The 144,179-nt window shown below is 45.1% G+C and overlaps 1 protein-coding gene and 1 long non-coding RNA gene across 2 annotated transcripts; both read right to left on the bottom strand.

The window, feature by feature from the left end:
* Nucleotides 1-37,017: 37,017 nt before the first annotated feature.
* On the bottom strand, nt 37,018-68,860 carry LOC143961117 (uncharacterized). The gene is made up of 5 exons (XR_013270414.1): nt 68,740-68,860; nt 65,944-66,066; nt 63,857-63,979; nt 48,009-48,131; nt 37,018-37,316 (listed from the first exon to the last, which is right to left on the bottom strand). It is a non-coding gene; the product is annotated as an uncharacterized LOC143961117 (long non-coding RNA).
* A 59-nt stretch (nt 68,861-68,919) lies between these two features.
* LOC143962277 (uncharacterized) lies at nt 68,920-141,039 on the bottom strand. Its single transcript, XM_077471586.1, has 9 exons — nt 140,921-141,039; nt 116,321-116,443; nt 112,666-112,788; nt 110,160-110,282; nt 104,585-104,707; nt 91,948-92,070; nt 82,142-82,264; nt 75,018-75,137; nt 68,920-69,092 (listed from the first exon to the last, which is right to left on the bottom strand). The coding sequence occupies exons 1-9, from the start codon at nt 140,985-140,987 to the stop codon at nt 68,920-68,922; spliced, it is 1,098 nt and encodes a 365-aa protein (XP_077327712.1). The 5' UTR covers nt 140,988-141,039.
* Nucleotides 141,040-144,179: the final 3,140 nt, after the last annotated feature.

Genomic DNA, 144,179 nt, shown 5'->3' with positions numbered 1-144,179 from the left:
GGCTCGGATCGGCTGGGTACAGTGTCTCTGTGCACTAGGTAAATAAAGGGCCGCCGATTCGCTGTTGATAGACGTACATTGGTACATAAGTGGTTAAAGGATTACTAAACCCAGGAACAGAAATATAATATGTGGCAGACTACTGTCTTAAGATGAGGTGGCTGCATTCGTTTTCTTTTTTTTTGCGTTAAGAACATTTTAAGAAAATACCTGTTGATTTTGCCAGAAATCCAGCATCATTGTGACTTTTGTGAGCTGAGCTGAAAAACTCTTGGGAGATGGGGAGACATGGACATGCTTGTAGTCCATCTAAGGAGAGCAGCCTGGGGTGACAACCATGGTTCCCTCTATAGATACTGTGGAGGAGTGACGTAGCCACCCAGGGACAGGAAGTGTGTTATTTCCAGTATTACCAGATGAAAATAAGGGAAAATAAACATGGAAAAAAAGAAAATAAATGTCCCACTTCTTAATATACCCACAACTCCACAACGCATACCACTCTTAATTCGGGGCTTCTCAATTGGATCTTACCCACTCTGAGTTGGAATCCCTACTGAGAGATGATTCCATGATTAAACCCCTATCCCAAATCTTATGGTGGGTAGATGTGCCAGATATGGATGTGGAAGCCTGAGAACACGTATGGGAGTAACCCTTCCTTCAACTGGTAGCCATCAGAGACTGATTGATCCCATTTAAATTCTTGAGCCTACTTGACGCCACAGAGACTAAGTAAAATCTCCCACTGACACCAACAATGGGGCACCATTCTTGTCACTGGTAACAATGATGGAGCACCATTCCTCTCACTGACACCAATGATGGGCCACCATTCCTCCCACTGACACCAATGATGAGGCACCATTCCTCCCACTGACATCAATGATGGGGCACTATTACTCCCACTGATACCAATGATTGGGTACTATTCCTCGCACTGACACCAATAATGGGGCATTTTTCCTTCCTGAGCGTACATTTTTTGGCATGTTTTTCTCTCAACTCTTATAGCACAGACCATTGATTTCTATGGTCTACCCTACACGTTCAGTGGTGTCAGTGGAAGGAATAGTACCCCATCATTGGTGTCAGTGGGAGGAATAGTGCCCCATCATTGGTTTCAGTGGGAGGAATAATGCCCCATTGTTGGTGTCAGTGGAAGGAATAGTACCCCAACAATGGGGCACTATTCTTTCCATTGACACCAATGATGGTGCACTATTCCTTCCACTAACACCATTGAAGGGGCACTATTTCTCCCACTGACACCAATGATGGATCATATTCCTTCCACTAACACCACTGATGGGGCACTATCTTTCCCACTAGTACCAATGATGGGGCACTGTTCCTCTCAATGACACCAATGATGGGGTACTACTACTTCCGCTTACACCAACAATGGGGCACTATTCAGCACACAGACACCAATGATAGGGCACTATTCCTCCCATGGACACCAATGATGGGGCACTATAACTCCCACTGATACCAACAATGGGGCACTATTCCACCCACGGATACCAACAACAGGCCACTATTCCTCCCACTGACACTAATGATGGGGCACTATTCCACTATTCCTTCCACTAACACCAATGATGGGGCATTTTTCCTCCACATTTTTTGGCATGTTTTTCTCTCAACTCTCATAGCATAGATCATTGATTTCAATGGTCCGCCCTACACGTGGCAAAGTAGCTCATGGAACTGTGTGTTGTGGTTTTCATATTTGTTACTGTGCATTTTGCTGTGTTTGTCGCTTGTTTCTTTACGCAGCAAAATGTGTGTTTGCTCTTGCGTTTAGGGTGCTGTTAACAATTATTGGTACTGAAAGCGCAACTAGTTCATTTTAGGTAATAAAGGTGGCCATACGCTATACAATCTGATTGTACAATCTCTATCTCCTTTCATCACAAGTAAATTAAGTAAATGTAGATTCAAGTATATACATTATATATACTGTATATCAGGTTCATGCAAAAAAAATAAAAAATAGATCACATGTTTGACATTAGAATAGGAATAGTGTGAAAAACTCGAAACACGGGTTTCAACCAGACCAGTAAAGCCTGTATGATGAACTGTAAGTGACACGTTGTGGCTGCCATTCATTTTCAGTTTTTTTAGGGCACAACATGGTGTGTTAAGAAATATCATAGAAAAGGAGTAGAGGAGTAAAGAAATACATAGACAAAGAGAGAGAAGGAAAAGGAAGGTAGGGTAGAAATGGGTTCAAACATAAAACTATAGCAGAATGGGTAGGGAGGGAAATGCCAGGATAAGGAAGGGGAGTAGGTTAGATATTATGGGATGCCAGGGAGGCTAAAGTGCAGTTAAAGGCTTGAGTATGTGTGTTATAAGTAGATTTGGTCATGTGTAAGTGGTAGGAAATTTGAATAATAACCATGTGGTCCAAGTATGACTCTAGTGTTCAAGGGTATTTTTTGCAGTATTTATTATTCCTACCATGCCATTCAGTAATAGTAGGCGGTGTCATGCCCTTTCAATGTCTGGGGAAGAGAGTTTTAGCTGCATTAAGTAGGTGGATCGTTAGAGACCTTTGTATAGGCCTACTGGGGGTCAGATTATCAATATTATTATGGATTTTCATCCAATAGGAAGTGATAAAGGGGCATTCCCACCAAATGCGGAGGAAGGAACCCAAGGCACCACATCTTCTCCAACATACGGAGGTTCCTCTGGACATTTTTTGTAGATTTTCTGGGGTTCTACCTGTAGGCTGAGGGGTTGGAGAGAACCCAGGTGGTAGGCACCAAAAGGAAAGAATCTGCACACAAAGTGCTTGAGAATGTGCAATATATTGTTATCAATTCCAGTTACAATAATTTAGTCTATTCAACAGTGATAACTGAGCAGCAACACTTACACGGGAGATGGAACTCCAGCAGGAGAACAGAAGACCTAGGCCAGCGGCACCTGGCACAGAGGTGAAAGGCAGGTAGATGCAGTATGCTCAATAGCAGAGAAGTCTCCAAAGTAGTCTGCATCAATCCCTGTACTGTCCCTCCTCCTCCGGAACCTGTCACTGCACTAGGTTCACTCTCCTTGACCAGAAGGTACCTGTCCCTAACATCACCATGCAGAATGTTCACCAACTGCAGTGAACCAAGGCTTTTTGTAATCTGCCCTCATCAAAGATGGGCGCAGGAGTCACCCAGGTGTCAGCGTCCATTTGGACAGCAGCCCACTCTTTGACACGTATGAAGGCCTAAGAGGAATAGGTCTGCGAGGTGGATGCAACAGCACCAACAGCACAAGGGAGGTCAGCCTGCACTTGCTTACATACCTGTGACAGACATTTGTCAAAAGTGCTGACTATGCCTGCCTTTTCTGCCCAATTGTCCCACTCCCCCTCTCATACAAGCCATACTATTGGTTCCCACAATGGAAAGCATTCTATGAATGGAGAAGTGCTTTTCATTGTGGGATCTGAAAGTACAGCTTGTGGGTGGGCATAGTTGGCATTTTTGAAAAGTGCCTGTGACAGGTGAAACTGCTCATATTAACAGTAAGATCATAGCAGGAGTATTCGGGGGGGGGGGGGGGGGGGGGGGCAGAGGATGGAAAATTTCAAAGAACAAGGTAGCTATCAGCATACAGGATACTCTCCATTCATGAAAGTACAATCCCTTTTAATTTTTTCACTATAAACAAAAAAAGGAGCGACAATTTTGAAAAAAACATAATATTTTTTACTTTTTGCTATAATAAATATCCCCTAAAAATATATTTAAAAAAATGTTTTCCTCAGTTTAGGCCAATATTTATTCTTCTACATATTTTTATATTTTTGGTAAAAAAAAATCAAAATACACGTAAATTGATTGGTTTGCGCAAAAGTTATAGCGTCTAAAAAATAGGGGATAGTTTTATGGCATTTTTATTATTCATTTTTTTTATTAGTAATTAATGGTGGTGATCTGTGACATTATGGCGGACACGTCGGACACTTTTGACACTACTTTGGGACCATTGTAATTTATACAGTGATCAGAGAAGGGGTTAACCACTAGTGGGCGATGAAGCAGTTAAATGTGTCCTAGGGAGTGATTCTAACTGTGGGCGGGATGGGCTACCACTGACATGACAGCGATCACTGCTCCCGATGACAGGGAGCAGTGATCTCTGTCATGACACAAGGCAGAAGTGGAAAATGCCTTGCCTTACATACGCATTTCCCCATTCTGTGGCTCCGTGACACGATTGCCAGGAGACCGGCGGACATCGAGTCCGCCGGTCCCGCGGGCACGGTCACGCTGTACCCTGCTAGCCCCGGCTCTTAAAGGGGACATACAGGTACGCCCATTTGCCCACCGCTTCCATTGTCCCGACGTATATCAGCATGCAGCGGTCGGCAAGTGGTTAACAAAGCGTGCCCAAAGCCATGTCTTGAAGCAAGTGTAAACTAACCCTAAAGATGATTTTTTTTCCCCCAAAGGGTTAGCTATTCAGAAAATAGGAAAAGGTGAACTAACCCCCCGCTGCACTTTCCTTTGTAATTGATGAAGTTTCACCATCCATGCAACCTGGTCTTATGCCGCGTACACACGATCAGAATTTTGGTCGGAAAAAGCTCTGATGGTTTTTCCGACGGGATTTCGCTCAAGCTGTCTTTCATACACACGGTAACACCAAATCCCGGCCGTCAAGAACGTGGTGACCTATGACGGGACTAGAAAAAGGAAGTTCAATACCCAGTAGCCAATAGCTTCCATCTTGTAGTTGAATCTGAGCATGTGTGAGTTTTTGCATGTCGGAATTGCATACACACGATCAGAATTTCCGATAGAAAGTTTTTCCATCGGGAAAATTGAGAACATGCTATCAAATTTTTGCTGGCGGGAATTCGGCCAGTTAATAATAATAATATCCGATAAAAAGCTCTCATCGGTCTTTTGCTGGCCGAAATTCCGATCGTGTGTACGCGGCATCAGGGTTTGCACACTGTTCTTCCTCTTCTTTCCCTAGAGATGGCAGGACAGATCACAGTGGTTTTGATTGGTCAGACTGGCTCCGATCCATCCCAGCATCCATAGGAAAAGAAGAGAAGGAACAGTTGTTTTTCAAACCCCAGGACTGTTGCACAGGGCTACGTGGACGGGGAAACTCTGCGCCCTTGTACACACGGTCGGACATTCCTACAGAAAATGTCCGATCGGACCGCGTTGTCGGATAATCCGACCGTGTGTGGGCTACATCGGACCAATGGTTTGTAGAGAATTCCGATCGGACAAAGTGCCACGCATGCTCAGATCAAATTCCTAGACCAAAGCTATTGACTGCTAGTCTGAACGTAGTCCCGTCGTAACGAAATAACGTCATCACGTTACGAACGATTGGATTTTCCAACAACTTTGTCCGGCCGTGTGTATGCAACACCAGTTTCGGACAAAATTTTGTTGTCGGAATGTCCGACCGTGTGTACAAGGGCTATCACCCACAGAGCTAAGGTCAGCAGGGACTGAGGGGTAGGAAGGGTGTAGGGTGCTAGTTTCCCTTTCATTTTTTTCTGAAGAGGTGAACTGACCCTTTATGCGGCGTACACACGATCGGAATTTCAGCCAGCAAAAGACCGATGAGAGCTTTTCATCAGAAAATTTGACCATGTGTACGCTCCATCGGAATTTAGCTGGCTGAATTCCTGGCAGCAAAAATTTGATTGCATGTTCTCAATTTTCCCGATGGAAAAACTTTCTATTGGAAATTCCGATCGTGTGTATGCAATTCCAACGTGCAAAAACTCACGCATGCTCAGATTCAACTACAAGATGGAAGCTATTGGCTACTAAGTATTGAACTTCCTTTTTCTAGTCCCGTTGTACGTGTTGTACGTCACCGCATTCTTGGCGGTCGGAATTTGGTGTGACCGTGTATAGGCAAGACAGTTTGAACCAAATCCTGTCGGAATTCCAACGGGAAAACCATCAGAGCTATTTGCGACGAGAATTCCGATCGTGTGTATGCGGCATTACGGTAACCAAACACACCAAGATGGCATCAACTTTTGTATTTTTTTTCTGCGCAATAATAATAATGATGTCAGTATCGCAGGTCACATAACAGATGCTATGCGATTTATTTCTGGGTTTACAAACATGGTTTCCTTAGCATCCGTAATTGACTTTTGTTTTCCGAAGATTGTGTACTGGCTGTTGCCTCTGTAGTCAAACAGACCCAAGTGAGGGTGGTTGCCAGGACGTGAGGGAAGCACGTCTGTGTCAGAATCACACCACTTTGTAGCTCAGCCCCTTTCCTGTACAAGGAAGAGATAGGAAGGAAATATGTATAGTATGACAAGAATCTGTAAACTCTCAGTATTTCCTACACCTTCCTTCAACAATGCAGACAAGAGCTGCTGACCCACCCGGGCTGTAAAAGTTACGACAGCGGCTTTGTACCGAAGAGCAGCAAGGAGTCACCTGTCCCCTGACCGATAGGTCACACCATATTCTATACAGATTTCAGGTGAAAGACATACTGATAGCTTATTAGAACATGAAGGCAACCAATCGCTCCCTGATTAAACTTGGACTCCAGATCACAATAAAAATCAGCTTCTTCCCTGAGTATGGCTTTTTGTTTTTTTCCAGAAGTTTTCAGCAATAAATCATTCTAAAAAAACTTTAACCACTTGCTTACTGGGCACTTAAACCTCCTTCCTGCCCAGACTAATTTTCAGCTTTTAGCGCTCTCATACTTTGAATGACAATTGCGCTGTCATACAACACTGTACCCAAATGAAAATGTTATCATGTTCTTCACACAAATAGAGCTTTCTTTTGGTGATGTTTAATCACTGTTGGGTTTTTTATTTTTTGCTAAAAAAAAACACAGAAAATTTTGAAAAATACAAAAACAAAACAGTTTCATAATTTGTTATAAAATGTTGAAAACAGGTATCACTCCACCTATGACAGGATACGCTGGTATACAGGAAGCATTGGCTTATGCAGCTCTGCTCCACAGCTGCTTGCTTCCTCTACCGCTGGCTTCATTCACAACACTGATACTCTGGCATGGCGGGTAGACAACCTGCAATCTGGGCTTGCCAACCCACCATCCCAAAGCAGGAGGTCGCGGACCACATCAGAGGGCTCCACGGGCCATATGTGGCCCCCAGGCTACTGGTTGGGCACCCCTGCCCTACAGCCTCTAAGTATCTAACTATCCCCCCTCCATATTGTAGACTCTATAAATTAAACATGATCTATGAATGAAGGACATGTTTGCCTTTTCCATTTCTTGATCAAATAGTGGCTAAACAGTGGCTCAGCCTCCTATTTTTACTGTGAAAGAGCCCTAATGCTTCTGGATTTTCTTCACCAGTGTTATCTAAATAAAGACTCACGCCGCGTACACACGACCGGCCTAGGTCCGACGGACTTTCAACGGAGTTCTGACAGAGTTCTGACGGACTTTCCGAATGAACAGACTTGGCCACACACAATCACACCAAAGTCCGACGGATTCGAACGTGATGACGTACGACCGGACTAGAATAAGGAAGTTCATAGCCAGTAGCCAATAGCTGCCCTTGCGTTGGTTTTTGTCCGTCGGAAAAGCATACACAGGAGCGGATTTCTCAGTAGGAACTGGGTCCGGCGGAGTTCCGGTGGAAAAATTTAAAACATGTTCTATTTCTAAAGTCCGCCAGATTTTTGGCAAGCAAAGGTCCGATGGAGCCCACACAAGATCGAATTGTCCGACGTTCCGTCGGACCTTTGCTGTCAAAAAGTCCGGTCGTGTGTACGTGGCAAAAGCCACTTTTTTCAAGTACCATAGAGAAACAGATTTTCCAACAATTCATACTGTAAAGCGCTACATAAACTGTTGGCTCTGTATAAATCCTGTCTAATAATAATTCATGCCATAATCACATATTAGTACAGGAAGAGGGCTTCCTCTAGATGCTCATTCAGTCCCAGCGTCACACATGAATGACCTAATCTACCCGTAAGTCTCATGTCTGTAGCAGGAATGCAATGCAAACCTAACAAGCGGTAGATTGTGTTCCGTCATTTCTTGATTTCTTAACAGAGAACTGTGCAGGACGGTATGGAGAAATATACAGTGTGCCAACCACGAGCCTCTTGAGAAACAAGACACATCATTGTCACAGCCTAAGTTTTTTTTTTATTCCCTTTAATCAGAATGAAAATGTAACACATTTCCTGTGAAGTTTTGGTTTTACTGTTGAAATAATTAGAAAAGCTAGCTAGGATCCATCCCATCACAAGGGCATTTACAGTGAAGGAAAAAAATATTTGATCCCCTGCTGATTTTGTACGTTTGCCCACTGACAAAGAAATGATCAGTCTACATTATTTTTGGATATGTTTGAAAAGGAACATGATGAATGGCATAACAATGCACCGCTCATAGAGCGCATATTGTTGCCACAGTGCACAAGTGTGAATGGGTCCCTAAAATAAACCTGTGCTTTTGCCATTTCATTTTGTTGCACCCCCTTAGAAGCATATACCCATTTTTCTTTGCCCTGCTGCTCCATTCTATTGCTGTGAGTAAGTAAAAGAAATCCTGTGTAGTCTTAAAAGTCACTCTAATGGAAGTTTACACACAGCTCCTCCTTCAGGCTCTACAAAAGTAAGGTGCGCGTTACATGCTTCTCCATATCTGGAAGTATGAAAGTAATTTATTCAATCAGTTCAACTGAATGAATCGGGAGACAAGTAGGTTCTGCTAGGAGGGAGGCTTTCAAAACAAACCTGTTTTTGGACAAAGCACAGATTTGAATTAAAGTATAAATAAATGCCCCCAGTAAGGAGATTGGCTGCGCTGATGGGCCCTGGTGAGGCTGAGCTGATGGGCACTGAACAGGCTGAGCTGGAGGGCACTGAACAGACTGCGTTTATGGGCACTGGTGAGGCTGCAGTGATGGGCAGTGATTAGGCTGTATTGATGGACACTGGTGAGGCTGAGCTGATGGGCAATGAGCAGGCTGCATTTATGGGTACTGGTGAGGCTGCACTGATGGACACTGGTGAGGCTGCATTGATGGGCACTGATTAGGCTGCACTGATGGACACAGGTGAGGCTGAGTTGATGGGCACTGGTGAGGCTGAACTGATGCCCCTGGTGAGGCTGCATTGAGGGGCACTGAACAGGCTGAGCTGATGGGCACTGAATGGGCTGCATTTATGGGCACTGAACAGGCTGTATGTATGGGCACTAAACAGGCTGCATTGATGGACCCTGGTGATGCCAAGCCGATGGGCACTGGTGAGGCTGAACTGGTGGGTACTGATAAGGCTGCATTGATGGGCACTGGTGAGGCTGCACTGACGGGCACTGGTGAAGCTACACTTATGAGCACTGGTGAGGCTACACTAATGGGCACTGGTGAGGCTGCACTGATGGGCACTGATGAGGCTGCATTGATCATGCTGCACTGATGGGCACTGGTGAGGCTGAGCTGATAGGCACTGGTGAGGCTGCATTGATTGGCACTGATGAGGCTACGTTGATGGACACTGATGAGGCTGCGCTGATGGGCACTGGTGAGGCTGCATTGATTGGCACTGATGAGGCTGTGCTGATGGGTACTTATGAGCACTGGTGAGTATAATACACTCTCCAAATGTGCTTTAAAATGCATGGTTTTCCCCTTTTATGAACAAGAAAATAATGATGTTATGGGGTTGGGTTGGTATAATAATGCTGTGGGGCTGGTATGAAATGATTTCTAGAAATAACATATATATCATACAATCATTCCATAAACATATAACACATACATATCTTTTGAGGAAAATAAGCTTAGAAAATAGTTTACTATTGGCCAATAAAAAAAAAATTTATTTTAAAAATCTGGTCACCTTACTCTATAGCAGCAGGGGTCAAGTCCTGGGGAAAAAAGTGTGGGAACTCCCACCCAAAAAAAAAAAAAAAAAAAAAAGATACGCTCATATGCACGAACGCTTCAAAAGTGGTATTTTTCATCCAATTTTCGTATTGTGTGTATGAAGCTTAACTGTTATTACATAGAAAAACAAAACAATCCCCAATAAACATAAATACGGTAATTCTCTGAATAATCAGCATTCATTCAATTGTGCTTCCCTGCAAATGTGAACATCATGTTCTGATCTTTATTGGGGAATTTTATTTTGTATATAGAGTGTTTATGTGGTGAGTTTACACTTTTCATTGAACAGAGTTTGGATAACACAGGGTTAAACGGAAAGGGCATAAATTAATTGCACATTATCTGGACAGAATGCTTGGGGAGATAGTGATGTGTTCCTGCTTAGGAGATGTATGTTAGCTTGGAGGGCTGCAAACTCTGCAGGGCTCCAACACACACTCGCTGCTATTCTAACCCTTCACATATTTCCACATAAACTTCCCTCCTGGAAGTAAACTTTGCGAGGTATTGTGCTCAGCTTACCACCCTGTAAGGATTAAGGGGTGTCTAAACAAAATGGTTGACCTTATGTCTTACTAAATACATGTATTTTTCTATCCTTCTCTGTAAAATAAGGATTCGTCATCTATTGTCACGTACTCATCAAGAAGAGGCCGCATCAGCCCTAAAAAGCAGTCTACGCCCAGAAGATTGTCTTATCAGCTGATAACACCCGGAGAATTGTCTTTCCTTTGCAAAAATGTTGTTTTTTTTTTACATTTGCTGATGTTTGCCCTTTTCTGTCTATAAAAGATGTAATAAAGAAGCCTCAGAGCCAGACAGTCAGTCAGAGACAGTCAGAGTTAACGACGGACTTCTGAGCAGAAATACTGAATAATACTTCTGTGTCTCTTTGCTTGGATAAGAACTCTAACTAACAATTGGGAAACGGTAACATAACCTGACAAATAGGTGACTTGTTGAGGTCACACCTAACATTTCTGGCGCCGCGAATAGGGACTCGCTGAAGAAACTACAAGAGGCGAACGAACATAAGGACGGAACGAAATGGCTGGGCACATCAAAGAACCACAGACAAATCCTGCGCAGGTAAGAAAAGCTTTATTTTCTTATAAACTCTGTGCTTCTTAGATTTGTGCCCACCTGATCTGTCTGAATTGTTCTTCAGGTAAACACCAACCTCTGTAGTAAGTGGGTCTTGAACTTAATATTTTGGCTTATGTTACCGTTGTTTCTTGTCTGTCTACTTGTCATCTGTCTGTTGTGAATGAGATAAGCCCTGTTTGTATGGTGTGAATTGAAACATATATCATCCCAATGGGTAACGGAATGCGCCCTTAACTCGTAAGAGTACTTTGGGGGTCCGACACTTAAGTTTGATATACGCTTTTTGATTCATGAGCCTAAAAACGGGTTGAAAGTATAAGTCCTGACTGCCTCGATAAAGCAGGAATAAGAAACGAATGCTGAGAGATTCCATGGTAATGGGAAGGGAAATAAGGTCTCCACAAAGTCCCGGAGACCTAGTCATATGTGTTTGGCCACCAAAAGGGAATGCTTGTATATGTTGTAGCCGTCAGTCTGGTCATAATATTTGTCAGTTGGCTAGCATATAAGGTAATTCGATTTCAGAAATCTCATCTAGGAGAGGTTTTTAGTATTTTGGCACCCTAGGAGGAGAAGGCAACGAGACACTTAGTAAGTGATCCAAACGCCACCTAGGCAGGACTGTCAAAATGGGCCAGACACATGGTAAACCCCAGGAGGAATCTCAGAAATGTTATGCTGTTAAAGACATAATTACAATGTTGTATGGGAAGGATAAGGCACAGGGCACGAATAGGATTCTCAAGAAATTGGGGATGGATGGAGAAAATGGATTAAGTGTAGAAGGTTGGGAAGAAATAAAGAAAGACAGACAGGGAGAGATATTGCAGAACAGATGGGTATCACAAATACAATGTTTAATTAAGGTTTCCAACAGGGCTGAAGAGGAGGGATGGGAGTATTGTCAGGAAAAGGGTGGATGGGATATGAAGGTCCGACACAAAAGTCTTCCTTCTGCTCCCGGCGATAGGGTAAATACGGAAGGTACTCCACCTCCTTATAACACTACCACACCAGGTAATGAAAGACCAAAACTTTATCCTTCCTTAAGAGGAAGAGGATGGGTATGCCGAGTATGCGGTACCCAGAATACAGACTGGGCACAGGAATGTGTACATTGCGGCGCTCAAAGACCAGAGCCCGTAGCTCCAGTCCATAGTCGGACTAGGGTAATACAAGTAAATAATCCAAATGCGGGTCAAGCAGGACAGCCACCTACAGTGACCCGACAAGTCGTTCTGAGGACATGGACACCTTGGTCGGCTGACACTCTTATGGCATTAATACAGAATGCTCCTGATCCCGTAGCAAAACCTGCCGCATTCTGTAGATTCGTGACACAATTACTAGACACACATGAAGCAACTTGGCAAGATGGGGAAGATTTGTGTAGACATAAAATGACACTAACGATGTTTAATCAATTTATGAATGAAATTGCTCCACATAGACCACAAGGGGATCCAGCGGCAGATCCACCAGGAATACACCCTCGTCATATAGACTCTAGACCCCTGTTTATTGCTCAGTTACGAGAATTTTGCCAAGGGAAACAGCAGGAAAGGGGTTCGACAGCGCCCATAAAACAGGCCCCAGGTCAGACTGTTACAGAATTTTACCTCAACATGGAAAGCATGATGGCTGACGAAGGTCTAGATTTAGCCTTACCCGTCACCATTAGGGCTTTCAATCGACAGTTTATGGAAGGACTAGTACCCCAAATAGGTGACAAACTGAAGGCATGTACTCCCGAATGGAGAGCCATACGGGACAGAGGAACATTGTTGCAGAAAGCACAAGGCATAGAGGCTGATTTAGCAGAAACTAAACCCAGAAGGACACCGGGAGTTAACACTGTTGCCCGGGTCAATGAAGGAGGGAATTCCTCCCGTAAACCTCTTACCTGTTATTACTGCAACAAGGTGGGACATATAAAAAGAGACTGTAGGAAAAGGATAAAAGACGAACAGGAAGGAAACACGGACAGAGACACGAGGGACTACAGACAGAGGCGTACCAATGATAGGGACGATCCGACCGCATGACTTGCCCCAGTCCTAGCTGAATCAGAGAACAAAATGCTCCACATGTTGATGAAGGTGGAAGGTAAACATATTCCTTGTTTGGTTGACACAGGAGCGTCACGCAGTCTGTTGTCTGATTCAGTAGTCCCTCCACACATGACGTCCCGTGACACCATACCCATAAGTGGTTATGACGGTCTTTTGTCCGATGCCCCACTGACTAAACCTTAAAAAGTAAAAATAGGGGGAATGGCAACCGCCTGACACTTGTGTATTGTTGCAATATGTAGATGACCTATTGTTATGTTGTCCGGATAACGATACTTGTTTAAAAGCCACTCTATCATTGTTACAATTCCTGGCTGAAAAAGGGTGCAAGGTGAATAGAACTAAGTTACAGGTATGTCAGAAAAAGGTTGTCTTTTTGGGCCACTGTATATCCCAGGGTACTCGACATCTCACTGAAGACCGAGTCCAGGCCATAAGACAAATGAATATCCCACGCAACTTTAAGCAACTTCGTATGTTTCTGGGAATGGTATCATATTGTAGACAATGGATACCACATGCCAGTTCTCTGATGCAGCCATTATATGATTGCTTGAAAATAGTACCCTATGTACTCACAGAAGCAGGTCATGAATCTTTTAGCACCTTAAAAAGGTTACTAATTTCGGCACCTGCGATCGGGATCCCTGATTATACCAAAACATTTCATTTGTACATTGCTGAAATCACGGGACACGCAACAGGGGTGTTGACACAACAACACATCAAACAAAGGCCGGTAGCATACTTCTCGGCGGCTCTCGATCCTGTCTCTAGAGGATCACCGTCCTGTGTACGAGCAGTTGCAGCAGTGTCAATTATCATTGACAAATCCTCAGAAATTGTCTTAGACAATCCTGTAGTGGTACATACCACACATGACATACACGCCATCTTATCACAGGTCCAACCAAAACACATATCAATGGCAAGGCAGCTGCGTCTACAATGCACTTTGCTCCTACCCCCCAATGTTACCTTTCAGCGATGCACTTCTTTTAACTTAGCACAGCTTTTACCATTACAGACAGATTTGACAGGGGGGAGTAATGATGATAATGGTGTAGACACAGCACAAGATACTCAGGATTCTGACACACTTTCATTTCATGACATAACATCTGATGAACATGATTGTTTCCAACTTATGGAACAAGAAACCACGGGGTTCCCACATGTCACAGACATACCCATTACAAATGCAGAACACACACTGTACATAGATGGTAGTAGATTTGCCGATGACAAAGGTAAATATCACACAGGTTATGCTGTGGTAACGGACACACAGGTAATTGAGGCAAAGTCACTACCAGCACACATGTCTGCACAAGAAGCGGAACTAACCGCTCTAGAGAAAGCCCTAGAACACTTGGAGGGACAAGAAGGGAACATTTACACTGATTCCGCATACGCCTACGGTGTTGCACATGATTATGGCCACATATGGAAAGCTAGAGGTTACCTTACAGCAGCAGGCACACCTGTTAAACATGGTGAAGGAATCAAAAGAGTCCTGAACAATCTTCAAAAGGTTATAAGAGTAGCCATCATGAAGATAGCGGCACACACGAGCGCAAAAACAACTGAGGCAAAAGGAAACGCATTTGCAGATTTAACTGCAAAGAAGGCAGCTCTAGGGGAAGTAAGCCCTGAGACCTTAGCCACGGTACAGGTGAGTATGCCCGAAACCACATGGCAGCAGCTAATGGAACTACAGGAACAAGCAGGGGCTATTGAGAAGGACCGTTGGGTTAAGGAGGGAGCTGCACCAGGCCTTGACAATGTATGGAGAGAAGGAGACAAAATATGTCTACCCGCTTCTCTATACCCCGCAATGGCAGCGGCTGTTCACTTACCCACTCATGTCAGCTCCAATTCTATGTATAGGATTGTAAGCCAAGGATGGCTAGCCCCTGGATTCAGTAGTACTGCAAGGAACTACTGTGCTGCATGCCAAATCTGTCTGATTAATAACCCAGGACAGAGAGTGAAAACCCCACGTAAACATCAGGTCCGGGCCCAATATCCCTTTCAGAGACTGCAGATTGACTACATACAAATGCCTAAGAGCGGCCCCTTTGAATTTGTTCTCGTGTGCATCTGCCTATTTTCAGGCTGGTCCGAAAGTTATCCTGTGAAATCAGCTACGGCAAAAGCCACCGCCAAGAAACTGATTACTGAACTGATACCTAGGTTTGGTCTCCCAGAAACAATAGAATCAGATAGGGGGACACATTTCACGGGAGAAATAATGCAAAATGTGATGGCAATGTTAGGGGTTCAACAAAGTTTTCATACTCCTTACCATCCACAGAGTTCAGGATCAGTAGAAAGAGTAAATGGTACAATCAAGCTAAAAATACAAAAAGCTATGCAGGAGTTGAACAAACCATGGCCTGAGTGCCTAGCTTTAGCTTTGTTCTCTATTAGGTACACCCCAACAGGAAAAACAGGGTTATCCCCATATGAAATACTGTTTGGAAGTGCACCTAGATTAGGTTTATATTTTCCTCAAAGTATGCAATTACAATGTGATAGTTTAACTACGTATGTAATACAGTTGCAACAACGTCTGACTAAAATCCACAAGAGTGTGTATTCTTCTCTTCCAGACCCTAATTCTGTCACAGGTACACACGATCTACAACCAGGAGACTATGTGTATGTAAAGAAACATACCAGAAAGACACTGGAACCAAGGTTTGAAGGTCCTTTCCAGGTGCTATTGATTACAGCAACCTCAGTGAAATTGGAAGGGAAACCTACCTGGATCCACGCTTCTCATTGTAAAAAGGAGCCAGTTGGCAAATGACAACATGTATCTTTTTATTGTTTCAGTAATTCTGGCTAATAGTTTGGTTACCTCACAGAATAAAATACACAAGGATGAAGGATTTTCTAAAAAAATGTTATTACTGAAGTTTAAATATGCTTATGCCCAGAAGTCAGGATATGAGAAATGTTGGATTTGTAGCAAATTACACCCCAGCACAGCAAGTATACCACTGATGGCAGTTCCTATAAACTATACTGATCTTGCTAACAGTAGCATTAACATAATTAAAACAAATACCAGTGAGACAGTAATGTTTAAGTCAAATGGTCTCGCCTTTTTCCCTGATTGGTGTTTCAACCTAGGGAACACAACGGGAGGAAATGGAGAATGCCAAGACAGCAAGTTTAATTTGTCCATTGTCGTATTAAATGGAAGCTTCTATCCCAGTAATTCCAGCACACACCAGACATTATCTGACTTCCTCACTAACATTGTGGATAATAATGTTAGGTGGTTAGTATCCAACTTATCCCTCTATGGATACACCTCTCGTTATAGAAATGATATCAGTTCAAGATCAGTAGCACTGTGAAATAATATATATATCTGTTGTGAGGATAAATGTTATACTTGGATACCTAGAAGAGCTCAGGGATGGTGCTACCTCGCAAGTTTAGTACCAGTAATGGGAGTAGTAGGTGATGAACGAGGTGATCACCTATTAGAAGCTAGTATGCATCCTAGATATCCCCTCAGGTATCGTAGTAAAAGAGAAATATTCCTGAAGAAGGACATGGCATGGGCTTGGTTCCCGTCCTGGACAGGATGGGGTATAGACTTAATGAAACGACTAAATAACTATACAGGAATTATTAATGATGTTTTGGAAAAAAACTCTGATGACATTACTAAGTTAAATCTGGAGACCAGAGCCATCAGACAACAATTAGAATTACATGAATTAGCAATTGAAAGTATGAGTGCAGCACTGACAGGACTCTGTGAAACTACTGAGGACTATGAGTGCTGTACTTGGATACATAACACCAGTATTGAGGTACCTGATTATTATGACATCATTGCACAACACCGTACGGAAGTAAAGAATTTACAAGAGAAGGCCCGAAATATTGGTCGCGACTGGGATCCGTTTGGTGGAACTTTTAGTTTCTCAGGGTTATTCTCTTGGGTTAAGAAGGCAGCAATGACGATTATAGTGGTGCTCTTATTCGTATTTTTCTTTTATGCATGCTTTAAGTTGTTTATGTGCTTTTGCAAGAAAGCCAAGGTAAATGATGTGGAAAAGATGGAACTTTTGTGAAGATAGGTAGATTTAGATTCTTGACATCACCCATCTGTCAGAAAAGCCACTCTTCCTGAATTTTAGATGTTGGTACTGTCCAGGGGGATGGGTGTATACCCCTCTGACAACTCGCGGTCAGGGAGAGTACTCTGGATATAGGCCGACTAGAACTTGTTCAGGTGGACCCAGGGCAAGAGGGAGGGGTGATGTCAAAGGGGGAAATGTAAGGATTAAGGGGTGTCTAAACAAAATGGTTGACCTTATGTCTTACTAAATACATGTATTTTTCTATCCTTCTCTGTAAAATAAGGATTCGTCATCTATTGTCACGTACTCATCAAGAAGAGGCCGCATCAGCCCTAAAAAGCAGTCTACGCCCAGAAGATTGTCTTATCAGCTGATAACACCCGGAGAATTGTCTTTCCTTTGCAAAAATGTTGTTTTTTTTTACATTTGCTGATGTTTGCCCTTTTCTGTCTATAAAAGATGTAATAAAGAAGCCTCAGAGCCAGACAGTCAGTCAGAGACAGTCAGAGTTAACGACGGACTTCTGAGCAGAAATACTGAATAATACTTCTGTGTCTCTTTGCTTGGATAAGAACTCTAACTAACAATTGGGAAACGGTAACATAACCTGACAAATAGGTGACTTGTTGAGGTCACACCTAACAACCCCAAACTGATGTTCCTCCCTCAGCTCACCTCTCTCCCTGCATGTCCTGTGAGCAGAATAGCTGTGCTTCTCCTCCGGGTTCTCTCATCATATGGCACTGAAGATAGAGGAGCGGGGGATTCAGCGGTACACACAGAGCAAGTATCAGGCCCGGACTGGGAAAAAAAATAGGCCCGGGCATTTTAGACTGGGCAGCCAACTTTTCCAGGAACCGGAGGGGGGAGAATTTGGTAGACATTCACGGGGGTGGCTGGTGTCGGTCCTCCACACTGTAATGTGCAGGGACACGGTGATATAAAGGGAACTGCACTGTAAAGGGGTACTGCAATGATTACAGTGCCCCTTTACAGTGCAGTCCCCTTTATATTACAGTGTCCCAGTCCTATTGTGGCCATACAACGCTAGTACTGTCTGTCTCCTATTGTGCCCACACTGCCCAGTGACACTGACCTGCTCTCTTTTTGGTGGTGCGGTGCAGCATGGTTCTCTCTCTGGTGGTGCAGGAACAGCATGGCTCTCTCTCTCTCTGGTGGTGTGGTACAGTGTGGCTCTCTCTGGTGGTGAGGTGCAGGGTGGCGCTCCCTCTCTGGTGGTGCAGTGCAGCATGGCTCTCTCTCTCTGGTGGTGCGGCGTGGCTCTCTCTCTGGTGGTGCGGTGTGGTGCTCTCTCTGGTGGTGCGGCGTGGCGCTCTCTCTCTGGTGGTGCGGTGCAGCGTGACTCTCTCTCTGGTGGTGCGGTGCAGCGTGACTCTCTCTCTGGTGGTGCGGTGCAGCGTGGCGCTCTCTCTCTGGTGGTGCGGTGCAGCGTGGCGCTCTCTCTCTGGTGGTGCGGTGCAGCGTGGCGCTCTCTCTCTGGTGGTGCGGTGCAGCGTGGTGCTCTCTCTGGTGGTGCGGTGCAGCGTGGCGCTCTCTCTGGTGGTGCGGTGCAGCGTGACTCTCTCTCCGGTGGTGTGGTGCAGCATGGCTCTCTCTGGTGGTGCGGTGCAGCATGGCTCTCTCTGGTGGTGCGGTGCAGCATGGCTCTCTCTGGTGGTGCTGGGGCTATTAGTTCCCCAGCACAGTCCTCTCTTTCGTTTTTTATGTCTCCTGTAGTAGCTGCTACAGGCACTTCTGTTTGTTTCCAGGTTTTTCTCTCCCCCCCCCCCCCCCCCCCCCCGGCAGTGTGCATGCTGGGGAGTGTAGTCAGCTCCCTGCTGAAAACAATTGGGCTACCTTTCTCTGGGACTACATTTCCCATGATGCCCCTCTAGGTCTCTGATTGGCCCTCTGTTGTGGCCAATGGTGAGGGAAGCTTTCTCCTCACATGTGCTGCCGACAAAAGAAGGGGTGGGCAAGAGTGGGGGAAACGTCTTAACAGCAGCTCCGCCCCTTGCCTCAACATGCGGAAACCTTGGCTGGAGGAGAAGGAGCAGCCCCTGGGATCAGAGAGCGGAACTGTCAGCGTGGCGCTGAGGCTGAGCTGTGTGTGAGAGAGACACACAGCTCAGCCCATGCAGCCGCCAGTTCCGCCGGAGGAGACACAGAACGGCTGCATAGCGGTAGCGGCGAGCGGCGGCCATGGCCTGTGTTAACCATGTTCAGGCTGCGGTTGCCGCTTACCTCCCGCTGTGCGGCCTAACAGCAACATTCTTTGGAGCGGGCGGCCCCGGCCCACCGGGCAAATGCCCGGTCTGCCCTATGGCCAGTCCGGGCCTGGCAAGTATGCAGGAGACTGGGGGGGGGGGGGGGATGAGAAGACAGAAAATCAGGAGGGACCGGCGGGGAGGAGCGCATCACGAGAGGTCTGACTAAATACAATCTCTTAGCAGCAGGGACCTGATCTACCCGTCAGCTAGCTGTGATTGACAGGTAGATCGAAGAGGAAGCTGTCATGGGGCCCCCTACAGGCAATGCCTGAATGGTCAATCCACCCCTGGTGTGGGGCACTTACTATTGCGAGCTGTGTCAGCGGCTGCTGGTGTAGCACCTGCCACACAGCTCACATACTTCAAAGTCTTGCAGGACGTGGCTGCTAACGGGAATGGAGTTCCTGTTGTGAAAAAAGTACAGGAACTCCGTTCCCATGAGTTCCCGCAGGACTTGAGCCCTGTATAGCAGCCAATCTTCTTTTTACTGGAATCCTCTTAAAAAAGGAAGAATTCTGATTGGTAGATATGGGTGGCTCATTCTTCGCCATGCTGAGTAGCAGTTTGATGCAAGCTGCCATTTCAGATTGGTTTCTGTTTATATAAGAGAAGTGTCCCTCCCACTTATCTCTAGTAATCTGACAATTGCCAGAGGCTGACATGAAATCTATCTCTACATTATATAAACTGTGCGAGGAAAGAGGCTTCCCAGCTGTTCCCCATCCCCCCCTTACGCCCAGCCTGGTTTCCTACAATTATGAACACTCTTTTATAGAGGAATTCCATCTGTACAACAGGATTCCGGAGAATCAAAACTAAGCCCGGAGCAAAAATACGATCAGCTCTCACAATCATGTGTGTAAAAGGATCTCCATTCTGCAGATGAACAGATTTGACAATTATTTAAGTAATTGGTGCTGTCATAACATGCTGTAATTCCTTTATAGTTCTGCATGTTGTACGCTCCTGACATGTCCAAATATACAGCAACTGTAGAATTTTTCAAAACAGCTCTACTTTTACCCTTCATCTCCATTCAGTGACTTTGCCTAGGCTGGGGTGATGTCATCAGTCTGCTGCAGGTAGGAGGACACATATCCCCAGTCTCCTCTTCTCCAGTGATGAGGCCACAAGATTGTAGTTTTATAGCAAATCACAAGGTGAGAAGATGCAGCAGGGGGCTTATATGTGTAATGCTCCGTACACACGAGTGGAGTTTCCATTGGAAAAATTTTGACGGAATTCCACTCAAGCTTGGCTTGCATACAAACAGTCACACAAAAGTTCTCTGAACTTTCGACCTTTAAGAACGTGGTGATGTACAACACTGCAGCCTGGAAAATGAAGTTCAATGTTTCCGAGCATGCGTAGGAATTTTGTGTGTCGAAATTGCTACAGACGATCGGAATTTCCGATCGGAACTTTATCTGACCGAAAATAGAGAACCTGCTCTCAATCTTTTGCTGGTGAGAATTCCTCCAGCAAAAGTCCGATGGAGCATACACATGGTCACATTTTCCAACCAAAAGCTCTCATCAGAGTTTTGCCGGCGGAATTTCCGATCATGTGTACACGGCATTAGACATTTGTGAATACAGCCAAGAATGCTTCTTACATTGGAGGTCAGTGGAAAGTTGGAGCCAAAGGCGATTTTGATTCAGACTCTGATAAAAATCAATAAGACAATCCTGGTACGTAACGAATCCATACCAGAGGCTGATTTGATAGTATGGCTACGCCGATATGGTGCGGAAGGTCCTGGATGGACATGGGATATGGTCAGGGGCCTGGACAGTGTCAATAAAATTGGGGGTGCTGGGCAATGTAGTTCAACACCTTCCCTGTTCAGCTCAGGGGCGGATCCAGAGTCTAATCTCGGGAGGGGCACTGCTATAAAATATGTTTTTTGGGGGGCAATTTATATGGGAAATGGCTGGTATTGGCGCTTCAATCATTACGGCACCATGGTTGTTATGGTGTCAGGATGATTGAAGCGTATTATTTCTATTAATACATTGTAATATAAAATTAAATGGTTCAACTCACCATAATGCAGAATCAGTGGGAGCCCTGAGGATGTCACTTGCCATGTCGCCTGCCACCAAATGTGGATTGTCACTTGTCACCAAATGCGGATTGTTACTTGCCACGTCACCTGCCACACATTGCGGATTGTCACTTGCCACGTAGCCTGCCACACATTGCGGATTGCCACTTGCCACGTCACCTGCCACACATTGGGGATTGTCACTTGCCACGTCACCTGCCACACATTGCGGATTGTCACTTGCCACGTCGCCTGCCACACATTGCGGATTGCCACTTGCCACGTCACCTGCCACACATTGCGGATTGTCACTTGCCACGTTGCCTGCCACACATTGCGGATTGCCACTTGCCACGTCACCTGCCACACATTGCGGATTGTCACTTGCCACGTTGCCTGCAACATATTGCGGATTGCCACGTAGCCTGCCACACATTGCGGATTGTCACTTGCCACGTCAACTGCCACACATTACGGATTGTCACTTGCCACGTCACCTGCCACACATTGCGGATTGCCACTTGCCACGTAGCCTGCCACACATTGCGGATTGTCACTTGCCACGTCAACTGCCACACATCACGGATTGTCACTTGCCACGTCACCTGCCACACATTGCGGATTGCCACTTGCCACGTAGTCTGCCACACATTGCGGATTGCCACTTGCCACGTAGCCTGCCACACATTGCGGATTGTCACCTACTGGTGGTCTTTTGTTGGGTCCCAGAGTGAACATAGGCAGCAGAGAGATGATGCAATCTCTCTGCTGCACACAGCTTCCTACACAGTGAGGGCGGAACTGGAGGGACGCAGGGCAGTGAGAGATGATGTCATCTCCCTGCTCCCCTGCCTGCTGGCTTCCTGATTGGCCAGCAGCCCTCCTAAGCCGCCCAGCTGCCCCCCCCCCTCACCCGTCCACTCAGCGCGGGTACCCGCGGAACCGGCCGCGATTGGACCCGCGGAACCGGCCGCGATTGGACCCGCGGAACCGGCCGCGGGTACCCGCGGAACCGGCCGCGATTGGACCCGCGGAACCGGCCTGCGGGTACCCGCGGAACCGGCCGCGATTGGACCCGCGGAACCGGCCGTTCTGTCATCAGCTGGCGGTATTCTCGGAGGGGGCAATTGACCCGTTGCCCCCCCCCTGGATCCGCCCCTGGTTCAGCTTTTCTGGGGAGGGATAGGCTGACCATTTTTTTTACCAGGGTCAGCCTAAAGTTTGTAATAAATGTGGTAACAAAGGCCATTTTGCACCCACCATTACTCGTAAGAAATTCTCACTATGCCAGGATCTGGACCATTTGGCTAAGGATTGTACCGAAATTCGGTGCAATTTGTGCCAAAAGCTCGGTCATCCTTATAGTCAGTTCCCGGAGGCATTACATAACTTGCCAGGATTTGAGTTGCAGAGGCTTGATAAGGAGGATGGGGCTGCTAAAACTGTTGTTGCCCCTCCTGTGTCTGTTACATCTGTTGTTTCAGATTCTGTTTCCGCTAGTGATGCGGTCCCTGAATCTGTCCCTACTGTGGTAGTCCCTAATCCTTCTGTAAGTATATCCTCCAGACTAGCAGAAGCTGCAGGGAGGGGGGCAGGTTTAGCGGATCTTCCCACTCAGCCCCCAGTCCCTGTCCCTTAGCAGCGCAAACGTGGTCAGGGGAATGTGGGGGTGATGGATGGGGGTGGGGCTGATGGAAGGGTGTTCATATGCCATGTCTCACCCTCTGTTGAGGGGGATTCGGATGAGGGGTGGGAGAAGTTTAGGAGGAAGAAAAAGAAGAAGAGGAATACAAGTGAATTAGTAATTTCTTCCTCAGATTTAGACCCAGGAGGGGTTCCTCTTCGCAAAACTTTTTCAGTTTTGTCAGGTAATGATATGTCTGATATATCGTTCTGTTTATCATCCATGGATAAGGGGAATACACTTTTTCTAGTTAGTATAGTTGTCCGTTACTTCACATGGAATGCACAGTGCCAGATTACCCTGCGGAAGAAAGTCCTCTCTGTTGAGGTGGTGGTGCATGATATTCTGGGTAAGGTTGGGAGAATTCAGGGTCTGGAGAAGGGCAGGGAGCCTTGGATGGTCTGGAAAAGGGTGTGGAGGAATATCAGACCTGCCTTTGGTGAACTGCCCATCTCTGGGTGAGGAACTCTTTTCTTTTTCTTTCACTCCAGTAGCTTTTGTTGGTTAGTATCTTCTTTTGGAAGAAGGGCTGCATGCATAATGGGTGCAGGTTTGTTTCTTGACCTCGCAGGTTTGTCTGGTGTAGTGGTGTGAGATGTAGTAAGATTTATCTTCCCCAGTAATGACATGATTTTTGCCTTTACTGTAAAGTTTCATGTTTGAGCAGATTTGCTAAATTTATTTTTTATGTAAATATGTATATACTTATGTATATTATATGTATATATTGTTTTTATGCTTATTGATTGCAAGACTTTTAATAAAGAAAAATTGGGAAGAATACTTCCTACATTGGTGGTCAGAGGGAAGAATACTTCTTACATTGGTGATCATAGAGAACAATACTTATATTGGTGATCAGTGGGAAGAATGCTCCTTACATTGGTGATCAGTGGGAAGGAGGAGGGAGACACACCCAAAGAGCTCTCTGTGAGAACCACCCATTTTTCAAGCCTGGGCCTTGCCTGTTAGCTCAGCCCAGGAATAATGCCTGACCCTGGGGGAGGCCCTGAGAGGGATCCCCCTGATGACACAGGGCCCAGTGAGGAGGAGGTGGAGGATCTGACTATGGGTCCGGGCCCTGGTGTAGTAAATGCAAAATGAAAAAAGATTATAAAGAAACATACAGGTGGCCTGTATGCTTCTTTATAATCATGTTTCTTTATAATCTTTTTTCATTTTGCATAGGAAGGGTGGACTAAAAGGGAAGTAGTCATGGCCAAATACCAGTCTGGGACAAAGGCACACAAACCAATGACAGGCATTTGTATGGAATGGTCCCAATACATCTATCTTTAATATCTCAGGTGGGTTATCTCTTGATTATACTTTATATCCCTTTTTTTTTTTCCAATAACTTGCCAGGATTGGAGGCTGAGCTGCAGAGGCTAGATAAGGAGGATGAGGCCGCTGAAACTGTTGTTGTCCCTCCTGTGTCTGTTATATCTGTTGTTTCGGATTCTGTTTCCCCTGGTAATGTGGTCCCTGAGTCTGTCCCTCCTGTGTCTGTTCCATCTGTCATTTCGGATTCTGTTTCCTCTAGTGATGTGGTCCCTGTGTCTGTCCCCCATGTGGTGGTCCCTGGTCCTGCTGTACGTAGATCCTCCAGACTAGCGGAAGCTGCTGGGGGGGCAGGTTTAGCGGATCTTCCCACTCAGCCTCCAGTCCCTGTCCCTCAGCAGCGCAAACATGGTCAGGGGAATGTGAGGGTGCTGGACGGGGATAATGGGGCTGATGGAAGGGTGTCCATATCCCATGTCTCACCCTCTGTTGAGGGGGATTAGGATGATGAGGGGTGGGAGAAGTTTAGGAGGAAGAAAAAGAAGAAGAGGAAGACAAATGAAGTGGTTCTTTTTTCCTCAGAGTCGGACCCAGGAGGGGTTCCTCTTGGTAATACTTTTTCAGTTTTGTCAGGTGATGGGATGTCTGATATATCCTTCTCTTTATCATCCAAAACCTATAAGGGACGAGAATACTTTAACACCAATAGAAAAGCTTTGTAACTCCAAGGTAAAAGTAAAGCACTGTATGTCAAGAGTATACGAAATCCTTTCAGAAATGAAGGTACGAGAAGGAATACCAGCTATAGCAAAATGGGAACAGGATATGGGCATAAAAGTAGACGAAATGCAGATGGTGGAGGCAGTGCATAGCCATGTATCAGATACAATGTCTATGGATGTTAACTATAAGTGTATGATGAGATGGCATATGACACCGGATAGAATAGAGCCCTCTAGACCCACACAGTGCTGGAGGGAATGTAAACTACCCGGAACAACACTCCACATATGGTGGGAATGTCCAGAGATAAAGCAATATTGGTATAAAATATTAGACTATATAGAAATAATAACAGGGGAAAAAATACCATGTTGTCCCTGGGAATGTCTGTTTTATTCGGTAGAGGAAAAAAGTGGTAACCAACATAAAAAAAACAGACCAAAAATAAAAAAATTAAAAAAAACGTTGCTACCCTTTTTGCTCAATGCGGCAAAAGCTCTGATACCTAAAAACTAAAAACTGATTACAAGTTAAAAAACCCCCAATTAGAGAATGGATACAGAGAATTGAATATATTAACAATATGGAATACCTAATCAAAATGGAAAATAATCAAATGAATTCAAAAAGACTGAAAACTACATCCAGGCATTAGCGGAATAATTAGAGGATGGCGGGCCAACAGAATGCGGGGTGGACGGGAGGGGGGATAGGGGACATAAGGGACAGAGGATGGGAGATAAGATAAATGTTGAATGTAATTAAGCTGAACATATACGTATTGTATAAGATCGTTTTTTCTTTGTTTTTATTTCATTCTTCCTTTATCTGTTTTAAAAATTAAAATCAATAAAATTTAAATTATAAAAAAAAATTAATGAGGGGGAGTCACATAGTTTGAAGAGAGCTGTTTCTGGTGATGAAAGTGTGGTAAAGGTTAAGAAACGACTACACCAATCAGCCTGATGGCAGTTCCCACTTCGATAAAGGTGACGACCATTAATTTCACCAGCATTAAATCTGCAAGAGCTTGTGATATTGCCCTATTTTTGCTCAGCAAGTTTGATGCAAAGATTTTATTTTTGCAAGAGACCTGTCTCAATACTTTGGCCGGTGTCCATCTAGCAAAAAGGGAGTGGAGATGCGGTCCCTCCTTTTGGTCTCTTGCGGCTGAGCCCTGCAGCGGAGTTGCGGTCCTTTTTAAAACCAATATGATAACGTGCCGGCGGGTAATTGAGGTAGGGATTGGGAGAGGCACGGTCTTGGACGTCTCTGTTAGGGGGCAGGACCTGCGTCTGATCAATATCTATGGGCCGCAGTCAAAATGGGGCAGGAAACGCCTCCTCACAGAGATCCCCCCTTCCTTTTTACGTCCCAGCAGGTTGTCTTTGGAGGTGATTTTAACACCATAATTAGGCCTGAAGACAGGAGAGGCTCCATAGACAGGCTGGGTTACAATAGCGTTTTTCTTAGAGATATGGTAAGACAAGCAGGCCTGGTAGATGTGCATATTAAGCACTGCCCTGGCAGCACGGGATTCACATTTCAGAGAGGGAATAGTCAGAGTAGGATAGATAGGTTTTTTAAAGGAGAACTCTGCTTTCTCGGCTCCTGAGTTGAAGGCGGTGGAGTTCTCTGACCACTTTATGCTGTCTGTGACTCTGAATGCCTCGGACACTCCACCCAGGGGAGGGGGTACCTGGAAAACTGAATTTGGGTCTCCTGGAAGGTGTAGAGGTAAGACAATCCTTTGATGATTTTTTTCAGGCACAGGTTTCTATTCTGGATTTTTGCAGCAGTAAGTCAGAGTGGTGGAAACTTGTGAAACAAAGGGCAATTGGACTTTTCAAGGCCATAAGTAAGAAGAAGCAGCTTGATATGTACATTGCCGACCAGCATTTGCGGAGGAAGCTTGATCGTCTTGTCTCGTATAGAGGAGATCCAGGGGAGATCTCTGAGGTGAAGTTTCTTCTTAGAAAGTGTCAATACGACCGGAATGCCTCCTTGGTTCTGGAGAGGGATTATGGAAAATATCACTCACCTGATCCTTACCAGAACTGTAAGCAAGGCATAGCAGTTAAGACGGTCATAGGCCTGAGGGATAGTACGGGTTCCCTGGTGAAGTCCAGTTCAGGGATCCTGGAGATCTTCAGATCATATTACGCAGACCTTCTGGGAAGAAAGGACCTTTGTCGGGACAAGATGGAAACCTTTCTGGATTCTACTCCAGGTTTGGGAAATGGTACGTTGCCTTTGATTGGATTTGACAGAACCAATTTCAGTGGATGAGGTAGTTCCTGCTATAGAGAAGCTGGCTACCAAAAAGTCGCCTGGGACAGATGGGTTGACAGCTGAATTTTACAAGTGTTTTAAGTCCATTCTGGCTCCCTTTTTAGCAGAGGTTTATAACAGCTGTCTAGAAGAGGGTTCGCTCCCTCCCTCCATGAGGGCTGCTGTGATTCTCCTGTCAAAAGGTAAAGACCCTTCAATGATTGAGAACTGGCGCCTCAATGTTGATAGAAAGACCTTGGCGGAGATTCTTTTTTGGCGCTTGCCGTTAGTGGCAGGCGATTTGTTGTCCAGTCATCAGCACTGCTCGGTCCAAGATAGAAGTACCTTTTCAGCGGTTTTAGCTGTCCGGGAGGCTTTGGAACAATGCAGGGCTGCTGGATGGAGAAAGTACTTACTGGCATTAGATCAGGCGAAGGCTTTCGATAGAGTCAATCACGAATACCTGTATTTGCTACTTGGTAGATACGGCCTGCAGGGGAGGTTTATAGATAGGCTGAAGACATTATATAGAGGGGCTGAGAGCTTCCCACTGGTTAATGGTTGTGTTGGACGGCCTTTTGAGGTTGGCTCTGGTGTGAGTCAGGGATGTCCTCTGAGCCACCTGTTATATGTATTCGCAATCGACCTCTTCATAAGAAGGCTAGAGAGTGGATATTTTTGAGGGGTGCCTTTGGGCATTGCTGGTGTGCGGCCTTTGAAGGTCCTGGCCTATGCTGATGATGTGTCTGTTATTGTCTCTGGAACGGAGGAGGCGGTCTCTATGATAGAGCAGTACACGGAGGCTTCTGGTTCTAAAGTCAACCATGAAAAGAGTGACGTTTTCTGGATGGGCGAGGAGGGTGAAAGCTTTGAACTTCCGGATGCCTTCCCAGAGCCCCAGCAGGAAATTAAAGTGTTGGGCATCAAATTTGGTCCTGGTGACTATGATCATCGAAATTGGGAAAGCAGGTTTTTTGTGTGCCAATGCCAAAGTAGCAAGCTGGAAGAAATGGAAGCTTTCCTTGAGGGAGAGGGTTGACTTGATCAAAACGTACCTGGTCCCAATTTTTTTATATGTCAGTTTTGTCTGTATCGTGCCAGTATCTCTCCATACAAGGGTGTACAGCTGTTTTTTCCAACTGTTATGGGGAAGTAGGCTGAACCTGATCAAACGCAATGTAACTTACCTGTCTAGGCGGGAGGGTGGTCTAGGAATGGTCAACCCAATAGTTTTCTTTTCTCTGCTCTTTTTAAAGTACAATCTTGGTGACATGCTAGCAGAGAACCCGCCGGGATGGGTGGGTATTTTTCAATCTTGGTTTAGGCCTTTTCTGTGATGCTGGGAAGATGGCGGGCCAGTGAAAAGTCTGAGAGTCCGACACGGCAAACTCCCGGCTTATGTTGCCCCGTGTCTGAAAATACTTTTGCAGTGGCAGGTGACAGTGGAGGATATCAAGTCCCTTCCCAGGAAACTTCTGGGGAAAAGGATTTTGAGCTCTGCTTTCAGTGTGTCACTGGCCTTAAGGGATTGCCCAGGCTCTGTAATGAGGGAGGGGATGCGTTTAATCAATTTAGAAAGAATCCCCTTGAAGTTTAGGGTTGCTTTCCATGGAAGGCTCTATGTGAGAGGGAACTTGAAGCATCGCTTTGTGGATGATCGGGATTGTCCTAGAGCTGAGTGTGTTGGTAAAGTGCAGTCTATAGACCACTTTTTGCTGCAGTGTCCCTTTAACATAGAGGTGTATAAAAGGGTGGGGAGGACTCTAGGCATCCCCTTTTTCTATTGCATGAGTTATGCGGAGTGGGTGTACAGGGCATTCCCAACTCGCTGGGATTTTGATTTCGATACACTGTTTTTAGTTATTAGTTTAGTTTTTAGTTATTTTGTTTTTATTGTATAGTTGTCCATTACTTCACATGGAATGCACAGTGCCAGATTACCCTGCGGAAGAACATCCTCTCTGTTGAGGTGGTGGTGCACGATATTCTGAGTTGGGAAAAATGTGGGGTCTTGAGAGGGGCAGGGAGCCTCGGGTAGTCTGGATAAGGGTGTGGAGGAATATCAGACCTGCCTTTGGTGATCTGCCCATCTCTGGGTGAGGAGCTTTTTTCTTTTTATGTTTTCTTTCTCGTTCAAAAGTTTTTATTTTATGTTAAAATAAATTACATGTACAGAATATAAGAAAAATTATTTGATACCAGAAATAAAAAGTAGACATATTGAAGTACGGATGATACAAAGCAAAGAAGAATTTCAAGATATTCTCGTGGGAATGACAATAAATGGCCTTATATATTTTAGAATTTGAAAACATTCTTATAGCTGAGTTTTAAACATTTTAATCCCAAGAAAATATTTGTTTTCTTTCACTCCCTTAGCTTTTGTTGGTTAGTATCTTCTTTTTGAAGAAGGGCTGCATGCATAATGGGTGTGGGTTTGTTTCTTGACCTCACAAGTTTGATGTCTGATGTAGTGGTGTGAGTCGTAGTAAGATTATCCCCTATAATGACGTGTTCAAGATGATTTATGTTTTTGCTGTAAAGTATTTTTTTTTTGAGAGCAGATTTGCTATATTTATTTTTCATATATATATATATATATATATATATATATATATATATATATGTATATTAATTTTATGCTTATTGATTGCAAGACTTTTAATAAAGAAAAATTGGGAAGAATGCTTATTACATTGGTGGTCAGTAGGAAAAATACTTTCTACATTGATGGCCAGTGGGAAGAATGCTCCTTACATTGGTGGCCAGTGGGAAAATGCTCTTTACGTTGGTGGTCAGCAGGAAGACTGCTTTCTAGATTGATGGTCAGAGGGAAGAATACTTCTCACATTGGTGATCATAGAGAAGAATACTTACATTGGTGATCAGCGGGAAGAATGCCCCTCCAACAGATAGTTAAAAAGATCATTGGTGTCGGTGGTTACTTTTTGGAGAGGCAGAATTAGCTTGTTGCTTAAGGAACCTCTAGCAACCTCTGAAGGAACCCTGGGGTTCCAGAGGCCTGGTTCAGAAAGGCTGCATATAGAGGCTACAGTGACACTTGCCATGGTGATTCAAGGAGAAAAGTACAGCTTTTTGTTCTCACAATATCCAAGTTTGGAGATAGGCTAGCAGAGCTCCTAGGACCTGAGACAAACTATAAGCAAACAAAGTGGCTGGATCAGGCCTCAGTAGTAGGATTTTTCTAGTCCACTGTCACATTTTAAGTGCCAGGAAAATTGTCCTCAAAGCAGTGTGGTTGTGCTGCCACCTGCAGGCTGTCAGCAGTCAATGGAAGCACTAAGTAATAATATACGTATACAATACACAGCGACATTGGAATTTTATTATAGTCTATGCAGTAAGCAAAAGAACTACAAATTTTAAGTGATTCTGTGAAGTTTGATAAATCCACTACTTAATGGCCTGTAATCTATTCTTCGTGAATTTGTTTCTTACTGTGTTTTTCTGCCTCCCTGTAACATCCTCCTTACATACAGTGGGAGTCTGAAGAACAAACGTAGCCACCCTCTAACAGATCACAGCAGCACAATAAAAGGAATTTGGAGTTGACTGAGAGCAATGGAAGGTACTTAAAAAAAAAAAAAAGAAGACATACTTGAATCTATTTTTTAAGCCAGAATATTCAAAAATATAAAAAAAATAACAAAAAAAAGAAAAAAACAGCAAAATTATTCTTATGATTACAAGTACTTTTTCAATTATCATTTGTCTTGATGCAGAAATTACAAACTACAAATTTAAGACTCAAAGCAGGATTAAACCAAAAAAGCAAAAATGTATTATATTGTAGTTTACCATTTTTATTTTTTAATTTTGATACAATCTTATATACAAAAATAAATTTTAAAAATCTTAGATGTGATTAGACATGTGCACTGCCTTTTTTTTCTTTTTTTCGTTTATCGGATCATTCGTTATGATCGGCATTTGTTATTTCGATAATTCGTAAGTGTTCGGATGCCATGACTTTGTTACGTTCCATTCGTTTAGATTCAGTATTCGGTATTTCGATATTTCATAACTTCAGATGTATTCGTATTTGTTATGTTCCAGTCGTTTAGATGCGGCATTCATTATTTCCGATAATTCGGTAAATTCATATTTGTTACATTCAATAACAGCCAAATTTGAAAGGAAATTCCAATACCTATAGTTTAATTAGTTTATAACTATTATTATATTTTTATTATTATTTATCATTAATTATTATTATTAATAATAATAATAATAATAATAATAATAATAATAATAATAATAATAATAATAATAATAATAATAAAAACTATAACAATGGTTAATAATTTAATTATAATAGAAAATACAAAAAACTAGATTATCTGAATGTTTTTTATTCTTTCGGACTTTCGAATTTTCGTTCTATTTTCAGATTTTTTAATTTTCCAATTTTCGTGGTTTCCTATTTTCCGATTTTCGTTCTTTCAGATTTTAGAATTTTCGGATTTTCATTTTTTCGAATTTTCGTTCTTTTAGAAAAATTGTTTTAGAAAAAAAATTGTCAAATAGTCTCGTTCAATTTGGGTGCTTCTGAATGAATGAATCTGTTGAAATTTTGACGAAAAATGCATTCAGAACGAAACAAATTGCACATGTCTATATGTGATTGTGGCTGCATTCATTTTTCCTTTTTAGGCTTTCTTGCTTCCATTGTCACCTGGTGATCCGACCAGTAAGTCTGTTGTTTTTCAAAAGAACAAGCTCTCCAGCAGATGCAACAATTAACAAAGATGAGATAAACCATTTACAACTGACAGGGGCACTTACAATGATCAGCTTTTAGTTATTCATGTAAAACTTTTATCCTAAAAGGAAAAAAAAATAGTTTGCTGTAACTGATTTTAAAGTGTTAGCTGAAGTTTGGCTTCAATTTGTTAGAGTATATAAATCTGCTAATACATCTAACACTTCCCTCTCTTCTGAGACTGACATTGCTGCTTTCCAAAGGTGCCTCCTGTTCTCTTTCATCCAGAGTGGGTGCATTCTAATACAGAAGGTGTGTTACCTCCGGTGAAAACAGAGGAAAAAAAGCCCAAAAAAAAGAAAACGAATACAGTCACCACATCTAACGACTGGTAAGCTGCATTATTTTACATCTTCATTTTGGGTTTTACCGCTTTTAGCCACTTAAGGACCAGCCGCCATCATTATACTGCGGCAGGTTGGCTCTCCTGGGCGAATTGCCGTAAGGTGTACATCGGGCACTTTAAGAGTGATAGGGGGCACGACACCGGAGCCGATGCGTGTGGCCAGCGGGCACGATGTCTGCTGTCCACCCGTAAACGTGGGAAAGAGAGCCAGAACAGGGATCTGTCAATGTAAACAAACAGATCCCCATTCTGATAGGGGAGGAGCAGGCATGTACTGGCCATTGGGACTACCGGGAGTTTCCCGGTGGGCCGATGGCTCAGTGGGCCACTCTGATGTAAGGGGGTGCTGATGGGACACTCTGTTGTAAGGGGGCTGGTGATGGGACACTTTGATGTAAGGGGATGCTGATGTGACACCCAAAATGTATGTGGGCCGGTCTGGATGAAGTCCAAGGCCAAATTTCTGTCCCAGTCCAGCCCTGGGGAGGAGAGACAGATCTGCTGTTCTTAGTGATCAGAAACAGTGATCTGTCTGTACTCCCTGTCAGTCCCCTCTCTCCACAGTTAGAAACACATACCTAGGGAACACATTTACCCCCTGTCCTGCCAGTGACATTTACACAGTAATCAGTACATTTTTATAGCACTGATTGCTGTATAAATGTCAGTGGTCCCAAAAATGTGTCAAAAGTGTCCGATCTGTCCACTGCAATGTCACAGTCCTGCTAAAAAACGCAGATCGCCGCCATTACTAGTAAAAAAAAAAATGCCATAAATCTATCCCCTATTTTATAGACGATAGAACTTTTGCACAAACCAATCAATATACGCTTATTGCGTTTTTTTTGTTTTTTTTTTACCAAAAATATATGGAAGAATACATATTGGCCTAAACCGATGAAGACTTTTTATTTATTTTTTTTCAAAATTTTTGGGGATATTTATTATAGCAAAAAGTAAAAAATATATATTTTTTTCAAAATTGACGCTCTTTTTTTGTTTATAACGCAAAAAAATTAAAAATGCAAAGGTGATCAAATACCACCAAAAGAAAGCTCTATTTGTGGGGGAAAAAAGGACATAAATTTTGTTTGGGTACAACGTCGCACGACCATGCAATTTTCATTATGGGGGCAAATCCTTTCTGGTCCTTAAGTGGTTAAAACCCCACTAAAATTGTGAATATAATTATGGCAGGTTAGCAGAGAAATTTAGTTAGCAAAAAAAAAAGTTTGCTAAAAACCCTTGCAACTTATATAGTTAATTTTAACCACTTCCAGACCAACGCACGCTGATATACGTCCTAACTTTGAAGAGGGATATCTTTGTTATGGCAGCAGCTAGCTACCATAACCCTGGTATCTTCTTCTTCGATGGGCAGTACGCTTTCCGATAATAGTAGTCTCTGCGGCGGATTCGCTTTTATTGGCAGCAGGAGATAAAAAATAAAATAAATATGCAGCCACCACATCTAAGAACTTGTAGGCTGCAATATATTACATTTTTGTTCTTGGATTTAGATCTATGTAAAGCCACCCGTATCTTATTAGTGTCCATTCATGTTGAGGAAAATTTGCAGCTCACAAGACTGTCAGGGAGTCATTACAACAAAGACAGCAGTGTCTGAATCCCTATGTTATGTGATAGAGGAAGCAGCTGACCTTCATAGAAATAGATTTGTAACAGTCACCTTCAGCAAACGAGGACTTGTATGGAGGGGTCTATGGGAGAACTATAGAATGAACACAGGGCCGATCCTAGGATCACAGGTGACGGGGTGCAGAACATGGGCTTGGTCATCTTACTAACTCCTCCCCCTTACTAATGTTTTTATGGCAACAACTCCACCTCTCCACCTGTAAGCCCCACCACTTTGATTATGGCACAGTGGCTGCGTTTGATGGGCACAGTGGCTGCGTTTGATGGGCACAGTGGCTGCGTTTGATGGGCACAATGGCAGCGTTTAATGGGCACAGTGGCTGCATTTTATGTGTACAGTGGCTACATTTGATGGGCATAGAAGCTGCTTTTAATGGGCACAGTGGCTGCATTTGGTGGGCACAGTGGCTGCGTTTGGTGGGCACAGTGGCTGCATTTGATTGGCACAGTGGCTGCGTTTGATGGGCACAGTGGCTGCGTTTGATGGGCACAGTGAAAGCGGCTGATGGGCACAGTGGCTGCTTTAATGGGCACAACAACTTACTTCCAAATCCCTTGACCATGCACCTGCCCAGGATCGGCCCTGAATGAACCCCCATTTTAGTCCGGCCTTCTCCAACCTTTTTAGCCCAGAAGAAACCTAGAAATAACATGTTTTAAAGTGGTTGCAAACCCATTAAAAAAAAAAAAAACCTGCAAGACAAAGGCATAATGAGCTAGTATGCACAACATACTAACTCATTATGAAATACTTACCTGCAATGGAAGCTGTTGCAGCGGTCCCCACACACCGCTTTCACTGGCAACATGTCTCCCGGAGTTATTTCCGGGTTTGCAGGCTCTGGCGCTGTGATTGGCCAGAGCCATGATGATTTCACTTCAGCGCTTGTGTGCGAGAGCCGCCAGTCACAGCACAGGCCCTTTAGAGATGACACTATCTAGCCATTTCTTCAGTGCGCATGCCGCAAGCGTATATGTTAAATATCTTCTCAACCTGCGGACGATACTAAGCTAAGCAGGGCAATAACTTCTCCGCAGGATGTGGAAACCTTACAAAAAGATCTAAACAAATGAATGTGGTGGGCAACTGCATGGCAAATGAGGTTTAATGTGTAAAAAAGTAAAATAATGCATTTGGGTGGCAAAAATATTAATGCAATATATACTGTTGGGGGAGAACCAGTGGTGGAATCTAGGATGGAAAAGGAGCTGGGGATTCTATTAGATGATCGGCTCAGCAACGGCATGCAATGCCAAGCTGCTGCTAACAAAGCAAACAGAATATTGGCATGCATTAAAAAGGAGATTAATTCCAGAAATAAAACGATAATTCTCCCACTCTACAAGACTCTGGTCCAGCTGCACCTGGAGTATGCTGTCCAGTTCTGGGCACCAGTCCTCAGAAAGGATGTACTGGAAATGGAGCGAGTATAAAGAAGGGCAACAAAGCTAATAAAGGGTCTGGAGGATATTAATTATGAGGAAAGATTGCGAGCACTGAACTTGTTCTCTCTGGAGAAGAGACGCTTGAGAGGGGATATGATTTCAATTTATAAATACCGTGACACCACAATAGGGATAAAACTTTTTTGCGGAAGGGAGACAAGACTTGTGGCCACTCATTAAAATTAGAAGAAAAGAGGTTTAACCTTAAACTACATAGAGGGTTCTTTACTGTAAGAGCGGTAAGGATGTGGAATTCCCTTTCACAGGTTTCGGCAGGGGGCATCAATAGTTTCAAGAAACTATTAGATAAGCACCTGAATGGCATACAGGGATATACAATGTAATACTAACATATAATCACACACATAAGTTGGACTTGTGCCTTTTTTCAACCTCACCTACTATGTAATGATACTATGTAACTGTGCAGGTTTAGGAGATATTTACAGTACCTACAGATAAGCCTTATTATAGGCTTTACCTGTAGGTACAAGTCGTGTAACAGGGTTTACAATTACTTTAAAGTATAACTAAAGGCAAACTTTTTTTTTTGTTTTGTTCTTGGATGGAGTGGAGAGGGAGTAGAACACCTGTCAGGTTTTATTGCTGTCTGCGTCCCCATTAAGGGAATTCACCTTCTCTACTTGTCCTGTTTACCACGATCATTGAAAATGAAAGAAAATTAAAAATTTTGGTTGTCCCCAGAAAAGTAATAGAGGGGAAATCTTTCAATGGGGATGCTAGTTCTGGTCACCAGGGGGTCCCCAAGGAATTCCCTTCATTTTCAGGGATTTTATTTCACTTCCTGTTTGGCTATGGGGCAGGAAGTGAATGAAAATCTCCCCAATGGCACACAGATGGCAAAATAAACTGATGGGGTAATAACCCTCCTTTACTCTATCCAAAATTAAAAAAATTTAAAAAGTTTTGCCTTCACGTCTACTATAACATTAGTATAGCCCATGCTTTATTACGTACTTTACTATAGTTCTGGGGGCCATAATAAGCAAATTTGTTTTAGAAAGAATCTTCCAAAGGAATGAATGTTGTGCAATGTGATTGGTATGATAGACAAACATGGCAGGGTTCCACCTAAATAAGTGATAATCTCCCGTAATTCTAGACTTCTGATCGATCCGTTGGGTAAAGGGGCAATTATTGAGCAATAACAAGTGATAATCTCCCGTAATTCTAGACTTCTAATCGATCCGTTGGGTAAAGGGGCAATTATCGAGCAATAACAAGTGATAACTTACAAACACAATCATTTTTATAACAAAATTGATTGAAACTCGTACTCCACGTGTGTGATACATAAAAATATGCTTTAATGACTGTGCGACAAGCAAGAGTGTAACAGATGTACAAATTTCAGCACACTCATTTTATTCAAATTAAACTGTTTCATTACATAAGCTTTTCTACACACAGCTATGGGCTAGCAGAGATTATCCACACCTCTTCATCACAAGAGCTACAAACCGCAATCCTTCTCGTCTGAGCCGTCCTCACAGTCTGGATCATCATCGCATTTCCATGACAAGGGTAAACATAGATTCTTGCTCCCACCACACCTGAACTGGCCAGTGCTGCAACCTACCAATCCTGAGAAGAGACCCATATAGTATATAAGAAGGTGACTAACGATTATTCTGAATTAACTGCTAGGCCCCTGTCACACAGACATTCTGATCGGGTCCACCTGTCAGCTTTTCAGGTGCTCCCAATCGGAACCTCCATTCTTCTCTATGGAGCGGCTGGTGTAAAAACAGACATGTGTCCATCTACACCCACCTACATCCAATCCGATCCGCCAAAAAGAGTCTAGCGGATCGGATCGCAGCCGGGTGTAAACGGATAGGCGATCCGTTTAGATCCGGTTGCCCATGGAGGAGAGCGGTCTGTGTCTCTGTCCGCTCTGCATGAATGGAGTGGACACGGACCTGTCATCTGTCTGCTCAGCGGGGATCAGTGGAGAGATCTCCCGCGCTGAGCAAGCAGGTCACAGCCGCAGATCACAGCTGCATACTAGCTCAGTATGCCTTTGCCTTATGCCCCATACGCACAGTCAGACATTCCAACCACAAAATCGTCAGATTTTTTTCCCACGGATTTTGGCCGAAACTTGTGTTGCATGCATACAGTTGGACAAAGTTGTCAGAAAATCCGATCGTTCGGAACGAGGTGACGTAAACGTCGTACAACGTGATTACGTAGAGGCCAGTAGCCAATAGCTTTCGTCTACAATTTTTTTCTGAGCATGCATGGTACTTTGTGCGTCGGAATTCTCTACACACGATCGGAAAAAGTCAGATCGGATTTTGTTGTCTGAAAATTTTAGATCCCGCTCTCAAACTTTTTCCATGGAAATTCCGACAGAAAAAAATCCAATAGAGCCCACACACAATCAGATTTGCCGATAACATAATCCGATCTGACTTTTTCCGTCGGAAATTCCAACCGTGTGTATGGGGCATTACAGGTTTTTTTTTTTTTTCTGTGCGGGTATACAACCGCTTTAACTGCAGCGCAGGTGTATTGAGCTCAGAAGCTGCAAGACTCCTGTTTGCATGGAGTTTGTATTTTCACAACAAAGACAGCAGTGTCTGAATCCCTATGTTATGTCATAGAGGAAGCAGCTGACCTTCATAGAAATAGATTTGTAACAGTCACATTTTCAGAAAACGTGGACTCGTATGGAGGGGTCTATGGGAGAACTATAAAATGAACCCCCATTTAGTCCGGCCTTTTCCAACCTTTTAAAGCTAGAAAAAAACCTAGAAATAACAGCTCTTAAAGTGGTTGTAAACCCATATAAAAAAAAAAAAAAACCTGCACGACAAAAGGCATAATAAGCTAGTATGCACAACATACCAACTCATTATGAGATACTTACCTTAAATCAAAGCTGTTGTAGCAGTCCCCGCACACCACTTTGACTGGCAACATGTCTCCCGGAGTTACTTCCGGGTTTGCGGGCTCCAGTGCTGTGATTGGCCAGACCCGCGATGACGTCACTCCCGCACTTGCATTCGGGAGCCGCCGGTCGCAGCACAGGCACTTTAGAAATGGCACAATTCAAGCCGTTTCTTCAGTGTGCATGCTGCAAGCATATATGTTAAATATCTTCTCAACCTGCAGACGATACTAAGCTAAGCAGGGCAATAACTTCTCCGCAGGATGTGAAAACCTTGCAAAAAGATCTGAACAAATTAATGGGGTGGGCAACTATATGGCAAATGAGGTTCAATGTAGAAAAATAAAATAATGCATTTGGGTGTCAAAAATATGAATGCAATCTATACACTGGGGGGATAAACTCTGGGGGAATCTAGGATGGAAAAGGACCTGGGGGCCCTAGAAGATATTAGGCTCAGCAATGGCATGCAATGCCAAGCTTCTGATAACAAAGCAAACAAAATATTGGCATGCATTAAAAAGGGGATTAGATCCAGAGATAAAAAAATAATTCTCCCACTCTACAAGACTCTGGTCCGGCCTCACCTGGAGTATGCTGTCCAGTTCTGGGCACCAGTCCTCAGGAAGGATGTACTGGAAATGGAGCGACTACAAAGAAGGGCAACAAAGCTAATCAAGGGTCTGGAGGATATTAGTTATGAGGAAAGATTACAAGCACTGACCTTATTCTCTCTGGAGAAGAGATGCTTGAGAGGGGATATGATTTCAATTTATAAATGCCATACTGGTGACCCCACAATAGGGATAAAACTTTTTTTTTTTTTTGCGGAAGGGAGTTTAACAAGACTCGTGGCCAATCATTAAATTAGAAGAAGATGGCGCATGCGCGGCCGCTCGCTGGATGGCTGCCTAGTCTGCGAGCTCCGCACCGTCCCGGCCTAACATCTCCCACGGCGCCGCTCTAAGCTCCGAGCCCCGACCGCGAACGGCACGAGCGGACGGAGGATACACCCGGGCATCCCGGGATGGCAGGAGGGACAGCAAGGAGAGACCTATCCCGTGCTTTGAACACGGGACCGAAACCCGCGGCCTACACCAAAATGGCGCCAGACGCCGCCGCACGAGGAGACATCCTGGAGGAGGAGGACTCCATAGCCGACCCACCGCTGCGCTCGACAGGGCCCCCGGGCCCCGACGTGAGTACAATCTCCACAGCCTGCTTATCCCCCTCCTCCACAGAATCCCTTATAAGCAGGGTCCTGGATGAAATGCCGCTCTCTCCCATGGAGGACATTGCAGCCAGCCCAGGAGGCACTTTGGCCTATATGCCAGGCTCTCATCCCTCTCCTCAGGACTTTTCGTCCATGGTCACACTATTTGGCACCATGCTAGCCAGGGGTCTCTCACAAAACGCTACACAAATCACCTCAGCCATTCAAGCTGAACTACAGCACTTAGGTAACAGAATAGAAACGATTGAACAAAAAGCAGACCAAACAATCTCCAGAGTAAATCAAAACACTGCGCAAGTACAGGACTTGCAGGACCAACTTGAAACAGCGTTCTCCAAAATTGACGACCTCGAGAACCGCTCGAGGAGGTATAATTTCCGCATCAGAGGAGTTCCCGAATCATTCCAGGACTCGGCCCTAGTCGTCCAAACATTCATTAAGGAACTTATCCCGGACATCCCTGACCATCGCCTTGAAATGGATCGAGCTCACAGGGCTTTACAAGCCCCGCGCCAAGATGGACTCCCAAGAGACATCATTGTTAAACCTCACTTTTACAAAGTTAAGGAGGAGGTTATGCAACGGTCAAGGGGTGGGGGTCCCCTTATGTTCCAGGGGCACCCCATACAAATCTTTGCAGATCTATCGCCCTTCACAATCCAAAAGAGGAGATCACTGAAACCGCTCCTTCTAGCACTTTCCCAAAAATCGATCGCTTACAGGTGGTCCTTCCCATTTCGTCTCTCATTCTCCTACAATTCTAAATCCTACGGCTTCTCCTCGTTTCAAGAGGGTGAAAAACTTTTACTCCAACTTGGTCTAGTCTCTAGGGACCCCGACCCATCTCCGACAAGCACAACCCCAGTGGCTTCCTCCAAAAGACCACCACCATCAAGTCCTATCGCACCTGCATGGCAGAAGCGCTTGTCCAAGAAGTCTAAGGATTCCAAGCCACCGTCATGACTCCCTCTAACCTGGGGTCGATCCGGGCCCGCAGCACTTCTTTTGATCCGGTCGGATCCTCTGATGAACATTGGGTCTTTCTGACTCATTTGATTTTTTCCTCATTTTATTGACACGCAGAACTTACAACAACTGCCAATTGTCTCTGACTCTTTTTTTCTTTTTTTTTTTTTTTTTTTTTTTTTTTTTCTTTTTTTTGTTTTTAGTGTCCTGTTATCCACTAAGCTATACTGGTTATTGATGTCAAATTTTTTTTTTTTTTTTTTTTTTTTTTCTCTTAAGGTTACCCTAACCCCGCTTGTATTGTATTGAAGTTTCTTAATTACAGCTGGGTAGAGCCACCCCCAGGTTCTATGCGGGCGGATGGCGGTAATATTTTTCTTCATACTGGTTTTTTTTTTTTTTTTTTTTTTTGGGGTTTGCTGCAAGCTCTATCGCTAGAGGTATTCCCCCGATCCCCCGGATTCCTAAACCCTCCTGACCCTATCTAGGGGCGGGGGGATGGGGGGTGGGGGAGCACATATTCTCTGTTCTTTGAAAAATCTAGTTGGGGGCTACACCCCTTAGCAACTGTTTTAGGCCGTGGGAGTAGGCCGGGACGGCTGTCCTGCCCCTCCACACCTTCCAGCCCGAGGGGGGAATCTTTGTGGTTCCTCCTACGGTGGGGAGGCCTTGTGCCCCTTCCTTTTTTTTTTTGGAAGGAGCACTCATTCGTGTTTGATTGGGTATGGGTGGGATGAGGTGTGGGAATGGGTTCTCACACCTCTTCTTGGGATTTTTGCATATCTGTATAATGTTACTGTTAACGGATATTTCTTTTCCTTTTCTATTTCTCCTAGCAGGTCCATCTTTCTTCTTCTTCACCGCTGACCCTCCCTTCCTATCTCCCATCCGAAGGTCATCTTATCATACATTCCTTCAAGATTTGGCGGCTTCAGTCCTTATAATATCAGGTAGGTCCCACTCTCTCCCAGTAGATACCTCCCATCTGATCCATGCCAGTGCATAACATCATACCTTCGCCCCTTTCCATAGTGTCTCATAATGTCCAGGGTTTTAACTCCCCTGTTAAAAGAAGGAAACTTTTCAAACTGTACCACTCACAAAACTTTTCAGTCCTCTTGCTTCAGGAGACCCACTTCCCCAAATCCTTTCAGCCTTCATTCCTACACCAACAATTTCCCCAGTTTTACCTCTCTAATGCCGAAAACAAGACAAAGGGGGTTGCTATCTGCTTCTCTAAAAACCTAAATTTTTCTATGTCCCAAATTCTCACTGACCCCTTAGGTAGATTTCTCCTTGTAAAAGGCACCATAGATGGGTCACTTTACACTTTTGTCTCGTACTACGCGCCCAATAAAGGCCAAGACAAATTTTTCATTTCTCTCTTGACTACAATCTCCCCACATCTGGAGGGGGTTGTCGTCCTGGGTGGGGATTCCAACATTACCTTTGACGTTTCCCTAAATAAATCTGGTTCTGGTCCCTCGAGACCAAAGCAACCGTCCAAACAGAGTACTAGAATAGCTAAGCTCCTCTTTGACTCAGGTCTTGTGGATATTTGGAGAGAACTCAACCCCCGGACCAAGGACCACACCCACTACTCGGCCCCACAAAAATCCTACGCCAGGATAGATCATATTTTTCTTCGCAGTACTAATGTGTCGTTAGCTACAAAGTCCAAAATCAGAGATTCCCCTATTTCAGACCATTCCATGGTTACACTTTATCTCCGCAATTCTTCTACAGCAAACAAGGAATTTAAGTGGCGTCTCAATGAGTCTCTGCTTAGTCACCCGGCACACTGCTCCATGCTTGAAAGGGAATTGAATGAATACTTTATAGCTAACGATACTGCAGAAATTTCCCCTGCAACGTTGTGGGCTGCCCATAAGGCGGTAATGAGGGGCAAAATTATGCAATTTTCATCCCAATTGAAGAAGGCACATAGAGCTGAAATAACCAAACTCTCCAATGACTTTCAAGCGGCCTGTAAACGTAACAAGCGAGAACGTACACAATCTTCCCGGGAAGACTTGGAATCTTCCAGGATCAGGCTCAACTTGGCCCTCACCACCGAAGCTGAAAAACATCTTCGCTGGTCTGGAGCCAGGTTTTATATGCATAAGGATAAAATAGGCTCCAAATTAGCCACCAAATTGTCTCCCAAATCACGACTTATGGCCTTCCCCAAAATAAAGCTACCAACCGGCACCCTGACACAAAATCCACAGAGCATTCTAGAATGCTTCCAAGATTTCTACGCCTCTCTATATAAAGATGACAAACCCAGATCTCCCCCAAATATTGAGGAGTTCCTAAATTCCATTCCCCTGCCTAAACTCTCCGGAGCTCATGCGGAGCTACTAGATTTACCTATTACGGAGTCGGAGGTCCTGGAGACTATACGCAAGCTCAAATTAGGTTCTGCCCCTGGCCCTGATGGCTTCTCAGCTGGCTACTACAAAAAATTTTCCAATATCTTAGCGCCTTACTTAGCTAGATTTTTCAATTCTCTTAGTCATGGTACTCCCCTGGATAAAGCCTCCAACCTGGCATACATTTCGGTCATTCCGAAACCCGGAAAGGACCCGTCTTTAGTAAGCAATTATCGCCCGATCTCTTTGATCAATAATGATCTCAAGCTTTTAACAAAAATAATGGCTAACCGTTTATCATCTTTTATTGCTCAGTATGTTCACAGGGACCAGGCAGGCTTTATCCCGGGGAGACAAGGCCCGGACCAAATCAGACGAGCTATTGATATAGTGTCTCTCCTTAACTCTCAATGGGATGGAGGACCCAAGCAAGAGGGGTTCCTCCTTTCCGTTGACTTACAAAAAGCATTTGACACGGTCACCTGGCCCTATATCTTTGCGGTCCTTGGGAGGTGGGGCATGGGTCCCAATTTTATAGGCACTATGAAGTCACTCTACTCTACTCCCAATGCCCAAGTACGTCTGCAGGGCAGGTACTCGGACACGTTCACTATTGAGAAAGGCACTAGACAGGGGTGTCCGTTATCCCCCCTGATTTTTGCTATAGCCATTGAGTCCCTAGCCATAGCCATACGCACAAACCCAGACATAAGAGGAGTTTCCTGTGGTGCTCAGGAACATAAATGTGCCCTCTTTGCTGACGACCTTCTCCTCTTCATCACATCACCCCTTATCTCTACTCCCAACATCCTTAAACTCTTGGAGCAATTTAGTAGAGCCTCTGGTCTTAAAGTCAACGTAGCTAAATCTGCAGCTCTAAACATATCTGTTTCTCCAAACCTTCTCATAAACCTCCAAAATCACTTCCCGTTCACCTGGAACTCATCAGCTATTCCCTACCTAGGAATAAACCTGACTTCTAGTTATGATAAACTATTTTCCAGTAACTTCCCCCCCATGTTCAAAAAACTAGAAGCCGACATGGCGACATGGTCAAAATATGATCTATCCTGGATGGGCCGTGTAAATTCTATTAAAATGACTCTATTGCCCCGCTTACTTTATCTTTTCCGCTCTCTGCCAATTCCTATCAGGAAAGCCCAAATCATGCGCTTCCAATCCTCCATCCTGAAATTTATTTGGGGTTCCAAGGGTAGGAGATGTTCCAAAGACATTCTCTATAGACTCAAGTCCCAAGGAGGCCTAGCTTTGCCCAATATCTGGTGGTACTACCAAGCTGCGCAGATAGCCCAAATATCAACAGTACACTCTCAAAACCCCAAACCAGATTGGCTTCTCTTGGAAAGGATGGCGACACCCAACCACACAATTGACTACCTACTATGGTCTGAACCGCGTTTGCGGCCAGCGATATTGGCCCCCACCCTCTCTCACTCTATGTCATTGTGGGATAGGCTCCGAATGCACTCAGCCCTAGTCTCCCCCATGCGGCCACTTGCCCATATCTTTAATAACCCAGAATTTCCGCCCGGACAAAATATTACAGCATTCAGGTGGTGGGTAGACAAAGGCTTGTATAGGATCGGACATTTCCTGCATACTACAGGACCTCTCACACTGGCGTACTGTGTGAGCAAATTAGAAATGCCCCCCACTGAGCGTTATAGACTGTTACAAATTTCTCACTTCCTTCGATCCAAATGGCCTCTAAACTCTACACCCCCTCTACCGACCCCTTATGAAATATGGTGTGGCAACATGCTGGATCAGAGGGGGGGTATCTCCATCATTTACAACTCACTTGCCAAGAATACCACCAAGCCATTATATGCCCGACTTTGGGAACAAGATCTGGCAGTAGAGTGGGACCTACCCAAATGGTATTCTCAATTTCACAGATCATTCAAAAATATTATGAATATTTCTCTAATGGAAGCTAGTATTAAACTCATGGTACGCTGGTATCTCGTACCGACCACACTGGCTAAGATTTTCCCGGACGCTTCCCCTTTATGTTTTAGGGGTTGCGGGCTTACTGGCTCCCTATTTCATATATGGTGGACCTGCCCCAGGATACGGAAATTCTGGAACAATTTTTTCCATCTGTTGAGGAAAATTACGGGTACACCTATTCCACAGCTACCTGAGATAGCACTTCTTAATGCCAGTGTGGTCGGTACTCCCAAACACACCCAAGCCTTAATTTTCTATATGCTATTAGGTGCTAGAATTACTATAGCTAAACACTGGAAAAGACCCACGGTACCCATGCACGACATGAAAAGGAAAATTTCTTGGATCATGGCCCAGGAAAAAATTGTTGCTACACTACTGGATACAACTCACAAATTCCAATTGATATGGGAACCATGGGCGAATTAGGTCGGAATCTCCATAATTCCTGGGACATAGATTTCTTAAGCCGCAACTATCTGATTGGATGACCTTCTATCCTTATCCTTCCCTCTTCTCCTACTTCTTTTGGACCTGCTATCCCTCTCTTACTTCCCTACCTCCTCTCTCTTTCTGATCCTGTTCCTTTTCCCTCTCTCTCTGGTTCCGATGGTTTGTTCCAGTGTTTTGAATTTTTGTATCCAGATGCGACAGCAGGCAGAAGCCCCCTGGCACGGCCAGGTTTCCGCGCGCTCGCACCAAGTTCGCCTAGGACTTTCAGTTCAGCGTTCCTGCTACAGGTGTAGGTTCCTCTCTGTCTCTTACACACAGCGATTAATTAGTCGACTGTCCTTGGGTTCAATTACATGCTTGATTTAAGAGATAGACAGCCCAGTGAGGCACTGGCTCTTGCGAGCCATTCGGGGATGGGGTTGGAGAGTGAGGCCGTCCCCACAGTGTGCTCCCCTTGGGGTGGGGTACGGCCTCCCCCCAACAAGCCATCTTCCGGTCAGAAACAGGTTTACCCTGAGTTTTCTTTAATGCATATTCCTCATAGATGCCTTTCTGGATTGTCACTACCATTACAATGTTAATGTAATTGTGATTGTTCTCTATTCTATGTAACGCCTGTTAAACACTGGTATGTTAATATGCACTCCCTGATTTTTTAAAAGGGGGGGTGATATCTATAGCTTGTTTTGTATTCTTCTTTTGAAAACCTTAATAAAAATTATTGAAAGTAAAATTAGAAGAAAAGAGGTTTAACCTTAAACTACGTAGAGGGTTCTTTACTGTAATAGCAACAAGGATGTGGAATTCCCTTCCACAGGTGGTGGTCTCAGCGGGGGGGCATCGATAGTTTCAAGAAACTATTAGATAAGCTTCTGAATGACATACAGGGATATAAAATGTAATACTGACATATAATCACACACATAGGTTGGACTTGATGGACTTGTGCCTTTTTTCGACGTCACCTACTGTGTAAAGATACTATGTAACCGTGCAGGTTTAGGAGATATTTACAGTACCTACAGATAAGCCCTATTATAGGCTTTACCTGTAGGTACAAGTGGGATAACAGGGTTTACAACTACTTTAAAGTATAACTAAAGGCAAAACTTTTTTTTTGTTTTGGATGGAGTGGAGAGGGATTAGAACACCTGTCAGGTTTTATTGCTGTCTGCATCCCCATTAAGGGAATTCACCCTCTCTACTTGTCCTGTTTACTATGGTCATTGAAAGTGAAAGGAAAATTCAAAATTTTGGGTTGTCCCCAGAAAAGTAATAGAGAGGAAATCTTCCAATGGGGACACTAGTTCTGGTCACCAGGGGGTCCCTAAGGAATTTTCTTTATTTTCAGGGATTTTATTTCACTTCCTGTTTAGCTATGGGACAGGAAGTGAAGTAAAATCTCCACAATAGCACACAGATGGCAAAATAAACTGATGGGGTAATAACCCTCCTTTACGTATTAAGTTTTTTGCCTTCAGTTGTACTCTAACATTAGTATAACCCATGCTTTACATATTTTATTACATGCTTTACTATAGTTTTGGGAGCCATAATAAGCAAATTCGTTTTGGAAAAAAAATCTTCAAAAGGAACGAATGTTGTACAATGTGATTGGTATGATAGACAAACATGGCAGGGTTCCACCTAAACAAGTGATAATCTCCCATAATTATAGACTTCTGGTCGATCCGTTGGGTAAAGGGGCAATTATCGAGCAATAACAAGTGATAACTTACAAACACAATCATTGAAACTCCTACTCCACGTGTGTGTGATACATCAAAATATGCTTTAATGACTGTGCGACAAGCAAGAGTGTAATGCCCCGTACACACCAGCGGATTTTCCATCTGAAAAATCTTGGATGGTTTTTCCGACGGAATTCCGCTCAAGCTCGGCTTGCATACACACGCTCACACAAAAGTTCTCTGAACTTGCAACCGTCAAGAACGCGGTGACGTACGACACTACGACGAGCCGAGAAAATTAAGTTCAATGCTTCCGAACATGCGTCGAATTGTTTCCAAGCGCGTTTAGGAATTTTGCATGTCAGAATTGGTACAGAGGATCGGAATTTCCGATCAAAACGTTTTCAGACCGAAAAATTGAGAACCTGCTCTCAATCTTTTGCTGGCTGGAATTCCGCCAGCAAAGGTCCAATGGTGCATACACACACGGTCACATTTACTGACCAAAAGCTATCATCGGACTTTTGCTGGGGGAATTTCTGATCATGTGTACGCAGCATTACAGATGTTCAAACCTCAGCACACTCATTTTATTGAAATGAAACGGTTTCATTACATAAGCTTTTCTACACACAGCTATGGGCTAGCAGAGATTATCAGCACCTCTTTATCACAAGAGGTACATACCGCAGTCCTCCTCGTCTGAGCCGTCCTCACAGTCTGGATCATCATCGCATTTCCATGACAAGGGTAAACATAGATTCTTGCTCCCATCACAGCTGAACTGGCCAGGGCCACAAACTACCAATCCTGAGAAGAGACCCATATAGTATATAAGAAGGCGACCATCGATTATTCTGAATTAAATGTTAGGCCCCTTTCACACGGACATTCTGATCGTGTCCACCTGTCAACTTTTCAGGCGGACCCAATCGGAACCTCCGTCCTTCTCTATGGAGCGACAGGTATAAAACGGACATATATCCATCTACACCCACCTACATCCAATCCGATCCGCCAAAAAGAGTCTAGCGGATCGTATCGCAGTCGGGTGTAAACGGACAGGCGGTCCGTTTAGATCCGGCCGCCAATGGAGCTGCATACTAGCTGCATACTAGCTCATTATGCCTTTGCCTTACAGTTTTTTGTTTTTTTTTCTGTGCGGGTATACAACCGCTTTAAGTGCAGCTAAGGCGGATTGAGCTCAGAGGTTGCAAGAAACCTGTTTGCATGGAGTTTGTATTTTCGCCCTGTGTTTATGTGGCTTTGCTAGTTCCTTTCTGTTTCAATATTTTTATTGAATAATGTACAATGTATATGTAAAGCATGGCATAAATTGATGGCAATAAAGACAAATATCGCCAACCAAATGAATAAAGAGGGACGGGTACTGCTGCAAACACTGAGGGAAATGTCAGAACCTGGATAAAAAAAGAAAGAATAGAATAGTGCTGCGCTGTACAAATAAAGTGCAGAAGTGGAGAGGGTATTGAACCACACTACCAAGAGGCAATGGTACGCAAAAAAGCTTTAGGTAGAATGCAATAGACGCAAATACATAAATGAACAAATAAAAACTTCCTTCAATGCAAATAGCAAATATATAAAAAAGAAATCACAGTATGTCCCACAAGCAATGACCGTGAAAAAACCCTTTCCCAAAATAGAGTGCAAAATTTATAGTGACTTAGTATTGATCCAAAAATAAACATATAAAGTGCTGGTGCTAGTAAACATTGTGAAAAAAAGTTGATATATATAATGAATCACAGTATAACAAAAAGTATATCCAAAAAAATTGAATAGAATAATAAAAAAAATGGTAAACTTCCCCAATATGGTCTCTCAGGTGTTGTTGGTCCTAATAGTTGGCAGCGTCCCTACTTCCGGTGACCGGGACTCCAGGAAAATGGCCGCCGCATATACTTGCCTATACACATATAAAGGACACTTCCAATATCTCACGTGATCGTGGCGAACACGTGTCTGGAAAATTAGATACCGGAAGTGATCTGTACGAGCTCGCTGCTCGTTTCTGTTTTGCCTGTCTTTACTGTTCAAATGTGAGTACCTGTTGTTACCAATAAACATTTAAAAAATGACTACATTATCGAGCATCCCTCTTGCCCTATTTGTGAGGTTCACCTGCTCCAACTATCTTAAAGGGGATGCTGCCCGCTATTAGGACCAGCAACACCTGAGAGACCATATTGGGGACGTTTACAGGGGACATACAGCGGTTCCATTACAAAGCCTTTTCATATATACTGTTACCTTACAGCAGTAAGGTAAGGGGACACCCATATATTTAGCTTCACAGAAGGGGAGAAGCCACGCATCACCGGCACTTCACTGCAGAAATGTTTACCAGCACTTTATATTTATAACTTTATGGATGGATATTCAGTCACCATAAGTTGCACCTTACCATTGAAAGAGAAACTGTTGCACGGACATTGATTTATTTTATTCATTTTTCTATTTTTTATTTTTTTTTATTATTATATTATATAATATTATTATTAATATATTATATTATTAATTACTATTCTATAAAAAAAATTTGGATAAACTTTTTGTTATACTGCGATTCATTATATATATATATATATATATATATATATATATATATATTGTGAGGGGTTAGCTCGGCAGCGGGTGTGTGTGACCCCCTGGATGGGTTCACAACACAAAATCAGGCACAGCAGACAGCGTTGTAGGTGCAAAAAAAAAAAAAAGATGCAGTTTATTTATGCTACATGCAGTGAAACATATAACAGCCAAACAAAAATAAAACATGAAAATAAATCCTGGTCAGCTTGACCTCTAATTACACACTTAGATTCCCTGTCTAACAACTGAGTGCAGCCTTGTGCTGCACCAGTCCCTGTATCTGTTGTAGAAGTTTGCCACACAGGCGTTAACTCACCGCACAGAACAGGTGTCACACTCCCCAGTCTATACAAACACAAAACTGGTTCCAGGATGGAGCATCTCCCTAAGCATGCTGGGGTTTTTTGTAGAGGTCTTAATGAGCCCACTTACTTCAGCTGGGCTCATTAACTCTTCCCCTCTAATTGTACAAGTCTGCATAAAGCCTGAATCTAGGGCACACATATTTCCCATCCTGGATACAACCAGGTGACTTTACCTGCGCGCTGCCACATACCCCCCCCCCCCCCTCATGTTTCAACATTAGGGTTGTAACACAAGCAGTCAGACACGCATGTATCCGAGACAAAGCATCCACATTCCCCATTTTAACACCAGGGAGATGCTTAACTGTAAAGTTAAATTCCTGTAGGGCCAGGAACCACCTATTTACCCTTCTATTGGTCTCCTTGTTTTGAGCCATCCACTTTAAAGGAGCGTGATCAGTCACCAGGTCAAAGTGCCTACCTAGCAGATAGTACCGAAGGGAATCTAGAGCCCACTTCACTGCTAAACATTCCTTCTCAATCGTGGCGTAATTTACCTCATGGGACTTCAATTTCCTGCTGAGGTAAATGACTGGGTGCTCTTCCCCGTTCCAGACCTGGGATAACACTGCTCCTAACCCAACGTCTGATGCATCAGTTTGTACAACAAAGTCCTTAGAGAAGTCTGGTGAGTACAACACTGGCTGGCTACATAAGGCTGTTTTTAAGGACTGAATTGCTTCTTCAGCCTCTGGGGACCATTTAACCATGACCGACTCTTTCCCTTTTGTCAGGTTGGTGAGGGGCACAGCCTGAGAAGCAAAATGGGGAATGAATCGTCGATAATAGCCAGCGATTCCCAGAAAGGCTCGTACCTGTTTCTTGCTGTTGGGACGTGGCCAACTCTGTATGGCCTCGACTTTATTGACTTGGGGTTTCATCACCCCCCTCCCAATAGTGTACCCAAGATATTTGGCCTCCTCCTGTCCAATGGTACACTTCTTTGGATTGGCCGTAAACCCAGCTTCCCGGATAGAGTCTAGGACTGCTTGTACTTTTGGCAAATGTGAGACCCAGTCTGTGCTATGGATAATCACATCATCCAGATAAGCTGCAGCATATTTCTGATGGGGCCTCAGAATCTTATCCATTTTCCGCTGGAATGTTGCCGGTGCATTCTGTAACCCAAACGGCATTCTCTTATATTGGAATGCCCCATCTGGGGTTACAAATGCAGTTTTCTCCTTGGCCGACTCGGCCAGGGGAATTTGCCAATACCCTTTGGTGAGATCAAGAGTTGTCATATATCGGGCTGTTCCCAGCCGGTCAATCAACTCATCTATACGCGGCATGGGGTAGGTGTCAAATTTTGTAACTTTATTCAATTGTCGAAAAAAATCGTTACAAAACCGCCAGCTCCCATCAGGTTTGGGCACTAGTACGATAGGACTGGACCAGTCACTCTGGGACTCCTCTATCACACCCAATTCAAGCATCCTTTGAACCTCCCCACGTATTGCCTCCCGTCGGGCCTCTGGTATTCTATAAGGTTTTAGTTTTACCCTTTCTCCTGGCGGGGTGATAATGTCATGCTCTACGCCAGATGTTTGTCCCGGCAGCTCAGAGAAAATCTCTTTGTTACGAAGTACAAACTCTTTAACCTCCTGTTGTTGGGCTTTCGATAAGGTGTCTGCTATTCCAACCTCAGGAACTAAGCAATCAGGCTGTGCTTGTGACAAAGTCTCTGCGACTAGGGATTCCCTATCCCTCCAGGCTTTCAGCAGAATGACGTGATAGATCTGCTCCGGCTTTCGCCTTCCTGGCTGTCTAACCCTGTAGTTCACCTCACGAATTTTTTCAATTACTTCGTATGGACCTTGCCATTTGGCCAGAAATTTGCTTTCAACCGTAGGGACTAGCACCAATACCCTATCCCCCGGGGAAAAAGTACGGGTCTTGGCCCCACGGTTGTACACTCTCTGCTGTGCTAACTGCGCTTGGGTCAAATGTTCCTTTACGATTGGCATTACCTGTGCAATTCTATCTTGCATCAGGGCGACATGCTCAATCACGCTCCTGTGAGGAGAACTCTCATTTTCCCAAGTTTCCTTGGCGATATCCAGCAGCCCTCTTAGGTGTCTCCCATAGAGCAACTCGAAGGGTGAGAAACCCGTAGAGGATTGGGGTACCTCCCTAATGGCAAACATCAGATAGGGTATTAGACAGTCCCAATTCTTTCCATCTCTATCCACCACCTTCTTTAACATTTGTTTTAGGGTTTTGTTGAATCTTTCAACCAACCCATCTGTTTGGGGGTGATACACAGATGTACGCAATTGTGTCACTTTGTACAACTTGCATAGTTCTTTCATAACCCTGGACATAAAGGGTGTACCTTGGTCCGTAAGCAGTTCCTTACAAATACCCACGCGGCTAAAAACAAGAGATAGCTCTTTGGCTATGGTTTTGGCCGAGGTATTTCGAAGAGGAATTGCTTCCGGATAACGGGTGGCATAGTCCAATATAACCAAAATGTACTGATGCCCCCTAGCAGACTTCATTATCGGACCTACCAAATCCATTGCGATCCTCTCAAAGGGGACCTCAATGATAGGAAGAGGTACCAGCGGGTTACGGAAATGTGGCATAGGTGCCGACTTCTGACACACAGGGCAGGAGGAACAATAATTTTCTGTTTCCTTCATGACCCCAGGCCAATAGAATCTCTGCAGTACCCTCTCTCTGGTTTTCTCGGTCCCCAGATGACCTCCCAGAATGTGCCCATGGGCTAATTCTAACACCAACTTCCTGTAAGGTTTGGGCACTACAAGTTGCTCAATGGTTTCTTCTGCCCTTTGAGCCACTCGATACAGCAGGTCCCTTTCCATAGTGAAGTAAGGATAAGTGCAAGTCTTATCTGGGTTCACTAACTTGCCATCTATTTTCACCACATTTTCCCGTGCCTTTATTAGGGTGGGGTCTTTTAACTGTTCTGTGGCAAAATTTTCCCTGTGAACCTCAAGATCCGAAAACTCCACAGACGGCATGTTTTCATCTGAGGATGTTGGCTCCTCCCCAGTTTCTCGAGTTTCCCCCGCCAATACCGACAAGGGAAATTCAGGAGAGTCCTCACCACTCCCAGAGGAATTCTGGTCATCTTCCTGGTTTATAGAGGCACCAGTGGGGGGCTCAGGACAATCCCAGAGTTCCCAGAATTTTGGAAAATCCCTTCCCACAATAGCATCATGTGGTAAGTGAGACACTAACCCCATCTGATGAGAGAGGTTACCTTTGGGGGTCTCAAAAAACACTGAAGTTACAGGATACTCTCGGGTGTCCCCATGCACACAAATAACAGCCACCCTGTTCTTCCCAGAGACCTCTGTAGTAACTAATTCAGCTTTTATCAATGTTACCAGGCTACCTGAATCCAGCAACACATCAACATTTCTACCATTAATACACATTTTACATAAATGTTTCTCAGGTCGCCGAATGGCAGTGCATGCAACTGTCGCAAACAGCGACTGACGTCTCTCCCTTATAAAGTCACATTGCATAGGCTCATCCACAACTGGGCAATTGGCTGCAATATGTCCCTCTTGGTGGCAGCGGTAGCAAATAATCTTTTTCGCTGTCTCTTGCAGCATGGGCTTCCTGGGCTGCTCCCGCCAGACCTTAGGTAGAACTCCCACCCTCTCACTCTCTCCACCCTCACCCCTTGGAGTCATCTTACCCGCCACTGGGGATGATCTGGTCTTAGGGTGGAAAGTCCGTGAGTCCCTGGAAGAGGTGGTCAGGTTCTCTGTAGCCAAGTACCTCTCAACCAGATCCACAAGTTTATCTGCATTTTCTGGGTCTCCATGGCTTACCCATTTTTGGATGGCAGTAGGAAGAGCTCTCAGGAAACGATCCATAACAACACGTTCCACAATGTTTGGTGCGGTCAAAATCTCTGGCTGCAGCCACTTCCTGCTCAGGTGAATGAGATCATACATTTGAGACCTGGGGGGTTTTCCAACCTGAAAAGTCCAATTATGCACACGCTGAGCCCGGACGGCCAGGGTGACACCCAGCCGTGCCAATATTTCTGTTTTTAGCACCACATAGTCTTTTGCTTGGTCAGGCTCTAGGTCATAATAAGCTTTCTGCGATTCCCCAGTTAACAGAGGGACCACCAGTCCAGCCCACTGCTCCTTAGGCCACTTTTCCCTTTCAGCAGTCCTTTCAAATGTGGTCAAAAACACCTCCGGATCATCCTCTCCAGTCATTTTTGTCAGTTAACGGCTCACACCAAAGGATGCGGTATTAGTGTAACCACTTGCCTCATTGGTCTGCGGACGTTGCTGTATTAATGTCTCTATTTGCTGTTGAAAACTCTGCTCTTGCTTCTGCAACAGGTCTATGAAGCGGGCTTCAGATTGCTGCTGTGCTTGTTGCTGAGCTTCCAGACTCTGCTGCAAAGTTGCATTTGTCTGCTGCTGGGCTGCAAGGCTCTTTAGTAAACCTGCATTTGTTTGCTGCTGATTTGCATTTGCTAGAGCCAGCTGTCTCAGTATCTCTTCCATGCTGGCCTTAAAAAAAATTGCCCGCATTCTCCACCAACTGTGAGGGGTTAGCTCGGCAGCGGGTGTGTGTGACCCCCTGGATGGGTTCACAACACAAAATCAGGCACAGCAGACAGCGTTGTAGGTGCAAAAAAAAACAAAAGATGCAGTTTATTTATGCTGCATGCAGTGAAACATATAACAGCCAAACAAAAATAAAACATGAAAATAAATCCTGGTCAGCTTGACCTCTAATTACACACTTAGATTCCCTGTCTAACAACTGAGTGCAGCCTTGTGCTGCACCAGTCCCTGTATCTGTTGTAGAGGTTTGCCACACAGGCGTTAACTCACCGCACAGAACAGGTGTCACACTCCCCAGTCTATACAAACACAAAACTGGTTCCAGGATGGAGCATCTCCCTAAGCATGCTGGGGTTTTTTGTAGAGGTCTTAATGAGCCCACTTACTTCAGCTGGGCTCATTAACTCTTCCCCTCTAATTGTACAAGTCTGCATAAAGCCTGAATCTGGGGCACACATATTTCCCATCCTGGATACAACCAGGTGACTTTACCTGCGCGCTGCCACAATATATATATATATATATATATATATATATATATAACTTTTTTCACAACGTTTACTAGCATCCGCATTTTATATGTTTATTTTTGGATCAATACTGAGTCACTATAAATTTTGCACAAGGGTTTTTTTCACGGTCATTGCTTGTGGGACATACTGTGATTTATTTTTTATATATTTTCTATTTGCACTGAAGGAAGTTTTTATCTGTTCATTTATGTATTTGCACTCTACGTAAAGCTTTTATGCATACCATTACCTCTTGGTAGTGTCGTTCAATACCCTTTCCACTTCTGCACTTTATTTGTACAGCGCAGCACTATTCTATTCTTTATTGGAAAATGGAGGAGCTATATAAGTACCTGAAATAAATAAAAACGTATATTAACCACTTGAGACCCGCGCTATAGCCGAATGACGGCTACAGCGCGGATCTCCTTTTCCGGGACTACGTCTATTGACGTAGTCCCGTGCACGAGCGGCCTGCGCGCCCCCTGAGGGGCGCGCGGCGCACTCTGTGATCGGCGAGTCTACGAGACTCGCCTGATCACCGATCCGTGCAAGGGGTCGATCCCGACCCCTTATCACGTGATCAGCTGTCAGCCAATGACAGCTGATCATGTGATATAACGGAGCCGGTAATCGGCTATTATTCCTCTTCGCGCTGACAGCGCGAGGAGAAAAAAAAAAAGCCGATCACCGGCGGCCGTGATCGGGACATCAGTCCCGATCACGGCCAGCCCTGCTAGTGCCCACCTGCCCCCTGCCAGTGCCCACCTGCCCCCTGCTTTGCCTGCCTGAATAAAAAATGTGTCCCCCTGTCAGTGCCACCCAGCAGTGCCCATAGTGCCACCCAGCAGTGCCCACAGTGCCACCCAGCAGTGCCACCCAGCAGTGCCCACAGTGCCACCCAGCAGTGCCCACAGTCTGCCTCAACAAAGGTACTGCACCCCAGTGCCACATATCCGTGCCCAGCAGTGCCGCCCATCAGTGCCCAGCAGTGCCGCCCATCAGTGCCCAGCAGTGCCACCTATCAGAGCCACCTATCAGTGCCCATCAGTCCCATCTATCAGTGGTACCTATCAGTGCCCCTTAGTGCCACCCATCTGTGCCACCCATCTGTGCCACCCATCCGTGCCATCTTATCTGTGCCCGTCTTTGCCCATCAGTGCCGCATTATCTGTGCCCATCGGTGCCGCCTTATCTGTGCCTATTAGTGCCGCCTTAACTATGCCTATCAGTGCCCACCAGTGCAGCCTATTAGTGCCCACCAGTGCAGCCTATCAGTGCCGCCTCATCAGCGCACTTCAATGAAGGAGAAAAATGACCTGTTTGCAAAATTTTATAACAAACTATTAAACATGATTTTTTTTTTTTTGCATCTTTTTTTGTTTGTTTAGCAAAAAATAAAACTCCCAGCTGTGATTAAATACCACCAAAAGAAAGCTCTATTTGTGGGAAAAAAATGATAAAAATTTCATTTGGGTACAGTGTTGTATGCCCGCGCAATTGTCATTCAAAGTGCATCAGTGCTGAAAGCTGAAAATTGGTCTGGGACTGAGGGGGGTTTAAGTGCCCAGTAAGCAAGTGGTTAAAAAGGAAACCAATCGATATTTACCTGATATGGAAACACTAAGGCCTTGTGTAGGCAGTTGCGTATATAGGCTTTTCTTTTAAGGCAAAAAAATTTAGTTCAGGTGCCGAAGTTCCCAACGTTTCAGAAGAAAAATGGCGCTAAACGCGGTACCTGTGTTTTGCCGCAATTTCGTTTGCCAATTTTTTTTTTAAAACTGCAGTTTTTTCAGGAGCACTGATTTTAATTACGATTAAAGTGAAAAAAAAAGTGAAATATTCATTTAAATATCGTGCCTGGGGGGTTGTCTATAAAATGCCTGTGACGTGCCACGTGTTTCCCGTGTTTAGAACAGTCCCTGCACAAAATGACATTTAACGGAAAAAAAGTAATTTAAAACTGCTTGCGGTTTTAATGTAATATCTGGTTCTGGCAATACGGATGAAAATCATTGAGAAAAATGGCATGGGTAGCCCCCCCCCCCCCCCCCCGCCCATTACCAGCCCCTTGTGGTCTTGTACGGACATTAAGAGGAACCCTGTACCCAAATTTTAAAAAAGGAAAGGCGTGGTGCCCCCAGGCCCTATATACTCAGAACAGCAGTATACAGGCGGTGTAAACAAGACAGGGACTGTGTAGGTTTGTTGTGTTAAGTAGAATCTGTTTGTAATTTTGAACTGGTACATTTTTAACCACTTCAATACAGGGCACTTAAACACCTTCCTGCCCAGACCAATTTTGAGCTTTCAGCGCTGTCGCACTTTGAATGACTTTGAATTGCGCGGTCATGCTACACTGTACCCAAATTAAATTTTTATCATTTTTTTCCCACAAATAGAGCTTTTTTTTGGTGGTATTTGATCACCTCTACGGTTTTTATTTTTTGCGCTACAAATAAAAAAATACCGAAAATTTTGAAAAAAAAAATGTTTTTTTTTGTTTCAGTTTCAAAACTTTGTAAATAAGTACGTTTTCTCCTTCACTGATGGGCACTGATGGGGCTACACTGATGGGCACTGATAAGGCGGCACTGATGGGCACCAATGTGGCACCAATGAAGTGGCACTGATGAGGTGGCGTTGATGGACACTGATATGTGGCACTGATAGGCGGCACTGATGGGCTACACGGATGGGCGACACGGATGGGCGACACGGAAGGACACTGATAGGTGGCACAAATTGGCACTGATAGCTGGCACGGATTGGCATGGATGGGCGGCACAGATGGACGGCACAGATGGGCATGGATAGGCGGCACAGATGGGTATGGATAGTCGGCACAGATGGGCATGGGTGGGCACTCATAGGCGGCACAGGTGGGCACTCATAGGCGGCACAGGTGGGCACTCATAGGCGGCACAGGTGGGCACTCATAGGTGGCATTGGTGTTATACTATAGTAATGGATGCCAATCAGTGCCAAACAATGCATGCCAATCAGTGATACCCATTGTGGGCACTGATTGGCATCCATTATGGGCACTGATTGGCATCCATTGTGCTGACTGGCATCCCTGGTGGTCTAGGGAGGATTACCTTTTCCCTGGTGGTCTGGTGGCGTCCCTGGTGGTCCAGTGTGGGCATCCTCGGGGGGGCTGTGCTGATAATCAATCAGCACAGACCCCCCCCCTGTCAGAGGAGCAGCCGATCGGCTCTCCTCTACTCGCGTCTGACAGACGCAAGTGAGGGAAAGCCGATCACCGGCTCTTCCCATTTACACTGTGATCAGCCGTGATTGAACACGGCTGATCACGTGGTAAAGAGTCTCCGTCGGAGACTCTTTACCGAGATCATAGTTGCCGGGTGTCAGACTGACACCCCGCAACAACGATCGCCGCGATGCGCGCCCCCGGGGGCGCGCAGCGGCTCATAATCCTGATCACGTCATATGACGTCCGGTCAGGATTATGAAACCACTTTGCAGCCGTCAATTGCCTATAGGGCGGGCGGCAAGTGGTTAAAGTGTAGCTCCAGTCAACAAATCAATTTTTAAGCTTTTTGGAAAACATAGGGAAGGGTTATCACCCCTGTATAACCACCAAGGGTGTACTGCTAGCAGAGTGCCCGCAAGTACTTGGCTGTGACAGTGCAGGTTTCACAGAGGACTGATGGTCTAGGTCCGCTTTGTTCTTTGGTGTGGGTCTTTAAGGTACGCTTGTCAACGAGCTGCATGGCAGGTCAACCTATGTCTGGTCAAGCATGTGGTGCCCAAGCGGCTGATGTTTTGGCCACACGAGATACGCTTGAGACACATGTTGCAAATAGCAGCGGTGTGATCTGATGCGCTCGTCTCAAAAAAGGCCCACACCAAAGAACTTTTGAAATAACGTGCAGAGGCAGCGCCCTGCACAGGCGGAGCTCTGCGGTGTGATTCGGTCGGTGTGCTGCCCCTAAGCTGGCCCCCGGAGGGCATCCTGCCTCGTTGGAGATGTGCCTCCTCCTCCTCTCTCCTATCAGGTACCCACGTGGAGTCAGTGACCTCATCATCCCCTCCCTCTTCATCATTGGAGCAAAGCTGGCAGTATGCTGCAGCTGGTGGAACATGACTGTAAGATTGCTGTCCTTCTTGAGCATTCCCTCTCTCTGCGCTCACGCTGCTGCCTTCCTCTAGCTGGGTTTTATCATCAGAGCCTTCAAAACGCTGGGCATCCTCCTGGAGCATGTACCCAACACTGCGCTCAAACAGTTCGGGGGACTCCTCAGGAGGACATGGTGGGTCTAGGGAAGGAGTGACTGATGACATTGAGACGAAGGAAGAGGACGCGTTGGCAGCTGCTTTGCTAGTACCCTGAGCCTGGGTGGGAGAGGATGAGGAGGATGAGGAGGGCTTGGTCATTCACTCTACCAAGTCTTTGGCATGATGCGGCTCAACATTTCCAGCTGCCGAAAATAAGGACAAGCGTGTCCCATGGCCACGTGCTGACGACGATGTACCGCGTCCATGACCAGCACTGTTGTCTCTAGACACAGAGCCCGCTTGCCCTCTTTTATTGTCTCGTGATTGTCTGCATCTCCTTGTTAGCCTTCCAGACATAGTAATGGCCTGCAGGGAGATGAGAAAACCAGCAATTGGGTAGTGTATATTTTGCTGGAGGCACACAACACCCACTGTAAATGCTGCAGATGCCTGTATTAGAGAGCACCAGCAATAAAGGGTAGATACAGGTGTATACTGTGCTGGAGGCACACAACACCCACTTTAACTCCTGCAGATGCCTGTATTAGAGAACACCAGCAAAAAAGGGTAGACACATGTGCATACTGTGCTGGAGCCACACAATACTCACTAACTCCTGCAGATGCCTATATTGGAGAACAGCAGCAATAAAGGGTAGATACAGGTGTATACTGTGCTTTAGGCACACAACACCCACTAACTCCTGCAGATGCCTGTATTAGAGCACACCAGCAAAAAAGGGTAGATACAGGTGTATACTGTGCTGGAGGCACACAACATCCACTAACTCCTGCAGATGCCTGTATTACAGAACACCAGCAATAAAGGGCAGATACAGGTGTATACTGTGCTGGAGGCACACAACACCCACTTTAACTCCTGCAGATGCCTGTATTAGAGAACACCAGCAAAAAAGGGTAGATACAGGTGTATGCTGTGCTGGAGGCACACAATACCCACTTTAACTCCTGCAGATGCCTGAGAAAAGAACACACTGTCCCTGCCTATCTTGCTCTTTCCCTGCACGCCGGAACACACTACACAAAGCCGCCGTGCTGGCGGCCTTATATAGTGTGGGGCGTGTACTAAACCCCCTGAGCTATAATTGGCCACAGGCATCCTGCCTGTGGCCAATTATGGCTCTCCTCGCTGCCGGAGCTGTGATTGGCCAAGCATGCGGGGTCACAGTGCATGCTTGGGCAATCATGAGCCAGCAATGCACTGCGATGGTGCAGTGCATTGTGGGCCATGAACACCACACGAATTTGGTGCGAACGGCCCATAACAGCCGGTATTCGCCGAACGTGCGAACAGCCGATGTTCGAGTCAAACACTCTTACACCAAGCTCATCCCTACCCCTGATATCTAAGGAAAGTTGAACAAGTCACTGATTTTTACAAGCTGTCAGTAAATTTACTGATGATTGGCAGCCTTGGGTGCAATTTGAGTGAGTTTTTTAGTATGATTTCAATGATTACGTCCAGTGTGACTTGATGCAGGTTCAGCTGTGATTCCAATGCGATTTGCATGCAATTTGGATGCAGCTGCAATATGAAATTATTCTCTCTCTCATCCCATCAACGGTCCCTCTAAGCTACAAAGGTAACCATATGAGGTTAACAGTGCAAAGCCCTGCTACTGTGTAACAATAGGTGAAAATAACACAGGGTTCTCACAAATGTAGAGTGAGGGGCTCCAGAGTGTCTGTGCTGAGTGGGGAATGTTGGTTTCACAGCTTTTTCCAGGTTTTGTCATTTCTGGATTAGGGTCTGGAGTCCAGAGGCTTCAAAGAGCTTTGGAAAAGGGGAACAAGCCTCTAATCCTGTGTTCAGGTCTTACTATAGATCAGCCAGCAATGTCTGCAGGTGCACACCGCTTCTCTAATCATAGGGTTAAGCCCTGCACAAGTCGAGCCTGTGACAGAACAGACGGAGGCCCTAAAGCCTGAAGGCCAGAGCAGCAGGGAGCTGCAAATTTGCACAGAGAACTGCAAAAGGTACAGTTGTACTACAAGAGCACGGGGGTGCGGTGGGGCTGTCTGAGGGACCATACCAAAAGTCTGAGTTTAAGGCCTGAGCAGTGGTACTGCGAAAGCAAGCCAGTAGGCTTTAGGGTCATTTTCTTTTGTATTTTGGAGCAGTGGTGAAAACCCCTGGGAGGACAACCATTTATTTTGCTGGACTTTTTCATTTGTTTCAAATAAACTTAGTTCTTGGCTGTCATAAACTCATTAGAAAATGCACTACACTAGAGCCAATAACCCCGAATATCATAGAGAATATACAGTGCCTTGCGAAAGTATTCGGCCCCCCTTGAACTTTTCAACCTTTTGCCACATTTCAGGCTTCAAACATAAAGATATAAAATTTTTATTTTTTGTGAAGAATCACCAACAAGTGGGATACAATTGTGAAGTGGAACGAAATCTATTGGATTTTTGAAACTTTTTTTAACTAATAAAAAAATGAAAAGTGGGGCGTGCAAAATTATTTGGCCCCCTTGTGTTAATACTTTGTAGAGCCCCCTTTTGCTGCGATTACAGCTGCAAGTCGCTTGGGGTATGTCTCTATCAGTTTTGCACATCGAGAGACTGAAATTCTTGCCCATTCTTCCTTGCAAAACAGCTCGAGCTCAGTGAGGTTGGATGGAGAGCGTTTGTGAACAGCAGTTTTCAGCTCTTTCCACAGATTCTCGATTGGATTCAGGTCTGGACTTTGACTTGGCCATTCTAACACCTGGATACGTTTATTTGTGAACCATTCCTTTGTAGATTTTGCTGTATGTTTGGGATCATTGTCTTGTTGGAAGATAAATCTCCGTCCCAGTTTCAGGTCTTTTGCAGACTCCAACAGGTTTTCATCCAGAATGGTCCTGTATTTGGCTGCATCCATCTTCCCCTCAATTTTAACCATCTTCCCTGTCCCTGCTGAAGAAAAGCAGGCCCAAACCATGATGCTGCCACCACCATGTTTGACAGTGGGGATGGTGTGTTGAGGGTGATGAGCTGTGTTGCTTTTACGCCAAACATATCGTTTTGCATTGTGGGCAAAAAGTTCGATTTTGGTTTCATCTGACCAGAGCACCTTCTTCCACATGCTTGGTGTGTCACCCAGGTGGCTTGTGGCAAACTTTAGACGAGACTTTTTATGGATATCTTTGAGAAATGGCTTTCTTCTTGCCACTCTTCCATAAAGGCCAGATTTGTGCAGTGTACGACTTATTGTTGTCCTATGGACAGACTCTCCCACCTCAGCTGTAGTTCTCTGCAGCTCATCCAGAGTGATCATGATCAATTTAGAGGGACGGCCAGGTCTTGGTAGATTTGCAGTGGTCTGATACTCCTTCCATTTCAAAATGATTGCTTGCACAGTGCTCCTTGGGATGTTTAAAGCTTGGGAAATCTTTTTTGTATCCAAATCCAGCTTTAAACTTCTCCACAACAGTATTACGGACCTGCCTGGTGTGTTCCTTGTTCTTCATGATGCTCTCTGCGCTTTCAACAGAACCCTGAGACTATCACAGAGCAGGTGCATTTATACAGAGACTTGATTACACACAGGTGGATTCTATTTATCACCATCAGTCATTTAGGACAACATTGGATCATTCAGAGATCCTCGCTGAACTTCTGGAGTGAGTTTTTTCTGCACTGAAAGTAAAGGGGCCGAATAATTTTGCATGCACCACTTTTCAGTTTTTTATTTGCTAAAAAAGTTTAAATTATCCAATAGATTTCATTCCACTTCACAACTGTGTCCCACTTGGTGATTCTTCACAAAAAATTAAAATGTTATATCTTTATGTTTGAAGCCTGAAATGTGGCAAAAGGTTGAAAAGTTCAAGGGGGCCGAATACTTTTCGCAAGGCACTGTACACATGTTGCATCGCAATGCTGCAATTTTTTTTTATCTCATTGCGTTCAGCTAATGGGGCCCTGTCTCGTCATGTGAATTGAGACATGCCGTAACTGCCCTGCAACAATGTGCAATGAATACATTCGCAGTGCGATGTGTGAGCTTTTAGAGGTCAAAACAGGCAGTGACAAGGCTACCTAAAGGCTTCTTCGGCACCTGATGCCCCCTGAAAAGCAATCTACTGTGAATTGCTCCTCCTAGATCGCTAATGCAAGTGTCAACAAGCCCATAGTGTTGTTAGGTGACATTGTTGTACTATTCCTGTATTATGGCCTACAAGACGTTATCCACACCTCTTCATCACAAGAAATACATACCGCAGTCCTTCTCATCTGAGCCGTCCTCACAGTCTTTCTCATGATTGCACTTAAGTGTCAGGGGAATACATTGATTTGTTCTCCCACCACAGCTGAACTGGGTAGATGTGCAAGCTATGGATTCTGAGAAGAGACCAACAGTATATAAGAAGGTTACCAATGATTATGCTCAATTAAATGCTATATGGCAAGCACAGAAGTACGGTGCTTGTAATTGATGTCCCTCAGTGCAGGCATGTTGGGCTCAGATTAGGGTTGCCACCTCATCCCTTTAAAACCAAACACATATGAATTACACAGGTTATGTGGCTAATTTAATGTAGATAGGGCACTAAGTGAGTTTAATTACCACCTAAATTAGACACAGGACCTGTGTAATTAATATGTGTTCGGTTTTAAAGGGATGAGGGTGGTAACCCTAGCTCAGCTGCCACAAGAATCCTGTTTATATGGGGTTTGCATTGTATTTCTGTGTTTATGTGGCTTTGCTTCAGGTTTTCTAGTTTCTTTTGTAGCAACTTGATGTTTAGGCAGGGGTGCTATTAAATTTAGTTGCCAGGTGATAGTTGCATTGGCCAGTTGTTAGGAGATCAATGGATTTCCCACTAATTCTGGAATTGCTGCACTTCTCTCGTCTGTCACTAGGTGGCCGGGTATCTGTTGACATTGGATAAGAAAAGGGCATGGCAAGGACCGAGTATAAATGAATGGGGAATCTAAGCCAATTGGCAGGGATTTTCTTGGGTCTCTTGGCCTGCTGGGATTTATTTGGGTGGAGTCAGGGGATCTGGGGTTCTGTGCCACCTGGACGGCTATCTGGGTGGACATGTGTTATGTTTCCCCGGGCTGCTAGGCCATAAGCCTTAGGCCTATCCCGGGAACATCTGGCTGCTAGTCTGTCTGGGGGCCTATCCAGCAGCAGGAGAGCAGCGTAGGGTTGGGACTGTGGGCTTGTAATCCAACCAGAAGTAACGGTTCTGCCGGCCGGGGAACCAGTTGCATTTGGAGGTAGAGGGGAAGCTGTTGCCAATAAGGGACCATCCACCTTGCTACTGGAAACCACAGTGAGTGTGCTGAGGCCAGTACCAGAGCAGACTTCTTGCCAGCTGAAGACGGTGAAGAAATCTGAAAACTTCAGCCAAGTGCCAAGTCAGGGACCCAGAGGGACAACAAGGGTGATGCTTGTGGAGCATCAGTGAGTGCCAAGCCAGGGACCTAACGTGTCAGCAGGGGTAACGCTTGAGGAGTATCTGTGAGTTCCAAGCCAGGGACCCAGCAAGGAAGCAGGGGTGATGCTTGAGGAAGATACTGAGTGCTAAAGTGGAAGAGCTCAGGGGATCCAGTGTCTAGTGGATCTGAAGTTTAGTGAGAGAGAGAGACTGGGAGCTCTGTGAGTGAAGACCCACAGTGAGTGCGGAGTAAGGAGAACTGTTCGTGTTACATATAGTTGAACACCATTACCGTTAGTGACTGTTTCAAGATTGTTACCATAGGAGACAGCGTTGCTACCTATACAGAAGTGGTGTCTGGCTGGAGGCCTTCACCTGTATAGCTGTCCACCTATAGAAGTCTCTGAGTCTGTTAATTATCTTTGCATCTACCTAAGGGTGTCCTGGCCAACCCTGTCTCCTACAGTTCTGTTTATGAGACAATAAATCTCTTTGCATTCAAAAAGTGTGTGGTGCCCACCTGTTCATCTTGCATTACACCCACCATGCCTGGTAAGCCACTCTACATTGAAGGATGTCTGCTCTCCCTAAATCCGGAGGTAACCATTAGGTCTAAAGAGGCTTGGGACTTTGCTACACTTTTAATAACCTTACAGATGTTTAGCTGGTTTATAGCCGCTATTGGTACCAGTGTGTGCCTATATGGATGTGGAATAGACTTTAGACTGCTAGCTCATTCAAGGGCTGGGACTGATATGAATTCATGTTCCCTGTAAAGCACTTTGGAAAATGTTGATACTTTACAAAATTAGACAACTAGATAGTAAGACAACATATTTACTATTCACACATTTGCACTTTGGAAAATGATACTTTATGAATAAAACAGACAGATTGATAGTGAAGTAGGATGCTTACCATTTACACATCCTTTCTCGTCACTAAGGTCATCACAGTCATGTTCTTGGTTGCACCGCAGATTGCCGTTAATACACTTGCCATCATTGCACTGGAACTGATCCGGGCTGCAGGTTGGTATTTCTATAACCACACAAGAAGCATGCATTCAGAAAACGTTTGAAGCAGGGCTCATCTTTAACAAGCAAAGAATCTTCAGGTTCTGCTTAAAAACAGCTACTCCTGTTTAAGGTGTAATTGAGCTCTCAGTACAGCACTGTGCTATATATTGTGGAAACAGACACAATAAATAGAGATGGGCTGAACACCCCCCAGTTTGGTTCACACCAGAACTCACCACCACACCAAACATTGTGAAAGTTCGGAGCCGAAGAATGAACCCCATTGAAGTCTGAGACCCAGATGGAAAAAATCAAAAGTGCCCATTTTGAGGGATCAGATGCAAGTTATTGGGCATATAAATGGTATGGCGGTCTGGGTACTGTCCTAGGGGACATGTATCAATGAAAAAAGTTTGTAAAAAAACATAATTTTTAACTGAGCAGGGACTTAGTGAAAAAAAAATGAAAAATTACTTTAAATATAGTGCCTGAGGGGTCCCCTTAGTCTGTAAAGTGATGCAGCAGTACCATCTATAGAGCCTGCTGCAGCAAAAGTTACATTTATAAAGGCAAAAAAAATAATGAAATTTTCCCTGCAAGCTTTCTTTATTTGATAAGCAACGGCTTGGGGGACAGTCTGTATGATGAGGCTACAATTTAGTGCACTTGGAACAAGTGAAGAGATTTTTTGGTTAAATTCTGGTGTCTGTTTTGCAGACTTTGGATAGAAGTAACAGGTACGGAAAATTGGGCTTTGTGTGTTGGTGGTGCCTTTGCACCGTAACCCTATAGAGCAGGCGTCGGCAACCTACGGCCGCTAAATGTCCACAAGCCGGGTGCACTGAGGGGCCAGACATACCGGGGGCTGCCCGCGGGATGCCGACTCCTGCTCTATTCCTGCTTTGAAAAAGAGCCGAGCAGCTTCTTAGCCGCATCGGTTGTTATCCCGAGAAGCACAAGGGGACGCCTCCTTCTGCGGCTCGTCCGTGCTCTCCCATCCCACCGGGAGGCCCGAGCGATCAGCCGGCACGTCATAACATCACTTCCGGTTTACGGAAGATTTAAAAGGCGCCACATTTTTAAAAATTACAGTATTCAAAACAGCCAAACGTGGTGTTTTGAATGCTTTTAAGTCTAAGACCCCAGATCCCTCCATAAAGAGTACCTCTCACTGTCTATCACTGTCAAAAGGGATGTTTACATTCCTTCTGAGAGCAATAAAAGTGATCAGAATTTTTTTTTTCTTCAAAGGGACAGTGTAAAAATAAAAAAATAAGAAAATAAATAATGTAGTGCCCCATCCCTCCTTGCTTGCACAGCTGGGGGGGGGGGGGGGGCTGTGTAATGTAAAGGGGTCGAGAGGTGCGGGGCTGTCTAATTTAAAGGGCTCCAGAGGTGCGGGCTGTGTACTGTAAAGGAGTCCAGAGGTGTAGGGGGCTGTGTAATGTAAAGGGGACCAGAGGTGTGGGGGCTGTGTAATGTAAAGAGGGCCAGAGGTGCAGGGGCTGTGTAATATTATCTTCATTTATTAGCAGATGAATGCGGCCCTCCATGCATTCACATACATTGAATCCGACCCTTAAGTGGAAAAAGGTTGCTGACCCCTGCTATAGAGGTACTCTTGATGAATCAAGTAATGCCTGTGTATAGTCAAGGAGCAAGTGGCTGATGCTGTGTTCAAATAACTCAGCTGACTCCTTCATGCATGTTGCTGGGGCTATGACAGGAGTAGCTATGGACAAGGAGGCAGAATAAGCTGCAGAATAAGCCGCTCTGGTAGCTGCATTGGACTGTGCACTAGTCTCTGCTTGGGTGATAGAGGATAGTTTAGTAAGCCAGCCCACTACCTCCTTTGCATGCTGTAGCTGGACAGCATGGCAACATCACTAAACAGAGGAAACGGTTCCCTGCCTGAAGACGAACCACGTCCACCTTTGCCTGTGGACTCATATGTTGCTTGCCATGGGAACGTCTCCCTCTCCTTGTTGGCCTCCCAGACATGATGGGGGGGGCAGGCTTATTACCGAAATGTAATAGAGACAGGGAAATGTGTACCTGGATGCACTTTAATCAATGGAAAGTGGTGTTTGGTGCACTTTAATTTGAGTACTCAGTAAACAGACATACTCCACTGACACACTTCAATATACTGCAGTAAAACTGCACTTCAATAGACTGTTGTAAAAGTACCCTGATGCACTTCAATATACTGGAAAAAAGTGCACTCACGCACTTCAATATACTGCAGTAGAAGTGCCCTGATGCACTAAAATATAATATAGTAAAACTGCCCTGACACTCTACACTGACACACTCCAATATACTACAGTAAACCTGCCCTGCCACACTAAACTGACACTACAGTAAAAATGAACAGTCGCACCACACTCGCTCTGCACTATTACTATATTGATACTAAACTGAAAATGAACGGTCACGCTACTTTCATGCAGCACTATCCCTATATTCACACTACACTGATACTTTACACTCACAATAGAATCACAATAGCACACTTACTCGCTAGCAGCACTGAACAGAGCCCTGTTCTGTCTCTCTGTAGCGAGTACTCAACAAACGGTCAAATGACCCCCAACAATTCGGGTGTTTGCTGAATGGGTGATCAGCCGCCAATGTTCAGGCCGAACCGTTTGTCCAACACTAACAATAAATGATCATAGAAAGCACCAATTACCTTCACATTTCTTTCCACCCAGGAGCTGATAGCCCTCTGCACATAAACACTTATAACCGATCGCAAGGTCTTTGCAGATATGAGAACATCCACCATTGTTTTTCAAACACTCATTTTTACCTTCAGAAGAAAAATTTAGATATTTGTGTCAGTGGGTCAAAATGAAAGTTTGTTAAGAAGCTACAGAAAAGGAGTAATAAACACTGATCTACTGTACAAATGAGACTTGCCACATTTTGTCAGGGACTCATCACTCCAGTCTCTGCAGTCTTGCACACCATTACACACTTGGTCCATGCTGATACACTCTCCACTGTGACACTTGAACTTGTCTGGACCTTCACATTTTGTCACTGAAATATAAACCAGTGTATATCATCACCATAGAAGAGGCAGATAAACATATAGATAACCATAACTATTACACCAGAGTCCTGTCTCATTTGACTTGTCCTCACTAGTGACACGCTAAATGCTCAGGTTTTGGATTTAGGGTAAGTTCACAAAAGTAACACAAATGTAGGCTGCAGAGGCCCAGGTAGTAGGTACCCTAGAGGTCATGGCACATAAATAGTGGTTGGATTTGTAGGAATTACATTGTCAAACATGTTCCAGGGTACAGTAACAGAGTCTATGCAGCTGCTCAGACTGGCAGCAACACTGACAAAAGGTAATACCGTTCTTGCAAAGATCGATGCACACAGAACGGCAGCACCTGTCGCAAAGGGGAGCCTGTTAGCAAAGTGCAGCTAAGCACTGGTAGCTGAAAGGTTCCCCTTAGCTCTAGCGACAGTCCCTATTCTATCCTTCCCCCTCTTGAACCTCTCCCTACGCTAGGCTCACTCTCTCTATCAAGCAGGTTCTTGTTCCTGACCTAGCCACACACAAAATACGTGGCAACTGCAGTGAACCACTATTTTTATAAGCACTGCCCTCACTAAAAATGGCTGCTGTGGTCATCTGGGTGACAGTCCAATCGGACAGTAGTCCACCCAATGACACATACTGAGGCCGAGGAGGAATGTGCATTCCTCCTGTTCTCCACTCCCCTTCCCTTGCATGCAGAGGTCACACTACACCTTACTCTCCCCCCCCCCCCCTTGACAGATGCTGTCCTCAGCATCAACTACATACAACAATAAAACGGTGAAATTCAACAAGGTAAACAGGTGATTAACTAAAAAGGAAACACTATTGGCATTGTCATAAAACATAACCAGAGCATGTGTCTGGCACTTGTTAGGCCGAATAGAGCAACGACCTTCGCTGGAGCCATCCAGCTCATCATCAGGAGCCTCAGGTGCTTGGGGGTTATCATGGGCAGGCATAACACCCTCACCTGCGTTACCATTCATGTCCTCACAGGAGTCCACAAGTTCTTCAGATCTCCTGGCACTCTCCTAGTCCTTTGTAATCTCCTGAAAAATCAGAAGCAGTTTGGTCTTCAGACCTGGGGGGATTCAGGGGGTGTCACTTTTCAAGGGGTGGCAAATACCACTCAGCTGGAACCTTCTGAAGAGGTCCTGGGTTGGCAGCTGGACCTGGGTTGGCAGCTGGACAGGGGCTGTCCCCAGGTTGATGAGCTGTCCCAGTTCCCACCCCAGTGAACCTTGATCAGGGTGTGAGCTATCATCCACTCCCAACATCTCGAGGTCATTGCGGTGCTCTACCATCACTGTGACACGCCATAGCTTTTTGTGGGCCTCGATATTCAAGCACCAGATGGCATCTTGGAGGGGAGCCAGAAGCAGCTTTTGTTTTGAGGGTGTGTGAACAACAACTACCCATTCCAGCTGCTGATTTTCCACCTGCTGTTGGGCTTCGTAGATCTAAGTACTAAATTGAGCCACACTGCCTGCAAGCCACGACTCCATGTGGACTCATTGAGCTGCTCCACTTCTGCCAGCAGGCAAGTCCAGATTCTTCAGGACATTCATGCCCAGGACATGACTGGGCTACGGGTGACCACTACTACATCAAGTTCCAACACTTGGTCAAAAATGTGGACCTTCACCCATGTGACCTTTACCTCCGTGAAGGGTAAGTTGCTTGCCACTTTTAGGGACAGAAGGGATGGATCAAGCTGGTCTCAGTTCATAAAACGTTGGTCATAAAAAATGTGATTTTTGACTTACTGTAAAATCCATTTCTCTGAGTTAATTGACCACAGTGCTCCATTTTTTAGAACCATAGGGTTATCTTACCCCCTACAGGAGTAGGACACTAGTCATAAAAAAGACTTGGCTACGCCTATGGGCAGTCCTAGGTGATATACACCCCCCTCTCTACTATAGGCCTTCAGTTTAGTAACAAGCATTGTCAGAAGCATCAAAACTCCTTAGAGGGGCGGGTGCTGTGTCTGTCAATGTACTCAGAGAAACTCAGAGAAATGGATTTTACAGTAAAGCTGAATAAACACTATACAATTTTCTGCAGATTTTTTCCTTCAGATTTACCAAAAACATATAATATGAAGTCAAACCTTAAGAGCTTCAATTTGCATGCAATCAGGCAGGCCCTTGCACTACATGGTTTTGGTAAATCTAAAGGAAATCGGTCAACAAAAGTTGTATAGTGTGTATGGGGGTCTAAGTAAAAAATCCCATTTTCTCTTTTGTTCATTGACAAACACAGCGCTCCATTATTCAGAACCATAGGGACGTCCCAAAGCAGTGCCAAACATGAGGGGTGGGATAACGAAAAATCCCAAGGTTAACACAAGAGCCAACCAGTTAAAAGGAGCTCAACACAGAAACAAACTGGAGCCCAACCGGAATAATACCCCTTCAAGAGGTAATAGATCCTTTAAACAGCAGCCTGCAACACCTTGCGGCCAAAAGAAGCATCCTCAGATGCCAGCACATCCACATTGTAGAATTTTGTGAAAGTGTACACCCACAACCAAGTGGCCGCCTTGCAAACCAGTGCAGCTGACGCCTGATGATGGAAGGCCCAAGAAGCAACAAGCAGCCAAGTAGAATGCGCCATAACAGGGAAAGGAGGAATCCAATCCCTGATAGAATAGACCAGAGTAATTTGTCTGATCAATCTAGAAAGGTCGCAGAAAGCCCCTTTTTTGACCCATTCGTGATCACAAACAGTGAGTCTCATCTCCAAAAAGGCCCTGTGACTGCCAAATACACCCAAATTGCCGGAGGGCATGTAAGGTAAATTCCTTAGGACATTTTGACCTGGGACACAGGGAAGGCAATACAACATCTTTAGTCAAAAGGAATCAGAGGAGGGAACTATGGACAAAGGCGAAGAACCACTTCATCTGTGTGGATCACCAGGTAAGAAGTATGACATGGTAACACCTACAGTTCTGACACTGTGAGCAGAGGAGATAGCAACCAAAAATGCCACCTTCTGGGACAGAGCAAGCAGAGGAACCTCCCGAATATTTTTAATGGGAGGCTCCTGTAGAATCAAATACACCAAGAGTAGATCCCACGGTGGTAGAAGCGACCACACCAGTGGAGGCAGATGCCAATTCCCTTGATTAAGAGTATGCACCAGGGAGTGCGAGACCACAAGAAAACCACCAAGGCTGACACCTGGCCCTTGATGGTACTCAAGGCCAAGTTCTGCTCAACCTCCCTATGAAGGAAGGTCAAAATCTGAGTCACAGAGAAAGAACGAGGGTAAATGGCATGTGCCTCACACCAGGATATGTATGCTATCCATGTCCAGTGGTAAATCTTCTCAGAAGAAGGCTTCCTAGCCTTCAGCAGTGTTGTTAACTTCCGCACCTGGCTCATAACAGCCAGGCCTTCAAAAGCAGCGACTGAAGGAGGATGGAAGATTGGCCCTTGGGACAGTAGAACCTCCCTGAGAGGCAGTCGCCAAGGGACGTCAGCAACAACGCACACCAGTTTGGTGTTCCAAGACCGACAAGGCCCACTAGAAAGACCGGAATCCCTTCAGCCTTGATCCTGTGCAAAAGCCGCGGAAAAATCTTGAGGAGGAGGAGAGGCGTAGATCCGAATATACCAGCCCCATGGGGCCGCCAGAGCGTCTGTAGTGTCCACCAGAGGAGGCCATGACCTTGCCAGAAACCTGAGTACTATTACGTTATGCCGGAACGCCAACAGGTTTACCACAGAGTTGCCCCATCGGAGACATATCCGATGAAACATGTCCTGGTGAAGGGACCACTCTGTGGACCAACACTAGCTGACTGAGGCAACCGCTTGTCATGGATCTGCGGATGCCTGGTCACCCAGCCAACCATCCAGAAAAAAAAGAAGCAGTTTAAAAAGCAAAAACAAAAAATTGCCAGGACCAGAGATCCCAGTAGGGAACTAGGTCCTTACTCCTGACTAGGCAGAAAAAAAAGTGAACTCCTATAACAGAGAGGTGGGTCTATACCACCTGGGACTGCCCATAGGCATAGCCAAGTCTTTTTTCTGCCTAGTGTCCTACTCCTGTAGGGGGGCGATATAAGGGGGCTGTGTCTGTCAATGAGCAAAAGAGAAAATCATATTCCATTATAGTCACTTCAGATCCGGTGTCGCTCAAGCAAGGGACCAATTGTCCATACACTAAAGCAGTCACTACCAGGCTTGGGCCTACCATTGCCTTCTGGCTGGTGGAACCTTTATGTGCAGTCCCTAGGGGCCATCCCCCTGCCCTGGCAGCCTCTGGATTAACGATTAGCGAAGAGTCCCCTTGCTCTCTGAGCGGCCAAAGCCTCGGACCAGTTGCCCAAAATGTTCTCACCGCAAACATGTCTATTCTTCATTCAGATCCCTTTGCAGAGGGTTCTTGCCCTTGGTCAAGTGGACCAATTCTTGTTTAACTGTTGACATTGCTCGCAGGCAACATTGATGCCACATCAATTCTTAGATGACAGTCTGGATGGCCAATAGTGGGGAAGGAGCCAGGGCCTCTTTTCTAACTTAGAGAGGTTCACTTTTCTTAGTTACAGCTTCCGCGTCCCCGTTCCCTTCTGTCTCCTGTGCCACCTCCTTTAACACTATATCATTGAAGGTGAGAAAGGGCTGAGATCTCACCCCGTTCTGCAGGGCACACCAGATAGAACCTGTACTCACTCCTACCATTAACTGATCTTGTTGGAGCTTGTCTGGAACACCCCTGCGGGTCCTTTTTTCTCCAATCGCTTCCACAACTTCTGGGGGGCTACAGCAAAGTGCATAAGGCTTTCATCCTCTTGCTGCCTGCAGATGAATAATCTGCATCTTAGCTCAGTTAGGGTTAATTCTCCCTGAATAGGCCCTCTAATCCTGCCACAATTTTCTCTAGACTGGCACATGCATCTTCTGGTAGAACCATTACTGCCTGGCAGGTGTCATCTTTCAAGGAATTGAAACCCAATTCTGCAATCAGCCTGGTGGGTATTGATAGAGGCGGACAGCACTCTCCAGCCTCTTCTCCCACTCTGACAGGAAGATGTTAGACCCATTAAATTTGAGCACTAGAGCCAGGGCTGTTCCCAGTGGTGTCATGGTGGCCCCACCCCCCTGTCCATGGCAGCCGTTAAATGAGGCATATCCTGCCGACTTTATGTCAAATGTAGGCTGCAGGGGCCCAGGTGGTAGGCACCCCAGAGGAAAGGCATGGCACACACAGTGGTTGGATTTGTACGAATTGTATTGTCAAATACATTCCAGGATACAGTAACAGAGTCTTTTGCAGCGGCTCAGACTGACAGCAACACTCACCGAAGGTAACAGAGTTCTCGCAGAGAGCAGCAGCACCTGTTTCAGGGGGAGGCTGTTAGCAAACTGTGGCTAAGCACTAACAGTGGAATGGTTTGGCTCAGTAGCTCTAGCAACTGTTCCTATTCTATCCCTCCTCCTCCGGAACCTCTCCCTATAGGCACACTCTCTCTCTCAAGCGGTTCCTGTCCTTGACCTAGCCACACGCAAAATGTGCCAAGCTTTTATAAACACTGCCATCACTAAACATGGCCGCTGGGGTCATCTGGGTGACAGTGTGAAATTGGACAGCAGCCCACTCAATGACACGCATGGAGGCCTAAGAGCAATGTGCATTCCTCCTGTCCTCTACTGCCCTGCAGGGTGACTGACACAGACAAGTAGAAAGTAGATAGTAAGACAAAAAACGTACCATTTACACATCCTATCTCATTACTAAGACCGTCACAGTCATGTTCTTAGTTGCACCACTGACTGCTGTTAATATATTTGCCATCATTGCACTGGAACTGATCCAGGCTGCTGGTTGGTCTTTCTATAACTACACAAGAAGCATGCATGCATTCATAATAAATTATCATAGAAAGTCCCAATTACCTTGACATTTCCGTCCACGCACAAGTTGATAGCCCTTTGGACAAAAACACTTATAACCGATCTTAAGGTCTTTGCAGATATGAGAACATCTGCCATTGCTTTTCAAACACTCGTTTTTCCCTTTAGAAGAAAAATGGAGATATTTGTGTCAGTCGGTCAAAATGAAAGTTTGTTAAGAAGCTACGAAGGAGTAATAACATTGATCTACTGTACAAAAGCAAGGCCGAAGCAAAAAAAAAAAAAAAAAGCAGAAGACAGTGTGGCAGCACGCAGGTAAAATCACCTGGTTGTATCCAGGATGGGAAATATGTGTGTCCTAGATTCAGGCTTTATGCAGACTTTTACAATTAGAGGGGAAGAGTTAATGAGCCCAGCTGTAGTAAGTGGGCTCATTAAGACCTCTACAAAAAACCCCAGCATGCATAGGGAGATGCTCCATCCTGGAACCAGTTTTGTGTGTATAGACTGGGGAGTCTGAGATCTGTTCTGTGCGGTGAGTTAACGCCTGTGTGGCAAACCCCTACAATAGAGACAGGGACTGGGGCAGCACAAGGCTGCACCCAGTTGTTAGACAGGGAGTCTACGTGTGTAGTTAGAGGTCAAGCTGACCAGGATTTATTTTCTTGTTTTATTTTGTTTGGCTGTTATATGTATCACTGCATGTAGCCTAAATAAACCGGATCTTTTGTTTTTTGAACCTACACCGCTGTCTGCTGTGCCTGACTTTGTGTTGTGAACCCATCCAGGGGGTCACACACACCCGCTGCGGAGCTAACCCCTCACAGTTGGTGGAGAATTTTGGCACTTTTTTTTTTGTTAAGGCCAGCATGGAGGAGATACTGAGACAGCTGGCTCTAGCAAATGCAAACCAGCAACAAGCAAATGCAAATCAGCAGCAAACAAATGCAGGTTTACAAAAGAGCCTTGCAGCCCAGCAGCAGATAAATGCAACTTTGCAGCAGAGTTTGGAAAATCAGCAGAAGGCTCACCAGCAGAGTTTGGAAGCTCAGCAACAAGCCCAGCAGCGATCTGAAGCCCGCTTCATAGACCTGTTGCAGAAGCAAGAGCAGAATTTTCAACAGAAAATAGAGACATTAATACAGCAACGTCCGCAGACCAATGAAGCAATAATACCGCATCCTTTGGTGTGAGCCGCTTACTGACAAAAATGACTGGAGAGGATGATCCGGAGGTGTTTTTGACCACATTTGAAAGGACTGCTGAAAGGGAAAAGTGGCCTAAGGAGCAATGGGCTGGACTGGTGGCCCCTCTGTTAACTGGGGAATCGCAGAAAGCTTATTATGACCTAGAGCCTGACCAAGCAAAAGACTATGTGGTGCTAAAAGCAGAAATATTGGCACGGCTGGGTGTCACCCTGGCCGTCCGGGCTCAGCGTGTGCATAACTGGACTTTTCAGGTTGGAAAACCTCCCAGGTCTCAAATGTATGATCTCATTCACCTGAGCAGGAAGTGGCTGCAGCCAGAGACTTTGACTGCACCAAACATTGTGGAACGTGTGGTTATGGATCGTTTCCTGAGAGCTCTTCCTACTGCCATCCAAAAATGGGTAAGCCATGGAGACCCAGAAAATGCAGATAAACTTGTGGATCTGGTTGAGAGGTACTTGGCTACAGAGAACCTGACCACCTCTTCCAGGGACTCACGGACTTTCCACCCTAAGACCAGATCATTCCCAGTGGCGGGTAAGATGACTCCAAGGGGTGAGGGTGGAGAGAGTGAGAGGGTGGGAGTTCTACCTAAGGTCTGGCGGGAGCAGCCCAGGAAGCCGAAAAAGATTATTTGCTACCGCTGCCGGCAAGAGGGACATATTGCAGCCAATTGCCCAGTTGTGGATGAGCCTATGCAATGTGACTTTATAAGGGAGAGACGTCAGTCGCTGTTTGCGACAGTTGCATGCACTGCCATTTGGGGACCTGAGAGACATTTATGTAAAATGTGTATTAATGGTAGACATGTTGATGTGTTGCTAGATTCAGGTAGCCTGGTAACATTGATAAAAGCTGAATTAGTTACTACAGAGGTCTCTGGGAAGAACAGGGTGGCTGTTATTTGTGTGCATGGGGACACCCGAGAGTATCCTGTAACTTCAGTGTTTTTTGAGACCCCCAAAGGTAACCTCTCTCATCAGGTGGGGTTAGTGTCTCACTTACCACATGATGCTATTGTGGGAAGGGATTTTCCAAAATTCTGGGAACTCTGGGATTGTCCTGAGCCCCCCACTGGTGCCCCTATAAACCAGGAAGATGACCAGAATTCCTCTGGGAGTGGTGAGGACTCTCCTGAATTTCCCTTGTCGGTATTGGCGGGGGAAACTCGAGAAACTGGGGGGGAGCCAACATCCTCAGTTGAAAACATGCCGTCTGTGGAGTTTTCGGATCTTGAGGTTCACAGGGAAAATTTTGCCACAGAACAGTTAAAAGACCCCACCCTAATAAAGGCACGGGAAAATGTGGTGAAAATAGATGGCGAGTTAGTGAACCCAGATAAGACTTGCACTTACCCGTACTTCACTGTGGAAAGGGACCTGCTGTATCGAGTGGCTCAAAGGGCAGAAGAAACCATTGAGCAACTTGTGGTGCCCAAACCTTACAGGAAGTTGGTGTTAGAATTGGCCCATGGGCACATTCTGGGAGGTCATCTGGGGACCGAAAAAACCAGAGAGAGGGTACTGCAGAGATTCTATTGGCCTGGGGTCATGAAGGAAACAGAAAATTATTGTTCCTCCTGCCCTGTGTGTCAGAAGTCGGCACCTATGCCACATTTCCGTAACCCGCTGGTACCTCTTCCTATCATTGAGGTCCCCTTTGAAAGGATCGCAATGGATTTGGTAGGTCCGATAATGAAGTCCGCTAGGGGGCATCAGTACATTTTGGTTATATTGGACTATGCCACCCGATATCCGGAAGCAATTCCTCTTCGAAATACCTCGGCCAAAACCATAGCCAAAGAGCTATCTCTTGTTTTTAGCCGCGTGGGTATTTGTAAGGAACTGCTTACGGACCAAGGTACACCCTTTATGTCCCGGGTTATGAAAGAATTATGCAAGTTGTACAAAGTGAAGCAATTGCGTACATCTGTGTATCACCCCCAAACAGATGGGTTGGTTGAAAGATTCAACAAAACCCTAAAACAAATGTTAAAGAAGGTGGTGGATAGAGATGGAAAGAATTGGGATTGTCTAATACCCTATCTGATGTTTGCCATTAGGGAGGTACCCCAATCCTCTACGGGTTTCTCACCCTTCGAGTTGCTCTATGGGAGACACCCAAGAGGGCTACTGGATATCGCCAAGGAAACTTGGGAAAATGAGACTCACAGGAGTGTGATTGAGCATGTCGCCCTGATGCAAGATAGAATTGCACAGGTAATGCCAATTGTAAAGGAACATTTAACCCAAGCGCAGTTAGCACAGCAGAGAGTGTACAACCGTGGGGCCAAGACACGTACTTTTTCCCCGGGGGATAGGGTCTTGGTGCTAGTCCCTACGGTTGAAAGCAAATTTCTGGCCAAATGGCAAGGTCCATATGAAGTAATTGAAAAAATTAGTGAGGTGAACTACAGGGTTAGACAGCCAGGAAGGCGAAAGCCGGAGCAGATCTATCACGTCAATCTGCTGAAAGCCTGGAGGGATAGGGAATCCCTAGTCGCAGAGACTTTGTCACAAGTACAGCCTGATTGCTTAGTTCCTGAGGTTGGAATAGCAGACACCTTATCGAAAGCCCAACAACAGGAGGTTAAAGAGTTTGTACTTCGTAACAAAGAGATTTTCTCTGAGCTGCCGGGACAAACATCTGGCGTAGAGCATGACATTATCACCCCGCCAGGAGAAAGGGTAAAACTAAAACCTTATAGAATACCAGAGGCCCGACGGGAGGCAATACGTGGGGAGGTTCAAAGGATGCTGGAATTGGGTGTGATAGAGGAGTCCCAGAGTGACTGGTCCAGTCCTATCGTACTAGTGCCCAAACCTGATGGGAGCTGGCGGTTTTGTAACGATTTTCGACAATTAAATAAAGTTACAAAATTTGACACCTACCCCATGCCGCGTATAGATGAGTTGATTGACCGGCTGGGAACAGCCCGATATATGACAACTCTTGATCTCACCAAAGGGTATTGGCAAATTCCCCTGGCCGAGTCGGCCAAGGAGAAAACTGCGTTTGTAACCCCAGATGGGGCATTCCAATATAAGAGAATGCCGTTTGGGTTACAGAATGCACCGGCAACATTCCAGCGGAAAATGGATAAGATTCTGAGGCCCCATCAGAAATATGCTGCAGCTTACCTGGATGATGTGATTATTCATAGCACAGACTGGGTCTCGCATTTACCAAAAGTACAAGCAGTCCTAGACTCTATCCGGGAAGCTGGGTTTACGGCCAATCCAAAGAAGTGTACCATTGGACAGGAGGAGGCCAAATATCTTGGGTACACTATTGGGAGGGGGGTGATAAAACCCCAAGTCAATAAAGTCGAGGCCATACAGAGTTGGCCACGTCCCAACAGCAAGAAACAGGTACGAGCCTTTCTGGGAATCGCTGGCTATTATCGACGATTCATTCCCCATTTTGCTTCTCAGGCTGTGCCCCTCACCAACCTGACGAAAGGGAAAGAGTCGGTTATGGTTAAATGGTCCCCAGAGGCTGAAGAAGCATTTCAGTCCTTAAAAACAGCCTTATGTAGCCAGCCAGTGTTGTACTCACCAGACTTCTCTAAGGACTTCGTGGTACAAACTGATGCATCAGACGTTGGGTTAGGAGCAGTGTTATCCCAGGTCTGGAACGGGGAAGAGCACCCAGTCATTTACCTCAGCAGGAAGTTGAAGTCCCATGAGGTAAATTACTCCACGATTGAGAAGGAATGTTTAGCAGTGAAGTGGGCTCTAGATTCCCTTCGGTACTATCTGCTAGGTAGGCACTTTGACCTGGTGACTGATCACGCTCCTTTAAAGTGGATGGCTCAAAACAAGGAGACCAATAGAAGGGTAAATAGGTGGTTCCTGGCCCTACAGGAATTTAACTTTACAGTTAAGCACCGCCCTGGTGTTAAAATGGGGAATGTGGATGCTTTGTCTCGGATACATGCGTGTCTGGCTGCTTGTGTTACAACCCCAAGGTTGAAACAAGAGGGGGGGGTATGTGGCAGCACGCAGGTAAAATCACCTGGTTGTATCCAGGATGGGAAATGTGTGTCCTAGATTCAGGCTTTATGCAGACTTTTACAATTAGAGGGGAAGAGTTAATGAGCCCAGCTGTAGTAAGTGGGCTCATTAAGACCTCTACAAAAAACCCCAGCATGCATAGGGAGATGCTCCATCCTGGAACCAGTTTTGTGTGTATAGACTGGGGAGTCTGAGATCTGTTCTGTGCGGTGAGTTAACGCCTGTGTGGCAAACCCCTACAATAGAGACAGGGACTGGGGCAGCACAAGGCTGCACCCAGTTGTTAGACAGGGAGTCTACGTGTGTAGTTAGAGGTCAAGCAGACCAGGATTTATTTTCTTGTTTTATTTTGTTTGGCTGTTATGTGTATCACTGCATGTAGCCTAAATAAACCGGATCTTTTGTTTTTTGAACCTACACCGCTGTCTGCTGTGCCTGACTTTGTGTTGTGAACCCATCCAGGGGGTCACACACACCCGCTGCCGAGCTAACCCCTCACAACAGACATGACAGTGTGAAGAGGGGAGGCAAGCTTTAAAGGGTAGGCCATTTGTGTGTGAGGGGGCTTATATATACACAAATACACAAACAACAGCATGATGATGATATATATATAGCACAACTTAGGAAAAATAACCACAATATAATAAAAGTGCAAAAAATGTGTAATATATATATATATATATATATATATAAAATCCAATGTATATCCAAAAATACCTCTATTTACCTCTATTTAAATAGGTAAAGTTAAAAGGGGGATAGTGTGAGTTTTGGGAGTATTTCCTAGTAGCCAGGGCTGTCCCTACCATGGGTCCCAGTGGGTCCATTGGACCCAGGCAACACTTTGAGAGGGGCAGCAAATTGAACCAGAGCTGCCACTCCTCTTATATTTACTCAGCAAATTGCCGACCAAGATTTTTTTTCCCAGCGGTTCTGTGTGTCATGAAGACAACTGCCCCCTGGGTCACGCCGCCTGCCCCTATACAACCCTAGCCTGTCCATATACTAGCCTGTCCATATACTACCCAAGCCTGTCCATACGCTACCCTAGCCTGTCCAAACGCTACCCTAGCCTGTCCATACACTACCCTAGCCTGTCCACATGCTACCCTAGCCTGTCCACATGCTAGCCTAGCCCCTCTATATATGCCCCTATACTGCCCTAGCCTGCCCCTTGGAATTGAACATAATGGTATGTCATATAATTTTGCATATAGATAAGGTGCTGTTGCATGGAAATCTGACTTCCTGATAAAGTTAATTTTTAGTTTAAGGCTGCATTCACACCTGAGCGTAGCGTGTTTGAACGTTTTTACCAGCGTTTTGTCGCGCGACAACGAGCGTTTTGTCACACTACAACGCGCGACAACGAGCGTTTTGTCACACTACAACACGCAACAACGAGCGTTTTGTCACACTACAACGCGTGACAACGAGCGTTTTTTAACTTCGGCGTTTTTTTTCAGCCAATAGGAAAAATATTTTTCATCTGCTTATTTTTTCTTGAGCAGATACAGCGTCAAAACGCCCGTAGAAACGCTTGTTGTCGCGCTAAATGCTCGAATCGAGCGTTTCCATTAGTTTCTATGGGAATGAAAACGCCCAAATCAGCCCAATTCGCGCGACAAAAAAGGATCCGGAACTTGTTTGAGTTTCAGGCGTAGGGCTTCAGGCGACATGGAGTGGAGATGTGAACCATCTCCATTGAGAATAATGGATTTTTTCCCCTCCAGCGTTTTGTAGCTTCAGGCGTAGGGCTACAAAACGTTCAGGTGTGAACGGGCTGTTAATTATCATGATATAAAATAATGGATGTTTTTACCTTTTGGTGGGCGGGATTTTTTTTGTTGGGGGGAGCTGGATTTCATTCTTGGACCCATGCAGCACAATGTCTTGGGCCAGCCCTGCTAGTAGCCATTTGTTAGAGTTTGGGACTTACCACATTCCTTCACGGGCTCATCACTCCAATCTCTGCAGTTTTGCACTCGATTACACACTTGGTCCATGCCGATACACTCTCCACTGCGACACTGGAACTTGAATGGGCCCTCACATTTTGTCACTTAAAAATAAACCAGTATATATCCATTTAGAAGAGGCAGATAAACATATAGATAACTGTGCGCTTGCTCAGGGCACATACTGTACGGCTTCTGTATGTGGTTCACATACGTGCCTCAGTAATCCGGGAGCTCCTTCTCCCAACATCCCAAATCTTACACATCACTACGGACACCTGTGGATAATAATTGGGGGCCTTGTCACGGCTTGCGCATGTATTTGCGAATGTGTGTTAACTAAACCCCATTTTTCAATGCAAACTGTTAGATAGGTGTAGCGGTACCCCCGTAAGGGCTGCTAATTGACTCTGTACCCCACCGATTACCTCTACTCTGCAAATCCTCCATTACCTCTGACACCCTGGGTTCCGTCATGTCACCAGCTGTGGTAGTAAATAAAAACTAACACAGTATTAAAGAAACAGTTAAAATATGTTTACTGTATTTTCAAAACACAATATACATACACACACACACACACACACATATATATATATATATATATATATATATATATATATATATATATATCTCAACTTGTTCAGTTATGGAAACACTCCTGCCCACACTGCTATATATCTAACACTTATCAAATAAACTCAATATATTGGTGTAAAGTTCCCTCGATTGTAAATGAACACAAATATTAACCCAATCACAGAAACCTATGTAAACAGGTTAACAGGAGAGTAGACACCCGACACTGTATCTTATGTGTCGGATTTCTCCCTTCTGCCTCCTCAACCCACAGGCCAGTAAATCCTGCACAGTGTGGAAAAACTGTATAAACAATATTACATTGAATAGGATGGCTCCCTTTATCAGTTCAATGCAATAAAGGCAGATGAAGGAAAAAAGGATGATAAAAGGGTATTCCTTGAAATCCAGATATCTTCAGCTAGCCTCTTTATGTTGTAAATAAAGTAATTCAAGATGGCAAAGTGTAGCAAACTTGGCAAAGCTTTGATTTATCCTGGTAGTATTATAAAGTCCTTCCTTTATGATCCTAAAGGTGTCATCTGATGTGGAATCAATGATGTGGACATGTGCTGCCCTTCCATGTGCTCCTTGCCGCGAAGGCCAGTTATAGGTGAGGCAGTGGCCATTTGTTCGACACCCATGCATGTTTTTTAACACTGTGGCAGGGCACTACACTGTAAAGCTGGCCATACACCAGTAGAATTTCAATAGAAAATTTTAGTTCTTAATTAATTTGTTTGAATTCCTAATAGTTAGTAGGTCAAATAGACGAACATTTTCAACAGTTCAGGGATTAACCACTTCCCGCCCGCCCTATGGCTGAATGACGGCCTTAGAGCAGGCGGGTTCCTTCGCCTGGCCGTCCCTGGACGGCCTCGTGTTTACTTCCGCAATGCGCGCCGCTGGGGGCGCGCATCGCGGAAGTTTTGTATTCGCCGTGTCTCCCGGAGACAGGCAAATACAGATCGCTGTGAACGGCCAATCAAAGCGGCCGTTCACAGCGCGATCGCAGCTGCCAATGGGAGATGATCTCATATGTAAACATATGAGATCATCTCCCATTGCCGTGTCTCTCCCTCCTCACACAGAGACAGCGTGTGAGGAGGGAGAGCGATCTGTAAGTGATAAATTGTTACACTGTCAGCCCCAGTGCCATCTGTCAGCCCCAGTGCCATCTGTCAGCCCCAGTGCCAGTGCCATCTGTCAGCCCAGTGCCATCTGTCAGCCCCAGTGCCAGTGCCATCTGTCAGCCCAGTGCCATCTATCAGCCCAGCGCCAGTGCCGCCAGTGCCACCTGCCAGCGCCAGTGCCTGCCGTCAGCCCCAGTGCCATCAGCCCCAGTGCCGCCAGCGCCAGTGCCACCTGCCAGCGCCAGTGCCACCTGCCAGCGCCATCCATCAGCCCCAGTGCCATCCGTCAGCCCCAGTGCCATCCAGTGCCGCCAGTGCCGTCAGCCCCAGTGCCACCTGCCAGAGCCAGTGCCACCTGCCATCACCAGTGCCACCTGCCAGCGCCAGTGCCACCTGCCAGCCCCAGTGCCATCCGTCAGCCCCAGTGCCGTCAGCCCCAGTGCCGTCAGTGCCACCAGTGCCAGTGCCACCTGCCAGCGCCAGTGCCACCTGCCAGTGCCACCTGCCAGCACCAGTGCCATTCATCAGCGCCAGTGCCGCCAGTGCCACCTGCCACCACCAGTGCCGCCAGTGCCACCTGCCAGTGCCACCTGCCACCTGCCAGTGCCACCTGCCAGCACCAGTGCCACCTGCCAGCGCCAGTGCCATCAGCCCCAGTGCCGCCAGCCCCAGTGCCGCCAGTGCCACGTGCCAGTGCCACCTGCCAGTGCCACCTGCCAGCGCCACCTGCCAGTGCCAGTGCCATCCGTCAGCCCCAGTGCCGTCAGCCCCAGTGCCGCCAGTGCCACCTGCCAGTGCCACCTGCCAGCGCCAGTGCCACCTGCCAGCGCCAGTGCCATCTGCCAGCCCCATTTGCCAGAGCAATTAGCCAGAGCAAATAGCCAGCACCATCTGCCAGTGCCAGCCCCAGTGCCATCTGTCAGCCCCATCTGTCAGCCCCATCTGCCAGCCCCATCTGTCAGCCCCATCTGCCAGCCCCATCTGCCAGCCCCATCTGTCAGCCCCATCTGCCTCCAGTGCCATCTGCCTCCAGTGCCATCTGTCAGTGCCACGTGTCGTCAGTGCCACGTGTTGTCAGTGCCACGTGGGGTCACTTTGTGGGCATTTCCATTGTCCTGGTGCTCCAGGGCCTTCAAAACTGTAATAGGTGGTTGAGAAATAAGATGTGTAATTTATGCTCCTAGAACGCCTGATGGTGCTATTTCAATATTGGGCCTCTGTATGTGGCCAGGCTGTGTAAAAGTCTCACACATTTGGTATCATTATACTCAGGAGGAGTAGTAGAACGTATTTTGCGGTGTCATTTTTGCTATGTACATGCTATGTGTTGGAAATATCTTATAAATGGACAACTTTGCGTAAAAAAAAATGCGTTTTCATTTTTTTTCCACATTTTCCCAAAACTTCTGGAAAAAAAATGAACCATTCAAACGACTCATTATGCCTCATAGATTATATGTTGGGGTGTTAGCTTTCCAAAATGGGGTCACTTTGTGGGCATTTCCATTGTCCTGGTGCTCCAGGGCCTTCAAAAATGTAATAGGTGGTTGAAAAATGAAATGTGTAATTTATGCTCCTAGAACGCCTGATGGTGCTATTTCAATATTGGGCCTCTGTATGTGGCCAGGCTGTGTAAAAGTCTCACACATTTGGTATCGTAATACTCAGGAGTAGCAGAACGTATTTTGGGGTGTCATTTGTGGTATACACATGCCATGTGAGAGAAATAACCTATTACATTGAAAATTTTGTGAGAAAAAATAAATAAATAAAAATCTTCATTTTGCAAAGAATTGTGGGAAAAAGATGACAACATCAAAAACCTCACCATGCATCTTAGTAAATACCTTGGAATGTCTACTTTCAAAAAAGGGGTCATTTGGGGGGTATTTGTACTTTCCTGACTTGTTCGGGTCGCAAGAAATGAGATAGGCCACCAGTACATCAGATGTGATCAATTTTGTGCGATTCGCACCACAGCTTGTAGACTCTCTAACTTTCACAAAGACCAAATAATATCCACTAATTTGGGTTATTTTTACCAAAGATATGTAGCAGTATAAATTGTGGCCAAAATTTATGAAAAAAAAATTATAATTTGCAAAATTTTATCACAGAAACAAAGAAATATGCGTTTTTTTTCAACATTTTCGGTCTTTTTTCATTTATAGCGCAAAAAATAAAAACCCCAGAGGTGATCAAATACCACCAAAAGAAAGCTCTATTTGTGGGAAAAAAAGGACACAAAATTCATTTGGGTACAGTGTTGCATGACTGAGTAATTGTCATTCAAAGTGTGAGAGCACCAAAAGCTGAAAATTGGTCTGGTCAGGAAGGGTGTTTAAGTGCCCAGTAAGCAAGTGGTTAAAAATGTTTCCCAAACTAACAAAATTCTTACAGCAAAAGTGTTTTTTTGTTCAGGAAAAAGCAAAAAGAATTTTTAAGTACCTTTGACAGCCATTTGTCAAGTCCCTGATAGCATTATGGAATGTACTGAAGAGATTCTTCATATGAATGTTGATTTAAAAATCTAACAGTGTATGGCAAGGTTAAGCTAATTTAGAGTCTGGGACTGATGAAAATTCATAATTGTAAAAAGGTAAAGGCCAATTTCTAGTTCAAACGGACAAAGGGTTGTCAGTTTTTGCATGGAGTAGCAATTTTATGCAAATAAAATGCATAGGGGACGCCCTTAACCTGCCTATATACAACTTACTACAACAAAACTGACATTTACAAGGAAAAATCGCCATTAAAACCGCTGGTAAATGACAGCTCCTGGCTGCTTTCATTTGTTAGTAAGCAAATGGCCATGGATTGGCATCACCTATACCAGGCCCTTATTTTAGATGAGAGCCTAGTGCAGATGTTAATGGAGGATCCCACATATAAAACAGCATGAGGTTTACCCTAAAAATCATGCTCCTTATTTTTGATGTGGGTCTGATATAGAGGGAACCCCTTCCCAATAAAACCGAATGGGTACCCCAAATTCCACACGAGACCCTTATCTGAGAGCATGCCGTCTGGCATAACAGGAAAAATGGGAGTCGAGCATGCAGCCTGCTCTCCTTAAACATACCAGGCCATATGCCCTCAACACCATGGGGAGAGAACCTTGTCAACAGCAACACACCTTGTCCCTGTGTTAGTGAGTACAAGGACCTCTTCCCCACAACTGTACCAAGTGGTTGTGGGAGTCTGCAGGTTGAGAAGATTATCGGAATCTGGAAGCCCTTTTTAAAAATAAAAAAATAAAGAAGACTACAGATACCAACCCCCCATGTGAATGAATAAGGGATACATAAAACCCATAAACATTCACAAAAAGACACACACTTTTTGGACGATTCCTTTATTAAAAAATCCCCCCAAAAAAGTCCTATGACATAAATGCATGTCAATCAAGTTGACCAACGATGGGAATCCTTGTTAATCATGACACCTGCCAACTCACCAAAAGAAAAAACACAGTGACATGTCCGATACCATCACTCACTCACCACATACTGTATGAAAGCTCCTGGTCTCCAACATGGAATGGACATGACCATACTGTTTTTATTCAGTGACATCACTTGGAATCCCCTTTTTTTATCATTGATCAAATACAGTAATGTCCAAATTTGGTCAGTGCCATCACCTGGGAGACCCTGAACCTTTGTTTACATTCTTCGGTGGGAACCAGAGGCTGTTTTTTTTTCAGCAAGAGACAGAATAAGACATGCCTGTGGCATGGTGTATTTTCTTCTTTTAGTGAGTCCATGGGAGTTGTGCATCATGATTGATGACATCTGGCATGGCAGACGATGGATAAGCCCCTCATCCTCAGGCCCCCACAACCATCACCTAGGGTTGGTGGAAAGGCTCTTGTCCTCTTTAACACAAGGGCAAACTGGTTTGTCAGGCAGGTCCCCCCTGGCAAACTACCATTCCCATGTTGAAAGCACGTGGCCTGGTATAGTTCAGGATGGGAGTAAATGCCCACCCTCTGTTACCTGGCCTGCAGGGTTGCATGCTGGCATAAAGTTCTGGTATGGAGCTTTGGGAGACAAGAAATAGTAGGTTTGCGCTATGGATGGACTACAGAGAATACTATAAAAACAAGAGGGCTGCCACTACCCAAGGTTCACAACCAAAAGTTGGAACGGTATACAATAGAAAATATATAAATGTAGGTAGTAAGGGCGCTCTACTCTAATCCTAAATGCCCCGTAATTGCAAGGGGTAAACAAAAGGAAATTTATGAGCGCTTCATTTAAAAACCTGTGCCATAAAGTATAAAGTGCAATGTGCAAACTTGGTGAATTCCAGTAAAGTGCATACGTAAAAAAAAAGGAGAAGGAACCAAGGCGTTTCTCAGTATATAAAACTAACAAATCCTTGATTATCTAATGGACTCTAGTACTTAGTGTTAATAATATTATAGTTGAATTACACCCAGTAATAAAAATAAAGATAAAAATACAAATAAATATTGTTATTGTGTTGGTATCCACAATTAGATTTAAAATGACAAGTGCATAATATTATCCTATAAAATTACACAAATTGAGTGATAACAATGCTAGCCTTTTAACCAGTGTCCATAACCAGCAGTGCTAAAAAATGAGAAAAAAAAGTCTAAAAGTGCAAAGTGCCTGGTGCAAATAATCCTTGGGGGGTAAAAAACCTGGTGCGATTTTCGGGCAAAGGACGAATTTTGCACTCACCGACTTCCCTGCCCCTGCATGTGTTGGCGTTTATATACTGAGAAACGCCTCTGAAAACAAATCCACTGTGAACTGATCCTCAGATCGCTAATGCAAGTGTCAACGAGCCCATAGTGTTGTCTGGTGTACTATTTCTGTATTATGGCCTAGCAGACGTTATCCACAGCTCTTCATCACAAAAAAATACATACCACAGTCATTCTCGTCTGAGCCATCCTCACAGTCTTTTTTATGATCATACTTCCATCTCAGAGGGATACATTTTACAGATTTATACTCCCACCGCATCTGAATTCGGTAGATGTGCAAGATGTGCAAGCTATGGATCCTGAGATGAGTCCAACAGTATATAAGTAGGTGACCAATGATTATGCTCAATGATATGCTAAGTGCAGTGCTTATAATTGCTGTCCCTTGGTGCAGGTATCTTGGGTTCAGATGCCACAAGAATCCTGTTTATACAGAGTTTGTATTGTGGCTTTGCTTTGGGTTCTTTAGTTTCTTTTAAAGAGGTTGTAAAAAAAAAAAAATAGAGATCCTGTTCTCTTATAGCAGGTTAAAGAGCACAGTGCTTATGCTGTATAATCTGTCCCTTTCTATGCAGTAGAAAACCTGGTTGATCTTGCCTGTCCCCGTGTCTCACATAGTGTGCTGACCACAGTAATCAAGGCTGCTGATCCACGAAACCGTTGTTAGGTTATGTGTCCCTGTCATCTCGCTGCTTTCCTCTCTCCCCCTCCCTGCCCCTCCCCTCCTGCGCTATTAGTAGATGGCAGTAAAGTTAAAGAAGGATTACTGGCAGCCCCTCTGTTCTACCAAACCATACTACACAGTGTACATGTTTGTATAAAATGTTGCCTCTAAATATCTTATTTCAGTTCATTTCTGGTCGGTCAAGTGACCTCCAGCTGCTCTTCTCCCCCGATCTAAGGGCTACAGTGGGAGGAGCTGAGCAGATAGCATAGGAGTCACGTGACCTCCTGGCTGACATCAGAGGGATCTTGGCCCTTTCCGCTGTAGCCCTTGAAATTGATGGAGGAGAGTTACCGGCCAGAAATGAACTGAATTAAGGTATTTAGAGGCATCATTTTATACAAACATGTACACGGTGTAGTATGGCTTGGTAGAACATTGGTAAGGCTGCCAGTAATTTTTCTTTACCTTTACTGCCAGCTTTAACCACCTCAGCTCCAGGCCTTTTTCTGAAACTTTTGTTTACTTGTAAAAATCTGTATGTTTTGCTAGAAAATTAGCTAGAACCCCTAAACATTATATATGTTTTTTAAAGCAGAGACCTTATGGAATACAATGGTGGGTTTTGCCAGTTTTTATGTCACGCAGTATTTGCGCATCGGTTTTTCAAACACAATTTTTTGGGAAGAAATACACTTTTTTTAAATTTAAATTAAAAAAAAAAAAAAAAAAGACACATAACCCAATTATTTAGTAAAACCTAGCCCTGGCCGAGTAAATAGATCCCAAACATGACATTTTTTTAAACTGCGCACGCCTGTGCAACAGTGACAAGTGACATAAGTTTTCCAATCCATGGACGATGATTTAAAAGCCTTTACAGCCTGTCATTTTAGATTTACAGAGGAGCCCTAGTGCTAGAATTACTCTCTGTGATCTGATGTTTGCAGTGATATCTGATATGTGTGGAACGATCGCTGTTTGCCTGCGTGCAGGACCGATGCTTAAGCTCTCCTTTGTGCATGAGCAAGGAAGGATGGGGGCAATTTTTTTTTTTTTTTACAGTGTTGCTTAACATTTTTGTTATCACTTTTATTGCTGTCACAAGGATGTAAACATTTTGGCCTATTTTGATAATAGGACAGGTATTTTTTCAATGTTGAAAAAGAGGTTGTCTGCAGTGGCGGTACGTCCATAAAGGGCAAAGGAGCGCCATCCCCTCCCTCCTTTCACCTCTCTCTCAACGTAAATAGATTCATGCATTGCATGAATCTACCTATGGTCGCCGCTGCCGCCCCCTATTCAGGTATCCGGCCCCTTGTCGGGTGCTGGGCACCTGAATTACAGTGGGGGTTTTTGTCTTTGGAAGCGCCTGATTAGAGCCGCTGGCTCTAATAGGCTTCCAAAATGGTAAACAACGGGCGCAATACTGTGCGTTCGCTGTTTACTCAGTGTTGTGTTAGGAAAGTGAATAATTTGCTTTCCTAACACTGACCCACCTCTCAGCTAATCAGGTGCTTGGGTTTGGTTACCTGTCACCCAGTTGGTTGAAACAACAGGCACTGTGACTGGACGCCTGATAGAGAGGACCGGAGAAATTGAGGAGCGTGGATGTGGAGGATGCAACCATGACCCGCTGCGAGACAGGTAAGTACCGACTCTCGGGTGATGCACACTGACAGCATTTGATGGGGCACAGTAGCAGCAATTGATGGGCACACTGGCAGCAATTGATGGGGGGAGCGGGAATTGACGGGCACACTGGAAGCAATTGATGAGGCACACTGGCAGCAATTGATGGGCACAGAAGTTCCGCTTGATGGCACACTGGCACCATTCCCTAGCGGTGGACACTACCTTACACCTCCCGCGACACAGCGGGTTTGACACTCGTGATCAGCCACCGGGCTCACAGCTATGACTTTGGATTCCCCACCCAGGTGGTTCATCCCAGAGATCCGTTTGTCTGACCACTGGCTGATAGTTGAAGTTTACCGGTTGATGTTAACCCCTCTTCACCAGGAGGTCATAGTAGTACCGTGCTTATTTTTTCACATTATATCTGCAATGACAATTCGTTTTTATGATTGCCTTTGCAAATCCCTACAAATTTTTTATCATTGACAGTTGCTTTTATTTTTCTCAAGAGTGCATCAAATAAATTAATTTTTTTACTTGGCTAAAGGTTTGCAAGTCTTTATGCTGGACCCATAGAGCGCTGCTTCTTTGTTTTCAGTGTTTTGTTATCCACCTTTTCCAGTGGTTGGTGACTGCACTGGGCTTTAGCTCAATTTATATTTTCCAGGATACGTACATCTACGTAGACGGCTGACCGTTTATAGCGCTCAAGGACCTTTTGTTGTGTATACTTTTCAGTAAGCCATAATTTCTGTATTAAAAATGCTTTTTTTATTAGTCTTATGTAATATTCAAATTTTCGGAGATACTAAATTTTGGGTTTTCACTAGCTGTAAGCCATAATCATCAAAATTAAAAGAAAGAAAGAAAAACATATCACTCTTTATGTAATGAATCTACGTAATATATCAATTTCACTTTTTGAATTGAATAACTGAGATAAACCTTTTTGATGATATTCAAATTATTTGAGATGCACCTGTATGGCCTAGCAGAGGTTATCCACACCTCTTCATCACAAGAGGTACATACCACAGTTCTTTTCATCTGAGCCGTCCTCACAGTCTTTGTCAAAATCACACTTCCATGCCAGGGGGATACATTTATTCTTCCTCCCACCACAGCTGAACTGATCAGGGCTGCACGTTGGGAATTCTGAGAAGAGATCCATAGTAAATAAGAAGGTGATTAAAGAATATTCCAAATTAAATGTTATATGAAAAGCGCAGAAGTACAGTGCTTGTAATTGCCTTTCAAGAATGGTCCGGGAGGGTATGGTTCACTAGGGGGGATCACTCATCGTCCATTTTCGGACCTGCCAGGTTTGCATGCACCTATCAACTGGGAATGGGCAGGCAGGGATATATCGCTGGCTGCAGTTTTGGGAAGCGAAGTCATAACAATAAAGAAGGTAGGAAAAAGCATCATCAAAGGCACTGCCATGCCTAGGCAAAGGTCTACTGTGCCTATTAAGAAGTTCTTACTACGGCTTCAATGAATGAAAAATAAACTATGAATGGTGGACTGATAGATGATTGAAAGATCTGCCCCCTCTATTCATAAATAATGTTTCATTCAAGTTGTAGTACAGCTTCTATGAATGGAGCAATGGGAAGAAAGGATGGCATAGTTAGGCTCTCTTGATAAGAGCCTGCAACAGTTGCTTCCTTGTATTAATGCATGGTTGTAGGAGGATTTCTACTAACAGAAGATGAATCAGCACAAGGGACATATCCTACTGACTGTAAGTGTAGCACCCCCATGACCTCTGGAGGCATGCTGGAACCATCAGAGAGAGGGTGGGCTGACATCTCACTCCAGAGCTGGATCCATGGCTAGTGGTGGGAGGTCTATAAGAATTTGGCTCCAGTCAACTTTAAAATGAAATAAGAGTAGGTTTATTATACACAAAACCATGGGAGAGAGGGTAAGAGTTTCAGAATCTTCAAAACTAAAGCAGAACTCTATAACTCCACACATCATTGCACAGGGAAGTTCATATGCAAGAGTAAAATATCTAAAATCACTCTAGCAGCACTTAAACCAGGGGTGCCCAACCAGTGGCCTGGGGGTCACATGAGGCCTGCGGAGCCCTCTGATGTGGCCCACGACCTCCTTCTGTGGGATGGCAGATTGGCAGCCCAGATCATGGATTGCAGACCCGACATCCCAGAGCATCTGTGTTGTTAATGAAGCCAGCAAAGCAAGCGGCTGTGGAGCAGAGCTGTATAAGCTGATTCTTCCTGTATAGCTCCGTATCTTGCCACAGGCGGAGTGATACCAAATGCACTCTGCCGGGGACAGCAACAGCAGGCGATACCCAAATGGAAGACTGTTATTAAAGGTCAGTTTATTACTAAAATTGCAGTGTATATAAGGGCATATCTGCGCAGAGGTTACTGGGCTGTTTTTAAACTGATCCGCAGGTGCAGTGCACCTTCAGGTTACCTGCACTGAGGCATAGACTTCTGTTATTACCTGCGGGTTTGGTTAGATTTCAGAAAGTGCACCACACCTGCAGGATATAATAGAAGTCTATGGCAAAGTGTAGAGAACCCGCAGGAAAGACACAAGTGCACTGCGCTGCATTAGTGTGAAAGGCCCCTTTCACACCTTTCACACAATCAGTCCAACTCAATCGAACCCTCCAATGTGTCCCTTTAGACCCACCTACCTCCAATCTGATTCGCTAAAAAAAAAAAAACAGAAGGGGATCAATCCGGATCGCATTGGAGGACCCATAGAGTAGAGTGGGCTGTGTCCGTGTCCACTCTGCACAGACCTGTCATCCTCCTGCTCTGCTCATTGTGGCACGCGGACGGTTACCAAGTCCCTTAAGTGGCCCTCGCTCTTCAAAAGGTTGGGCACCCCTGGCTTAACCTAATATAGGGTTTGAAAGGAGCTGCCACCTCCCAGTGATAGAAGTGTAGCAATAAGCAATCAATGTCCAACCAATATTAGTCAAAGTCCATAAATCATTGCTTGCAGTTCACTTCAAATCAGCACTTGTGGAACAGGTGTGACTCTCTCCCCTCATGCCACCTCACTCACCGCTAGCCGTTGCCTCTTAATACTGATCGGCAAAACACTAAGGCCGCGTACACACGCGGGGACTGTTCGCTCAACTTTGTTCGTCAAACAGTTTCAGCGGACAGTCCGCTCAAAATTAGCATGGACGGACTTGCCCACACACGACGAACGAACAGTCCGCTGAAACCGTGCGCGATGACGTGAACGGCACGTACGACGGGACTAGAAAACGACGTCCTATACACTGCAATGCAACCTTCGGCGTGTAAATTCTTTCTGAGCATGCGCGAGACTTAGTTTGACGAACAAGCCTACACACGGGCGGACTGTCCGCTCAAACCAAGTTTCAGCGGACAGTTTTTCGGAATTTCCGAAAAACTTTGTTCGTCAGACTGTCCGCTGAAACTGTCCGCTGAAGCCCACACACGAGCGGACTGTCCGCCGAAACACTGTTCAGCGGACAAAGTTGAGCGAACAGTCCCCGCGTGTGTACGCGGCCTTAGGCTGGATTCAGACCTATGCAAATTGGATGTGGGTTTTCCCACATCTAATTTGCATAGCAGGAGAATATGACCGGCTCTCTATGGAGCCGGTTCACATGTCTCCGGGGCAGCAGCGGAGCGCACTGCACAGAAACACTGTGTGTCATTGCCTCCGTTTCAGGGCTGAATTCAGGCAATGATTCTGCCCTGAAACGGAAAAAGGGGATGGACAGCATTGCTGTGCGATCTGTGGCCGGTTTAGATCTGAAACCGAGCCTTAATGCTCCAATTACAATGTGGACCTCTGATAAACTCTTTACCATAAAATTGTTGTCCAGTTAAGCTGAAAATTTAAACAAGGAGGACACAGACAATCCTCATAGCATAATCCTATTCAATGGCTCTTTATTTAAAACAGTTATAAAAAATTCACGCTCAAAAACATATGTAAACCGTTGCGTTTTCCTATTATTAGTCGGGCTATGCATATCACCACGTCTCACCGCTCTCCTGGATCGACACCACATCTAGTCACCACTCTGACATCACTTCCTGTCGCTGTATAGTCACGCTCTGACATTTCATTCTTTCGACTTCCTCTGAGGGCACCTCAGAGGAAGGGTCATAGCCTGAATAATATGACAGGCTAGTTCACTTGAGGGCTCTCAGATAAGGAGCTAGGCTTATGTATGCAAATTAAATATTCTATCAGCAACCCATTTCTGCCCCCAGGTATGTAATAACATTGGAACAGTTCATTGAGGATAGCTTCTGCCGGCAAAGTTGGGGCCCTTTAATGTTGGTGTGCAAAAGCAGTGCAATGTTCCTAGAGATGAAGTTCAAAAGCAGTTTAATGAGGGATTATACTCAGTTGGTGGGTATGCCCCTTTAATGCGGCTAGGTGAAGATAAACCAGTTCAAAGAAAAGGGAAGAGCAATGCAGAGGGAGGATTGGGAGGAGACAGCACTAGGGTGATATGCAGCAAGTAGAAATTCACAAGGAGTAATCAAAGTCAGCAGTCTGGGATAATGGCAGTGTTGGTGCTCTGCCTCTAGCATTAAAAACTGTTGCCCTCAGTATAATTAGCCTATAATGGAAGAAGTGTCAATGAAAGATAATAGCCAGTCCCTTGGCTCTGGTACTACCCCGTTGGATGCAGTCCAGCCTGGCCTGGTTCAGTACGACACAGCACAGCTAACAGACACCTTCCCAGTTGGCGAGTTTCTCTCCAACTGCCTGGCTCCTTCCCAGGCCTTTGTTTATATAGTGTCCCTCTTCCTGTTGCTTGTGGGCCTTGTAGTTGCGGCAGCAGTTCAACTGTATACAGGGTCCTCTTTCAAGACTACAACCCCCCAACTGCCCTGGGCACTTCTGTTCAAATAATGGTTATGAAAAGTAGTGGACACTTCAATCTAATGGACAAATAGAGTTCTGCATCTCAGTAACAATGCCCAGTGGTACACTTGAAATAAAGGAATGTCCACACAACTGCAACCTTATGTTTTCTCCAACATATCACATTCAACATATTACCAGAATCTTCAGCACGGAACACCATAAGCATGAATAAACATTCTGTAGCAGTCTTTGCATTGCAGAACACAACTCACATGTTCAAGCTATCTTCCCCTATGCTTCTCTATCAAAGGAACTCCACAAAATCGGGACAACTTCCTCCTGTATACTAAGCCACAGACTATCTAATACCAAGTCCCAGGTCCCGCAGATGAGGTTCGGGGGGGTTGGGGCAACAAGGTCCTTCAATTAGTGTGCTGCCAGTCTCTTCCAGTGTTCCTTCTATAGCTTTGCCCAGCTCGACATGCCATAGGCACCACACTACAGGACCTACAGTAGAAGGTCAGTGGTAGTCACAGTGACTCCAGCTAGTCCCCACATAATCTCCCACTTTTCCTGGGAATTCAACCCTGCAAAAGGCCCTTTAGATCAGCTCAGTGTAAGGCTACATCTTTTCAGCTCTGGGGTGTCCTGCTCCAGTACCCTGACCAACCAGACTAGGCCCAACCCCCAGCTGGCATAAATACCGACATAAAAAGTAAAGCTATCATCAATTTATAATCTTCTCCTTAACATGCCATAATGTCAACAGAGCCGGCTAGTGGCAGGTAATCTAACTGCACCTGCTTACATGCCAGCACCAACTGGGAGTTCAATCAGCCTCCAGACAGGAACAGTTTCCAAATCCTATCACATACAGGGATCTGCAGGCATCAGGCAGGCAGGCCTAAAAAGCACATCAGGAACACATGCACCCTTCCCAGGCTGTAGCAGAGGGGAACAGAGCTTGATACAGCTCACCCCATTAGCAAGGAAACTCCTAGTGGTAGGCTAAGAAAGGATATTAATATTCATACCCCAAGTCCACTGTGACTAGGAGACAATGCCATCCACTGGCAGAAGGGAGAACTGACAGCCAGACTGAACTTAGGGGAGAGCTGAACAAGAACAGAATACAAATTGCCAATCACTGACTACAGCCTAATGGCCCATACACACAATCTGAAAATCGGACAACAGATCATCCATTTTTTTTGCATGCTAGTCACATATCAAAAATGGAGAGGTTACTAAAGTTATGAAAATTCTAGTACGACAGAATAAAAAAATCGGAAGTGATGTCATATGTTGTAGTGTATTTCTTTAGTATTTTCCGGCTTTTATAAGCTCTATACTAATGATCTGATAAGTGTACTATCACTTCGAAAAGCAGTATTTTTCGTCCAATTTTTGGATCGTGTGTACAGGCCATTAGCCCCCTTTACATGGGGTGGATCTGCTCAGCGGACTCCGCTAGCTCAGCAGGGAATCGTTCTGTTGATCTCTGCTGAGCAGACAGATGACAGGTCCGTCTTTGCTCATTGTACAGGGACGGACCTGTCACCTGTTCTCTATGGGAAGATTGGATGAAAACGGACAGCATGTCCATTTCATCCAATCCCATCCAATCCGCTGGACAGATTGCGAACATATCGGCATCCGTATTGTTTTCAGCAAAACTTGTCGGATCAGATGGCAGGCGGGTGTCAGTGGACACATCACCACTGACATCCGCCTGCCCATACAGGTCAATGGGTGGTCCGCTCAGATGCGCCTGAAAAACGGACATATTTGCGGGCTGATCCTGTGAAGGTGCCTTATGTTTACATAAGTTATGCCCCATGTGGTGATTTTTCCCTTTTTTACTTTAGCTACACTTAGACCACTTTCACACTGGGGTGGTGCAGGCATTAGCGGTAAAGCGGTGCTAGTTTTAGTCTAGCTGGGCACTTTTAACCCCTGCTGGTGGCCGAAGAAAGGGTTAATAGCGCCCGTGTTGCGGTGCTTTGGCAGCGCTGCCCATACATTTCAATGGGCAGGGCGTTTTGGGAGTGCTGTATTACTGCTCCTGCACCGCCCCAAAGATGCTGCTTGCAGGACTTTTTTTCCCGTCCTGCAAGCGCAACGCCCTAGTGTGAAAGCACACACTGGGGTGGCTTGAGAGGTGCTTTTCAGGCGTTATTTTTATTAATAAAAGGCCCGAAAAGTGCCCCAGTGTGAAAGGGGTTTTAGGCTTTAATCCCTTCTGCTCCAGGTTTACCCACTTTCTTGACCAGGCCATTTTGTGCGCTACGGCACTGCATTACTTTAACTGACAATTGCGCGGTCATGTGACGCTGTACCCAAATAAATAGTTTTTCCTTTTTTTCCCACAAATAGAGCTTTCTTTTGGTGGTATTTGATCACCCCTGCAGTTTTTATTTATTTTAACAAAAAAAGACTGACAATTTAAAATAAAAACAAAAAAAAAACAATATTTTTTACTTTCTGCTATAAAGCAGCCGGTAAAAAAAAAAATCTAATTTCTTATCAATTTAGGCCAATATGTGTTCTTCTACATATTTTTGGTAAAAAAAAATCCTAATCCTTATTGATTGGTTTGTGCAAAAAAATGATAGCGTCTACAAACTATGGGATATTTTTCTTTTTTTTTTTTTTTACCAGTGTAGCACTACCCCCGGAGGAGCTGCTGGTTAGATTTGGGCTTTGTGTCTGGTAAAGTGATCTTGACACGGCGGATGTTCCTTTCTCTGTGTAACTGGCCCTGTCTAACTACCCCATAGTTCAGTAGTTCCAAAGAAAAATGCAAAGAGATAAAGACTCCTTGCAAATTCAAAGACTTGACTCAAGAACAGTTCACCAGTAGAAATGGGGATCAGGCAAAGTTAAATCTTTCCCTTGGGCATCCACAGTAGTAATAAAATAAACTACACTGTCTCTGTCCGGTCTGCAAATCACAATTTTGTCTCCATAAATGTGCCGACCATAACTCCAATTCTGTAGACATCTGACAAACCGTTCATACAACTCCGGTGAAAAAGCGTTTTTTTTGCGAAGCGGCTTTGGTACTTTTAAGTAGCTCCAAACATCGTCCTCGTACCATGCCTCACGGTTCTCCTCAATAATGTTCATAATGTCCCAACCCGTACTCATTAGCTACTCTCTTATGAAGGAGTTGCTGTGACCTTGCAAGTCTTGGCAGTGCGCGGGCACTTCCTTCCCCGGGCGGTATGCAGGAGTTTGGGGACCGTTGTACCAACGTGGCAGAGTCCCTTTGAAGTGTGGGCAAATTCACGGGTTTAGGGAGAGTCACATTTACCATGATGGGGTTTTCCGCACTCGGCGTTCCACCCCCTGAGGTTAGAGATAGCCAGTCTGAAACATCTGTACAAGTGGCGGCTACATCGTCCCCTCCAGCCCACAACAACTCCTGAGACAGTGTCCCCAAAATGTCATCATCTCCAGTATCTGACAAAGACTCTAACTCTGAATCTCAATATTCCTCTGCCGGTAAATAATTCACTAAAGGTTTACTCACAGTCAGAATTTTTCCCGAAGCAACCTTCTTCCGCCAACTGGATCCAGCCGGACTCGGTACCGGTTTTCCATGTTGGTTCTAGGAAGACTTTGTGCGCCCCACTTTCTCCAAAGGAGGCATGGTGATTTCAGTAATGGTAGTAGAAACCCGTGTACATCTGCTCCAAAGTGGTCTCTTCGGCAGTCGCAGTGGTAGAAGCAGCGGCATCTCTCTCTGAGGTGTCAGCAACGACAGGTGTCACCGCTGTGGAAGGCCTCACCAAAGGGGCGAAGATGGCCGACTCCTCGGTTGTCACGCCCATGGCCCAGTCCACGCGGTAGGCCCTTGGTAGTGCAATTAACTGGTCCACTTTAAAGAAATACTTCCCACAGGAAAAACAAATGGCCGGGGGTTCACAAACAGTCTCTCACACTTTCCACACAACATCCCCAGGGCCTTAACATCCCCTGATGCGTACAGGATGAACCACCCTTGAGGGGCCTGATGAATCCCTGTATCGGTCAAAGTGGCTCCTGGGAGTCTCACCCCCATCATACCTTCTCTCAACGGCATACGGGGTCCCATGCTGGGTGGCATTCCTGGAGCTTGAAACATTTTCACGTTGAGGGCCTTTTTCTCCAATCACTGTGAGAGAAAAGCTAGACTAGCTTTGTCTCCTTCCGCAACACACTCTCACGCGGTGCCTCGTGCAGGAAAAGAACAGTTCAGACTCCTCCCACTGATTGCTTGGGCTGTGTAACTTCGCAGGCTTTTCGGCAAGGGCTCCTCCCACACTTACGCATCTCAGTGAAAGTCCGAGTAAAGATGGCGCTGATGGCGCAGTTCAAAAATACAACCCTCTGTCCTATGCTTTACCACGTGTACAGTTCTTTGCGGGGGTAACGGTAAATCCCGGAACTACGAGCCCCACATGTAGCACTACCCCCGGAGGAGCTGCATGGTAAATGGCCCAGTAACTCGAGAGACTGACAACAGACCCACTTGAATGGATTTTATTTGCAAAACGTAGACAATGAACAGTCTCTTTAATTGGGATCAGAGGGTTGGAAAGAAAGTTCGGGTACTCTTAGTGTCAAAGTCAAAATGTTGAAGAACTTGCTTACTTTGACTGCATGCAGAGAATAGCCATTCGCAACTGGATGTTCACTCAAGTTGGGCCGTCCCTCTCTCACAAGGCCTAGCAGCCAACAAGGTGCTTACTCAGGAACAAGTCTCTGCCACAGACGTTGTTGTAGAACATACAAGATAATGTCTCTGCCACAGACGTTGTTATAGAACACGTAGGGAAACTAAACTTGAAGAACACTCGTAGGATACCTGGATCTCTCAGCCAGCTTGGCGATATCCATGAGACCGGATTCTCTTGGGTACTTCAGCCCTTCAGGGTTCTTACTAAGAAACCAACCCGTACGTGGTCTTCTTCTGAAGAGTCCTCACCTGGAATGCTTGAAGTCACTGGGTCTCTCCCAAACCGGAGACGACTCCCAACCACCTCAGAATCCTCCTTTAGTTTCCTTGCCTCGGGCTAGCCAGCCCCGAGACATCAAAATCAGGTGGATCCGCACCCCAGGCCATAGCCTTCCTGGGGGCTGGTCAGGAGGACCAGGACCATAAAGTCAGTACATAATTCTGGACCAGAACCCCGAACCACGTGACGTCCGCATCTTAAATACCCTCTCCCAGAAAGCACAGCGAGAGTGCCACTCCCACTGGGCGGGCTCCGAGAGAGAGTAACTTAAGCACCTAACCAGACTATAGTTCCATGCCTGCCAGAAGAGACAGTGCCCCCTGTGGCCAGGCTGAACATCTCACAGCCCAGTCACACTGAACTGAAGTCTAATTTAGACAATTCTACCCAAACCAAACTGCAGTTCAGGCATAACTTTAACTTTGAAAAACGCATAGCGCGTGTTCTTCAGGAGCCGCCGCTACACCAGTAATGGCAGCGATCAGCGACTTATAGTGGCACTGCGATATTGCAGCAGACAAATCGGACACCTACAGTAACTGACACTTTTTGGGGACCAGTGACACTAATACAGTGATCAGTGCTAAAAATATGCACTGTTACTGAACTAATGACACTGTCAGGGAAGGGGTTAACATCAGTGGTGATCAAAGGTCTTCCTAGTGAGTGCTTGTTAACTGTGGGGGGTGCTTTGACTGTGGGGATGTAAAGATCAGTGTTTCTGCTTCGCAAAAATACAGGATTAGTACATTCCCCTCTCACAGAATGGCGGTCTGCCTTGTGTCCCAAACGATTGGTGAATCCTGTCAATTCATAGCGGGAGCGGGGTGCCGGTGGTGCGTGCGTGCGCCCCAGAACTGGGAATGTCAGATTATACTGGGTATGGGGCGGTCTGGGGAGCCCCACAAGTGGTTAATCTATTGGGGTGTATTTTCAATCTGGCTTGAATTCCTATGATCTATTGCAATGTGTTTCAGTACAAGCAAAAGTAATGACCACCCGGCAGGAAAGAAAACCCCCAGCATCGGGGCAGGCTGACATTACTCCGTGGTGGATCCATGGCTGTATTGGATGACTAAAATTTAATTTTTTACATCCACTCACTTTTGGTCTTTTTCTGATGTTTTATTTGCTCCAGGCTCACAATGAGTGAGAAATAGGGCTTCCGATACCTCCAGCAACATATTTTCCAGACCAAACGCTTGCTATTATATGCATAGGGAGAACATGGTCCACGGTGTACTGCAAAAATATGGCCCATCAGGCAAACACTGGCAGCACTGTCTTCAATGCGCCACAGCCAGGCTGTGGCTACCTTCTTACATCCACTCCAAGAAAGTACCAGGATCCTCTGAGGGTCAGACTCCACCCTCCTCCAGCAGGGCTTCTTGGCTCTCCACCTTGGGTGCTGTACCCCCCTCAACCTGGTAGTAGGGTGGCCACGTGTCCCGGATTGCCCGGTATTGTCCCGCAATTCGCATTTGTGTCCCATGTCCTGGGCACCTTCATTCCGGGACAATGCAGTGTCTCGGAATGAAATGAGGACACATAGCCACCCTAATAGAAAATTGCTAAATTGGTTGCTAGGGCCACCCCGCCTGGTGTCTAGCAACCAGTGATGTCACATTCGCAGAGTCTCAGAGCAAGGCCTTTACCCAGTGCTGCCCTTAAAAAGGTGAGCAAATGGAACCTGATTGGAGCAGGTCAGATGACAAGTCGGGGCACTGGGGCTAGGGACAGTACAGTAATAAATGAGGCTGACAAAGTGGAGCCCTGCCCTGGGGGGGGGCAATAAAAAATGAAGCTGACAAGTGAGGGCAATAAATTGAGGCTGACAAGTGGGGGCAAAAAAATGAAGCTGACAAGTGAGGGCAATAAAATGAGGCTGACAAGTGGGGGCAATAAAAAATGAGGCTGACAAGTGGGGGCAATAAAATGAGGCTGACAAGTGGGGGCAATAAAAAATGAAGCTGACAAGTGAGGGCAATAAAATGAGGCTGACAAGTGGGGCACTAATATGAGGCTGACAAGTGGGGCAATAATATGAGGCTGACAAGTGGGGCAATACAAATATATATGTAGAGAATGTATACCACCTGTCTAAACTGGTGACCAGTTTGCTTTTGTTTTTCCAAAAATTGGCAAAAATCAGGTTTTTTTCGGCTGGCGTGAGGGCGTGCGCGCTTGGAGGTGGGGTGTCCCTGAATGGCAGTTTGGAAATGTGGTCACCCTACCTGGTAGGGCAGCTTCTAGATGATGTGCTAGGCCCAAACAGGCTTCTGCCCAAACAAGCACAAACTAGGGTACGCACCTGCCTAGGCCACAGCCCAGGGAGAAAGAGGACTCCCAAGTCACTCCCCAACCATTTATATCCTCCCCCAGAATACAGGTAATAAACCTTCTAGTGGTTGGCCAGGGTTGGACATAAGTATCCTTAACACAGCATTGCTGAACAGCAGCAACACTAGAGTTTAGGGGAAAGTCAAGTGAGACACTACAAAAAAAAAAAAAAATGAATAAAACAAGTAACAGAAATTAACAAAAATGTTTTGGGGAATTTCCTAAAGAAAATTGGCAGGTACTAAAAATAATGAGGGGAAAAGATCTCATTAAATCTCAAGGCAGAAGAGATACAGTAACTGTATCTGGCTATTACATATTGGCTAATTTATATTACTTATTTTATTCAGTTTTATAAGTTAAGCTTTCGGGCCTGGTGGGTTCTATGCATAGAATGACAAGTGCACTGTCCGTACAATAGGTCCATTGTTGTAAAGAATCATTTAAAGTGGTAATGAAGTTACAAACAAAAATACCACCCAATATAAACTAGCACATTATGACAGACTTACCTATAAAACAGATCCCTCCAGCGTTGTGCTGTCACAGCTACCAGGGCTTCTGTCTTCACCGAGTCTTCCTTCCTGGGCCACTGGCTCCGCCCATTTGAATGGCTGAGCTGCAATGATGTCACTGCGCCGTACTCACACGGGAGTAACAATCATGGCACAGCGTTCAGGATTGATGGCACATTCAGTGATTAGGAGATACTTATTGTACCTACAGGTTAGCTTTATTATAAGCTAGCCTGTAGGTACAAGTGACCAAGCGGAGTTTACTACTGCTTTAAGAAATAATCAAGTAAATTTCATTGTTAGATGCCAGTGGTGGCTGGTGCTCCATTTTCTTGGGGGCGGCAAGCAAACCATTCGGTCGGTCGATCCCCACACGTTGCCCACTTGTCCGCTCTCTAGCCCCGCACTTACCCCATCTAGGTCGCAGGCAGCTTTGGCTCCTTCCTGTGTCTCCTCAACCTCAGCAGTTTCACAGCGGCTACCCCTGCGTCTCCTCCTCCTCTGCGGCTTTCTTCTCAGCAGCCAATGCGGCCGCTTCTCCTCTCAGTCAATTGGGACCCACTTCCTGATTGGCCAGGAGGAGAATCATGAAGACAATAGCGAATTTTAATTAGCTACCATGAAACACATCTGGGTGGGCACAGGGCGACCTGAAGCCAATCTAACCATGTGCTTCCAAAAAAAACAAAAAAAAACACAATGACGTGTCCTGGCACCCTGCATGTTGATTAGGGGCCGACGCTATATGGACGGGCCGCCACTGTTAGCTTCTACAAATTAGCCCGGGCAGAACTAAATGTAACTAGTCACTTTTGCTATGGCAGGATGGCTACACAAAATTAATGTTCTGCCTTATAAAGGCTCTGGACACAGTAAGGGCTGTCAGGAGATGCTGTGATTCTAATTCTGTATTATAGCCTGGCAGAGGTTATCCACCTCTTCATCACAAGAGGTACATACCGCAGTCCTTCTCATCTGAGCCGTCCTCACAGTCTTTGTCATGGTCGCACTTCCATTGTTGAGGGATACATTGATCTGTTCTCCCACCACAGCTGAACTGGTTAGAGTTGCAAGCTCTATATCCTGAGAAGAGACCCACAGTAAATAAGGTGACTAAGGAAAGCACAGCATGGGTGTTTTTTTGGGCTCAGATGCCACAAGAATCCCGTTTGCACAGAGTTTGTATTTATTTCCAGTGTTTATGTGGCTGTGCTTTGGGTTCTCTAATTTATTTTAATAAAATTACAGCTGGTTCGCTGGTTTGTACCCACTATCCTGGCCTTTCTCCTACTCTGTCCACCTTTAGGCAATCCAGAGAAGCCCGGAGCGTTGTGACACGAAGGGGAACTTGAGCGCAGGGCTGGGCATGACTAGGTGCCCAGTTACGCCCAGGGGAGGAGTTAGGAGGAGCTTAGGGGGTGGGGGAGCGGCCATATATAGGTGGGGCGGAGCCGAGGGGGAGCCAGTCGGCAGTATTGTGAGCGAGGAGGCGGTTTCCCCACCCACCCTCCCTTGCGTTTGGTTGTTTAATCTTTATTTTCTTTTATGTTGTCATTCCAGGTTCAAGTACGGAAGGTCGTCATGACAGATGGGGGGAGATTGGCGGTGTTTGTTTGTTGGTCAGTGACGAGAGCGGTAACGGATGTGACAAAAAGGGGTGGGGGGCTCATCGGTAGTATGGCCCCTCCGGTGTATTCATCAAATGGTTGGTGAATACTGGTGGTTGCACTGCGGGAAAATGGGGTGTCTCCGAGCGGTACAGCTGGAGGCCCATGATGGTTGGTAAAGGTCCCGCAGTGTACTGGTGTGATATATATGGATATATATATCCGGCGAAAGAGGAGATAGCTACGTCACTGACCAATAAAATGGGGGTTGAAACATGTTGTTTCTTTATGTTAATTACCTTGTTCTTTATAAAGATTTTTGGAGTTTTTATATGTTATTTGGTTAATAAAGGCTGTTATGGCCATTTATACTCCATAAGAACGGTGTGGTCTCTTATTCGAAGAAGGTGGAGAAATGGGTATGATGGGTCTGTAACAGTAAGCCCACGTACACACAGCCGGAGATTTTGGCAACCAAATCCGTCGGATTTTGCCCGTCGGATTTAGTCCGACGGATTGTGTCCGAAACTGTTGCATAGAAACGGTCGGGCCAAGTTGGCTAAAAATCCGATCTTTCAGAACGTGATGACGTAATTTTGTTATGATGGGACTACATTCAGGCTAGTAGCCAATAGCTTTGATGTAGGAATTTGATCTGAGCATGCGTGGCACTTGGTCCGATGAAAATTCTCTACACATGATCGGATTAGGTCCGTCCGGCCCAGTTGGTCGGGAAATATTTCCAACATGTTGGAAAATTGGGTCGGACGGAGATTCAGACGGAATCAGTCCGATGCATACCACACACAGTCGGATTATCTGACGACACGGTCCGATAAGACTCATTCCGACAGATTCTCCGACCGTGTGTACAAGGCTTTAGAGGGAAGTTTATCTGGTCATGTAAACTCATCTCTTCAAAGAAGCCTATCCCACCTCTACCTAAAACCTGGATATCTGCCTTCTTCAGAGGCTCATCCTTCACAGTTATGATTTGTAATACTTGCCCTCTCTCTTATAGATTGTAAGCTCCCACAACCAGGGACCTCCTAATCCCCTTGCATCAAATTATATCGTAGCTGTTCAGACCCCCTTTATTTTGTAAAGTGTTGAGCAAAGTGTTGGAGCTCCTGTAAATCCTGTAAATAAATAATAACTGTTGGCACCAGTGTGTGCCTATATGGATGTGGACTTTAGACTGCAAGCTCATTCAGGGGCTAGCACTGATAAAAATGAAGATTGGCGTTAATACATTTGCCATCCTTGCACTGGAACTGATCCGGGCTGCAGGTTGGTCTTTCTATACCTACACAAGAAGCATGCATTCAGAAAACTTTTGAAGCAGAGCTACATTTTAACAAGCAAAGAATCTTCAGGTTCTATTCAGAAAACTGCTGCTTCTGTTTCAGGTGTAATTGTACAGTGACATGCTCTCAATACAGCACTGAAGTTGTGGAAATGGACACAATAAATGATCAGAGAAAACCCCAATAAGCTTCACATTTGTTTCCATCCAGGAGCTGATAGCCCTCTGAGCATAAACACTCATAGCCATTTTTAAACTAGTTCTAAATGTAGCACCCTCCCCAGTCTCCAAGGGCCTGGTGGTGACCACCAGAGGTCGGAAGGGCCCACATTCCTCCTCCAGGGTGTAGGTTTCGAGGAATGGTGGGTGTTGTGCAAGGTGAAAAGATGAGCGCCAGTCACTTTTAAAAATGAACAAAGGGATTTTTATTTCTCTTAAAGAGGACGTAAACCCTGATGGAACTCGCACAATTTCAAACCCGCATTTCAGTGCGAGTTCAGGGGAGATTTGAAAGACATCTATGCAGGCTCATGCACAGATGTTTACTGAAATCACCCCCAAAGTCGGCAAAAATAGTGCATGAACTAATTTTGGAAAATCGGTGCAGCGCCGCAAAGTTGGCATCGCACCGATTGGGACACTGCCATTGCCGGCAATAGGCTGCCATTTGGCATGCGATTTGACATGTCACAAAAAGTAGTGTAGGAACTACTTTTGGAAATCGGTGCGGCGCCACAAAGTTGGCGTTGAACTGATTGGGACAGTGCTGTTGCCGGAAATAGGCTGCGATTTGCCATGCGATTTGACATGTCAAATCGTGCCGATGTGAACGGGGGCTTAATGCCATCCCAGTCTTAGTCCGCAGGGTTCAATATTGAGTTGGCCCACCCTTTGCAGGTATAACAGCTTCAACCCTTCTGGGAATGATATCCACAAGGATTAGAAGTGTGTCTATGGGAATGTTTGATCATTCATCCAGAAGCGCATTTGACAGGTCAGGCGCTGATGGTGGACGACGAGGTTTGGCTCGCAGTCTCCACTCTAATTCATCCCAAAAGTGTTCTATCAGGTTGAGGTCATGACTCTGTGCAGGCCAGTCAAGTTCCTCCACCCCAAACTCGCTCAACCATGTCTTTATGGACCTTGCTTTGTGCACTGGTCCAAATCATTTGTTGGAGGGGGGATTATGATGTGGGGTTGTTTTTCAGGGGTTGGGCTTGGCCCCTTAGTTCCAGTGAAGAGAACTCTTAAGGTGTCAGCACACCAAGACATTTTGGACAATTTAATATACCCAAATTTGTGGGAACAGTTTGGGGAAGGCCCCTTCCTGTTCTAAAATGACTGCACACCAGTGCACAAATCAAGGTCCATAAAGACATGGACGAACGAGTTTGGTGTGGAGGAACTTGACTGCCCTGCACAAAGTCATGACATTAACCTGATAGAACACCTTTGGAATGAATTAGAGCATAGAATGCGAGCCAGGTCCTCCTGTCCAACATCAGTACCTGACCTCACCAATGCGCTTCTGGAAGAATGGTTAATCCTTAATCTGCCTATAAAGTGACATATCTGTATGATTTATACAATCTACTACAGCAAAACTGACATCTACAAAGAAAAAAAACACCATTAAAATTGCTGGTAGATGACAGCTCCTGGCTGCTTATTTCTGTTAGTAAACAAATGGCCATGGATTTCCTTCACCTATATCGGACCCTTATCCTAAATGAGGGCCTGGTATAGATGTTAATTGAGGAGCTTATCAGAATCTGGAAGCTCATTTTAAAAATAAAGAGGACCCCAGATACCTCTCCCCTTCCCATTGTGAATGAGTAAGGGATATACAGTACACCTACTCATTCAAAACAACAAAAATAAGTGACATACTTTTTGATAATTTTATTTATTTAAAATGAAAAAATCCCTCAAAAAAGTCCTACAATATAAATGCATGTCAATCACGTCGACCAAAATCTCATAAATCATGACGAATGACACCTGCCAAATCACCAAATAAAATGGGATGACATGTCCGATACCATCGCTCACTCACCACATAGAAAAGCTCCTGGTCCCCAACATGGAATGGACATGACCATACTGTTTTTGGTCAGAGACATCACTTGGAATCCCCTTTGATATCATGGACCAAAAAATGATAATGTCCAAATTTGGTGTCAGTGACATCACCCTGACCCTTTGTTTACATTCCTTGGTAAGTAAGCGACGGGGATCAGACGTGCCTGTGGGGTGGTGTACTTTTTTTTCGGTGGGAGTCGTTCATCATGATTAATGGGGATTTGCATTGCTGCCGATAAATAAGCTCCTCGCCCTTAGGCCCCCACAACCCCCACCCAGGGTTGGTGGAAAGGTCGTTGTCCTCATTAACATAGAGACAAGGTGGTTTGTTAGGCAGCACCCCCCTGGCAAGCTACCCTTCCCATGTTGAAAGCACTTGGTCTGGTAGAGTTCACGATTGTGATAAATGCCCACCCTCTGTTACCTTGCCTGCAAGGCTGCATGCTTGGATAAGGGTCTGGTATGGATTTTGGGGGGACCCCACCTCTTTTTTTTTCCTACAGTATGCCTGCCATTTTTTTTACATTCACCTGTCTGAGGAGGGGGATACATCGCTGGTTGCAATTTTAGTCAGAGAAATGGTAGTAATAGAGAAGGTAGGCTAAGGCGCCATCAAAGCCTCTGTCACCCCAAGTCAAAATCATATTAAGAAATTCCATCTTGACCACTTTACAAACACCAACATCATAGCCATTCTCATTTGAACCATGCTCACAATCTTCCCAATCATCCTAATTCCATAAGCCCTTGTACACATGGTCGGACATTCTGCCAACCAAATCCATTGGATTTTGTCCGACGGATTTTGTCCAAAACTGTTGCATACACACGGTCGGACAAAGTTGTCAGACAATCCGATCGTTCAGAACGTGGTGACGTTATTTCATTACGATGGGACTACGTTCAGGCTAGTAGCCAATAGCTTTGGTCTAGGAATTCGATCTGAGCATGCGTGGCACTTTGTCCGATCGGAATACTCTACACACGATCGGACAAAGTCCGATCGGAGCATGTTGTCGGAAAATTTTATAGCCCTGCTCTAAAACTTTGTTGGTCGGATATTCCGACGGAAACAGTCCGATGGAGCCCACTCATGGTCGGATTATCCAACAACATGGTTCAATCGGACATTTTCCGTCGGAATGTCCGACCACGTGTACAAGGGCTAAGAGGTAGATACATGAATTGAATATTTTTAAACCACCTCATATGAGCCACAAATAAGAGAAGAACCGAATTTCCAATCTGTTGTAATTAAAATGACAACATATAGAAACACAGCCCAGGGCTCTGTCTATGGAATAGACTGGACATCTAGTAATTCAGAATTAGCCAGAAAGCTTAACCTGTTTGAATGAATTTTCAGTCTGGTTAGGGTTCCGATGGCCTGCTACAACACGTTTCAGTACCAGCAAAATGAATGTTCTACCCTATACATGCTCCAGGCACAGTAAGTGCTGCCAGAAGATGTTGTGGTTCTATTTCTGTATTATGGCCTAGCAGAGTTTATCCAAACCCCTTCATCACAAGAAATACATACCGCAGTCCTTCTCATCTGATCCGTCATTGCAGTCTTTGTCATAATCACACTTCCATATCAGGGGAATACATTGATTTGTTCTCCCACCACAGCGGAACTCGGAAGACTTGCAAGTTCTGTATTCTGAGAAGAGACCAACAGTATATAAGAAGGTTACCAATGATTATTCTCAATTAAATGTCCCAATGGAAAGCATGAAAGTTCAGTGCTTGTAATTGCTGTCCCTCAGTGCAGGCATGTTGGGTTCAGGTGCCACAAGAATAATGTTTTGTATGGAGTTTGTATGTATTTTTTCTGTGTTTATGTGGATTTGCTTTGGGTTCTGCAGCTTCTTTTAACTACTTGATCTCCGGAAGGTTTTACCCCTTCCATAACCAGAGCATTCTTTTGCTATTCAGCACTGCGCTACTTTAATTGGCAATTGCGCGGTCATGCAACATTATACCCAAATTCAATTTATATATATTTTTTCACACAAATAGAGCTTTCTTTTGGTGGTATTTGATCACCACTGGGTTTTTGATTAATCCTGGTGTACTCGCGGCCCATCTCATTTCTTGAGGCCCCACGATGCCAGGACAGTAAAAATACCCATAAAATTACCTCTTTTTGGAAAGTATACAGTCTTTTAGTAAGAGGCATGGCAAGTTTTTTTGAAGTTGTAATTTTTTGCCAAAAGTTTTGTGAAAATTAAGAAATTAAATAATAGTGTCATCATATGACTGGTGACAGTATGTAAAAAAAAAAAAAAAATCACAGTTTTCTTATTTCATTTTTAAAACATTTTATTTTCTTTTTTTAACCCTTTTTTTAAATTATTATTTATAAAATTTTTTACATCCTGTCATCAGATTAGCTCAGTGGTGGGGGGAAGGGGGGTGGGTTACACTATTACTTGTACAGTGATGATCACTGTATAAGCAATAGTTTTAGCTCTCACTCATGAACAGCTTGCTTATGGTTGTGATCTGTGATTTGGCTAAGCAAATCACATGGTACAGGTAACCAGGTACCATGTGATTGCTTTGCGCTAATCACAGATTACAACAGTAAGCAAGCTGTTCATGAATAGAAAGCTATTCATGACAGGTTCTTTACATTGTTATCATGTGATCAATCACCATAACCCAGTAATCAATTACCATAGTTTCATCAGATTAGATGACCCATCAGAATTTGTAACGGAAGTGACGTTCCGTTGCCGCCATCTTGCTACACCCCGCACTCCACAGTAAGAATACAGTGAAAAGGTGGTAAGCAGACATCTTGTTACACCCACCGGAGTCATATCACACTTATTTTTACAACTAAACGGAGCTTATATAGTGATTTGGAAATCCGTATGACTGTTTTGATTTTGAATTGTAAAACAATTGTAAAACGTCACTCCGTTACAAATTCTGATAGATTGTCAAATCTGACGAAACACAGGCACAGTAACCAGTCACAGTGGTCACAGGAGGAGTGTGCTGCACACCTGAGCAGGTGTGCTGTATGTTCCTAACCCAGAAGAGGCCAGTATATATACACATGACTGAATCTGCCGCCCTTCCGCAGTATATACGCACCACCGCTGTTAATATAGTCAATAACAGAACTAAAGGTTTGGTATGAATTTTGTAATGGACCCCCATGCCTTTATTTTATTTTTTTTACACTATCCCTGTCATTTTGTTTAGGGACCCTATGACTAAGCCCTGGTGGGTGGGTCGAAATGCTTTAGGATGTGTGGTTTGGTTGAGACATGTAGCCTACTCACCTGGGTTGGTCATGAGTAATGGCGATCCTTTCCTCTTTACATGGAGGCAAAGTGGTTTGTCTGCAGCTCCTCCCTGGCAAGCTACCCTTCTCATGTTGAAAGCACATGGCCTGGTATAGTTCAGGATGGGGGTAAATGCCCACCATCCGTTACCTGGGCTGCAGGATGCTTGGATAAGGGTCTGGTATGGATTTTGGGGGGGGACCCCACACTTTGTTTTAGCATGGGGTTCCCCAATAAAATCAATATGAGAACTAATTCTTTGGCATGAATTCTGGGAGGGACCCACACCTTTTTTCACACTATCCTGCAATTTTGTTTACATTCACCTGTCTGCCAGGAATGGTACTGGGTGGGGATACATCACTGGTTACAGTTGAGGTTTTGGTCAAAGAAGTGGTAACCTTAGTTAGGCTAAGGCACCATCAAAGGCTCTGTCACCCAAGGCCAAATGGAGGCCTGTCACGTCAAGTGAATTGGGCCATGTTGCAACTGCCCTGCAACAGCGTGCAATGAACACGTTTGCAGTGCGATGTGTGAGCTTTTAGAGATCAAAACAGGCAGCAAGGAGGCTTCTTCTGAACCTGTCAAATGCCCTTGGAAAAGCAATCCACTGTGAATTGCTCCTCAGATCGCTAACACAAGAGTCCAGCAGCCCACAATGTTGTCTGGTGGCATTGTGGTACTATTTCTGTACTATGGCTTAGGAGACGTTATCCACAACTCTTCATCAGATTAAATTCATACCGCAGTCCTTCTCATCTGAGCCGTCCTCACAGTCTTCATCACGATCGCACTTCCATGCCTGAGGGATACACCGATTTTTACTTCCACCACATTTGAATTCAGTAGATGTGCAAGATATAGATTCTGAGAAGAGACCAACAGTATATAAGAAGGTGACCAATAATTATGCTCAATGATAAGCTACATGGAAAGCACAGAAGTTCAGTGCTTGTAATTGATGTTCCTCAGTGCAGGCATCTTGGGCTCAGATGCCACAAGAATCCTGTTTGTATGGAGTTTGTGTTGTCTTTCAGTGTTTATGTGTCTTTGCTTCGGGTTCTCTAGTTTCTTTTAATAACCATACAGCTGTTTATCTTGTTTATACCCAATATTGGTACCAGTGTGTGCCTATATGAATGTGGAATAGACTTTAGACTGCTAGCTCATTCAAGGGCTGGGACTGTTACAGATTATGGTTATTCACCTCTAAAACATAACAGGCAAGTTGTCTCAGGGAGCATGGCTATTCCCAGTAGACAACAGTTTTGTGGAAACGCATCGGATCGTAGAGTCCTTGTAGCGCCACTCAACTGGTTGGCCTTGCTGTAAGTGTAACCTTTACAAGCATTTTAATAAATGTATGCGGTTTTACACCATGAGGCTTTTTCTTTCCTTATGTATGATTTCCTGAATCTTGGGGTTCCATATTCATTTAAACAGATACAAAAGTTTACATATCATTGCACCTGAGAAGTTTAAACTGCTAATTGCTGTGATGTGGATGAGCTGAACACCTATGGAAGTGAGTCAGTTCCTTGTTCTTTGAATCACCTGAGATCAATCTTTGAAAGGGTTTGGGTGTGAAAAAACCTAGGAGAGTCATATCCCACAGCGAGTCTGATCTCTGTAATAGGGATCCACCATATCTGGTAAGAGGACAACGTTATTTTATGAAACATCATATTCCAAGTCATTGGAGATTACTTACAAGTGGAATCCAGCAGACATCTTGCACAATATCAGTGCTTTTCAGCATAGATTAATGCAGGAATCTGTCTGAAAAGATTTCACATGCTGCATCTTTTCTCATGAATATGAACTTTGAGCAATATAATTGTTCATCACATAAGGCACAGTTTTTCCATACATAGATTGTTTATTTATATGTACTGTTTTTAGCAGGGCTGTCTTAATGAGAGGGCACACCTGGGCACGTACTATTGTGTACAAATCAGTCACTCTTTGTTCATACAATATATTGTATTACATACTTTAACACAAGTAAAATCGCACCATTTATATTATTAGTATTTATTATATTCCTTCCTGGTCTTGAGTAGCAGCTGTTCCACGAATTCAAACCAGCACAGAGATTTACATTTATACAAACATTTAAACTCACCTAAGTTGATGCAGCATCGATTCAATGCTTTATCTGTACTCTGCATGGCCGAGCGCTGATCACACAGTTCTCGCGCTTCAGTTAGCAGTAATCGGCTCTCTGCTCTTCCCCTCCAACACTCCAGGGGGGACTCCCTTGGCAAAGCCCGTTCTCCCTTATGGGGGGGAGGGGCTTAATGGAATCTATAACCGGTTTTAAAAATAAGTGGTCCCCTAGATATGGCCCCCATGTGAATGGGTAAAAGTTTAAAAAAATTACTCAAAAAATGTCCCATGGTGTAAATCGGTCATCAATTTCATCACATAGGTATGCAATCCTTGTCAATCACGAATGGAGCCTGCTGGTATCTCCGATCCTGCTGATTTAGCCTTCAAAGCACATCTTTAAATTTCACATATCCTTGGAGCTACTTGCCTCATTTTATTAGCTTAAGCTAATAATTAGATTAAAAATACATTTCTAACGTGTTGTTACAAATTCCTTTATTAATCTTTCTAAACAACAACATACAAACAGACAACTTTTTTGAAAGATTAATAAAGGAATTTGTAACACCTGTTAAGAATTGTTTAATCTAATTATTAGCTTAAAGTGTTACTAAACCCAGGACCCTGTATTTACTATATCTGATCTCCCACAGTGCACAGAACATGGAAATGCAAGTTTAGTAAATATAAACTGCTAAATACCTTTTCCCATCAGCAGTATATACCATAGCAGTCTTGTGACTTCTATCAGTTTCTGGTTAGAGGTTGTAGGAGGAGTTTTCTTACTGACCTATGAGACTGCAGGACACTTGACCCCCTGTTTGGACAGTGCTGATCACATTCACCCTCCCAAGATATAAAACCTCTCTAGCAATACACACCAAACTGAGCATGTGCAGCCTGACTCCATAGACTCTGTGTTATCAGAGAAGCCAGAATCAAGCAACCTTTTACACAATGTGGAGGATTAACCCCTTATGTTCCGCAGTGAGTATAACAAGCATGCGTTACTGCTTATAAAGACTGATTTTACTGTTGTGGGTTTAATAATACTTTAATCGCAGAGAAAGTGTCACCTGAATTAATACTTGCATGAGTATAGAAGAAGGCTGAGCTAAAATAATTTTTTTTGAGTTGTATGGCTTTGTGGAAGGCATAGTCTAGACACCAAGACACTCAACAAGTGAGTCTAGAAACATGGTATTGAGTGTAGTAGTGTAAAGGCATAAGTGCTTGTCTAGAGTAACGGAAGTTTAACAAGCAACCTGTCGATAGCATGTACCCGTTATAGGTGGTGTGGCCTCTAGCAGAGTGTTCTGTCTCCCCAAACAATGGGAGTGGATTGCACCGCAAAGGTTCCCATCCTGTACAGAGGTACAGAGTTTCAACAGTTTAGTGAAGTGCATGTGGGGAGCCTGCACAGAGTGCATGGTGGGGCCCACTCCGCTACTGGGGAGCAGTAGTGGAAAACACTGGATAGGTGGATGTGGACAATGGTTCAGCATGTCCCTCAACGCACATTACAGGAAAGGTGACCTGAAAGTTAACTGGAGAACAGTTGCAGTGTCAGTGTACAAGGTGTACATTCATCTCTTAAGAGTGGAGGCTTGCCTTAAGGTTGAGTATTCCCCCACAGCAGTCTCAGCTTTGTCTCAGGGCACTGATGAAAACAGCACATGTGTGCAGTAAAATGACCCTGTAAAAAGTGCTTAACGTAGCTCAGAAGAACCCACACGGGGTAGACCTTCCATGTGACCCAGTGCTTGGCGCTCAACAAGTTAATAGGGAAACATGGCGGAGACTAAAAAATTATCTACCCCTTTAGGCTCCACCTGCCCTCCTGCCTACATGCACACTCCATGCATCCCACACTCCACGTGGGTCTCTGCCACCCTAACTCAATGGTCTCTGCACTCCCACAGCTCCCAATCAGAATACATTTTGTCCCAGGTTGCCAATAGGAAGCCCTCCTGCCCCAAGGTTGCAAGGGATAGGTTCATTTTTGGCTACAGGTAATCCGAGTCCATTGCGGCCTCGTCTTTACCTGAGCTGTCCATCAAGCAGAGGAGAGGAGAAAAACCATCCATGCAGCCAGGGAATGCATCAGTGCTTGCTAGGCAGAATTTAAAGGGCCAACCAGTGCTACAACTGTACTATTTTTTCCTACCTTTGCTGAGGCCCAGCCTCAAGTTACCACACAAATGAAAATATATTCATAGAGAAATAAACCTAAGAGTATAATAAGTCTACTGTTATTGCAAGAAAGATAGTAAGATAGGGTGCTTACCATTTAAACATCCAATCTCATCACTATGATCGTCACAGTCATGTTCTCGGTTGCAACGCAGACTTCCGTTAATAAACTTGCCATTATTGCACTTGAACTGATCTGGGCTGCAGGTTGGTTTATCTGTAAATACAAAAGATGCATAAAATTAGTCAGCCGCATATCATTTTGTGGTCACTTATTAGCAAGCTGGCCTTAATGATCGAAGTGACCTCCCGCACAAGAGTGCTTTTCATCTGACTTGTCCCTGCAGTCGAACCGTCCATTTCACTTCCATCTCCTTGGTATGCATTCTTCGCTGCTGCACTTGAACTCCCGGTTGGTGCAGAGCTTGCTAGATTCTTTCCCTCCACGGTTCTCATCAGAGCCTTCTTTACATTCCGAAGTTCCATCACAGATCTACAGCTTTGGAATACAGATGGTGGAGTTCTTGCAGCTGAACTGGTTTAGTTTGCAGGCTTAGGATGGGCAAGAATTATACACAGTTTAGAGAGATACACATTTCAGTGTCACACTTGAATTCCTTATAAGAACCAGAGGCCTTGGGAGCTACACCAAAGAAGGAAGGCCAAAATTGGGCAAATATAAATACTGCTCCAACCCCAACAAATCTAGTGAAAGTTCCCTGGTATGTATGTTACTGTTTAGCTGACTTGCCCCTCTGGCTTAATTATTGCATTTATAAAAAGCTTTGAGGCACATTTTGCAGTTTGAGAAAGGTAAGTGACAGTGATAGATAATGGAGGAAAAGGCAACCCCCAAGAATCAATCTTCTCCTAGGGGGCAAATAGGACGTCCTAGTGCCTCAAAATTACCAGGGGTGAGACCATCTTTGTCAATGGCAATAGTCAATCAGAGTGCAGCATAGTCTCATCTCTCCTTGGGCAGTCCATCAGACAAGGGAGAGGGAAAAAAAAACTCCATCCCTATAACTGTGATAGGGACATTGAACTATAAGCTTATGACCAGGGACTATAAGCTTATGACCAGGGTAGATCAGAGCTCACCTCCATACTTGGCCTCTTACCCAAAACTGCATACTACACCTTCCTATAGACCAGGGATATGCAATTAGTGGACCTCCAGCTGTTGCAGAACTACAATTCCCATGAGGCATAGCGAGACTCTTAGAGCCACAAGCATGACAGCTAGAGGCAGAGGCATGATGGGACTTGTAGTTTAGCGACAGCTGGAGGTCCGCTAATTGCATATCAATGCTATAGACCTTAGGTAAAACCACACTGCTAGTAATTGGAGTTAAATGGTCAAATTGGCCATTTCATAAACATAAGCTCATAAATAAAAAAACATATCAATCCAGGTAACAATGGTTGCAGGTCCTTGATGGTACCATATGACTAAAACTTCATGTCTGTGGCACCAGTTAGCTAAGTTATGACCCCAGCCCCCATACACCACCTCAGGGACTAACCCAGCTGACCTCACACACCCACCAGTCTTACCATTACACGGTCACCTTGAATTGAACTGTACCAACTAGAGGACGCCATACCTAAGATCAGTCCCCACCGTTTTACCACTAACACCAAGTTTATACCCCCATGAAGGACCCCAAACTGCCAAAGAACAATAAAAGAAGTATAACAGTACTACCTGAGAAAATTGGACGGGAGGGAGGGACATTCTTTTGATGATTTTTTTCTCTGCAAGTGAACCTAAACCACTCCTACCTAGCACTATACTCTCCTGTTCCTCCCAATCACCTCATCTTCTTGACCCATTAGGTAAGTGTCAGTACTGCCCACACCACTTAATATAGTTAACCCCTTCTACCTGGTTCTCCTTCAACCCAGTCATGTATGCCCTCTGCCTATTTTGTTCCTTCTCAGCTTGGGCATACCTTTCATGGGGTAAGACTAATGTGAATTCATGTTCTCTGTAAAACACTGTGGAATATGTTGATCCTGTAGGATTGTGTTCCTTAGAAGCTTAAGGCCTCTTTCAGACGGGGCGGATCAGTGATGATCCGCCCCGTGGATATCCACTTGCTCAGCGGGGATCGCTCCGTCGATCCCCGCTGAGCAGGAAGATGACAGGTCCGTCTCTGCACACTGCCTAGGGACAGACCTGTCAGAGAGCTGCTCTCCCCTATTGGAGATCGGGTAATGACGGACGTAGAGTCCGTCATCACCCGATCGGATCCGCAGACGGATGGAAAAGTTGGTTTTTCCTCCGTCACATTTTTTCAGATCGGAGAGGGTCGGATGTCAGCGGACATGTCACCGCTGACACCCAACGCTCCATAGACCTCTATGGAGCATCCGTTCAGGTCCGCCTGAAAAACTGACAGGCGGACCTGAACAGATCAGCCACGTGAAAGAGGCCTTACTTTAATGTGCCATGGTTGTTTTATTTGCGTTTTGCTGTTTTGTATGTAATGTTTGCTAATCTATTGGATGTATTTCATCATTCCCTAATTACCATGAATGTATTATGCTGTGAATGTCCTCTTTATCCTCATGCATGCTGGAAGCTTTTAAAGTTCCTTTTTTGTTCTGCATACATATTTGCCTTCACTAACCTCCCCAGCATGCTATCCTGGGCCCATACACACCTAGCCTAGTCACTTAACAATGTATTTTTTCAGCTCCATTGTAGTGCTTTACTCTAAACACCCCCTAAAATGTGTATTTTTGTCCTTAAATTCAAACTCATTTGGAACCCTCCCTCCCCCCCAACCGCTAAGTCAACCGATACCAATCTTCTATTTGCTGACTTTGCCAACCCATATACACTATACCTATCTCTTTTGTGGTCATATTTATGGATGAATTCACCAAAGCATGTAGTGCAAGTGCCTGCCTGAATACTTTCAAATGGTACTGTTTAAAGTTTTGTTCACCTATTATCTTGATAGGTAATTGATAGGAAATTGCAGAATGTAAAATTGTGCTTCAATTTGGACAGTGTGTATTAATATTTTTGTATTATGACACTTCTTAACTGTCCAGTGGGCTGCCAATAGTGTAAGAAAAGGAGGAGCTGGCCAAAGTAATCCACATTATTTATGCATTCATCTCTCAATGAAGTGGAGAGGGTTACCTGTCCAAAACATCCCCCCACCATAACATTTTTACAATGGGCTATCTGAGGGGGGAAGGAATATGATAAGTGGATCTTATACTTTTGTCTTTAAATACTCCTTAAAATAAATGTTATACAGATGTTGGCCAAGAATGTTTGCGTCTAATCTGCTTGCAATGTTCATGTGCAAAAGTACTAATTTTTCTTGTTTGACTCCACAGTTTCCTTCAACTCGATGGGAAACATGTCCACATCCTCCCACCCCCCAGCTCGGGGTCATACTATTATAATTACAAGGGGTTTAATAGTATAGTGATGTTGGAGGTGGTGTCAGCGACATACGAGTTCCTGTATGTGGATGTGGGGAAGAATGGCTGGATGTCAGGTGGTGGAGTCATTGCCCAGACAGAGTTTTACAGACAGCTTCAGAATAGTTTCTTAGGCTTGCCACCTGCGGAAGACAGCGTGGCTGGTCTACCGTTTGTGTTCGTCGCTGATGAAGCCTTTGGGCTGGGAGACCATTTCCCATGAGGACCCTCACCCCAGACCAGAGGGTTTTTAACTAATAGGTTCCGCCTATTTCTAACACCCATACACAAGGCGGAATATAAACTCAACCATATAGTGCTTGCCTGCTGCATTTTTCACAATTTCCTAAGTAAAAATGCTACGAACTATGTGGCCTCAGTTGGGCCTGAGGCCGGATTTCCAGATCAAGCAACCCTGATGGTACTTGAAGCTGGCCCGCCCTGGCTTGCCCCCCCAAAGTGACTGCAAAGTAAGACAAAAGTATCTGGAGTACTTTGCGGGTCTGGGGGCCATTGATATGCCAGCAAATGTATAAGACATTTTTAAAATACATTTTTATTTTAAAATTAACTAATATTTCAATAGATTTACTGCTTGTGTTTCTTTTAGCTGTCTCCTAGGTTCTCCAATGGGCTTTTCTTTTTGGACATTTTCTTCAATAGTGCAAATGTAATTTATTTGATACATGAGGTGACAATCTCTTCTTCAGCTAACTATTATGTTGTGGGTCTGCTACACACACACGCACACATTGTTTTTGTTGTTAATGTATTGTATGTAATGCATTAATGATAAAAACAATCCTCCTTTTCAGCACCATGAATTCATTGTTTGGAATCCCTAAAATGGCCTGATTGGGGCCAATTTTAGAGCACTGTGTGGGTTATTTACTAAGGGCAAATCCACTTTGCACTACAAGTGCACTGCAAGTGTACTTGTAGTGCAAAGTGGATTTGCCTTTAGTAAATAACCCCCTTTGTCACTGTAAACACAAACTTACTCCCAAAACTGATATTGAGCATTGAAAGAAGAAGCCACACATTGTTGTGTATAAAAACATTTTACTCTGTGCACATGGTCACATGGGCTTTAGAAAAAGGTTTTTGAACAAACCAACATCTTTGGTGTATAACATTTTTATGTTTGACATTACAAATATCCTTTTTTTTGGTTAAACAGGCATGTTTAAAACAATAACATACACAACTCAGGAACTTACAAAGTTCAACAATATCAGACATCAGTATGTTAAAACTATGTTGATCTTGCCTTCATCAGATGGGGTGATGTCACCCCTGTAAAAGCCAAATTTTGAAGATGCACACAAATTGGGAGTCAAAATGTGGATTTCCCTCCTGATCCCATGCCTAATGTCAACATGTGCTAGCTCCCATCTTGGGGATAAATGGACATGTTTCGGGGGTGCAACCCTTTCTTCACACCTAATTGAGTTGCAAGGTAGGGGTTAGAACCCCAAAACACATACCTTGATATCCCATGATAACACGTTGACACACTGTGTGCATCTTCAAAATTTGGCTTTTAAAATACTTTAAAACTTGAATTAAAATAAAAACGTCCTCGACAAAACGGTACAGTTTTTGTGTGTTTTAGATTCTGCATATTTAGCATATTAACAACTATAAAATAACCTCTCTTAATTTGGACTTTACTAGTACCAGAATGAAACGGTCACAAAAAATGCATAAGATCTAAAATTTCTATTACAAAATGTTCATAAAAGTATTTAAAAGCACTAGATATTATACTTAATAGTGATATAGGCCATATTAACCGCTTATCGAACAGCCGCTGTCATTATACTGCGGCAGGTTGGCACGACTGCGCAAATCGTCGTAGGTGTACGTCGTAGGCCACTTTAAGAGCAATAGCAGGCACGTCGCCGGAGCCGATATGCGTAGCCAGCTGCCACAATGTCCGCTGGCCACCCGCGATCTCTCCACAGGGGCCAGGACGGGGATTTGTCATTGTAAACAGATTCCCATTCTGACGGGGAGTAGAGAGAGAGAGAGCGCCTGTTCCTAGTGATCAGGAGTTTATGTGTTTAAAGGAGAAATATCCACACTACCCTACAAAGTGGTGTGCATATACCCATTAATATATAATAAAAAGTAACATCTACAAACTAATTAGTGACTCAAATGGGTGATATGATGGTTCTTAAAAAACAAACAGGAAAAAGGTTATAGAGGTGCAGCAATAAAAAACCTGAATCTTCGGCTTGTGTATATATGTAAAGAAACTTCAATGCACAACCTACATGTGTTGAATAAATAAGTGCAAAAACACACACACTACCCTGAAGAAATGAATCAATATGCCAACAATTAATTAAATCAATAACCGATGTGTCATATTAACTACTCAGCCTGCTGGATAAAAATGCATAACAATAAATATACAAAAACTAGTGAAATCTGTTAAGAAAACAATTATATTGTTTCAGTAACTAAACTCAAAACAAATGTCTGTAATGAATGCCAATGTCCATAGGTCCAAAGTAGCAAAGAGGTCATAAAATCCTTGTTCATATAACACAGGTGACCCGATTTGGTGTAGTCCTTGCAATTGAAGACAATTGGTTTGCAGGCTCAGACTGAGCAAGAATCATACATAGTTTAGAGCAGGGTTTCTCAACCAGGGTTCCTCCAGAAATTTCTCAGGGTTCCTTGAGCAATGAGCAGTCTCTGCCTCTCAGATAAGTTCCCATTGACACCATTAATCTTTTAAAATATCTGTAAGTGGGTAATTCTTCCCAAACACCACAAGTGTAAGGACAATTTTTCCCATTGACCATAATATCATAAGTTGCAGATTTAGTCATTTACTAAACTTAACTGCATTAGAGAAAGGTCAGGTCACCAAGTTGACTAAGCTGTTTTGCAGGACTGTGTAAATCTCAGAACTGGATGGCTAGAAATACAATTTTTTTTCAAGTAAAACAGCTCTTCTATATGTATTGCAGTTGTATATTTGACTATTTACCTGAAGTTTAGCTTTAAATGGTGTAAAAAAAATTATATCCATCACTCAAAAGGTCAGAAATTATGAAATTTCACCCTCTCATGAAAACCTCAAAATATGGGACTGTCCTGTTAATAAACATGCCTTGTGGACCTGCGGCGCACACAACCCCCCTCCCCGGAGACAGTGATTGACCCCAACCCACTCCCCCCCATGTGGGAGCCTGGACGTTGATTCTCCTCCCGGGCGAACAGGAAGTGTGTCCTAAGATGCGATTGGCCAGGGAGTCCTAAGACGTAAATGGTGATTGCACTACATGTGTGGTATCACTGCGAATGTCAGAGTGAGAGCAATAATTCTAGCACCAGACATCCTGTGTAACTTTAAACAGGTAACCTGTAAAGGCTTTTAAAGCATTGCCTAAGGAGATTTTTTTGGTACTGTAGTTTGTCACCTTTCCACGGGCCACGATTTTAAAGCATGATATGCTAGGTATCTGTTTACTGTGCATAACATTATCTTTTATATTTTACCAAAAAATTATTATACTGCGTTTGTGTGCACTTAAATTCATTAAAGTATTTATTTGTAGCGGTACCCCCGTAGGGGCTGCCGAGAATTGTGGTATGTGAAAAATTAAAGGTTACAGTGCCAATAACTAAATATCCCAGTGTTGCACCTAACATTAGCAATACACAAATAATTCATGAAAAAGTGTATATAAAGGGCCCTATCTGGATGAAAATATATAAGTGATAAATTAATAATTTCTTATATAAATCCAAGTGACTAAAAAAACATTTTCAATTTATATCAAAGTCCATAAATGTCTATATATACACAATTCTTCAATATATGCTCCAACACTGTGCTTCTAAAATAATATGTGCATATACCCCTTGAGTTGAGTATAACACCGTTGAGTTGGGAGTGATATGTGGAGCAACAGCCATAACCCTATTGCGTGAAAGAGTCGGGATCGCCTGAGGGGGAACCGCTACCCGGATATCCTTTGATTGTTTTTCGCCTGTGGTGACCCTCTGTAACGGGGGGTCGCTTGGATCTGGTAAGGAGCCAATTCATTCATTCGGTGATGGGAAAGGCACATTACATTTCTGGAGAAGATTTTTAATTTGTGCACTTCTAATTCAGCTTTTTGGAGTTTTTTTTCACCGGTGTTTATTTACCATATGGACATTTCATTATATTTTGTTATATAATTATATGGACATTATGTAGAGTGTCTCAAAATACTTTTTGATATTTTATTTCATGTAAAATAACTAAAAAACTGAAAACATAATAATTTTTCATTTCAGGGGTATATGCACAGAGATTTATATATTCTGTATTGCGTTTGGGGAATTCACATTATTGACACATATTTGTGTCCTGTTTTTGCATTTAATTTTATTTATTTGTATATATAATAGCATGCACTATATCTTTGAGGTGGTCTTAGAGAAATAAGATACTAAGACTCATATCGTGGGTCTGGCACATACACATACCCCATTCACTTTGGGCATTTGAGGTTAGCGCAGTTCTCTTTTTTTCTTTTTCTGTTTTGTGTATTTTTGGTGTACATTTGAATTGCAGCTTCCGACCAATATCATTCTTATTCCGTAGCGCAGTTTTTTCCTTTTTACTCCCTTCTAAAATAATATGTGCTCCAAAACTTCAGACACAATAGTGCTTCACCCGAAGTGACTTTAAAATGCTCTCACCAGAATTCCTAAGTGAACATAAAGCATGTAATGTGAGAACCTGCTCAGTTCATAGGTCTATCTCCACATCTATTTCACTTTTCCATGTGTGGATACCATACGATCACAGTCGGATATGCAGTGATATGTGGAAGAAACTCTTTCCATTATCAAATATCATCTGTCTCCCATCACGAGACTCTGTGGAATTGGCTCAGCCACAAAGAGCCACAGAAGGCAGGTATAGTGTAATATTGCTTTTTTGCTTTAACGACTTGCTGGACACAATCAATGTAAAGAGCCATGGCCGCGGCTCTTTAACCATATGAACACAGAGATGCCAGTAATCGGCGCACCTCGCCTCACACTGACAGAGTGTGAGGAGAGGAGAGCCGTTCAGCGGCATCTCCCCATAGGGGACAGCTGGGTATGTAATCAGGGCACTGATCATCATACAATTAGTGCCCACCAGTGCCAGCAATAATTGCCCACCATTGCCAGAAATCAGTGCCAACCAGTGCCCACAATTGCCACAAATCTGTGCCCACAAGTGCCAGCAATCAGTGGCCATTAGTGATCCCAGTTAGTGCTGGCTATCAGTGCTGCCCATCAATGCCACCAGTGCCGCCTATCTGTGCCCAACAATGCCGCCTATCTGTGCCTACCAGTGCCGCCTATCTGTGCCCACCAGTGCCACCCATAAGTGCCGCCTATCAGTGGTCATCAGTGCCACATATCAGTGCCCATAAGTGCAACATACTCATGCCTCCTCATCAGTGCCCATAAGTGCCACCTCATCAGTGCTGCCTCATCAGCGCCCATCAGTGAAGGAGAAAAATGACTTATTTACAAAATTTACTGACAGAAAATAAGAAAAACTTTTTTTTAGGAAAAAATAAAAAACCCAGGAGTGATTAAATATCACCAAAAGAAAGCTCTATTTGTGTGAAGAAAATGAAAACAATTTCACATGGTTACAGTGTAGCATGACCGCGCAATTGTCATTCAAAGTGCGACAGCACTAAAAGCTGAAAAATGGCCTGGGAAGTAAGGGGGTGTAAGCGCCCTCTATTTAGGTGGTTAAAAGGTGCAATTACATATGTCTATTCGGATGCAGAAAGGCATAAAAGCAGCTTGAGGGAACTGGTCCCACACTGATGTGTAACTAGCAGCGTGCATTCTCACTACCCAGTGGGAAGTGGAGGGCTCCTTTCAATCTGCATGTCAAGCCTCTCTTCTATGCATTTCAAATATTCAATATTAAAACCAATTCAACTCATATGTCACTAAAAGTCGGTGAAGAAACAATTTACGTCTATATCGATATTAAGGCCAGCAAGCATGAGCAAGACAAGCTCAAAAATCCATCTGGTTTCAGCCTGAGAGACATGGGTCCTCATGCCACCCCCTCTCCAATGGGGTAATATTTTGTCAATCCCAATTGAGAATTGTGGTATGGCTGTCACCCTGCCCAGCCCTGCATTCACTTTCAGGCACTTCAAGACATAAAGCAGTCAGTGAACATTTTTTTTTGTTATGTTTTATTGAGGGGTAGAACTTGGATGGGAACTATGGGATGCCCAGCATAGATCAATATAACAGCAATAGGTTTTGGGACAACTATGTACACTCCTTGTACATACTCCTTCAGCTTCTTCCTGCACACACTTGATTGAAGTTCATCGCTCCTCACTCCACCAGCACATCACTTTTTGCATACTGTTACTCCTAGTCACCTCCAGCACTTCACTTGATTCCCCAGGAACAGCTAGCATGAATTGTTGGTTAGGCTTGACACTAACTCCAGGCCTCAGCAAATGCCCTTTGTAGGCTGGGACCACGGGCCCCAATGGTGTAGCAGAAAAGTAATTGTGCTAGCTGCCCTACTATGGCTACTGATCCCAGTTAGCCCTCTTCATGCCCTGCCAGCCCTCCTGGCTGAAGCTGCCTTTTTCCACTGCCCCTTCCACCATGGTACACAGTCCCATCTCAGACTGCAAGCTCCCAGTCCTCTCAGGTGTGCCTCCTTAGTCCTCCTGACTGTGTCTCACTCACCAGCCCTCCTGGCTGTGACCAGTTGTCCTCCCTGGAGTCTCTTAGCAGTGCTCTCTCCAGCTGTCCTTTCCTTTGCTCTCTCTTGTGCCTCCAGTCCAGGACCCCTTCATGCATCCCTTCAAGTGATCCGGACTGGGCCCAGGCCCAAGGTTGCCCCCCCCCCCCCAGACTGGGGAGCTCCCTCAAAGGGCCCGACAGCCTCCACAACCTTTCACTGCAGCTCTTCCACCCGACAACTTCTCCCCAGCTGGGCTGACCCTGGGTATTTAGCCGGCCTCCCCCCTGCCAATCCAGATTGCCCAGGTGGCTCCACCTCCCCTCCCACCTCTCTTTCCAGAAAGCACTAGAAGCCTCTGGAAAGAAATGGGAGGTCCTGATGATACCACCTGCGAATCGCGCAGCCCTACCCTAAGCCACTCCCAGCCCAGAATTGAAACAAATAGGCCTATCCTCGGCAGAGGACTGACCATTCCTCCCCATCAGTAGGCCATCAGTAGCAGAATGAAGAAGGGAAGGGTTGAGGTTGCGAAGGTTTCTGCGGGGTAGCGGTTTGTAGGTTGGCAGCATGGGATGTAGGAGACAAGGAGAGAGTGAAAAGGATAAGGATGTGATCAGAGAGAGGAAAGGGTGTGTTAGAGAAATTGCAGGGAGTGCAGTGATGGGAGAATATGAGGTTGAGTGTCTTACCGTTGGAGTGGGTGGTGGTTTGTGTCCATTGTGTTAGGTTAAAAGAGGAGGTTAGGTTGAGTAGTTTAGAAGTGGTACAGTATTAACATTGATTGGAATGTTAAAGTCACCTAGGATGATAGCAGGTACTTCAGATGAGAGAAAATAGGGTAGCCATGCAGAGAAGTCATCCAGAAAGTATGACACTGGTCCAGGAGGTTGATAAATAACTGCGACCCTCAGACAAACTGTAAAGAAAAGACGAATGCAGTGCATTTCAAAAGAGCATAGGGAAAGACAGGGAGGTGTGGGAAGTACCTGAAAGGTGCATTGTGGGGAGAGGAGAAGTTCCGACGCCACCTCCTTTTCGTACACTGGGTCTGGTGGATTGAGTCCAAAGGAGGCCACTGTGGGACAGGGCAGCAGGAGAGATAGTGTCAGATTCCTGGAGCCAGGTTTCAGTTATAGCAAATAGATTAAGGGATTTGGAGAGGAAAAGGTAATTGATAGAGGCTAGTTTGTTGAAGACTGAGCGGGCATTCCAGAGGGCACATGAAAGAGGGAGGCTGACTTGTGGAATTAGGGGAATTGAGAAGGTGGGAGTTACAACTGTTGAAGGAGGTAGACAGCATATTTTGGGGGTGGGAATTGGGTGTGGGAGGGTCGGGGTTTGGTGCAATGTCACCAGACATTAGGAGTAGTAGGAGGGTGAGGGTGGTAAGGCGGGAGTGGGATTTATAGGAGGGCAGATGCTGTGGTGGAATGGACGTGGTGATACTGTGTGGGCTTAGAATGAGCAGGAGGTGGTAAGTGGAGTGATATTGAGTGGGAAGAAGAGAGGGAGATATGTAAAGGTTGGGGGCTGGAGAGGGGGGATAAAGAAATGAGAGTTTGAGGAGAGAGGACGTTATAAAAATGTGAGGAAGCCTTCAGACAACTGAAGTGGAGCCTTACCACTGCTCCGGTTCTGGCCTATGCAGACCTGGCCAAACCTTACGAGCTACATGTGGATGCCAGTCGGGATGGGCTAGGAGGAGTGCTCTATCAGGAATATGATGGGCGTCTGCGGCCCATTGCCTATGTGAGCAGAAGTCTCCTTCCTGCTGAAAGAAACTATCCTACAAACAAGCTTGAATTTCTGGCTCTGATGTGGGCAGTGGTAGACAAGTTGAAGGATTATCTTTACGGGGCAGAGTTCGTAGTTAAGACGGATAACAATCCCCTCACATATTTGCTCACCACCTCAAAGCTGGACGCCACTGGCCACAGGTGGTTGGCTGCTCTCTCGGCGTTTACCTTCAGTCTGAAGTACAGACAAGGGGTTGGTAACCGAGATGTGGACGCCTTGTCAAGGATGCCCCATGACTCCCAAAGCCCCTCACAAGACTGGACTCAACTTAACCCTGAAGGAGTAAGAGCCCTCTGTGAAGGGACAGGCCAGCAAGGAAAAGGTGGGGCCCAAGCCATCTAAAAAGGACTTCAGGAAAGACCAGGAGGAAGACTCACTCTGTGGGCTAGTACTGAAGGCGTTGGAAAACAAAATGCCTGATCTGCTGCAGAAGAGCCCCCGGAAAGAAGCCCGGTTACTACTGAAAGAGTGGGATCGGTTGCAGTTACAACAAGGGGTGGTCTACCGAAGGGGCCCCTCTGAAGATCCGAAGAGAAGTGGCAACTGCTCTTGCCGGAAAAATACATAGATAGGGTGCTGATCGTTCTGCACGACCACCATGGTCATTTGGGAGCTGAGAGGACTCTTCAACTCGTAAGGCACAGGTTCTACTGACCTCACATGAGGACCTAAGTGGAGAGCTATTTCCATTCCTGCCTCAGGTGCAAAGAATGGAAGACTTTGCCCCAGAGGGCTGCCCCAATGGGCCACATAGAGAGCCAAGGGCCAATGGATCTGGTCTGCATAGACTTTCTATATTTGGAACCTGGCTTGAGTGGGCAAAGGGACATCTTAGTAGTTACAGATCACTTTACCGCCTATGCCCAGGCATTCCCTACTAGATACCAGCAAGCAACCACAGTAGCAAAGACTCTCGTGGAAAAGTTCTTCATCCTTTATGGTCTACCTCAAAGAATACATTTGGACCAAGGAAGAGACTTTGAAAGCACACTGATAAAAAGACTGTTGAATCTACTAGGCATACAGAAATCCAGGACTTCTCCCTACCACCCCCAAGGAAACCCTCAACCAGAAAGGTTCAACAGAACCCTCCTGAACATGTTGGGGACTTTGACTGCAGAGCAGAAGCCCATTGGAGTAGGCACATCACTGCATTGGTTCATGCCTACAACAGTACCAAGAGTGACGCCACTGGATATTCACCTTATAGGCTAATGTTTGGGCGTGAAGCCAGGTTACCAGTAGACCTAGCCTTCAGGACCTCTCTGGACCACACATCAGAGACCTCTCATCGAGGGTATGTGGAAAGACTGCGGAGGAACTTAAAGATAGCTTATGAGCAGGCTCAAGCTACCTCGAACACCAGAGAGAATAGGAATAAGAGGAACTTTGATTTAAAAGTAAGAGTTCAGCATCTCCAACCAGGTGACTGTGTCCTACTAAGGAATCTGGGCATCCCAAGAAAACATAAGTTGGCTGACTGCTGGAGACCACAGCCATATTTTGTGTGCCAGAAGCTCCCAGGACTCCCATTGTACGAAATCAAGCCAGAAGGGAACACTGGGCCAGTGAAAACCTGGCATCAAAATCATCTCTTACCCCTCGCAGAAGAAGTCAGGGTAAATCCAGAAGAGGATCTCCCCTCCACGTCCACTGCTGTGTGCAGGCCAGCAACTAGGTCTCAGCCTGCCCCCTCTGGAGATGAGGATGAGGAAATGGAGATGAGTTGGCTGTGGCCACCTGAGACATCAGAGGCTGAAGTTGATGTTTCCCCAAAGACAGGAGAAGATAATAATGGGACTCTTAGGGCAGAGGCCCCAGAATTTGTGCCAATGACACAACAAGCGGAAGACCAAAATACTCCTGTCTACTCCTCATTACCAGCATCTGAAATGAGGAATGAGGAAATGAGGAAGAGAAAAGAGAGTCATTCGCCCACCAAAGAGACTGACTTATGATACATTGTGTGAATTCTCTGAAGCAACTCAACATACCAGCAAAAGGAACTCTGAAATGCCTGGTCCCTCTACTTCTGATTCAGTGAGGGACAACCCCAACTCACCCCTTGACACATCTGTACCAGACACTATAGTGTCAGCTGTGAGTGCACAGGACAGCTCCCCATCACAATTGAACTGGTGGGAAGCTCCTCTGTCTCTATTGTGTAACCGTATAGAGACCAGAATACAGGATAAAGTCAAGATTTTGAACATCTTTGGGGACCAAAGGGACAAAGTAGGGGGAGTGTGTAGCGCTGGTATCCTTGTCTACTAATGGATATAAGCATTTATAATGGAAGTCTATGGACGTTTCTATGGCTTAGTGTTTGGCACCATCTAGGGGCCAAACACTGATAGTGGACTTAAATGATTTTTGCTTTATCAAAGCATTGAACTTGGTACAGGAAGTGACTGTTATTTACATTGGAGAGTTGACCTTTTTTTACCCATGATGCCGGGTGACCTACCCATGGAGACCCTCTCTTGCACTGCATGCTGGGTAGGACATAAAAGGACCCTGAGCGGCTATCTTAGGTCTCTTGGAAACGCATGGCCTGCCTGTGAGGACTTGGGAGGAGGCCCCCCCGGAGGAAGCGGCCTATTGCCCTTGCCCTTGCGGAGCGCAACTCTGCTCGATTGTGTGAGTGACCTGAAGTGCCAGAGACACAGTGATCAGATTGTGAATATCCAGAGACACTCATTTGAGCATTGGAAGACCAGGTCCACCTATCGGAACAGAACGGAGTGATGGAGCCAGCTGACATAGAAGCAAGCTGCAAACACCGGACCAAAGTTACCATACCGAGCTTCCGATCCAGTTGGTGAGCGGGTTGCGGCCCACACTTTTCTAAACTTTGCACCTAGTCAGACTTATATACAGGCCTCGCTGGGATCCATAGTCCACGGAAGAGGAGTATAGCAACTGACACTAGGCAGGCATAAGGCCTACTTACTATTGTATTATAATTACGGAAGCAACACTAGGATCATCCTTAACTCAACTTTAATTACTTTAACCCTTGGATTACAGATTATAAGGAATTATCATTGCTAGCGAAGACAAGAAAACTAAAGACTGAGTAGTAGTGAGATCTCACGCATAGCTACAAAATTAGGGGGAGCTCCCATATATATATATATATATATATATATATATATACAGTGCCTTGCGAAAGTATTCAGCCCCTAGAACTTTTCAACCTTTTGTCACATTTCAGGCTTCAAACATAAAGATATAAAATTTTAATTTTTTGTGAAGAATCACCAACAAGTGGGACACAATTGTGAAGTGGAACGAAATCTATTGGATAATTTAAACTTTTTTAGCAAATAAAAAACTGAAAAGTGGTGCGTGCAAAATTATTCGGCCCCTTTACTTTCAGTGCAGCAAACTCACTCCAGAAGTTCAGCGAGGATCTCTGAATGATCCAATGTTGTCCTAAATGACTGATGGTGATAAATAGAATCCACCTGTGTGTAATCAAGTCTCTGTATAAATGCACCTGCTCTGTGATAGTGTCAGGGTTCTGTTGAAAGTGCAGAGAGCATCATGAAGACCAAGGAACACACCAGGCAGGTCCGTAATACTGTTGTGGAGAAGTTTAAAGCCGGATTTGGATACAAAAAGATTTCCCAAGCTTTAAACATCCCAAGGAGCACTGTGCAAGCGATCATTTTGAAATGGAAGGAGTATCTGCAAGTCTACCAAGACCTGGCCATCCCTCTAAACTTTCAGCTCAGACAAGGAGAAGACTGATTAGAGATGCAGCCAAGAGGCCCATGATCACTCTGGATGAACTGCAGAGAACTACAGCTGAGGTGGGAGAGTCTGTCCATAGGACAACAATCAGTCGTACACTGCACAAATCTGGCCTTTATGGAAGAGTGGCAAGAAGAAAGACATTTCTCAAAGATATCTATAAAAAGTCTCGTCTAAAGTTTGCCACAAGCCACCTGGGAGACCACACCAAACATGTGGAAGAAGGTGCTCTGGTCAGATGAAACCAAAATCCAACTTTTTGCCCACAATGCAAAACGATATGTTTGGCGTAAAAGCAACACAGCTCATCACCCTCAACACACCATCCCCACTGTCAAAATTGGTGGTGGCAGCATCATGGTTTGGGCCTGCTTTTCTTCAGCAGGGACAGGGAAGATGGTTAAAATTGAGGGGAAGATGGATGCAGCCAAATACAGGACCATTCTGGATGAAAACCTGTTGGAGTCTGCAAAAGACCTGAAACTGGGATGGAGATTTATCTTCCAACAAGACAATGATCCCAAACATACAGCAAAATCTACAAAGGAATGGTTCACAAATAAACGTATCCAGGTGTTAGAATGGCCAAGTCAAAGTCCAGACCTGAATCCCAATCGAGAATCTGTGGAAAGAGCTGAAAACTGCTGTTCACAAACGCTCTCCATCCAACCTCACTGAGCTTGAGCTGTTTTGCAAGGAAGAATGGGCAAGAATTTCAGTCTCTCGATGTGCAAAACTGATAGAGACATACCCCAAGCGACTTGCAGCTGTAATCGCAGCAAAAGGTGGCTCTACAAAGTATTAACGCAAGGGGGCCGAATAATTTTGCACGCCCCACTTTTCATTTTTTTATTAGTTAAAAGTTTCAACAATCCAATAGGATTTCGTTCCACTTCACAATTGTGTCCCACTTGTTGGCGATTCTTCACAAAAAAGAAAAATGTTATATCTTTATGTTTGAAGCCTGAAATGTGGCAAAAGGTTGAAAAGTTCATGGGGGGCAGAATACTTTCACAAGGCACTGTATGTATGTATGTATATATATATATATATATATATATATATATATATATATTGTTTATAACTGTTTTATCAAAATTCATTGTCCTGTCATTCTATGTTGGGATGACAGTACAATAGCTGTAATCACCTGTTTACCAATATTTACAGTAAAATATACTTTGGTTAAGTACCCTGTTGTGTGGAGTATTGTTTTCTCCTAGTAGGTGGAGCCAGTGGATCTGAGAGGACAATACAGGTATATTGTGATATATTATATTGTACTATATTGTATTGCACCACAGCTGTGTCAAGGGGACTGAGGCAAGTTAGTGGGGTTTATTAGCAGTGTGCAGGCCCAAATCAAACCAGCAGCTCCTTCTGGGGTCAGTGCTACACTTGTTTCAAAATTGTCGGTCTTTTTAAAAAAAAGAATTTCGATTTTTCACTTAGTTCATTTACAGACACAGCGCTTCCTTATTCAGAACCATAGGGTTATATCGCCCACTACAGGAGTAAGATACTAGGCAAAAAAAAAAAAAAGACTTGGCTGCGTCCATGGGTAGTCCTAGGTGATATACACCCCCCTCTCTGCTATAGGCCTTCAGTTAAATAATAAGCAGTATCATAAGTATTAAAAAACTCCATAGAGGAGCGGGTGCTGTGTCTGTGAATGAACTCAGAGAAATGGATTTTATGGTAAGTCAAAAATCCTTTTTTCTCATTCGTTCATTGACAGACACATCGCTTCCTTATTCAGAACCATAGGGAAGTCTCAAAGCAGTGCCAAACATGAGGAGTGGGGCAGCCACAAAATAACAGGTCACCAGACAACCTGGAGCTCAACGAGAACAACTGGCCCCAAGCTGAACCGTAAGAAAAACCCCTTCAGGAGGTAAAACACCCTCTAGACCGCAGCCTGCAGAACCTTACAGCCAAAAGAGGCATCCGCAGATGCCAGCACATCCACCTTGTAAAATGTTGTGAAAGTGTGCACCAACGACCAGGTGGCTACCTTGCAAACGTGCGTCACTGACACCTGGTGACAGAAAGCCCAGGAGGCACTCAGCGCCTGAGTAGTGTGTTCCTTCACCGGGAAGGGAGGAACCCGACCCCTGACAGAATAGGCCTGAGTTACCGTCTGTCTGATCCATCTAGAAATGGTCACCATGGAAGCAGACAGCCCCTTCTTTGGCCCATCTTTGGCACCATTCCAGGACCAAGCGGGCTCCACTCCAGACAGTAGCTCCTCACCACCAAAGTGGGGAGGCTGTCAGCCATGAGGGATGCTGCGAGTCAAGCCGAGACCTGGTTGTATGCGACCTCACGAGACGTTTAACTTGCAGGGCCAGCCCCCGTCCAGTCGGGCTTTGTCGCGGCCCACCTAGGGCGTAGCTGTGTTCTGCATGCACTCGCTGGCCAGACTGGGGAGACCACTGGATCAAGTGTCCAGCCCTTCGCCTAGCCCGGAAAGTTGATTGTAGATCTCACCGTGAAAAAAAAAACAGGAAAACAACAAAGCAAAAATAAAAATTGCCAGGACTAGAGATCCCAGCAGGGAACTAGGTCCTTACTCCTGACTAGGCAGAAAAAAAAAACCTGAAGGCCTATAGCAGAGATATCCTAGCAGAGTATATCACCTAGGACTGCCCATGGGTGTAGCCAAGTTTTTTTTTTTTTTTTGCTTGGTGTCCTCCTCCTGTAGGGGGCAATATAACCCTATGGTTCTGAATAGGGATGAGCTTCGAGTCAAACTCATGTTCGACTCGAACATTGCCTGTTTGCCGAGCAGCGAACAATTTGGGGTGTTCGCAGCAAATTCAAAAAGCCGCGGAACACCCTGTAAAAGTCCATGAGAGAAATCTAAAGTGTTAATTTTAAAGGCTTATATGCAAGTTGTTGTCATAAAAAGTGTTTGGGGACCTGGGTCCTGCCCCAGGGGACATGTATCAATGCAAAAAAAAACAGCTGTTTTTTCGGGAGCAATGCTTTTAATAATGCTTAAAGTGAAACAATAAAAGTGAAATATTCCTTTAAATTTAGTACCTGGGGGGTGACTATAGTATGCCTGTAAAGTAGCGCTTGTTTCCCATGCTTAGAACTGTCCCTGCACAAAGTGTCATTTCTGAAGGAAAACAAGTCATTTAAAAGCACTCGCAGCTATGAGTTGTCGGCTCCCGGTAATACAGAGACCAGTCATTGAAAGTCATTGATAAAAAAAAAAAAAAAAAAAAAAATGAGTAAGGATCCCCCGAATTAGATTACCAGGACCTTCAGGTCTGGTATGGATATTAAGGGGAACCCTGCGTCAATTTAAAAAAAAAAAAAATGATGTGGGGTTCCCCCCAAATACCCATACCAGAAGGGTCTGGTATGGATTTTAATGGGAACTCCACGCCAATTTTTAAAAAACAAATGGCGTGGAGTTCCCCCCCAAAATTCCATACCAGACCCTTTATCCAAGCACACAACCTGGCAGGCCGCAGGAAAAGGGGGGGGGGAAGAGAGCGCCCCCCTCCTGAACCGTACAAGGCCACATGCCCTTAACATGGGGAGGATGCTTTGGGGGTCTGTGCGCCTCATGACAAGCGCCTCATCCCCACAACCCTTACCCGGTGGTTGTGGGGGTCTGGGGGCGGGGGACTTATTGGAATCTGGAAGCCCTCTTTAACAAGGGGACCCCCAGATATTGCCCCCCCCCCCCGTTTGAAATGGTAACGGGTACATTGTACCCCTACCATTTCACAAAGAAGGTGTTAAAAAAAAAACAAAAAAAAAAAAAAACACAGACACCGTTGGTATAAGTCGTTTATTAAAAAAAAAAAAAAAAAAAAAAGATTCTGGCAGCGTTAATCCACTCTCGGTATCCTGCGATAGGTGATCTCTTCTCCAGGGTCCAGCGATGGATGATCTCTCCTCTCCAGGTCCAGGGTCCAACGATGATGTCCAGTGCAGCGTTACATCAGAGGGGGCGGGGTCACTCGCACGTCACTGGGGAAGCCCGGGTTTCCCCTTGTGTCAGAGGGGGACGGGGTCACATGACGGGTGGCTAAGAGACATGTCAGGCTCCCGGGATTCCCGTAGTGTCTCCGGTGGAGACAGGATGCGCTGCGCGGGACATCGTTGGACCCTGGACCTGGAGAGGAGAGATAATCCATTGCTGGACCCCAGAGAGATGATCACCCATCGCAGGATACCGAGAGTGGATTACCACCACTGGAATCTTTTTTTTTAATAAAGGACTTATCCCAACGGTGTCTGTGTGTTTTTTTTTTTTTACAATTTTTTACACTTTCTTTGTGAAATGGTAGGGGTACAATGTACCTGTTACCATTTCAAATGGAGGGGGCAGGATTTGGGGGTCCCCTTGTTAAAGGGGGCTTCCAGATTCCGTTAAGTCCCCCCCGCCCACAGACCCCCACAACCAACGGGCAAGGGTTGTGGGGATGAGGCCCTTGTCCCCATCAACATGGGGACATGGTGGTTTGAGGGGTCACAGACCCCCCCAAAGCATCCTCCCCAGGTTGAGGGCATGTGGCCTGGTATGGTTCAGGAGGGGGGTGCTCTCTTGTCCCCCCCTCTTTTCCTGCGTGCTCGGATAAAGGGTCTGGTATGGAATTTCCCTTAACCACTTGCCGACGGCCGCACGACGATGTACGTCGACAGAATGGCACGGGCAGGCATAAGGGCTTACATGTACGTCCTTGCCTGCCCGCGGGTCGGGGGCCCGATCGGGCCCCCGCCCGGGGGCCTGCGGCGGTCGGTATTCGTTCGGGAGCGATCCCGGACGAGGGGACGGCCATTCATTCATGGCCACCCCCTCGCGATCGCTCCCGACGAATGAAAATGTCCGGTGACATCACTTCCTCTCCTGTAATGTAAACACAGGAGAGGAAGTGATGTATTCTCTCCTCCGTGTCGGTATTTTTCGTTCCGGCACCGAGGAGAGAGCATCGGTGAGTTGCACAAGCACTACACTACACAGTAGAACATGCCAGGCACACTCACACCCCCCCTTTACCCCCCGATCACCCCCCAATTACCCCTGCCCCCCCAGTCACAGTGACACCAATTGCTTTTTTTTTTTTTTTGCATTGGTGTCATTTGTGACTGTAATAACTGTTAGGGCAGTTAGGGTTAGCCCCCTTTAGTTCTAATGTGCCCCCCTAACCCCCCCAATAAAGGTTTAACCCCGTGATCACCCCCCCTCGCCAGTGTCACTAAGGCTGGGTTCACATTGGTTTATGAGAACGAATGTGATTCGCACCGCACTGCAGTGCAAATCACATCCGATCTCTGTGCGATTCGAGTTCAGCCATACAGATAGTATGGCTGAATTCGTGTCGCACCCGCCGCACCCGCCGCAAATTCGCACGGGACCCTTTTTTTGGCCCGCAGCAGAATCGGATCGCATGGGTGTTCACACCATGCGATCAGAGTTTGCAGATCGCACTGCGATATGCGAACTGATCTGGGGGTGTCATTAACATTTCACTGACACTCCCAGCAGTTCGCATAGGGCAGTGTGAACTGCCGCCGGGAGGCATGCGATGCGGGAACCCGCCGCGGATTCATGGCGTTCCCGCATCGCTCCAGTGTGAACCCAGCCTAATAAGCGATCATTTTTCTGATCGCTGTATTAGTGTCACAGGTGACGCTAGTTAGGCAGGTAGGTATTTAGGTTCGCCGCAGCTTTTTATAGCGCCAGGGACCCCCATATACTACCACATAAAGCCCCCTGATTGCCCCCTAGTTAACCCTTTCACCAGTGATCACCATATAACTGTTACAGGTGACGCTGGTTGGTTAGTTATTTTTTTATAGTTTCAGGGCACCCGCCATTTATTACCTAATAAAGGTTTAACCCCCTGATCACCCGGCGGGTGTCATTTGTGACTGTAATAACTGTTAGGGCAGTTAGGGTTAGCCCCCTTTAGTTCTAAGGTACCCCCCTAACCCCCACAATAAAGGTTTAACCCCGTGATCACCCCCGTCGCCAGTGTCACTAAGGCTGGGTTCACATTGCAGCGGTTTATGAGAACGGATGTGATTCGCACCGCACTGCAGTGCAAATCACATCCGATCTCTGTGCGATTCGAGTTCAGCCATACAGATAGTATGGCTGAATTCGTGTCGCACCCGCCGCAAACTCGCACGGGACCCTTTTTTTGGTCCGCAGCAGAATCGGATCGCATGGGTGTTCACACCATGCAATCCGAGTTTGCAGATCGCACTGTGATATGCGAACTGATCTGGGGGTGTCATTAACATTTCACTGACACTCCCAGCAGTTCGCATAGGGCAGTGTGAACTGCCGCCGGGAGGCATGTGATGCGGGAACCCGCCGCGCATTCGTGGCGTTCCCACATCGCTCCAGTGTGAACCCAGCCTAATAAGCGATCGTTTTTCTGATCACTGTATTAGTGTCACAGGTGACGCTAGTTAGGCAGGTAGGTATTTAGGTTCGCCGCAGCTTTTTATAGCGCCAGGGACCCCCATATACTACCACATAAAGCCCCCTGATTGCCCCCTAGTTAACCCTTTCACCAGTGATCACCATATAACTGTTACAGGTGACGCTGGTTGGTTAGTTATTTTTTTTATAGTTTCAGGGCACCCGCCATTTATTACCTAGTCTCACTAGTGTACCCCTAAATTTAGGGGTGTCTACTTTCCAAAATGGGGTCATTTGGGGGGGGGGTTTGTGCCATCTTGGCATTTTATGGCCTTCAAAACTGTAACGCCCTTAGAAAGCCTGAAGGCGGTGCTTGGTTTTCGGGGCCCCGTACGCGGCTAGGCTCCCAAAAAGTCCCACATATGTGGTATCCCCGTACTCAGGAGAAGCAGCAGAATTTATTTTGGGGTGTCATTTCACATATGCCCATAGCATGTGTGAGCAATATATCATTTAGTGACAACTTTGTGTAAAAAAAAAAAAAATAATTATTTTTTGTCATTATTCAATCGCTTGAGGCAAAAAAATAAAATATTCAATGGGCTCAACATGCCACTTATCAATTTCCTTAGGGTGTCTACTTTCCAAAATGGGGTCATTTGGGGGGGTTTTGTACTGCCCTGCCATTTTAGCACCTCAAGAAATGAGATAGGCAGTCGTAAACTAAAAGCTGCGTAAATTCCAGAAAACGTACCTTAGTTTGTAGATGTGACAACTTTTGCGCAAACCAAAAAATATACAATTATTGACTTTTTTTTTACCAAAGACATGTGGCTGAATACATTTTGGCCTAAATGTATGACTAAAATTGAGTTTATTGGATTTTTCTAATAACAAAAAGTAGAAAATATCATTTTTTTTCAAAATTTGCGGTCTTTTTACGTTTATATCGCAAAAAATAAAAATCACAGAGGCAATCAAATACCATCAAAAGAAAGCTCTATTTGTGGGAAGAAAAGGACGCAAATTTTGTTTGGGTACAACATTGCATGACCGCGCAATTACCAGTTAAAGCAGCGCAGTGCCAAATTGTAAAAAGACCTCTGGTCATTTACCAGCAAAATGGTCCGGTCTGAAGGTGGTTAAAATCCATACCAGACCTGAAGGGTCTGGTATGAATATTTGGGGAGAACCCCACATCATTTTTTTTTAAATTTTACACAGGGTTCCCCTTAATATCCATACCAGACCTGAAGGGCCTGGTAATTGAATTTGGGGGGAACCCCACACATTTTTTTTTTTTTTTTAATCAATGACTGTTCTCTGTATTACTAGGAGCCGATAATTCATTACAGCCGCGAGTGCTTTTAAATGACTTTTTTTCCTTCAGAAATGACACTTTGTGCAGGGACAGTTCTAAGCACGGGAAACAAGTGCTACTTTACAGGCATACTATACACACCCCCAGGACAAAATTTAAAGGAATATTTAACTTTTATTGTTTCACTTTAAGCATTATTAAAATCACTGCTCCCGAAAAAATTGAAGTTTTTAAAACTTTTTTGGGGATTGATACATGTCCCCTGGGGCAGGACCCGGGTCCCCAAACACTTTTTATGATAATAACTTGCATATAAGCCTTTAAAATGAGCGTTTTAGATTTTTCATGTTCGAGTCCCATAGACTTTAAAGGTGTTCGGATGTTCGAACGAATTTATTGCCTATTCGCATTTTCTGACGCAAACCGAACTGGGGGGGGGGGGGGGGGGGTGTTCGGCTCATCCCTAATTCTGAATAAGGAGGCACTGTGTCTGTAAATGAATAAGTGAGAAATAAAAACAGCAGACGTGATAAAATAGCACCAAAAGAAAGCTCTATTTGTGGGTAAAAAAGGACGTCAACTTTGGGTACAGCATCGTACGATCGCACAATTGTCAGTTAAATCGACGCAGTACAGTATCGAAAAAAAATGACTTGGTCATTAAAGAGGAAGTAAACCCTGATGGGTTTACTTCTTCTTTGTCTCCCTGTAAAGGTAAAGCATAATGGACTACTATGCATCGCATAGTAGTCCATTATGTGTCACCTACCTGACACAGGAGCCAGTAAAGTCACCGCTGTCCCCTGTAGTCCGCCGCATCCATCTTCTCGGTGGGTCTCACTGCTCCGCCGCTGTCATTCGGCGAAGCCGCAATGATGTCACTCCCGTGCATGCGCACGGGAGCCGCATATCGCCGTTGACCGCAACGTAGACAGCGGTGCCTGTCTTTCGGCAAATATCTCCTAAACCGTGTAGGTTAAGGAGATATTTCTTGGACCTACAGGTAAGCTTTAATCTAGGCTTACCTGTAGGTCAAAGTGTGTTGTAAGGGTTTACAACCACTTTAAGGGGGCAAATCCTTCCGGGGCTGAAGTGGTTAAGCAGCGCTCTAGACTAGGGATATCAGGTAAAAGGCACTGCAAAGACCCAAACACAAGTTTACCAGTGTGCATACAACAGTTTTCTTTCTTTTGCCATCCACAGCCAAAACATAGAACATTTGGACACTTACCTGGAGGAGCAGCTGTAAGATGTAATAGCAGCATCAATAATATAACGGGGAGCTCAGGAGAACCCATGCTGTATAGTACTGTCAGGAGCTGCAAGTTATACGCTCAGCTAGGTCAGGCTGCAAAGTGTTTGTAATTTGCTTGGTTACTCTGGTTGGGGTATTGCTCAATAAGGGAGAGACTAGAAAACATTTGCAACCATTAATTGAAGGAATTGGCCTTAAAAAAACCTCTTTGTGGAAGTGACATTTCCTGGAAGTTGCCCAATCACTGTCACTTGGATTGTTTAGATGTGTTCTTAGAAATTTCCTTTATTGCAACATCAATATACAGTCATGTTGATTTGGGTCCAAAATGTTGAAGACCGAGAAACTTGGAGTAAACAGGCTCCAACGGAGACGCCCTCTACCTCTCTGGCTGGGGTTCTTGGCTCTTGATTGGATAGATTGATAGCAGCACAGCCAATGTCTCCCGCTGCTGTCAATAAAATCCAATGACGCAGGCGCCGGGGCAAAGTCCAGCATTCTGTGTCTATGGACGCAAATGCTGGACTTGGGAGCGCACCCCCTGGGAGAGCCCTTCTTCTAGGGGGTTTCCAGATGTCAGGAGGTGCCGCCCCTGGGGGACCCCAGAAGACAAGGATTGGGGCCAGTCTGTGCAAAAGGAACTGCGCAGTGGAGGTAAGTATCATATGTTTGTTATTTAACCCAAAAAAAAAAAAAAACGAGGGTTTAGTAACCCTTTAATGCATTTATAGATTTCAGCAATGTCTTCCCTTTACCCTTTTTCCTCAGATGATACATGTAGCACTAACCCCCAAAGGAGCTGCTGGTTTAATTGGGCTTACCGTTACCTTCTTCACCTCGATTTACGTCTAGGGGTTTCCTGTGGTAGATGGCCCAGAAACTTTAGAGACTGACGACAGATCCGCTTAAAGGGATTTTATTTGCAAAAACATAGTTAACGAACAGTCTGTAGTGTAGGATCAGAGGGTTAGGAGGAAAGTTCAGGTACTCTTAGTGTCAAAGTCAATAATAAAGGACTTGCTTACTTGGACTAAATCCAGAGAATAGACATTCACAGCTGGATGTTCACTCAAGTTGGATAGTCCCTCTCTCACAAGGCCGAGCAGCCAACAAGGTGCTTAAATCAGGAACAAGTCTCTGCCACAGACTTTGTTGTAGAACCAAGTCTCTGCCACAGACGTTGTTGTAGAACAGGTAGGAAACTAGGACTTGTAGAACACTCGTGTGGTACCAGTATCTTTCAGCCGGTTTGGCGATACCCACAAAACTGGATTCACTTAGGTACTTCAGCCCCACCAGGCACTTGCCAAGAAGCCAACCTGGCCGTGCCCTTCCCCTGAAGAGTCCTCCCCTGGATAGCTACGAAGCTGCTGGGCCTCTCCACAACAGGAGATGGCACCGAACCACTTCCGAATCCCTTCCCTAGTTTCCCTGCCTCGGGCTAGCCAGCCCCGAGACATAAAGTCGGTGGATCCGCACCCCAGGCCACAGCCTTCCTGGGGGCTGGTCAGGAGGACCAGGACGTCAGAACACACCTCTGGACCAGAACCCCAAACCACATGACATCCGCATCTTAAGTACCCTCTCCCAGAAAGCACAGCAACAGTGACACTCCCACTGGGCTGGCTCTGAGAGAAAATAACCTTAAAGCACCCAGACTGTGGTTCCATGTCTGCCAGAAGAGACAGTGCCCCCACTGGCCAGGCTGAACACCCTATAGTCCAGTCAGACTGATGCTGAGGTCCAAATTTGGAATAATTATACCCAAACCAAACTGGAGTTCAGGTGTAACATTAAATAACAAAAAAAAAAAAACAAACATAGCGTGTGCTCTTCAGGAGCCGGCGCTACATACATATTAAAGTGTTACTAAACCCAGGACTGCATTCACCATATCTGGTCTCCTACAGTACACAGAACATGGAAATGCAATAGTTTTAGTAATTATAAACGGCTAAATACCCTTTCACATCAGCAGTATATAACAGTCTTGTAACTTCTATCAGTGTCTGGTTAAAGCTTGTCCTATGAGTATGCAGGACCTTTGACCCTCTTTCTGGACAGTGCCGATTGGCCCTGTGCTAATCACATGTGCCCTCCCAAGAAAAAAAAAGCTCTCTAGCAATACACACCAAACTGAGCATGTACAGAGTGCCCCCAAGGCTCTGTTCTATCAGGAGTTGGTTTGGAGATAGTGGAAGAAGGGGAGAATCAGAAAAGACAGAATCTAACAGCCTTTTTACACTATGCACAGGATAAGCCAGGCTGAGGAAAACTACACTGAAAATCTGCAATCCATGAGACAAAGTTCCAGCAGCATATCTCCCAACTTTTGAACTTGAGAATGAGGGGCATTTCAGCGAGATAGCGACCAGCGGCACGCTACGGCAAAAAAAGTGGGTGTGACCAAACATGCTAGTGGGAGGGGCTTAAGGGCCATGTTTATACAAAACCTGGGCTTCCTTGCACCAGGGGCAGATCCAGGGGGGGCAACGGGGCAATTGCCCCCCCCCCCCGGAGAAATAAGATGCAAGTGAGAGAGTGGGCGGGAGGCTGAGAGAGCGGATGGCTCCGCGGGTGGGTGAGAGCGGGCAGGAGAGAGAGCAGGTGGCTCCGCAGGAAGGCAGCTGGGCGGGTGAGAGAATGGGCGGGCAGCTGAGCGGCTCGGTAGGCAGTTGAGAGAGCGGATGGCTGAGTGGGTAAGAGAGCAGGCGGGCCGGGCAGCTGGGTGGCTGGCCAATCAGCGAGCCAGCGGACAAGGAGCAGGGAGATGTCATCATATTTCACCACCCGCCCTGCAGTTCCACCCTCACTGTGTAGGCAGCCGCGGGCAGCAGAGAGATTACATTATCTCTCTGGTGCCTGACTCTGAGACAAAGCAAGGAGTTCATCACTACAGGGCATGGAAGGATGGATCACTATGGTCTGTCCCCAGCACCCAGTCTGTCTCATGGCCTGTCCCCAGCACCCAGTCTGTCTCATGGCCTGTCCCCAGCACCCAGTCTGTCTCATGGCCTGTCCCCAGCACCCAGTCTGTCTCATGGCCTGTCCCCAGCACCCAGTCTGTCTCATGGCCTGTCCCCAGCACCCAGTCTGTCTCATGGCCTGTCCCCAGCACCCAGTCTGTCTCATGGCCTGTCCCCAGCACCCAGTCTGTCTCATGGCCTGTCCCCAGCACCCAGTCTGTCTCATGGCCTGTCCCCAGCACCCAGTCTGTCTCATGGCCTGTCCCCAG

This window comes from Lithobates pipiens, unplaced genomic scaffold (genome assembly GCF_037356315.1).
Source record: "Lithobates pipiens isolate NorthernLeopardFrog02 unplaced genomic scaffold, aLitPip1_a1.2 Scaffold_8, whole genome shotgun sequence".
Taxonomy (NCBI): domain Eukaryota; kingdom Metazoa; phylum Chordata; class Amphibia; order Anura; family Ranidae; genus Lithobates; species Lithobates pipiens.
Note: the sequence above shows the minus strand (reverse complement) of the source record. Positions and strands in the feature narration are given on the sequence as shown.

Coding starts and splice junctions, on each gene's coding strand:
- LOC143962277 (XM_077471586.1), bottom strand. CDS start 140,987: ATGGGTTCTCCTGAGCTCCCCGTTATATTATTGATGCTGCTATTACAT. Junction 110,283..112,665: donor CTCAGATGAGAAGGACTGCG/GTATGAATTTAA, acceptor GTCTCTTCTCAG/AATACAGAACTTGCAAGTCT. Junction 92,071..104,584: donor CTCAGATGAGAAGGACTGCG/GTATGTACCTCT, acceptor ATCTCTTCTCAG/AATTCCCAACGTGCAGCCCT.